Source organism: Macrotis lagotis, chromosome 1, assembly GCF_037893015.1.
Source record: "Macrotis lagotis isolate mMagLag1 chromosome 1, bilby.v1.9.chrom.fasta, whole genome shotgun sequence".
NCBI lineage: Eukaryota > Metazoa > Chordata > Mammalia > Peramelemorphia > Peramelidae > Macrotis > Macrotis lagotis.
Genome location: NC_133658.1, coordinates 929,950,598 through 930,080,788, shown reverse-complemented (window position 1 = coordinate 930,080,788; position 130,191 = coordinate 929,950,598). Strand labels below are relative to the sequence as shown.

Genomic DNA, 130,191 nt, shown 5'->3' with positions numbered 1-130,191 from the left:
TTATAAGGATATTAGAACTTTGAGAAATGCATTACTTGGGGTTGGAGAGCAAGTAGATGCTCTGACAGTGTTAGCTAAAGCTAAGTGTGATTACCAGTTTTCCTATATTTGTGTGACTCCTTGGAAGTATAATGAAAGTGGACGTGATTGGCAAAAGATGAAAAATCAATTGAATGGAGTGGGAAATCATTCTGAGAGCCTAAATAGTGATGACCTACAACACCTCACAGGTCAGATTGAAGAGGCTTCTCATAAGGATTTGGATCCTGATAAAACTGCCCAAGACATTGTGTCTTTCTTTACAAATCAACCTTGTTTACAATGGGGTCAAAAACTTCTGATGGGGTGAGTTTGGCTTTGTTCCTGTTGTTTTTAGTTATTTCTTGTCTTCCTGTAATCTTCCACATATTTACCCCCACTTTGAAAACCTCTCTAACCTGGGCAGTCTGAGGCCTGGTCATAGGCTTTTAAGAAGCAAATTCCTTTGAAGGCTCTTGTGTCATTAACATCTGTGTATGCCTGCTCAGGGCTTTGCACAAAACTAAAAAGGGGACTTGTTGGGGTCTCTTGGGTCAAGTAAAGGTTATGTTCTCATGGTGACTGAGGGACTGAAGAGGAACTTGGAATCCTGAGAATTAAGGAAGTGCTGAGGGCCCTAGGCTGTTTGTTGCCAAACAAGTATCCCAGATGATCCTGAAACTTGTGCCAATGCAAACAAAATATCCTGGCTGGGACCTTCCTTGACCTGGTTGGCCAAGTGCCAGTGTTCCTGAGGGCTGCATGAGCATGGCATGCACAGAAAGAGGGATAAATAAGGGGATGGCTGGGGGAAAAAGAAAGCTGCTGCTGCCATGTAACTTGAACTTGCCATAATAAATACTGCTTTTCAAGCTTCCTCTCTCCCCTCCTTGACTTATTTTTCATCAAGACTACAGCTTGGCTGTAGCCAGAGGATGCTCCAAAGACCAAGATTGGTAAGACCCTGGCTGCCCATGGATAAGATCTGGTCAATTTGGAAAGGCCCAATTTATCAAGTTTGAAGAAGACCAAAATGGTGTCCTCTTCAATTACCATTTTTTGGGTCTTCCTCAAAAATGCAATTATGACAATTCCTTCAGTAAGTCATCTATCAGTTCTTTTTTGGAGAATTCTTTGAGAGATGAATTTCTAATAGAGATGATCCAGATAATATGACCTAGGAAATATACTTTAGGCTACACAACTAGGTAATTATTTAGTGTTTGAGGTCAGATTTAAACTCAGGGCTGATGCTCCATTCACTGCACCACCTAGCTATCCCCCTTATGATCCTTTCTTAAAATTATATGAATATTTCCAGTTAGTTCTGTTTTGGTATTCTCAAGGTTACCTTCCACTCATGGGGTCTAGTAAGATTCTAGAGAATTAAAGTTCATTTATAAAAGTAACTTTGTTATTTGAATTTTCTTTAGCTTAAGAAAATGATGGTAAACATTGTAAACTATCGTTTTGTAGAAAATGTCCACCAGATACTTACAGAAGCCTAGAAAATCAATCTAAAAAGCTACTTGAAATGATTAACAAATTGAGCAAAATAGCAAGATATAAAGTAAACCCACAGAAATCATCAAAGTGTCTGTATATAAACAACAAAGCCTAAGTGCAAGAATTAGAAAGAGACAATGCATTTAAAGTAACTTGGGAAACTACCCCCAAGATAACTATATGAAAACAATCACAAAGTACTTTTTTTTAAGAAAGATTTTATTTATTTTGAGTTTTATAATTCCCCCCCCCCCCATTCTTGCTTCCCTTCCTCCACCCTCTACAGAAGGTATTCTGTTAGTCTTTACATTATTTCCTTGGTATACACTGATTTCAGTTGGATGTGATGACAGAGAAATCATATCCTTAAGGAAGAAAAATAAGGTATAAAAGATAGCAAAATTACATAATAAGATAAGGGTTTTTTTATACCAAATTGAAGGTTCAAACTCCACAATTATTTGTCTGGATACAGATTGTATTCTCCATTGCAGATAGCTCAAAATTGTCCCTGGTTGTTGCTTTAATTTGCATTTTTCTAATAAGTAATTTAATTCTAATAAGTGATTTAAAGCAATTTTTTCATGACTATGGATTGTTTACTTGTTTAGTGCCCTACCAATCAAAATTCCAAAAATATTACTTTAATGAGTTAGAAAAATTACAAGTTAATATAGAGAAATAAAAGGTCAAGAATTTCCAGAGATTCAATGAAAAAAAGTGCAGAAGGCAGCTTAGCCTTACTAGATCTAAAATTATAAAGCATCAGTCATCAAAACTGTCTGATATTGGCTAAGAAATAGAATAATGGATTAGTGGATTAGGATAAATTCAAAAAGAAAAGTTAGGAAATGACTAGAATAATATACTGTTTTTACCTGGGATAAGAACTCATTATTTGATAAAAATTGTTTTGAAAATTGGAAAATTATATGACAAAAACTAGATATGGACCCATATCTCTCACCCTGTATTAAAATAAGGTCAAAATGGGTACAGGATTTAGACATAAAGGGAATGAATTGATCAAGAAAAATGTCTGATTTATGAAAAGTGGAGAAATTTATGACCAAACAAGAAATAGAGCACATTATATACTGCAAAAATGAATGATTTTGACTATATTAAATTAAAAAGATTTTGCACTAATAAAACCAATGGTGAGAAGAACAGAAGGAAAACAAAAAGCTGGTAATCAGGGGTTCTGATAAAGGGAATCTCGTTTCTAATATATATTGAGAATTTAATCCTGTTAATAAGGTATAGGTCATTCTCCAGTTTATAAATGGTTAAAGGCTATGACCAGGCAATTTTCAAGGGAAGAAATTAAGGACGAATATTATATGTAAAAATGCTTGAAATCATTTCTGATTAGGAAAGTGTAAACTGAAACGCTTGAGTTTCTACATCACACCTCTCAAATTGACTGAGATCACAAAAAGGTAAAAGGATAAATGTTGGGAGATATTGTGGGAGGACTGGGACATTAATAGAGAGTTGGAGGAGTTGTGAACTGATCCAACCATTCTGGAAAGCAATATGGAACTATGCCTAAAGAGCAATAAAACTGATCATACCTATTGATCCAGCAATACCAATCCTAAAAATACATCCTGAAGAAACAAAAAAAAGGGGGGGGGGAAATTTTCACATCTTCCAAAATATTCATCCCATCTCTTTTTGTAGTGGCAATGAATTGGAAATTGAGGGATATCCAAGCCTACACATTAATAACATGGTGTGTTGAACAAGCTTGATGGATGCAGCTCTGCTCAATAATTCAAAGAGCTAGGATAACCCTAGGTGAGCTGTTGTGGACAATTTAGGAAAGAGAATATCCAAAGGAATCCAACCAGGATGGCGAATAGTCTCAAGTTTATGCCACATAACAAGTATATGGCAAGCTTTCATGTGGAAGCTGGATTAAACTGTAGTTACAAAGGGGGAGATCTAGGAGCCACGGTCAGGAATTTCAAAGGAGGTACATTCCCCTCTGAGGTGTCAGGCTCTGGGAGGTCACCAAGGAAAGTAGAGGCAATGTAAGAGACCGTAAAGATGTCCAGGTTAGGAAGTGAAGGAGGGGAAATCCCAAGCCTGGCCAAATTGGTATACCCAGAAAGAAGTGTTAAGTCAAGAGCCCCTCCTGGGTCTCTAAACTCCATCCCAAAGGCAACATGTGACAGGTTGGTCATCTCTGAGAGCCCCTGATCCCGTGGCTTTTCCCTTCCCACTCCTAACAAAAAATACTTCAAGGTGTCCATCAATTGGGGAATGGCTGAACAAGTTGTTTGTATGTGATGGAACACTATTGTTCTATTGGGATGGGAATTCAGGGAAGCCTCAAAGGATGTGCATGAACTGATGCTGCGTGAGAGGAGCAGAAGCAGAAGAACACTGTCCACCCTAACAGCAACCTGGGGGTGAGGATCCGCCTTGATGGACTCGCTCATTCCATCAGGGCCACAAGCAGGGACGACTCGGGGCTCCCTGCCATGGAGAATCCCATCTGCCTCCAGAGGAAGAGCCGTGGCATCTGAACACAGCCCAGGGACCAGCAGCTAGTCTGGTCAAGCTCGCCCATTTGTTTTTTTAGGTTTTTGCAAGGAAATGGAGTTAAGCGGCTTGCCCAAGGCCACACAGCTGGGTCATCATGAAGTGTCTGAGACCGGGTTTGAACCCAGGTGCTCCTGACTGCAGGGCCCGTGCCGGATGCTCCGCGCCACCTTGCCGCCCCGCGGTCGCGCTCTCACCGCAGCTTCTCCCTCTCGGCGCTCCATTCTGGTCCCTGTGCAGCCGGAAACGGGGCTGTCAGGCTGCCTGGGGGTTGCGAAACAGAATACAAGCATTTCATTCTGATGATTATAAGGCTCCCGGTCCGAGGGTGACGGTCTGCGGGTGACCGGGCGCTGGGCTCCGCGAGGAGGGCGCTGCGGCCCTGTCCTCCAGGCCGCCTCCGCCCGGCAGGAGCCTCCTGGCCGCTCGGCGCCCGGCGCAGCCGCTGTCCGAGGTGCTGGCGCTCAGAGAGGCCGCCCCGCCCCCCGGAAGCGGAGCTGGGGAAGCGGCGCCTGCGCAGTCGGGGGCAGCGCGCTCTCGGGTCCCGGGCGGGGGCCCTCGCGCTCTGCGCCCCTCCCCTCCTCAAACGGAAGTGGTAGGCTCCACAGGAAGGCGCTGGTCTGATCCCGGCCGGTCTGCAGCCGGCTCTCCGGGCTCCGTCCCGGCATCCTCCGGGCTCCGAGGGGGTGGGGGAAGTAAGACGCGAAAACCGGGGAGTGGAGGAAGGGAAGGACCGGAAGGAGCCGGGCGAGACCTGCCATTGGTAGTTTCCCGGCTCCAGCGCGGGCCCGCCCTCCGTCCCACCAATCAGAGAACGGGATAGAAGAGAAGCCCCGCCCCTTCCTGCTCTGGCTGCTCTCGGTTTCCTACCCGGAAGCGCGGGGCTTCCTCCAACTCTGCCTTCAGCCATGTGGAGCTCCGGGGCCTCTTATGGGAGCCAGGTAGGGGCCCCCGGGCCGGGCCCCGGGGGGCGGGAGGGAGCCCCAGAGGGGGAGCGGCGCCCCTTGTTTCGGATGCAAGAGTGGAGGAGGAAAAGGCGGGAAACCTCAGTGGCCCTTCGGCGCCGTTCCGCTGCTCCTCTGCCTTTTTGTGCCCCTGACTTCCGGGGGGGGTGGGGCGCCCCTCCCCCGTTCCCCCCCCCCCCCCCCCCCCCCCCCCCCCCCCGGCGCTGGCCCGGAAGCTCCGGGAGAATCCGCCCCGGCGTGTCCGCGTCACGGGGAGGCGGGGCCGGGCGGCCTCGGGGGACCCGGATGGGCCGGCGCGCCCCGGGGGCGGGGCCTCCTGCTGCTGGGGGCCGCCCCGCCCCGCCCCCTCCCGCCGGACCCAGGGACGAGCCTGAGGGGCGCTTAGGAGGGAGAAGGCCGGACGCGGACTGGTGGGCCGGGGCCTCCCCAGGGCCGAGCACGGCCGAGAGCTCCGCAGCCCATCAGAGAAGCGCCACCTCCCGGGCCGGACGGGACGGGGAAGTCTGCGGCGCGGATGCGTTCACTGGGCCTTTCCCGCGGGAAAACGCTGCGGGCCCAGCCGGGGCGTCCACAGCCTCACGTTGGTAATCGGATAGCGCTGCCCAGCTCTGCTTCTTGTGGTCTCCCGGCCGGGAGGCCCGGCTGACCCTTCCTTGATCCGCATGGAGCGCTGGGGCCCTCCCCACGTGATCTGCCTAAGCGAGCCCGCGATTGCCTGCCCTTCCATCCCCCTCTATCTTTTTCTCTGTCTCTTTCTTTCTCTCGCTCCCCCTCTCCAGACTTCTCCTGAGCCTGCCAGCTGGCCTCCCAAGATGAATTATCAGTTCATCTCTCCTTCACTTTCTTTTGTGTTGTAACTTCTTTAACAGCTGGTAATAATATGACTTTTAATCGCTATAATTTCTTCATCCGAAAACTGCCTCTTCCTGTCCTTTGACCATTTATCAACAGGAGAATGACTTGTAACCTTATAAATTTCATTCAGTTCAATATCCATTTTAGGAATGAGATCTTTGTCAGAAACTAGGTATGAAAAGTGTTTCCCAGCTTTCTGCCTTCCTTCTGTTTGCTGCATTAGTTTTATTTGTGCAAAACCTACTTAGTTTCATATTGAAATATCTCTTTTGCAGTTTATGTTTTCTCCTTTGTTCATAAACTTCTCCCTCCTCCTCTATAATTCAGATAAGTAGAGTGTTTCTTCTTGTACTAGGTTTGTTTAAATCATTTATGTCTAAATCCTGTTCTCATTTCAATGTTATTTTGGTTATAATTGAATAACAGGCTTCCTTGTTTCAGCCCTGTTCTTCTTGGGGATGGTGTTGGTTTGTCCCCATTCCATATATCAGTTTCTAATGGCTTTAGAGAGGTCCTTCTTATCAACTTAAGGAAAACTCTATTACTATGTATTCTGTGTAAGATGTTGGGCTTTGTTGGTTATATATAGAAATGCTGATTTATGTGTGTTTCTTTTATATCCTACCTCTGATGAAGTTCACTGCTTCAAGAAGATTTTTAGTTGATTTTATAGTCTTTTCTAAGTACAACAACAGATTGTCTACAAAGTGAAAGTTGCCTTTCCTTATTGCTTATTCTGATTCTTTCCATTTCTTTTCCTTATTGCTAAAGTTATTGTTTCTTTTTTTTTTTAGGGTTTTTCAAGGCAATGGGGCTAAATGACTTCCTCAAGGTTACACAGCTAGTAAGTATCAAGTTTCTGAGACAGGATTTGAACTGAGGTTCCGTTGACTTCATGGCTCGTGCTTTATCCACTGGACCACTAGTTACCCCAAAAACTAACATTTCTCCTAGCGTTCTTATTGGGAATGGTAAGTCTATTCCCATTACAGATAATACTTATGATTTCAAATAATACTCTTTGTCATTTGAAAGAAAACTGTTTATTCTTCTATTCTCTAGTGTTTAAATAAGAAGGGTTGCTATATTTTTCCAAAGGCTTTTTCAGTATTTATTGAGATAATCATATAATTTCTGTTAATTTTATTATTGACATTGTCAATTGGATTGATTGTTTTCCTCATATTGAATCATCCCTGCCTAGTGGTATGAATATTACCTGATCCTGGTGTGGTATCCTACTAATAACTTGTTGCCATCTCTTTGCTGAAATTTTCTTCAAAATTTTGCATCCAAATTCATTGGGAAAAATGGATCTATAATTTCTTTATGTTTTGGCTCTTTTTCGTTTAGGTATCAGCACCATATTGGTGTCATAAAAGGAATTTGGAAGAACTCCCCCCCCTTTTAATAAAATTATTCAACCACTTTATTTTCTAAAAATTTATATTCAATCTCAAATCAGTAGCTTGACCCCATAAACTGGATCCCAGGGACCACAAAGTCCCCCTTATTTCTTAGAAAGTACCAACCATGAGACTTTCCAGAAGAGCTAAACCTAGATGTTTGCTCATTTTAGGGTAAACTGTTGTAACAAATGCTCACAGACCTCAGCCCCATTTATTCAGGGATGGGTTATGTATTTCAGGGCTCTGCTCTATACCTGTCCAGTTACAACTTAGGGTAAAGGGTTTTCCTTGACCTTTAGTTGTTACGAGACAGAGTTTGGGCACAAGAAAGGAAGTGGGGTGTGGGAAGAAGTTGTGTGTACATGTTTGTGGGTGGGGGAAGTGAACTAGACACGTTTCAAGAGAGCAATGACATCATAAGTACAGGACAGGAAAAAAACAGTGAAATGGGATTTTTGTTTGTCTTGTATAATAAGGTACATCCCAGAACATCAACAGGGGAGGGCTGCAGTTTGGATGCAGGTGAAGAGTTAAGCTGAAGATGGCAAAGTGTCAGTCAGACCAAAGCACAGTAGAAGAAAGCAGGGCTCTATTGTTACTGCTGTATTCAATATCAGGCTTATTTTTATAAACAAACGAATCATAGGTAAGAGGAGTTGCCAGCTTTGTTGACCACCCTCCATGTCTATGGAAAAGTCCACATTGCCTGATGCTGGTCTGTAATTTGTTAGAACATTTGTTATGATTTCTAGTATGATTTAGTAACAGTTGTTTTGTATTTTATAATATACTTCAGGGGCGGCTTGGTGGCGTAATGGGTAAAACACCAGCCTTGGAGTCAGGAGTACCTGGGTTCAAATCCGGTCTCAGACACTTAACAATTACCTAGCCATGTAGCCATGGGCAAGCCACTTAACCCCATTTGCCTTGCAAAAATCTAAAAAAAAAAAAATAATAATATACTTCAAAACACCTTTCAAAAATTTGTTTAATTTTCTTCATTTCTGCATTTATATATAATTATTACCTTTGTGTATGTTTTTTGTTACATTTGAAGTTTAGAACATCTCTTGAAATATATGCAAATTGATAAGAATCAGGTAAAGATGTTATTTTAAAAAAGATTCTGGAGGAATGGGTTATTGCTTATGTTTCTTTGAAGACAGATAACAAGTGAACACATTAATATAAATCATTGCTTTTATAAATTATGTTCAGTGCCACCACCAGTGCCTCTGCTCCCTAGTTGACCCAAGCCACTGTGGTTGACCAGGCTCTAGCCCCACTGCTGATCAAGCCGGTTGCGTTCTCAGGCCATCAGGCTCCCAAGCTCTCACATATCCTGTGCTCCCAGCAGAGTCTGCCCTCTGCACGTGGACTCACCCACAATCTCAGAAGACAGATCCTGAGGTGTATGTTCTCCTAGCTTTTCTTTCTGGGTTTTGTCGATGGATTTCTGTTAAGAGGTTTGTTTCATATTATTTGTAAGGGAAGACCAGGAGACTTTAGAACTGTGCTTGTCTTCTCCCCGCCATATTAGCCAGAAGTCCAAGTCTTCAATCTTTTTTTTTAAAGACTTTATTTATTTTTGGTTCTACAATTTCCCCCCTAATTTTACTTCCCTTCCCCCACCCCCCACCGAAGGCAATTTGCCAGGCTTTACATTGTTTCCATGGTATACATTGATCCAAATTGAATGTGATGAGAGAGAAATCATATCCTTAAGGAAGAAGCATAAAGTATAAGAGATAGCAAGATCAGACAATATTATATCAGGCTTTTTTCCCCCTAAATTAAAGTTAATAGTCCTTGGTCTTTGTTCAAACTCCACAGTTCTTTCTCTGGATACAGATGGTATTCTCCATTGCAGGCAGCCTCAAATTGTCCCTGATTGTTGCACTGATGGAATGAGCAAGTCCATCACGGTTGATCATTGCTCCCATGTTGCTGTTAAGGGTGTACAGTGTTTTTCTGATTCTGCTCATCTCGATCAGCATCAGTTTCTGCAAATCCCTCCAGGCTTCCCTGAATTCCCATCCCTCCTGGTTTCTAATAGAACAGTAGTGTTCCATGACATACATATACCTCAGTTTGCAAAGCCATTCCCCAATTGAAGGACATTTACTTGATTTCCCATTCTTTGCCACCATAAACAGGGCTGCTATGAATTTGTTTCTTCATCATCTCTTTTTCATCATCTCTTCAAGGTATAGACCCAGTAGTGGTGTTGCTGGATCAAAGAGTATGCACATTTTTGTTGCCCTTTGGGCATAGTTCCAAATTAGTCTCCACCAGAAATAAATTAGTGCCCCAGATTTCCCACATCCCTTCCAATACTGATCATTGTCCTTTCTGGTCATATTGGCCAGTCTGAGGGGTGTGAGGTGGTACCTCAGAGAAGCTTTAATTTGCATCTCTTTAATAAGTAATGATCTAGAGCGAGTTTTCATATGACTATGGATTGCTTTCATCTCCTCCTCTGTAAATTGCCTCTGCATATCCTTTGACCGTTTGTTAATTGGAAGAATGGCTTATTTTTTTTTAAATTGACTCAGTTCTCTTTATATTTTAGAAATGAGTCCTTTGTCAGAAACGTTAGTTGTAAAGATTGTTTCCCACTTTACTACATTTTTTTTGATCTTGGTTACAGTGGTTTTTGTCTGTGCAAAAGCTTTTTAATTTAAAGTAATTGAAATCATCTAGTTTGTTTTTAGTGATGTTCTCCATCTCTTCCTTATTCATAAACTGCTTCCCTTTCCATAGATGTGACAGATAAACTAGTCCTTGATCTTATAATTTCCTTATGGTATTTTTTTTTATGTCTAAATCCGGTACCATTTGGATCTTATCTTGGTAAAGGGTGTGAAGTGTTGGTCTAATCCAAGTTTCTTCCATATTAACTTCCAATTTTCCCAGCAGTTTTTACCAAAGAGAGAGATTTTATCCCAATAGCTAGACTCTTTGGGTTTATCTAATAGCAGATTACTATAATGATATTATTACTTACTACTTATTAATTATTTATTATTATAATTGCACCTATTCTTTTCCACTGGTCCACTGCTCTATTTCTTAGCCAGTAACAGATAGCTTTGATGACTGATGCATTATATTATAATTTTAGGTCACTTAGTGCTAAGCCTCCTTCTTTTGTACTTTTTTTTCATTGAATCCCTGGAAATTCTTGATTTTTTATTTCTCCATATGAATTTACTTAGAACTTTTTTCTAACTCATTAAAGTAATGTTTTAGAATTTTGATTGGTAGGGCACTAAACCGGTAGTTTAGTTTTGATGGAATTGTCATTTTTATTATATTAGTCTACCTATCCATGAGCAGTTGATGTTTGCCCAGTTATTTAAATCTGATTTAATTTGTGTGAGGAGTGTTTTGTAATTGTTTTCAAAAAGTTTCTGAGTGTGCCTTGGCAAATAGGCTCCCAGGTATTTTATATTGTCTGAGGTTACTTTGAATGGGATTTCTCTTTCTAGCTCTTTTTGCTGTTTCTTGCTAGTCATATATAGAAAAGTTGAGGATTTATGAAGGTTTATTTTATATCCTGTGACTTTGCTAAAATTGGTAATTTTTTCCAGTAGTTTTGTGGATGATTTCTTGGTACAAGCTTTCATTCTTGGATTAAAAATAAAGCAGAAAGGGGGTGGCTAGGTGGCGCAGTAGATAAAGCACTGGCCCTGGAGTCAGGAGTACCTGGGTTTAAATCCGGTCTCAGACGCTTAATAATTACTTAACTGTGTGGCCTTGGGCAAGCCACTTAACCCCATTGCCTTGCAAAAAAAAAAATAAATAAAATTAAAGCAAAAGGAAATGACAAATTGGTGCAGCTAGGTTGATAGAGCATTGGCCCAGAAGTCAGGAGGCCTTGAATTTGAATCTGGTCTCAGACACTTATTAATTACCTAGCTGTGTAACCTTGGAGAAGCCTTGCAAAACCTCCACCCCCTCAAAAACGAAAATGATAGTTTTTAGGGGAATATGTCTTGTTTAATGTGAATGGGCAACGTTCCTACCTTCACAGGATGGTCTTTGTCTAATTCGTGATTCAGCTGGGAAAATCAGACCTGCAGATGCATCTAGAGGTTACCCTTCAGAATTCATAGAGACCCAGTCAGGCTTCAGATTTATATCTGGGAGACACAGACCTACTTTAACAGTTTTAGGGCCAGAAAAACCAAATTTGGATCAGAATTTAAAGATTTTTAGAAATTTCATTTTTATCATCATTTGAGGAAATAGGATGTAAGGAAGGCAGATGACCATTGGAAAGGAAAGTTCTGATTGGGAGGCACTGAAGCTCTATCATGGGAGGCCTTGACCTGTAATGCTTCCTGGCTCTCATTAGGATCTTGGTGACAGCGAGAGGGATGGAAGGGAAGGAATAAGAAGGGGAACAGTTACTTACTTTAGTCTTTCTCCTTCTCTTGGAGTCTCTCCCCTGAGGAGAGAGCCAGAGTCTGAGATCCCTTACCTCTGCTTTTCCCTAGAGGTCAACCTCTTGCTCAGGAAGAAAAAGAGAGACATCATCCCTTCTAGAATCCTTCTCTTTCCTCAACTCAGTTTGCAGAGCATCCAGGCCTGGCACAAGTAGGGAGAACAGAGCAGGAGGGAATGGACCTTGGGAGACATAGCCCTCCACCACAGGTAAGTGCAGTCCATCCACAGATCAACATCAGGGGGAGGGTGGGGGGGGGGTCTGATTGGAGAGAACCCAGTCTCAGATGCAGTTCTCAAATGGAATTTTTATACTTATTACTATCAGTAGACAGGATCTAAGAAGCCACCTCTGGCTTGTCCAGTAAGAAAAGGGCAAGGCCCCCACTTCAGGATAGGGCTAGGAGCTAAAAGGAGCTCTCTGTCAATTATGCCAGGACCTCCACGAATGTGAAGTACCCCGTTCAGGATATTGCACACCCAGGGACTTTGAGGTAATGAGATGAGTTATTAGAGATCAATACTCTAGAGTCCTCTGTGTGGCCTGGTGGATAGAGTACTGGCCCTGGGGTCAAGGGGACCTGAGTTAAAACCCAGCCTCTGACAGCCTCTGTGTGACCTTGGGTAAGTTACTCTTAACCCCATTGCCTTAAATAAAGAAAATTAAAAAAAAAAGATCAATATAATCTTTCGCTTAGAAAGAAAGATTTTTGCTGCTACTTTGAAGCATCTTATGGGAGGAGAATAACATTCCCACCTGGAGAAACAACCATTGGAAAGTCACTGAGTCTGGCAGATCTTCATGAAGGCTTGGTCAAATGCAGGGTCTCTTTTTCAGAGAGGAAGAAGAGAAGGTATAAGGAGAGTGGAAAGATGGTTTGGGCTTTTAACATGTCACCCACTCTCTGCCAGAGATCTTCCAAAGAACAATTGACTTTGTCTTCTTGCCAGAATTACCAGGATCCACCATGTAGATCTCAAACTGTCTTTCCAAAGTAACAATCATCAAAGCCATTTGCTAAGCAGTAGAGTGATGGATCATTGGACTAGACCCCATAATCATCTCATACTAGTAAATGATCATAGTTATCTAATGTCAGATAAACCCCCAAATCCACATTTTTCTTTGACTAAAACTACTGGTAAATCTGGAGTAGCACAATATGGCAGAAACTAGCTGTAGAGCAGCATCTTCTACTGTGGACTAAGAAAAGGGCAAAATGCCTATAGGATTTCAACATAGAGGATTATTCCATAAACAAATTAGCAGAACAAATAATAGTTTACCTATCAGGCAATTAGAGATTCCCCAATTAGGGAAGAATTTATAACCATAAAAGGAATAGTGTATATTCCAAAACATGAAATGATTTATTTTGAATGTCTTAAATTAAATGGTTATTAAACACATAAATCCAATGTAACCTATATTAGAAGGAAAAATGAAATTTTGGGGTAAAGTATTTTACATGTGTCTGTGACAAAGATATCATTTCTCAAATATCTAAAGTATATTTTCTTAATTATTTTTTATATAATAAATAAAAGAACTATTTCTAGGGGTGGCTAGGTTGTGCAGTGGATAGAGCACCGGTCCTGAAGTCAGGAGTACCTGAGTTCAAATCCGGCCTCACACACTTAATAATTATGTAACTGTGTGGCCTTGGGCAAGTCACTTAACCCCATTGCCTTGCAAAAACCTAAACAAATAAAGAACTATTTCTATGATATGGTATAATAAAAAAGTTGATTACACATAAAATAAACTATGTAAAGCTTTGCCATTTATATTTCTTTTTTTCCCTCACCCCCTCTCCACTTCACAGATATCTGTCACTAAGCAGAAATAGAAATATATATGTAATATTATTTCATGAATTCTACTATTTATCTGTTGTTTCTATGGATGCAGAAATTGTCTTTATCCATAATGTGAATGGTAATAATAGTCTCTCCTCAAAGTCATTCTTCAAAGAATATTGATTTTACTGAATACAATGTTCTCCTGGTTCTATTCATTTCACTCTTCATCATTTCATTTAAATTTCTGTCTTGTTCTTAAGTCATTGTATTCGTCATTTTTTATTGGACAGTGGCATTCCATTGTAATCAGATCCCTCAGTTCATTCAACCATTCTCTAAATAATGAGCATTCTCAAAATATTCAGTTCCTTATAGCACAAAGAAAGAAACGTTATGAATATTTGAGATCATATAGGTTCTTTACCTACACTAATCATCTTTGGAAGTAGAATTTGTAGTGGTATTGCTGTCTCCTATTGCTAGTTTCAAAATCCTTTGGGCATAATTCCAGATTGTTTTTCAAAATGGTTGGATAAGTTCCCAGTTCCACCAATAATGACTTACTAATTTGATTTTTCCATTTTCCCTCCAAAATCTGTTTTGCCCTTCAATCAGTTTATACAATCTGAAAGGTATGCATGATAACTCAAGGTTGTTTTAATTTGCATTTCCCTAATTATTAATGATTTAGAGCTTTTTTCTTAGTGACTCATTGAAAATCTCATAATTTACCTGTTGCCTCCACTCTGTATGCTTCACCTGAGTCCTGTATTTGAAAATCAAGCTTTTTATTCAGCTCATATTTGAGCTGAAACTCCCATGTTTCATTGAAAGTCCATCTTTTCCCTTGGAAGAGGATGTTCAGTTTTGCTGGGAAGTCAATTCTAGGTTGCATTCCAAGCTCATTTGCCTTCCGGAATATTATATTCCAAGCCCTATGAGCCCTTAATGTAATTGCTGCCAAGTCCTGTGTGATCCTTTCTTTCTTTTTTTTTTTTGTTGTTATTGTTGTAAGGCAATAGAGTTAAGTGGCTTGCCCAAGGCCACACAGCTAGGTAATTATTAAGTATCTGAGGCCAGATTTGAACTCAAGTATTCCTGACTCCAGGGCCGGTGCTCTATCCACTGCTCTAGCTAGCTGACCCCCAATTCTGCTATTTAGAGTATTCTTCTCAGTAACTTTTTGAACTGTTTTATCCATTTGACCTCAGTATCTTTTTAACATGTTATTTTCTTCAGCATTTTTTTGTATCTCCTTGACTAAGCTGATGGCTTGGTTTTCCTGTTTTTCCTGCATCTCTTTCATTTCTTTCCCAATTTTTCATCTATCTCCCTTACTTGATTTTCAAAATCTTTTTTGAGCTCTGTCATAGCCTGAGCTCAAATCTATATTTCTTGGAGTCTTTAGATGCAGAACCTTATACTTCCTTACCTTCAGTTGAGTATTTTTATCCTCCTTGGAATCATAGACAAAGCATTTGTCAATGGTCTGGTTCCTCTTTTTTTCTCTGATTCCTCATTTCCCAGGAACTTCCCCCAAACCAGGCACATTTATGCTGGTTTTGATGAAGTAGCAGATCTTCTCTCTTTCTTTTCAGTATCCTCACATCTCTCTGATAAGCACTTTGTTTGATTGAATTGTTAGTAAAAATTCACATTAAGACATTGCTGAACTTTGTTCCACTGGAAAATATCAAATTTTTTTCCCAGATTTCAATGAACTTTTCAAGAGTCCAAATATTGGTACTGATTCTATTACTGTGTGGATTTAGGTAAAGTGATTCTCTCTTTTTTCAGTTTTCTCCTTTAAATTGATGAGCATTGGCCTGGATCAATTTTTGTTTGTTTTATTAAAGATTTTATTTATTTTGGGTTTTACAATTTTTCCTCCAATCTTACTTCCCTTCCCCCCACAGAAAGCAATTTGTCAGTCTTTACTTTGTTTCCATGTTGTACATTGATCCCAATTGAGTGTGATGAGAGAGAAATCATATCCTTAAGGAAGAGACAAGAAGTCTAAGAGGTAACGATGTCAGACAATAAGATATCTGGGTTTTTTTTCCTAAGTTAAAGGGAATAGTCCTTGAACTTTGTTGAAACTCCACAGTTCTTTCTCTGGATAGTGATGGTATTTCTCCATTGCAGACAGCCCAAATTGTCACTGATTGTTACACTGATGGAATGAGCAAGTCCATCAAAGTTGATAGTCATTTCCGTGTTGCTGTTAGGGTGTACAGTGTTTTTCTGGTTCTGCTCATCTCACTCAGCATCAGTTCATGAAAATCCCTCCATGGCCTGGATCAATTCTAAAATGTGTTTCATCTTGTAAATTTTTTGAGTTTTGATGTTTTAGGTGGAGGTGACATTCAAGGATGTGACTGTGGACTTCACTCCAGAAGAGTGGAGCCTGTTGGATGATGCTCAGAAGCAGCTGCACAAGGAAGTCATGCTGGAGAATGCTCAGAACTTCCTTTTCCCAGGTAAAGACCATTTTCCTGGGAACTCTAAATGTCATTAGTAGTATTGTCTTCACTCCCTCGCCAAGGGATAGGATGGGTGTAATCTGTCATTTCTTAGAAAGGATAAGGTGCTCACCTCCTTTTTGAAGAGACAAGAATCTTCTGCCTGTTTCCTGGGAGAGGTGTTTTTGTTATGGCTCAAGGAACTGGGAGTTTACTTTGGAGCTCCTGATGTTCTCTCATTTTGCATCTAAGTAGTTTTAAGGCAAGGACCAAAGCAATGATCTTGATCCTTGGACATCAGATGATTTCAGGCAGTGCCAGTTTATCCTTTTCCTGGATTTGAATTTTGTCTACAGTCTCTAATCATTGATCCTATAGCTTCTCCTTGAAGATTGGCAGTGCAAGGACCCTCCTTCTTCTTTGGGAAGATTTTTGCCAGTAGAACATTCTTTTTGTTAGCAAGATAAAATTGCTAGCTCTCTGCTGCTGGGATTACTCTTAGACAAAATCTAGGATTCTAGGGATGGCTTTAGATATTAATTACTTCACACCAAAACAATTAAAAATATTTATCAAGTGTGTCCTTGCACTTCCTTCAAACATTTCCTGAATTCAGATGGAGATGCAGGGATAGAAAGAGAAGAGAATAAGTATTTGTACACATCTACTATTAGCATGGCCCAGTGACTTATGGATTTCTTTTTTTTTTTAATTTTTTTTTTGTAAGGCAATGGGGTTAAGTGGCTTGCCCAAGGCCACACAGCTAGGTAATTATTAAGTGTCTTGGCCGGATTTGAACTCAGGTTCTCCTTAATCCAGGGCTGGTGCTCTATCCACTGCGCCACCTAGCCACCACCTCTCCGCCACAGCTTATGGTTTTCTTAATGGAGGTCATCTGACATGATCCTCAAACCTTTTTTTTTTGCTGATGCTTCTGTTACCTCCACTGCATAGTTTAGAACTTGGAGGGAAACAGAGGTGAAGTGATTTGTCCATGGCCTCACAACTAGTAAATTTATGAAGTCGAATTTGAACTCAGGTCTTCTGGGCTGCAGGACTAGTGCTCCTTCCTCTGCACTATCAGCTGCCTCTAATTCCTAGCAAATGAAAACAATGAAAGGTGGCAGTTACTCTATGACGGGGTAGACAGATTTGGAATTATCTCATTCCAAGTTGATGCCACATTTTCTGTTGTGCCATATCCCACTTCTCATAACCCTGAAAGTTCCTATCAGGAATCTCCCTGGACAGTTTTTTTGAGTCTTTGTGATCCTTGATTTTTAAATTTCACCTTGTCCAGTGAAGAAGAAATTACAAGTTTTTTTCCATCCTCATTCCCAATTTATTTCCCATGGTCAGGACTTCCAATTTCCAGAGAAAATTTGTTCATCCACTTGGAACAAGAAGGTCTGAGGATCTCCTTTCCAGGTGAGTGAGACACAACTGGAGAGTGTGGGCTGCGCCCCAGGTGGCTTCTGGATGTGACAGGAAGGAAGTTGTAGACTTGGGTGTTGGAATACCTGACTTGTTATTCCTTTTCAGATACCATTTAACAGTGGGCAAGTCATTGAACCTCTCGGTCTCAGTTTTGTCATTTGTTAAATGTGGGACTTGGACTCCCTGGAGTCTCTTTTCCCTTCTAGTAATAGTGCAGTGATCCCATTAAAAGTCTTTGTTGGGGGCAGCTAGGTGGATAGAGCACCAGCCCTGGAGTCAGGAGTACCTGAGTTCAAATCTGGCCTCAGACACTTCATAATTACCTAGCTGTGTGGCCTTGGGCATGCTACTTAACCTCAAGCCTTGCAAAAAACTGAAAAAAAAAAAAGTCTTTGTTTCCTACTTTGGAGCAAGGAACTTTACTGAAGTTATCTAGCGAGGACCGAGAGGGTCAGCTAGGTGGTGCAGTGGATAGAACACTGGCCCTGACCTCAGGAGTACATGAATTCAAATCCGGTCTCAGACACTTAATAATTACCTAGCTTTGTGGCTTTGGGCAAGCCACTTAACCCCATTGCCTTGCAAAAAAACCCAAAACAAAACAAAAACCTAGAGAGCACTGAGGTTTTCTGAAATGAAGTCTTTCTTAGACCTTGCATAAATAAATAAGTATTTATTAAGTGGCAATACTATACCAGACCTGAACACCAGATAAAAAGGAGATTCCCAACTCTCCAGAAGTTTACAGCCTTCTGCAAAAGATAACAGGGACACAATTTTGTAAAACCTGTTTTGTTGAGGATAAAATAGACCTAAATAAGTGGAAGAAAATTAAGGGACCTGCCCAAATCTTATGGAAGAAGGTAGATTTTGATGTTGTAGTTCAGAGATGCCAGATTGAGCATTCTAGGCGTGAATTGTCATTAATATAGGGGAAATGGAATAACTTTTTACATAGAAAGGAGGATGAGACACAGAGCTTTAGAAAGAAGGACCCAAGTAATTCTCAATATGAAACAGCTTTTGGGGGGGTTAGGTTGTACTGTGACTAAAGCACCAACCCTCAAGTCAGGGAGATCTAGGTTCAAATTTGGCCATAGACACTTCATAATTGCCTGACCATGTGACCTTGGGCAAGTCATATGAGGCCAGTGCCTTAAATGAAAAAAAAAAATTTCCAAAGAAACAGCTTTGATATAAGGGTTCACACAGTATTGAGAGGTAAGGAATGTGCCCTATTCTGTAATACATGATGCAGTTATGCCTCCAAATCATTCCTTTCTTTGTTCTTTGATTCAGTGATAACTACAAGGAGACATCCAAAATAAAGAGAACAAAGAACAAGCAAAAAGCCTCCCCGCACAAGAAATGGCTATGATGGTGTTTATTATTATTAAAAGGAAACTGGAAACCAAGGTCATGACCCTATATTGTGAAATTGCTGAGGAAGTGATGACCTTACTAAAGATAGCAGGACCTTGTAGTCTGAGCTGATATGATGAAAGGCTCGATTTCTGAGATCCTGACCTTTGCAGGAAACAGCTGTGACCCCAGGGTAGAGCAGGAGCTTCCAAAATCTCTTGTTTTTAGAATCCAGTTTCTAAACCACCTTGAAAAGTGTATTGGGATTCAGAGTGGTGCAGAATGAGATTCATCCATTTTCAGAGCTGTGTAAATCTGTGCTGTCCATCTGTTGTACCACAAGCTATCTTGGGGCTTTTAACCAGAAAAAAACTGACATGGTCTCTTACCTAGGATTGAAGGGGAAAGGGAATGAGAATTTCACAAGCTCTCTTGAAGAGAAATGGAAATTCATTTCATCTCAAAAGTTCACTCACCTGTCTGCAACAAGAATCATTAAGTAGAATGATGAAAAGGTTTCTACAGGCTTTATTTTTGGAATCGAGTAATTAGTAACTCAGTACTTCGATTGGCTATAGTTTAGTAATTGATAAATGAACTTTCAGGTTCATTGCATATATTACTTTGACTTTCTTGTTTTTGTCATAAATGTAGGTTGATAATGAAAATAAACTTTTCGTATGCAACACTCTTTAATTTATTTATTGACTTCTTTTACCCTGGAGTATAGGCAACTTTCTCCCAGAAACTACTAATGGACTGAATTAGGTAACCAACCAGCTCTCCTAAAAGTCATCCAGATGTTAGTACAGGCATATAAGTAGAAGATAAGTAAAGAGCAATAAAAATGAGAATAATGTGATTTCTGTTGTCTCTGTTCGTATGTGATAATTCATGATTTCTTCAGATACTGGCTAGTGATATCCTGATCAGGAAACCTGTCAGCTGTCTTGCAGGAAAAAAATCTATTTGTAGGATTTTGATCTAGTGATTATATTGCTGATGAGATTTGATTACAATAGTATTGGTGATGGAGGAAGTGCTCTGGTGTAGTGAGAGAAATCAAGTAAGGTTCTGCGTATGTCTGAGATCTTGAGCTTGAGTAGGGCTAGGAAAGAATCTAACTTGACCTCAGATTAAGAAAAAAGAAATCTAGTATTGACATTCATGGGGTCTCTTCTTCAGCAACAAAATATCATATTTAATGGACTCAGGAGTGAAAGTACATTATCCATTTAAACATGATAGATAAAAAGATATTGTAGATAGTGATATGAGACAAATTTGAGTTTACCTACTATAACTGACCCAATACCATACATATCTGAATAAATTTTTGATAGATAATACTGAAAATTATTGCAAGACAATGGAGAAGAATCAAATTTGAAGCCTCTTTTTTTTTTGATTTGGTAAATTGAATGTCAGTTAAGTTTAATTTCTTTCAATAGAAATAAGAGGATATGTTTATATTTGTGTGTGTTTGTGTATTGTTTCCAACAGATGGAACCACGTTTGATGAGGAGATGAGTACAAATATGAAAATGACATACTGGAATGAAGATTCTTGTTATAGTGAAGAGAGGGCTCATCTATGTAAACATCAGAGAAAACACATTGTTGAGAAAGAATATAAATACACTCAACATCCAAAATCTTTCAGAAAATGTAGTATTACTGGACCTAAGAAATTCCACACTGGAGAGAAACCTTATGAATGTAATCAATGTCGAAAGACTTTCAGTCATAGCTCCACTCTTGCCGTACATCAGAGAATGCATACTGGAGAGAAACCTTATAAATGTAATCTATGTGGAAAGGGTTTCACAGTGAGCAGCCATCGTGCTGTACATCAGACAGTCCACACTGGAGAGAAACCTTATAAATGTAATCAATGTGGAAAGACTTTCACACGGAGGTACAGTCTTAGTAAACATCAGAGAATCCACACTGGAGAGAAACCTTATGAATGTAAGCAATGTGGAAAGACTTTCAGTGGTAGCTCTAATCTTTCCCTACATCAGAGAATCCACACGGGAGAGAAACCTTATGAATGTAAGCAATGTGGAAAGACTTTTAGTAGTAGCTCCACTGTTGCCCTACATCTGAGAATGCATACCGGAGAGAAACCATATAAATGTAATCAATGTGGAAAGGGTTTCATACAGAACAGCCATCTTGCTGTACATCAGAGAATCCACACTGGAGAGAAGCCTTATGAATGTAAGCAATGTGGAAAGACTTTTAATAGTAGCTCCGCTGTTGCCCTACATCAGAGAATGCATACTGGAGAGAAACCATATAAATGTAATCAATGTGGAAAGCGTTTCATGCAGAACAGCCATCTTGCTGTACATCAGAGAATCCACACTGGAGAAAAACCTTATGAATGTAAGCAATGTGGAAAGACTTTCAGGCAGAGCTCTAGTATTGCTAAACATCAGAGAATCCACACTGGAGAGAAGCCTTATGAATGTAATCAGTGTGGAAAGACTTTCAGTAGTAGCTCCAATCTTGCTCTACATCAGAGAATTCACACTGGAGAGAAACCTTATGAATGTAAGCAATGTGGAAAGACTTTTACTAGTAGCTCCACTGTTGCCCTACATCAGAGAATGCATACTGGAGAGAAACCATATAAATGTAATCAATGTGGAAAGGCTTTCACACGGAGCTCCCATCTTGCTGTACATCAGAGAGTCCACACTGGAGAGAAACCTTATGAATGTAATCAATGTGCAAAGACTTTCAAAGAGAGCTCCAGTCTTGCTAAACATCAGAGAATCCACACCGGAGAGAAACCTTATAAATGTAATCAATGTGGAAAAGGTTTCACATGGGGCAGCCATCTTGTAGAACATCAGAGAATCCACAGAGGGGAAAAACCTTATGAATGTAATCAGTGTGGAAAGGGTTTCACACGACGCAGCCATCTTACTGTACATCTGAGAATCCACACGAGAGAAACCTCATGAATGTTAGCAATGTGGAAAGGCATTCACACACAGAGAGAGTCTATCTGGTCATCAGAGCATCCACAATGGAGAGAAACCTTATGAATGTAATCAATTTGGAAAGACATTCAGAGAGCATTCCAGTCATGCCATACACCAGAAAATCCACACTGGAGAGAAACCTTACGAATGTAAGCAATGTGGAAAGGGTTTCACAAAGTGCAGCTGTCTCGCTGTTCATCAGAGAATCCACATTTTCACACACATAGAGAAAAATCTAGGTAGACATCAGAGAATCGACACAGGAGAGAAACCTTAAAAATATATTCAATGGGGGGGGGTGGCTAGGTGGTGCAGTGGATAGAGTGCCACACTGGAGTCAGGAGTACCTGAGGTCAAATTCAGCCTCAGACACTTAATAATTACCTGTGTGATCTTCGCCAAGCCACTTAACCCCATTTGCCTTGCAAATTCACTCTAGTCTTGTTCACCATCAGAGAATTCACAGTGGAGAGAAATCCTATGTATGTGGTCAATGTGGCAAGGCTTTCAGATCGAGCTACAGTCTTGATAAACACCAGAGAAGCCACAATAGAGATGTTGTATATGAATGTCATCAATGTGGTAGAGATTTTAGGGCATACTTTTCTCTGATTAATCATCAGAGAATTCATAGTGGAAAGAAAATTTATGTATCCTTGTGAAAATCTTGCAGGTACAAAGCAAGCCTTGGCATCATGGGTGTTGTAAAATGTATAGTCTACATTCTTTCCCCATTAAACATCAGAAAGTCCATAGTAGAGGGAAAAGCTCCTTAATATCCTCAGTGTGAGGGGCGGTTAGGTGGCGCAGTGGATAAAGCACTGGCCTGGAGTCAGGAGTACCTGGGTTCAAATCCGGTCTCAGACACTTAATAATTACCTAGTTGTGTGGCATTGGGCAAGTCACTTAACCCCATTTGCCTTGCAAAAACCTAAAAAAAACCCCATCCTCAGTGTGAAAATTCAATTCAGATGTAAAATATCTCTTACTTAACATTGGAGAATTCAAATGAAATAGAAATCACATCCCAGTAATGAATGTGCACAGTCATTGGCATGAGAAAACTCATCTTGGAAAGAAAATCTAGTACCCCCTACAATTTTCCCTGACTTCTATCACCTCCTTCACCCTTTCCCATTTCCCTGCCTGCTTTGTTTCTTCTATGATAAGAAATATCTCTATATACTTGTTGTTTGATATGCCCTCTTTAAGGTAATTTTGATGACAGCATGGCTCATTTACACCCCCTCATTCACTTTCCCACAGTCCACTGTAAAAGCTTCTTGCCTCCTTTATGGGAATTAACTTACCCCATTCTACCCCCCCCAATTTCCCTTTCTTCTAATACGTCCCTCTCCATTTCTTAACTCCGTTTTTTTATTGCATTACCACTTCATATTCATTTCCCACTTGTGCCTTGATTATATATGCAATTTCTAACTACCCTAACAAATAGAAAGTTCATGACTTATCAGTGTCACCTTCCCATGCAGGAATATAAGCAGTTCAAATCATTAAGTTCCTTATGATTTTCCTTTCTTAAATTTCAGTTGAGTCTTCTATTTGAAGATCAAATTTGCTATTCAGTTCTGACTTTTTCATCAGGAAGTTTTTCATCAGGAAATTTTCATCAGGAAAATTTGAAAGTTCCCTATTTGAATGTTCATCTTTTCCCATGAAAGAATATGTTCCATAACCTTCGTTCCAGGGATACCTGCATTCTAACTCCACAGAAACTGGCCCTGTACAATTCCATCTTCTTATATCAAACTTTAAGAGGTGCATTTGGGTATCCAAGTGTTGTCCCAGAGAAAAAAGACGTTTTAGACAAATGAGAGAAACATGATACTAATAATAATGCATAAATACCAGGAAGCATGCTTACTAATAAGTTGGTAAAATGAAAAAGATCAAACCTGTTAAACAAATCATCAATATCTGAGTCCATTTCCTTTCCAAGAGCCAATGCAATATCACTAACTTAAGGAATAAGTGAAGTATTACAATTTTTGGAAGTAACAAATAGCAGAAAATCTATAATCATCTTATAATTTAATCTATTGCATCCATGTGATCCACATCTTGATTACAAAGGTTTATAATGCATTGATGATAAAAGATTTTCATTAATTCTCTCCTGAGCCTTTGATGCTCTAGTAAACTTTCCTGACAATTCTTGGATATATTTTGCTTCTATCTTTTCCTTATTCATCACTTTTGTGGACCTAGTTGTGGACCTAGCAGCTACAGTAGCTGCTATCACAGTATTCCAAACATAATGCAACTTGCACATCTCTTCTGCCTAATTCTTTTTAATACCTTTTCTATAAACTCATTAGCAGGAGACATATAACAGCCTTCTACCTTACTGGGTATTATAGCAAATTTTGTTTGCCATAAAAAGACATTCATCACTTCTTTACACATGCTCAAATAGTGCTATTATAGTTTGTTAATATTATATTACTTTTTTTCTCTAATCATGAAAGGGATATTTGTTCCTGTGCATAGTCATTGATGATTTTTGCTTTGTAAGATTTTTTTGCCCTGCTTTAATTTTCCACTGTTTAAATCTCATGTCACCTTCCACATCTCTGAATTAGCTCTCCCTATTTCTAGGTATATATAATTGCTTTAATATCGCCTGGAATGCCCCATGGAATAGTTAATCAGGAAAATAACACACATAACAAAAATAGAATGATCATAAATTCCTCTGTAAGAGGTATGACAGGCAAACCAGGGCAAAAATATTCATATTTAAAATCCCAAGCATGTTCATTTAAACAAGGAGGTTCTGTAAGAAATCTTTTTCTACCTTCAGTACTCTGCAAATGATACTCTAACATTTCTAAGGTCCTAAATGCTTGCATGCTGTAAGCATTTGGATGAGTTGGGTGATTAATGTAATGCATGCCTCAACCTTACATTTTACAGAAACATAAGTGTCATACTGTTTTAGCCAGAAAAATTATCCATAACTTCTCAGCATCTCTCTTTTGCTATTTTCTATAGTAAATTTGTTATATCCCAAATATTTTACAGCTTCCCCTCTCATTGCAAACTCAGCCATTCTTTTTCCGGACTGTAAAGTAGTCACCCATGGAGAGTTTTGAACATAAGTTCATCATTCATTTCCTTTTCCAGTCCCCACCCCCAAATTGTTCATGATTAATGTAAGCATAACAAATTATCCTGCAAGTTGATGTCATGCTCTCCTTTTTTTGTGTTCTGTTCTCCTTTTTTCTTTTTTGATTTCTCATGTCCTTTTCAGTTATCTGTGGACAACAGAAACATATCCTTGTTCCCATGTTAATGATTGATCAAATCCTTTACATGGCCATTTTAGGGTCCTTCCACATGGTCATGCCCTTCCTTTCATGTTGCATGTCCTTATTAAAAATCTCTGCAGCTGTTATCTCAGACTGGCAAATATGATCAGAAAGGATAATGATCATTGTTGGAAGGGTTGTGGGAAATCTGGGTCAGTATTACCTTGTTGGTGGAGCTGTGAACTCATTCAGACTTTCTGGAGAGAAACTTGGAACTACACCCAAAGGGCAACAAAAATGTGCATGCCCTTTGATCCAGCAATAGCACTACTGGGTCTATACCCTGAAGAGATGATGAAAAAGGGTAAAAATATCACTTGTATAAGAATATTCATAGCAGCCCTGTTTATGGTGGCACAGAAATGGAAATCAAGTAAATGTCCATTTGGGGAATGGCTTAGCAAACTGGTATGTGTATGTCATGGAACACTATTGTTCTATTAGAAACCAGGAGGGAAGGGAATTCAGGGAAGCCTGGAGGGATTTGCATGAATTGATGCTGAGTGAAACAAGCAGAACCAGAAAAAGACTGTATACCCTAACAGCAACATGGGGGCAATGATCAACCTTGATGGACTTGCTCATTCCAGTCCAACAATCAGGCACAATTTTGGGCTGCCTGCAATGGAGAATACCATCTGTATCCAGAGAAAGAACTGTGGAGTTTGAAAAAAGACCAAGGACTATTACCTTAAATTTAGTAAAAATAACCACATCTTATTGTCTGATATTGCTATCTCTTGTACTTTGTTTCTTCCTTAAGGATATGATTTCTCATCACACTAAATTCGGATCAGTGTATACCATGGAAATAATGTAAATTGCCTTCTGTCGGGGGTGGGGGGGGAGGGAACGAAGAGGATTGGGGGAAATTTGTAAAACATAAAATCTTAAAAGAAATTTGCAGGTGTTAATTTTTTTATCATTTAATGTTTAAAAATTCATGGTAGATAATGGTATGATTTATTCCTCTTGTTTCCCTTTTGTTCCTATATATTCCCCTTTCTTAGTACTCCCAGAAATTTCTTAAGATCTTTATTTTTCTACTAAAGCTTGATCACTTGATTTATAGGGAATGCCTTTAATATGTTTTATATTTTATTATAGGCAGAATTGTTTAAATGTTATATAAGTATATACAGGCCCATTATCTGTTTTGTGCATTTTAATATCCCTGCAATAACAAAATGGTGGAATAAATGATCAGTCACACGATCTTTTTACAGTAACACGAATAAATTTCATTTTTTGAAAATGTGCATAATGAGCCACATCCATCAGCCACAACTCATTGGGAGCCTGGCCTCTAGGATTCTTAGAACAATTGGGAGGGTTAGGTAAATGTGGAATGCATTTTTGACGCAACTTTAGTATATTCCTACCTTGCTCTCTCATGATTTTAAATTTTTTCCTTAGTAAAGAAGCATCCTGATGAAAAATTTTGTGAGATGGCCAAGCTTGCTCTTCTCCTAAGTTTGTTCGGTGTGGAAGGGTTAATTGATAGGCCCTATGATTACTTTTATTTATAAGCCCTGGCAATCCAGTGTGGGAATTTATGTTTAATACAAAAGGGGTAGTATCTAGTTTTTATGACTTATTATTAATTCTTTAAAGTGCTGATATAACTCTTCATCAGTCCTATGTTTAATAAAAACTTTCTATATGTCTGGCCACATGATAACTATGCTTACTATCTGTAAAAATATTAAGGGATATGGCTACTTCTTCATTACCATTAATGTAGCATATAATTCATTGTTTTGTGTTGATGGAAAACAAGTTTGTAATTTCTGTTATATTGGGAATAACAAAGACTGCAACACCTATCTTTAGCATGAGTATAAGCTGTGTCTGCCTCTTTTATGGGAATGGCAGAAGTCATTGTCAGGAAAATCCAAGATAGTTTACTCATAAATTGTAAAAGTGGTAAGGTTACCTTGTTATCAATGGAGCCTTGATAAGTAGTAATAATATCTGCCATTCATTATATTTTTGTATTAATTTTTCTACCTGTTTTTTTTTATTATATATTTGATGTAAGCATATAGGAACATCCTCAATTCATCCTTTTGTTTTTTTTATCAACTTATACAACAATTTAGCCAACATCTGAGGGTATGTAGATACACTAAGACTTCATTGATATGGTAGATGTATCCATTCCAATGTCCCAGTCCCTTGAGGCAACACCTCAAAAGGCATTTCTGTGGGGTTGAGTATAGAAATTTCTATCCCCTTCTTATCTTCTATTCCTTCAACAGGACAATTGTTTATAGTTTCTTCCACCTTAATTACTTGACTCTTGGTCTCAGATGTTAATTGTTGTGGTGAAAGCAAATTAAAATCCTAAGACTTCAAATAAGTTTCCTAATTCATATGTACCTGTATTTAAGTAGGGTCTAATCCAATTATTATCTCCTAATAATTTTTGGGAATCACTTAGTGTATGCCAGCATTCTGTTTATAACTTTATTTTTCTTGATCTAATCCTTTCTCATTCTACTACAGTTCTAGGATAATGATATGGAGGATTGATGTACCTTTTCAGGTGCAATGATCAAACTCCTACTTTCCAAGTGAAATGTGTTTTCTTTTAATATTTGTTTCAGAACTCTTTCATCAGGAAATGTTCATAAAATGTCATCCATATAATTATTTTTGACACATTGTAGGACTATTCTTCATGCCTTGTGGTAAAACTTCCCAATATCTTTGATATGGTTCTCTAAGATTTAGACTAGGTATAGAGAATGGAAAAAATTTACCATCCTATCTTTTGAGTCTTTCACCCATAATGGTCAGTTCTTTGGAATCATAGGGGTCAGTAATCCTGGTTATAAAGCCCCCATCATTTCCATTTTATTATTTACTTCCCTTAAATCTGTCACCATTCTCCATTTTTCTGATTTCTTTTTTAACCAAAATAGAATTCCAAGGGCTATTGGACTCCTCTATGTGCCCTTTTTCTAACTGTTCCTTCACTAGATCTTTTAGAGCCATTGATTGGGCTTTTGAGAGGGGCCACTGTTCAATCCAAATAGGTTCTTTTGTTTTCCAACATATATTCTCAGCTCTATATCCTCTTTTTACTACATCCTCAACAGTGGCCCCTATGAAAAACCTCTTCCTCATTACCAGTCTTCATCTGCGTGTCTCTCAAGATATCTCTTCCCCATAAATTAATAGGCAGTGTATTTAATAGATATGGTTTAACTGTATCTTGTTTCCCATCCTTTTTCCAATGTAGATAACTCGAGTTCACAGCTGTTACTTGCACATTATCTACCCCCCCCCCCCCCGTTATTGGAAGACCCTGATCAATCCCCCAATTTTTTGGCCAATTTTTTTTGATATAACTGATTTATCAGCAACTGTATCTATAAGGCCCCCAAATATTTTCCCTTCTATTTTTATTTCCCACATGCATCTTGTTTTCTTTATTTCTTGAGTCCAATAAATCCTAGTGCTCCTGAATCCTTAAACTCCCCTAATTTTCTCTCCTGTTTTCCCTTTGTTATAAGGCTGCAGGAGCAATGGGGCTAATCTTTGTCCTTTTCTGTATTTCATATATAGTAGTTTTCAGGGTCAAATGTATCATAACTTGAATCTTCCTTCAAAAGTCCTCATCAGTATCTCCTGGGATGACTAACAACCCAGCAGTGGAAATGCTTCTAGGTTCAATGATTAAACCTGTGGTTCCTTGCAGCAAACGGCCATAAACTGCAGGTATACACTCAATACCCATCATCTCCATTGAAGTAAAATAACATGCTGCAGGTAAATCTAGTCCAGAGTTCCCTCTCGTGGCATGTGTTAAATCAGACACTTTTTTTAGTTTTGGTGCTTGCAAAGTGAATTCTCTTTGGGAATGCTCTATGTGGGAATTGTAGATCGGGCTGCCCCCATTATTTGACAGGCCTGGGCTGGGCCCTTCCAGCTTCCCTTAATCTGGTTTCCCTCTTTGTTTATGACTTACAGTAAGATGTCCAATGTTTTCCTCTATTGCATTTAGGGCAAGTTGAAGGGGGTCCAGTCTCAGAATCATTTCTTTTCATTCAATCCTTTGTGAAATGTCCTTTTTCCTCTGACTTGAACCCTGACTTTTCTGTATGTCGGTACTCCCTAAAACTGCTGCCAGTGCAGCACCTGGTGTGATAAAGTGACTTTGTTGTGACACCAGGCAATCACACCTGTAACTTTCATATCCTTGGGTCGTACTCTCCAAACCTACTGCCAGTGCAGGTGCTTGGTGTGACAAGGTGGCTACACTGTGACACCCGGCAATCATGTCTGTAACTGTTACATCCTTGGGTCCCCTGGTGATGCTTGCCCCAGTCTGCATTGCAGTTTTCCAAAGCTAGCTTCTACAGCAGATGTCGAAGCTGTTTGCTCTCTCACTGTCCTTTGATTGCCTGTCATAACCCAGCAAGAAACTGCCAACTCTTCATTAGCTCCTGTGTTATGTTTAGAAACAAAGTGTTGCCTCCTTCCTTTTCAGGCAATTTCTGCTATGTCTGCTTCAAGGCAATGCCTCTTTGTTGTTATACATGTAAGCTATACCCAGTTTATTTACTCCTGTCCTTGGACCAGTGCCAGTGAACATTTCAGATGTCCTTCTGAAGCCTGCTGCTTCATTGCTTTTAGCTTGACTAGTACAATTCTCAAAAAATTCAGATTTCCATATTAAGTCATCTCCTGGTGTAAGAGACATTTTTGCTATTATGGCTTAGTATTCCTGTGCTAATATTTGTCTGAGTAACATATGGGCTAGTAGTGCCATAAGGACTTGTTACAGATTTTAATTCCTTAAATATTTTAAATCCTGGATTATCATATTCTTTCACAATGTTCCCTGGAGACTTTGGATCAGGTCTCTCGTACCAGAAAGGAGAACAATAACTTTCATGTCCCATGGAATCTCCTCTCCTTTATCCACTGCTCTTTGAGCAGCCTTCTGAACAACATTCATAGGCCCCTTATCTTTGTGTTTTCTTCTTTAGACCATAAAGGAGCAGAAGGTGGGTTGTTAAACTTAGGAGGAAGTGGCTCTGGTGGTAAAGGTCCCCATTCCTCTTCTTTTTCCTTTTTCCTCCTAATCTTCCTGCTGAAGAATTTAAACATCTACATCAAAGTTTAATATCCTCGGAGCCAAAGGAACATCTCCAGGGGCAATTATACAGATTTTTACAATATTTCATAATGAAAATACTCCAATAGGAAATGTCTCCTGACCCTCCTGTCTAAAATGTTTGCTTATCTTTATTCCTACAGTGTCCCATTTTTCAGCATTTCACATGGACGTTTTTGTACACATTCAATAAAATATTCTAATTGTTTTGTTGTTATTAACAAGCTTCTTTCAGGGCTGCTAGGTGGCGCAGTGGATAGAGCACTGGCCCTGGAGTCAGGAGTACCTGAGTTCAAATTTGCCCTCAGACACTTAATAATTGCCTAGGTGTGTGGCCTTGGGTAAGCCACTTAATGCCATTGCCTTGCAAAAACTAAATATATAGATATACAAGCTTTTTTTTAAAGAAAGATTTTATTTAGAGTTTTACAAATTTCCCCCCACAGAAGGTTAGTCTTTACATTGTTTCCATGGTATACATTGATCTTATGTTGAATGCAATGAGAAAGAAATCATACCCTTAAGGAAGAAAAACAAAGCATGAGATAGCAAATTACATAATAAGCAATCTTTTTTTTTTCTAAATTAAATGTAATAGGCTTTGGTCTTTGTTCAAACTCCAAAATTCTTTCTCTGGATACAGATGGTATTCTCCATTGTAGATAGCCCAAAATTCTGCCTGGTTGTTGCCCTGATGGAATAAGCAAGTTCCCCCCCATGATGCTGTTAGGCTGTACAGTGTTTTTCTGGTTCTGCTCATCTCACTCAGCATCAGTTCATGCAAATCCCTCCAGGCTTCCCTGACTTCCTGCCCCTCCTGGTTTCTGTTATCACAATAGTGTTCCACGACATACACAGACCACAGTTTGCTAAGGCATTCCCGAACTGAAGGACACTCACTCAATTTCCCATGCATTGCCACAAACAGGGCTGCTATGAGTATTTCTGTACCAGTGATGTTTTCCCCCTTTTTGATCATCTCTTCAGGATGCAGACCCAGTAGTGGTATTGCTGGAGCAAAGGGTCTGCACATCTTTGTGGCCCTTTGGGTGTAGCTACAAATTGCTTGGAGTCCCAAGTGTGGCCAACCATGCCCTGTCGGAGCCCTCCTGGGTCCCGGGGGGGGGGGGGGGGGGCTGCTACTCCGACTCCAAAGGAAGCCTGGTCCACGGCCTTTCATCCAGGAAGGAATGGCCGCTTCCAGCCTGGGCAGGAGGCCCCGCTCCTCCTCGGGCCAGGCCGCCGTCCGTGGTGCCCAGGCCGCTGTCCGCGGTGCCCAGGCCGCTGTCCTCGGAGGCCAGGCCGCTGTCCGCGGTGGCCAAGGCGCTGTCCGTGGTGGCCAGGCCTCTGTCCGTGGTGCACAGGGCGCTGTCAGTGGTGGCCAGGCCGCTGTCCGAGGTGCCCAGGCCTCTCTTGGAGGTGCCCAGGCCGCTGTCCGCGGTGCCCAGGGCGCTGTCCTCGGAGGCCAGGCCGCTGTCCGAGGTGCCCAGGCCGCTGTCCGCGGTGCCCAGGCCGCTGTCCTCGGAGGCCAAGCCGCTGTCCGCGGTGCCCAGGCCGCTCTCCGTGGTGGCCAGGCCGCTGTCCGCGGTGCCCAGGCCGCTGTCCGATGTGGCCAGGCCGCTGTCCGCGGTGCCCAGTCTCAGACAGGCCGCCCCGCCCCCGGAGGCGGAGCTGAGGCGGCGGCGCCTGCGCAGTCGGAGGCTCGGGGGGCGGGCCCGCCCGGGGGCCTGGGCTCCGCGCCCCTCCCCCTCCCCTCCTCCCTCGGGGGCGGGGGTCCCAGGCCTGGAGCAGACCCGGAGCCGAGAGGAAAGCTCCCAGAGGAGGGCCCCGCCGGTGGGGGGACGGGCCCTGCCTCGGGGTGCTGCCCGGGGGCTCCGAGCGGGGCGCGGCTGCGCCCCGACTTCCCCAGGAGCCCCGGACAGCGCCCCGGGGCCTGTGGGGGAGGAGGGGAGCGCGCGGGGGAGGGCTTGTCACGTGCCGGAAGGCAGGTCAAGGAAGGGAGAATTAAGAAGGACCGGAAGCAGCCGTCCTAGGCCTGCCATTGGTGCACCGCTCCCAGCCCCGCCCCCTGGGTCGCCTATCGGAGCGCAAGAAGAAAGGGAAGCCCCTCCCCCTCCTGCTCTGGCTGCTTCCGGTCTCGCACCCGGAAGCGCGGGGCTTCCCCCACTCTGCTCATCCACGTGGAGCGCCGGGGCCTCCGAGGGGAGCCAGGTAGGAGCCCCCCACCGCCCCGGCCATGCCTTGGGCCCCCGAAGCGTCCCAGAGGGGGCGCAGCGCCCCGGCTTTCCGATCCGAGCTTTACGGAAAAGGCGCCGTCCTGCTGCTCGTGTTCCTTTCTCCGCCGCTGACTTCCGCGGGGCCGCGGCGCCCCCCACCCTCGTCTCCGGGGGTCGCGGCCGCGGGGCGCTCTGGGCGCCGGGGGTTCCCCCTGGGGAAGAGCCTTCCCGGGCCCAGGCCCCCCGCGTGCACGTCCCTGGGAGGCGGAGCCGGGCGGCCCCGGGGGGAGGGGAGGGGAGGCTCCCGCCGAGAACTCGGGGTCCCCGGCTGCTGGGGGGCTGCTTGAGTGTTTGCGGGCGCGCGTGTGCGTGGCTGCCCCGGTGCGGACAGACCCCGACCAGCTCCACCCGCGACCCCCGGCGGCCCCAGCACGGACCGGCCCGTCTGACTTGTCCTGCCGTGTGCACGCTGCGGCGAGCCTCTGGCACTGGGCCTTTGCCGGACTGGCCTGCGAGCCCTTGTGTGCCCATCGCGTTCCCTGCCCAGCGGCCTCCTGCCTCCTCCCTCCTCAGGGTGGTCTTCGTCTCCTTGTGGATTGCCCTGGGGGAGTCACACCCGCAGGTGCCCCTCGAGGGGCTCAGGCTAATGTAAGGGCCAAGTCGGGCTTCAGACTCGCGTCTGAGACACGGACCTACTTCCCAGTCTCAATTTCCCTTTTGCAGAGGGTCAGTGAAAAGGAGAGTTCTGATCAGGAGCCGCAGAGGCTCTGATCTGATCCCGTCTGGGGGCCACTACCTTTAATCGTTCCCTCCTGGATCTTGGTGAAGGGGACGGGGATGGAAGGAGAGACTTAGCAGGGTGGGACCAGCTGCTTTCCAAACCGCACTCTACCTTTTGTCTTTCTCCTTTCCTTAGAGTCTCTCCCCTGAGGAGAGAGCCAGTGTCTGTGGGCCCTAATCTCTGTATATCTCCATAGGTCAACCTCTTGCCCAGGAACTAAAAGAGAGACCTCATCCCTTCTGGGATCCTTCTCCCTCCTCAGGCCAGTCTGCAGGGACCCAGGCCTGGCCCCAGCAGAGAGACCGGAGCAGAGGGAATGGCCCCTGGGAGACATAGCCCTCCACCACAAGTAAGTGCAGTGTGTCCGCAGATCTGCATCAGGGCGAGGGGGAGGGTCTGATTAGCGAGAACCAAGCCCCAGATGCATTTTTATACCTATTATACCTATTGGCTATCAAAATGTAGCAGCTGCTTGAGTTCAATTATTGCCTGTGAAGAATCGGGTGTAAAAGAAAATAGAGATTTATTAAAGAAGTTACAATAACTAAGAAGAGTTTAAGAAAAGGCTGGTAGATTTTTCATTTATCTTGGCAGGTCAGCTGGCAGGCTCAGCTGAATTCTGGAAAGAGGGAGAGAGCGAGATAAAGGGCACCAGGAATAAGGGGAAGCCCATGAAGCTCCCCATGGTTTAAGGAAGAGCCAGAGGAAGCCCCATCCTTCTGGATGGGGAGCCAGAAGGAGCCAGAAAAATAGAAGGGTCACTGTTTCCTGTTAAAAATCCTCCATTGTAGGCTGGACATAGGGTGGTGCTTGGGAGGGCTCTTTTACACCTTGGAGCAGGTAACTTCCAATGGCAACTTTGATGTTGGTCCTTCCTGTCTCAAGGTACTTGGTGTCCAATTGTAACACATCATTTCCTGCCTGCCAGGGTCCAGGCCAAGGTTAGGTCAGTGAGGAAATGGGAGATAATATGCAAGCTACAGGGTCAAGAAAAGACAGGATACAATCAATAGTATCCAAGAGAGGCAAAATCTCAAGAAGGGGAACCTCCACCCATTTAACACATTTTGTTTCTGTGAATTCACAATTGTCTTCATCTTTTCTTTGTGTCAAGAAAACAGGATCTAACCTCTAACTTGTCCAATAAGAGAAGGGAGAGGCCCCCCACTTCAGGATAGGGCCAGGAGCTAAAAGAGGTCCCTGTAGGTTATGCCAGGACCTCCACAAAGCTGAAGCTCCCTGTCTGGATTTTGGCACATCCTGTGATCTTTGTGGTAATGGGCTGAGTTATTAAAGATCAACATTCTATCCAGTATGGAGGGTTAGGGTTAGGCTTAGAATCTCTCAGAGGGAAGACTCTTAAAGTTCAAGGGAACTGAGAGATCTTTTGCTTAGAAAGATTTTTGGTAATGCTTTGAAGGAAGCCTAGGGAGGAGAACGTTCCCACGTGGAGAAGCAGCCATTGGAAAGTCACTGAGTCTGGCAGGTCTACATGAAATATAGTCAAATGGCCAGGGTCCCTGGTTCAGAGAGGAAGAGAAGATGGAAGGAGACTAGAAAGATGGTCTGGCCTTTTTACATGGTGCCCACTATCTGCCAAAGACCTTCCAAAGAACAGGTGACTTGGTCATATTTTGCCAAAATTGTCAGGATCCACTAGGTAGATCTCAAACTGTATTCCAAAGTAGCAATCATCAAAGCTAGCTACTAAGCAATAGAGTGATGGATCAGTGGACCAGACCAGATATTCATCTCATACTGGTTAATGACCAAAGTTATCTTTTGTTGGACAAACCCCCAAATCTACCTTTTTATTTGTCTCAAACTGCTGGGAAACTTGCCGCAACAGAGTATGGCAGAAACTAGCCGTAGATCTACATCTTCTATTGTAGATGAAGAGAAGGGCAAAATGAGCAAAGGATTTCAACATAGAGCATGATCCCATAAACAAATTAATACAGAAGTTATAGTATACCTCTCAGATTTCCAATTAGGGAAAAATTCACAATCAATAAAAGAATAGGAAATGTTCTAAAATATGAAATAACTTAATTTGATTATCTTAAATGGTTGTTGGACACTTAAAAACCAATATAACCAGTATTAGAAGGAAAAGTGAATTCTGGGGAAAATATTCTTTACAGGTATCTATGATAAAGATATCATTTCTCTAATATCTTATGAATAGTTTTTCATTTATTTTTTTATATGTGAAATAAAACAACTGTTTCCATGACAATAAAAAAACTTTACATAAAATATCAAAAAATGATGTAAAACTTTATCATTTAAATTTCTTTTCCCTTCTCTTTTTTTCTTTAGAGCATTTTTTTCTTAATGATTTCATCGTAGTCTACCTGTTCATATACTTGGACCATTTTTCAATTGGAGAATGACTTCTATTCTTGTAAATGAGAAGTGTTTTTTAAAATAGTTTAGTTATTATACCTTTCTCTGAGAAAAAGTCTTAAAATATTTCCCTTCAAATTTTTGCTTTCCTTTTGATCTTGGTTACATTTTTATACAATTGAAATTATCCCTTTTGTACCTTTATTCTCATTTCCTTTTTATTCATAAATTCATAAATCTCCTGTCCACAGTCAGATAAGTAATGATTCATGTTCTTTAAATATTCTTGTAAACTTTTTCTTAGTATGTTGTTTCTCTATTTTGATCTGATTTCATCAAATGGTATTCTTGACTTTTTTTTTTTTAAGTTTTTGCAAGGCAGTGAGGTTAAGTGGCTTGCTCAAGGCCACACAGCTAGGTAATTATTAAGTGTCTGACGCCAGATTTGAACTCAGGTACTCCTGACTCCAGGGCCGGTACTCTATTCATTGCGCCACCTAGCTGCCCTCACTTTATCTTCTTTTAAATGAATTTTGTTATTATTTTTTCAATTCCCTTTTTTATATTGACCCTATCTATTCATGTTTCAATTATGTATTTTGCAATTTTGTTTACATAGTTCCTGCATTTTTTTGTAAAGTATAAACTGAAGTCTATTAACTGTCTTGCATTTATTTTTTTAACATTTATAGGTACATATGGAATTCATGATTTAATTTGTTATTATATTTTGAAATTAAAGTATTATTTAGTATGATTTAGGTTTATTAATATTAAAAGCATTTTAAAATCTTTTACTGTAATGACTTATTTTGCAAAATTTGGTTTTGAGTCTATATTTTGACACTTGGTTCATCATTACATAAAAATTATTTTCAGATTGGATATTAAGCTTACTTTTGGATAATAGTACATTTTTTCCCCAAGGATATCCTTGGGCTATAATCATAACTCATAGGGTAAAGTTTATTTTTTCCAGTTCTCTTTTTTAGTTTATTTTTATTTTTCCCATTACATGTAAAATGAAGTTTTAACATGAACCTTTAAAACCTTGAGTTATAAATTCTCTCCCTTATTCCCACCCCACTCCCCTGCATTGACAAAACCAATTATTTGGTAACCATTAAAAATGTGTAGTCATGCAAAACATTATCATCATAGTTCTATTGTGAAAGTAACCTTATCCTTCAACCCCCATCCTGCCCATTGCATTGTTCAAAAAAGTTAAGTCATTCAGGAGTGATCATTTTAGAACATTCCTATTACTCTGTACGAAGTACATTTCCCATTGCATCTATTCATGTAAGTCATTCTTGGTTTTATGGAGTGCATCCTCCACATCATTCCTTATTATGCCAGCATAATCACATACCATAATTTAATCATTCCCCAGTTGATGGGAATTCCCTCAATATCCAACTCCCCAATATCTTTATGTTTGTAGGTGGTTTTCATCTCTTCTGATGCTGGCAGTCCCGGGTCAAAGGGAAGACATGGTTTTGCCCTTTGGGCTTTGTTCCAAATTACTCTCTGGAATTGTTGAATTATTTCAGAACTCCAACAGAGCACTATTATCTAAATTTTACCAGAGTTCCTTCCAACATTTGTCATTTTTTCTTTATGACCTATTAACTAAGCTAATAAATTATTCTAATGTTCATTTCTAGTGCATCCGGCCCTGGAGTCAGGAGAACCTGAGTTCAAATCTGGACTCAGACACTTAATAAATACCTAACAGTGTGACCTTGGTGAAATCACTTCAGCCCATTACCTTTCAAAAACCAAAAAGAAAAAAGAAAAGAAGGAAATATCTTTGGATAACTTTGATAACCTCATTTGAAAACTTCATATCTTTTGATCATTTATCATTTGGGAAATGGCTCTTGATTTTTCTAAATTTGATTTGGTTCTCTGTGTTTGAGAAATGAAGTCTTTGTCCAACAAACTTGGTTCGGGTTCTTGTATTTCCCTTGTTCCCCCAACCTCATTTATTCTATTATCTCTCTCCTTTCATCCTTTCCCTCCTTGAAAGAGTTTTGCAACTGACTGCTACGCCACCCCACAGTCTTCCCTCCCTTGTATCACCTCTTCCACCCCTTTGTCCCATCTTCTTTCCCTTCTCGTTTCTTTGGTGATAAGATAGATTTCTATACCCAAGTGTGTATGTGTGTATGTAGGTATATTATGCCTCTCTCTAAGCTAATTTTGATGAGAGTAAAGCTCACTCACACCTCCTCAACTCCCCCACTCCTCTGTAAATACTCTTCTTGCCTCTTTTATGTGAGATAACTTAGCCCATTCTATCCCCCTATTGCCCTTTCTCCCACTACATTCCTCAAAAATTCTTAACACCATCTTTTTTATATATTAACCATTCATATTCATTTCCCATCTGTACATTGATATTATATATATTTCTTCTAACTGCCGTAACCAATGAGAAACTTCATATGAGTTATCAGTGACATCTTTCCATGCAGGAATATAAACAGTTCAACAACATTAAGTCCCTTATGATTTACCTTTCCCAAGTTTCTCTTGAGACTTATATTTGAAGGTCAGATTTTCTCTTCAGCTCTGACCTTTTCATCAGGAAACTTTGAACATCCCCTATTTCTTTAAATGTTCATCTTTTCCCCTAAAAGGGTATGTTCAGTTTTGCTGGTTAGTTGACTCTTGATTGTACACCAGGCTCTTTTGCCTTCTGGCACATCACATTCCAAGCCCTAAATTGCCTTATTGTAGAAGCTGCTAAATCTTCTATAATTCTGATTGTTGTTCCACAAGAATTGAATTGTTTCTTTTTAGCTGCTTTTGATATATTTTCTCCTTGCTTGGGGATCTCTTTCTGGAGGGTGATCTGTGGATTCTTTGAGTTTCTATTTAACTCTGTACTTTGAGAATATCAGGACAGTTTTCCTCGCTTACTTTTTGGGAAATAAAATCTTTTTTTTGCTCATTGCTTCCAGATTGTCCAATAATTTAAAATTATATTTCCTGAATCAATTTGTCAGGTTTGTTGTTTATTCACTGAGACATTGCATATTTCTTCTAGTTTTTCTTTATCTTTTTTTTTTTTTTTTTGGTTTTGTTATTGCCCACAAAGTTATCAGCTTCCCTTTGCTCCATTTTATTTTTTAAGGAATAGTATTCTTCAGTAAGCTTTTATCTCCTTTGGATTTGGTCAATTCTTTTCTCTTTAAGGCATTCTTCTCTCTATTGGGTTTTTGTACTTCTTTTTCCCTTTGACCCAGTCTGACATCTCTCTTACTTGATTTTCAAAATCCTTTTTGTACTCCTTCATTAACTGAGACCAATTGATATTCTTCTTTGAGGCTTTGGATGTAGAAGCTTTTACTTTATCTTCCTCTAAGTATTTATTTTGTTTTTCCTGATGACTGTAGTAACTGTTTATGGTCACTTTTTTTCCCCCTTCTGTTGTTTGCTCATTTCCTCTGACTATGACTTGATAATAAACTGTTTGTTAAAGTAGGGCCAAGATTCCAGAGAGAAGGCAGGCCAGGTTTAAACCTGACCTGGCTTTCCCTCTGAACCTACATGAATTTAACTCTTAACAGATTTTGGAGGTGAAGGGAGGGGAAAATACATATGGAGATGAGATAGCATGAAGGGCAATAAAGTAATTATCATTATTATAATTATAGCTCTGAATGTGAATAGCATGAAATCCCCCATAAAATGGAAGTGGATCACAGTGTATTAAAAACCAAAATTCTATAATTTGCATACAAGAAACACATTTGAAGCAAATGAGATACACAGAGAGCAAAGGTAAAAGATTGGAACAATGTATTATACTTCACATGAAGTTGAAAAGGCAAGGGTAGCAATCCTTATCTCTGAGAATGCAGTTGCAAAAATAGATCTCATTAAAAGGGTTAAGGAAGGAAACTATATCCTCCTAATGTTACTAGAGACAGTGAAGTAATTTCAGTTCTAAAGATGTTCACATGAAGCAATACAGCAACCAGATTCTGAGATGAGAAGATATTTGACTCATCCAACCTTTCTGCAGAGTAGTCAGGAACTATGTCCAAAGGGCAACAAAAATGTGCATACCCTTTGATCCAGCCATACTACTACTGGGCCTATACCCTGAAGAGATGATGAAAGAGGGTAAAAACATCACTTGTACAAAAATATTCATAGCAGCCCTGTTTGTGGTGGCAAAGAATTGGAAATCAAGTAAATGTCCTTCAGTTGGGGAATGGCTTAGCAAACTGGTATATGTATGTCATGGAACATTATTGTTCTGTTAGAAACCAGGAGGGATGGGAATTCAGGGAAGTCTACAGGGATTTGCATGAACTGATGCTGAGTGAGATGAGCAGAACCAGAAAACATTGTACACTAACAACATGGGGGTGATGACCAACCGTGATGGACTTGCTCATTCCATCAGTGTAACAATCATGGACAATTAGGGGCTGCTTTGATGGAGAATACCATCTGTATTCAGAAAAACAACTGTGGAGTTTGAACAAAGACCAAGGACTATTACCTTTAATTTAGTGGAAAAACACCTGATATCTCATTGTCTGATCTTGGTATCTCTTTTACTTTGTTTCTTCCTTAAGGATATGATTTCTCTCTTGTCACATTCAATTTGGATCAGTGTATACCATGGAAACAATGTAAAGACTGGCAAATTGCCTTCTGTTGGGAGGGGGGAGATGAATAAGATTTGGAGGAAAAAATTGTAAAACTCAAAATAAATAAAATCTTTAAAAAGAAAAGAAAAAGAAAACTTATTTTTGATTACCCTCTAGAGAAAATTGAATTAGGTTAGAAAGGAATATACCATTTTTCTTCAGTACATAGCACCTACACAACCACTGACCGTGTATTAGGGCATAAATATCTCTTAATCAAATGCAGGAAGGCAGAAATATTGAATCCACCCTTTCTTGACCATGATGCAATAAAAATCACTTGCAATCTCAAGGGCCTTGGAGAGATAGACCTAAAGCTAATTGGAAACTAAATAAGCTAGATTTGGAGAATAGGTGGATCAAACAAGAAATCGTAGAAGGAATTAATAATTTCATCTAAGAGAATGACAATAATCAGACATCATACAAAATTTATGTCAGATAGCCAAAGCAGGTATGAGAGGAATTATTATATCTCCAAATGGTCACATTAATAAGAAAGATAAGGGGGAAATAAATGAACTGGGAATGCAACTAAAAATTAGATAAAGAACAATTTAAAAATTCTCAAAATTAAAAGTGAAGTTAATAACATCGAAAGGAAGGAAAAAACTATTGAATTAATAAACTTGCCTGAAGGGGCTGCTAGGTGGTGCAGTGGATAAAGCACTGGCCCTGGAGTCAGGAGTACCTGGGTTCAAATGTGGCCTTTGGACAAGCCATGTAATTCTGCTGCCTTGGGAAAAAAAATAATAATAATAAAAAATAAATAAGCCTGAGTTGGTTTTACGAAAAAAGCAATAAAATAGATGTTAAGTTTTAGTTTATTTTATTAAAAATAAAAACATGAAAACCAAATTCAAAACCTGTAAAAGAAAACGAGTATTTAAAATGTAAACCGTGAAGTGAGCACCAATGAGGAAATTAATGTATTAATTCAGAACTGTTTTGTTCAACTGTAGGCCAACAAGTTTGATAATCTTAGGCAAAATGCATATTTACAAAAATACAAACTGCACATGTTAAATGAAGCTAAAATGGAATCCTTAAATATCTTCATTTTAGAAAAGGTTTTTGATTAGAGAAACGCAAATTTAAACATCTCTGAGGTTCCAACTCACACCTATTATATTGGCCAATATGACTAGAAAGGAAAATGATCGATGTTGCAGGGGCTTGGGGGTTTGGGGATTTGTTGGTTGCGTTGTAAACTGTTCCAACCTTTCTGGACAGTAGTTTGGAATAATGCCCAAAGGACAATAAAATTTTACATACCTTTTGATCCAGCAATACTACTACTGGATCTGCTACTTGAAGAGATCTTGAAAAAAAGGAAAAAATATTGCATATGTACAAAAATATTCCTAATATTTCAGAAATTCCTGGAAAGACTTAAATGAACTGATGCTAAGTGAGATGAACACAACCAGAAGAACATTGTACACCCGAACAAAAACATGGGATAATGATCAACCGTGATGGACTTTTTCATTTCAGCATTACAATAATCAAAGAGAATTTTAAGACTTATGTTGGAAAATACCTCCAATATGTAGACATTGAACTGTGGAGTTCAGTGAAGATCAGAGCTGCTTATCTTCTATTTTTAAAAGTTGTCTTATGTGTCATATCATTTTCTCAATCTCATGCTTTCTTTATTCTGTTTAAATTTGAATGTTCTCTCACTGTATGAATGTATGTTTAGCATGGTCATAAATAAGAGCCTATATTAGATTGCTTTCTCTGAAGAGAGGGAAGGGAAGAAAACTATCAAACACAAAATATTGCAAAAAAAAAAATGGTTCCTTAAAATCCTCCATTGGAAGTAACTGAAAAAACAGAGAAATAAATGTTTGACGGGAAAAAAGAAATAACAGCAGTTATAGAGCCAAGATATAAAATGTTTTAACTATGGCCCATAATACTTGGGGCTCACTCAAGCTCTCAATATAGTAAAAATTATCTCCTCCACTTGGGTGGATACAGTTTCATATCACTCAGTTTAGTTCTTTAGTGGCATTAATATTCCATATTTCTCAAGGTAAAAGTTGATTTTTGGATCATAGAAGATGTACTATATTTTCTATATGCTCTATTCAGTCAAGATAAGATACATTTGATCCACAGAGTAGACATTTCTTGATTGCTTTTCATTAATTTATTGTGGGGTTTTTGGGGTTTTTTTTTTTAAGTTTTTGCAAGGCAAATGGGGTTAAGTGGCTTGCCCAAGGCCACACAGCTAGGTAATTATTAAGTGTCTGAGACCGGATTTGAACCCAGGTACTCCTAACTCCAAGGCTGGTGCTTCATCCACTGTGCCACCTAGCCGCCCCAATTTATCATTTTTTAACCATATCATTTATGCTCATTTTGATAAAGTACTAAGTCTGTTTTCCTTCTCCTCCATATCCTCATATCTCTCTGATATGCACTTTGTGTGATTCAATAGTTAGTAGAAATTCTCATTAAGACATTTCTCAACTTTGTTCCAAAGGAAAATATCAGATGTATTTTTCAGTATTCCATTGAACTTGTCAAGATTACAAGTGTGGGTTCTGATTGTATTAAAGGTTTGACCTTTCTGTAAATCCCTTCTCTGGCCTTTAGTTTTCTCCTTTAAATTGATGAGCATTGGCCTGAAACAATTCTGAAATGTATTTCATATTGTAAGTTTTCTGAGTTTTGATGTTTTAGGTGGTTATGGCATTCACGGATGTGGCTGTGGACTTCACCCCAGAGGAGTGGAGCCTGTTGGATGATGCTCAGAAGCAGCTGCACAAGGAAGTCATGCTGGAGAATGCTCAGAACTTGCTCTTCCTAGGTAAAGACCACTTTCCCCTGGGAAGTCTGTCATTAGTAGGAGTGTCTTCACTCCCTCCCTAATGTATAGGATTGGTGGCATCTATCATTTCTTTTTTGTTTTTTGAGTTTTTTTCTAAGATAATGGGGTTAAGGTCACACAGCTAGTTAGCTATTCAGTGTCTGAGGCTGGATTTGAACTCAGGTACTCCTGACTCCATGGGTGGTGCTGTATCCACTGCTCTACTCACCTCATGTATCACTTCTTAAAAAGGCCATAGTGGTTACCTCCTTTGTTAAACAGAAAAGAATTCCCTGGTTTTCCTAGAACAAGTATATTTGTTATGGGCTAGAGAATTGGGAATATGGATTCTGAATCTTAGAATTGGAATGGTCTCAGACAGTGCAACTTTATCCTTTGTCTGGACATGAATTTGTCTGCAAAGTCTCTCAGCATAGAACCTACAGGTTGGCGGACCCCCCCCCGCCTTCTTCTTCTGGAAGTCTTTTGCCAGTAGAACATTATTTTTGTTGAGTTTAAATTGGTAGCTCACTGCTGCTGGGGATATTCTTAGATTAAAATTTCAGGATGGCTTTAGATATTAATTATTTGGCAACAAAACTATTAAAAATGGAAATGAAGTCTGTCATTGGTCTTCTTTCAAACATCTCCAAAATTTAGATAAGAGATGCAGGGATAGAAAGGTTAGAGAATAAGTATTTCTACACATCTTTTCTGCACATCTACTATTATATTGGGCCAGTGGCTGGCTAATGCTTTTCTTAATGGAGGTCATCTGACATGATCCTCACACCTTTGTGTTTCGGTTGCTACTATTATCTCCATTGGATTGTTTGGGACTTGGAGGGAAACAAAGATGAAATGATATGTCCACAGAATCATAAGTAGTAAATTTCTGAGACAAGATTTGAACTCAAGTCTTCTTGGCTCCAGGTCCAGGACTACCTCCTCTAATTAGCTGCTTCTGATTTGTAGCAAAAGGAAAGAGTGGAAGGTGGCTATTCCTCTATTGGGGGTGGTAAGGCAAAGTTGGAATTTGCTGATTCCAGGTTGATGACACATTTTCTGTTGTCCCTCACCCTTCTCATAACCCTCAAAGCTCCTATCAATAACCCTGGACACTTTCTTTGATCACTTTGGTCACTTTGTGATTCTTGCTTACATTCCACCTTTCCCCAATGAGGAGGAAATAACAAATTTCTCCCCATCCTCATTCCCAATTCATTTTCCATCTCCAGGACTTCCAATTCCCAGAGAAAATTTGTTCATCCACTTAGAGCAAGAAGGTCTGAGGATCTCCTGTCCAGGTGAGTGAGGACACAACTGTGGCTTCTGGATGTGACAGGAAAGAGGTTGTAGACTTGTGGGAGTTTGTAAGACCTAACTTGGTATTCCTTTTCAGATACTTTTTAACAGTGAAAACCTGGGCAAGTCATTGAGTCTATCAAGTCTCAGTTTCATCATTTGTTAAACGACAGACTTGGACTCCATGAACTCTCATTTTGCTTCTAGTGATACTTCAGTGATCCCCTTCAAAGTCTTTATTGGCACTTTTGGAGCATGGAACTCCAGTGCAATTATTTAGAGGGGGCTGAGGTTGTCTCATATGAAGTCTTTCTTAGACCTTTCATAAATCAGCAAGCATTTATTAAGTAGTTATGATATGCCAGAACTTTGTTAAGCACCAGAGATATGAGGAGATTCCCTGCTTTCAAGAAGTTCACAGGATTGTGGGAAAGATAACAGGGACACAATTCTATAAGATCTCTTTTATCAAGAATCAAGTAGAACTAGATAAGTGAAGTAAGATTAAGGGACCTGGAAGAATCTAATGGAAGAAGGTGGGGTTTGAGCTTGTTCTTCAGAGATGCCAGATTGACCATTCTGGGCATAAATTGTCATTAAAATGGGGGAATGGGACCAGTTTCCCAATAGAAAGTAGGAGATACAACATTATAAGGCAGATTCCAGTTACTTGTGTATAGGAAACAGCTTTGGTATAAGGGTTTACATAATATTGAAAGGGAAGGTCTGTGCCTTGTTCTGTAATACATGTCTCAATTATGCCTCCAAGTCATTCCTATGTCCTTGATTCAGTGATAATTGCAAGGAGACCTCTAAACTAAAGAGATCAAAGGTAGAGTGAAAAATCCACACTGCACAAAAAATGGTTATGAGTGCTGTTTATTGTTGTTATAATAAGGAAACTGGAAACCAAGGTGTTGCCCATGTATATTCAGAAATGATTGTGGAAGTGATGACCCAATAAGATAATAGGACCTTGTAGTCTGAGCTAATATAACGAAAGGCTTAATTTCAAAGAATCTGATCCATGCAGGGGACAACTACAACCTCAGGGTAGAGCAGGATCATCCAACATCACTTGCTTTTGGAATCCCATTTCTTAAACACCTCAAAAATGTATTGGGATTCTCCCTGTTGATGTAACTCCATGACAGAATGCCATTCATGTAAATCTGAGCTGTACATCTGTTGTATCTCCAGCTATATTGGGGCTTTTAAAAAATAAAATCACATGATCCTTTACCTAAGTTTGAAGGGTAAAAGGAATGGGAATTTTACAAGCCTTCTCAAAGAGGGATGGAAATCCATTTTACCTCAATAATTCACTTAACTGTCCATAAAAAGAATCACAAAGTAGAATGATAACACATTTGTAGTGGCTTAATATATTTTTGGTATTGACTAATTAGCTTATGCAGTTGGCTAAGTAGTTTAGTAATTGTTAAATGAACTTTCGTATCAATTGTATATATTACTTTGAGTTTTTTCATAAAAGTAGGTTGATAGAGAAAATAACCTTTTCAAAGGCAAACCTCTTCAATCAATTTATTTATTGGCTTCTTTTACTCTAGAACATAGACTACTTTCTGCCAGGAACTAGTGAAGGACTGACTTAGGTAGCCAACCAGTTCTTCTAAAAATCATCCTGCTGGTAGTATAGGTATATAAGTAGAAGATAAGTAATGAGTGATAAAAAAGAAAAATGTCATTTTTATTGTTTATATTCACATGTCATAAATTCATGCTTTGTTCAGATGCTGGCTAGTGATCATGGTCAGGGAACCTGTCAACTGTCCTTCAGGAAAAAAAATCTATTTGTATCATTTTTATCTGGTGATTATATTGCTGATAAGATTTGATTACAATGTTATTGGTGAAGGAGGAAGTTCTCTCCTGTAGTGAGAGAAATCAAATAAAGTTCCATGTATTTCTGATAACTTGAACTTGAGATGGGCTTGGAAAGAATCTAACTTGACCTCCGATGAAGAAAAAAGAAATGTAGCATTGGCATTCATGATGAGGTCTTCTTGGGTGGCTAGGTGTCGCAGTGGATAAAGCACCGGCCCTGGAGTCAGGAATACTTGGGTTCAAATCTGGTCTCAGACACTTAATAATTACCTAGCTGTGTGGCCTTGGGCAAGCCACTTAATCCCATGTGCCTTGCAAAAACCTAAAAAAAATGATGAGGTCTTCTCTTCAGCAACCAAATTATCATGGTGAATGAACTCAGCAGTGAAATTACATTGTGCTTTTAAATATGATAGATAAAACAATACTACAGATAGTGCAATTGGGACAAATAGTACGTATATCTACTATAACTGACACAATACCATCTGAATAAATTTTCTGATAGATAATATTGGAAATTATTACAAGACAGTAGAGAATAATAATCTTTGTCTCAGGCTGAAATACTGAATGACTACACAATAGGGCATCAAAATTAGTCTATAATGAATAGGATAATCCCCTATTAAGAAAATAACAAAATTAGCATGATGCAAATTCATTTGTTGAAATGATTTAAAGTTCAAAGGAGAACATCTGTCTAGTGCAATGGATGTCACCAGGTTTTAGTTCTATTCTTTGGTATTAGGATTGGAATCAGTTCACTTGGCCATTCAGACCTCATGACACAAATTGTAAAGTATAATGATAAGGCTATCTCTGCAGTCGTCTCTAGTTATTTCTTAGGATCCAAAGCAATTGGCTGTGGAATTCCTTGTCACTTCAGCTATTGTTTTAAGATAATAACTTTTTTAAATGATTAATTCTGACAGTTTAAGTTTCATGTCCTTTTTTTTTTTGACTGGGATATTTAAATGTCAGTTACTTTACTTTCTGCCAATAGAAATAAGAGGATGTACTTATATTTATGTGTGTTTGTCTTTGTATTGTTTCCAGTAGATGGAACCAGGTTTGATGAGGAGATGGGTACAAATATGAAAATGACATCTTGGAATGGCAATACTTGTTACAGTGAAGAGAGGGCTTATCTAGGTAAACATCAGAGAAACCACAATGATGAGAAAGAATATAAATACACACAGCATCAAAAAACTCTCAGAAATTCTTCTAATAATACTAGAATTAATAGAATCTTCACTGAGGAGAAATCTTATGAACGAGGAAAGACTTTCATGTTCAACTCCAGTCTTGGTCAGCATCAGAAAATCCACCATAGGAAAACACCTTACTTCTGGAATCAGTGTGGAAATGGTTTCAGAAGGTGCAGCTATCTTGCTGTATATCAGAGAATCCACACTGGAGAGAAACCTTATGAATGTAAACAATGTGGAAAGACTTTCACACACAGAGAGAGTCTATCTAGACATCAGGGAATCCACACTGGAGAAAAACCATATGAATGTAATTATTGTGAGAAGACTTTCACTCGTAACTACAATCTTGCTGTACATCAGAGAATTCACACTGGAGAGAAACCTTATGAATGTACTCAATGTGGAAAGACTTTCAGGCACGGCTCCAGTCTTATTAACCATCAGAGAATCCACAGTGGACAGAAAGATTATGAATGTAATCATTGTGGAAAGGCTTTCACACGGAGTACCCATCTTGCTGTACATCTGAGAATCCACACTGGAGAGAAACCTTATGAATGTAATCAATGTGGAAAGGCTTTCAGAGAGAGCTCCAGGCTTACTAAACATCAGAGGACCCATACTGGAGAGAAACCTTATGAGTGTAATCAATGTGGAAAGGCTTTCAGAGAGAACTCCAGGCTTGCTGTACATCAGAGAATCCACACTGCACAGAAATCTTATGAATGTAATCAATGTGGAAAGGCTTTCAGAGAGAACTCCAGGCTTGCTGTACATCAGAGAATCCACACTGCACAGAAATCTTATGAATGTAATCAATGTGGAAAGACTTTCAGTTATAGATCTACTCTTGCCCTACATCAGAGAATCCACACTGGAGAGAAACCTTATGAATGTAATCAATGTGGAAAGACTTTTAATCGTAGCTCTAGTTTTTCTAGACATCAGAGAATCCACACTGGAGAGAAACCTTATGCATGTAGTTATTGTGGAAAGACTTTCACTTGTAACTCCAATCTTTCTGAACATCAGAGAATCCACACTGGAGAGAAGCTTTATGAATGTAATCAGTGTGGAAAGGCTTTCACACGGAGCACCTATCTTGCTGAGCATCAGAGAATCCACACTGGAGAGAAACCTTATGAATGCAATCAATGTGGAAAGGCTTTCAGAGCAAGTTCCAGGCTTGCTAAACATCAGAGAATCCACACTGGAGTGAAACCTTATGAATGTAATCAATGTGGAAAGGCTTTCAGGGAGAGCTCCAGTCTTGCTATACATCAGATAATTCACACTGGAGAGAAATCTTATGAATGTAGTCAGTGTGGAAAGACTTTCAGTCAGAAATCCACGCTTTCCCTACATCAGAGAATCCACACTGGAGAAAAACCTTATGAATGTAATCAATGTGGAAAGACTTTCAATCGTAGCTCCAGTTTTGCTAGACATCAGAGAATCCACACTGGCGAGAAACCTTATGCATGTAGTTATTGTGGAAAGACTTTTGCTTGTAACTCCGATCTTGCCAAACATCAGAGAATCCACACTGGAGAGAAGCTTTATGAATGTAATCAATGTGGAAAGACTTTCACACATAGAAATTGTCTAGCTCGACATCAAAGAATCCACACTGGAGAAAAGCCTTATGAATGTAATTGTTGTGGAAAGACTTTCACTTGTAAGTCCAATCTTGCTGTACATCAGAGAATACACACTGGAGAGAAACCTTATGAATGTGTTCTATGTGGAAAGACTTTCAGGCAAGGCTCCACTCTTATTAACCATCAGAGAATACACACTGGAGAGAAACCTTATGAATGTAGTCAGTGTAGAAAGACTTTCAGGCAGGGCTCCAGTCTTGCTATACATCAGAGAATTCACATGGGGCAGAAACCTATGAATGTAATCAATGTGGAAAGGCTTTCACACACAGAGTCTAGGTATACATCAGAAAATCCACACTGAAGAAAAATTTCATGAATGTAATTATTGTGGAAAGGCTTTCTCTTGTAACTCCAATCTTGCCATACATCAGAGAATTCATAGTGAGGAGAAATCTTATGAATGTAATCAGTGTGGTAAACCTTTCACATGGAGCACCCATCTTGCTGTACATCAGAGACGCCACACTGGAGAGAACCCTTATGAGTGTAATCAGTGTTGAGAGGCTTTTTCATTCCACTCCAGTCTTGCTCACCATCAGAAAAATGCATTGTGGAGAGAAAACCTATGTGTGTGATCAATGAGACTTTCACAGAAAGCTCTATTGTTGATAAACATCAGAGAAGCCACAATAGAGACAAACTGTATGAATGTCATCAATGTTGAAGGGCTTTTAGGGCTAACTCTTCTCTCATTAATCATCGGAAAATTGACAGTGGAAAGAAAAGTTATGAATGTGATCACTGTGGAAAATCTCACACATACAAAGCAAGTCTGGCTCAACATCAGAGTATCCACAATTGATTAAAAAAAAACTTTAGTATCATGAGTTTGTTAAAACTTTTAGTGTCCATTCTTCCCTCACTAAACATCAGAAAATCCATAGTAGTGAAGATAGCTCCTTAATATCCTCGGTGTGGAAACTCATTCACATATAAAATATCACTTGTTTTTCATTGGAGATTTCAAATGAAATAGAAATCACATTTCAGTAATGAATGTGCATAGTTTTTCCAATGGAAACTTGTCAAGCAGGAGAATGTTTATCTTGGAAAGAAAATCTCTGGACTCAATGTGGGAAGTTCTTCACCCAAAATCAATCTTCCCTTACATGCGAGATTTGTGAATGTCCACGAGGAGCCTGTCTTTACCTGGGAGATGCTGGTCCCTGAACCAAAGCACATTCACATCAGGAAGAAGTTTTACAAAAGCAGTAATTATGAGAAGGCCTTTATTTGCATCTCAAACATTGTAACATCTTGCTGTAGATGAACCTTGTGGATCTAGTTATTGCTAAGAGACCTGTCCCTGCAGCCTGATTGCAATAGACATTGCAAATTTCATCCTCTGCCTATAGTCCTGAAACTGGACAGGATTTTTCTCCAAATCCTAAGGGTAGGGTTCACGTGACTCCCCTAAAATATTTCATGACATTCTTAGGACAAAACTTCTTCAGTCATTCCCCATTGGTTGTGTACTCTTTTTCTCATCATGTTAGCTCCAAATAATGTCATGGTGAGAATATTTTTTTTCTTACTTTTTGCAAGGCAATGGGGTTAAGTGGCTAACCCAAAGCCACACAGCTAGTTAATTATTAAGTGTCTGAGGTCAGATTTGAACTCAGGTACTCCTGACTCCAGGACCAGTGCTGTATCCACTGCGCCACCTAGCCGCCCCCATGGTGAAAATGTTTGTTATGTTTTGGACATTTCTTTTGCTAACAATATATTTAGAGCTGCCTGGTGACCCAGTGAATAGAAGACTGTCCCTGAATCGACAAAAACTAAGTTCACATTTACTCTCTGGTACTATACAGTTGCATGACCTTGAGAAAATCACTTGACCTATTTCTTCCTCCATTTCCTTATCTGTAGGATGCAGTTAGTAATAGCATGCATCTACCTCCTAGGGTCCATGTGAGGTTCAAATGTGATGATATTTGTCAAATGTTTTGCAAACCTTAAAACACTATGTCAATGTTACTTGTTTTCATTGTTCCTACAATCATAACTCATGGCAAGTTGACTGACTTTAATCTTTTTATGACATTAACATGTATGGATAGTGTGATCATTTTCCTTGTATTGAAATTTATATTAGGGGTGGCTAGGTGGCATAGTGGACAAAGCACCGGCTCTAGAGTCAGGAGTACCTGGGTTCAAATCCTGTCTGCAGACACTTACTAATTACCTAGCTGTGTGGCCTTGGGCAAGCCACTTAACCCCATTTGCCTTGCAAAAACCTAAAAAAAATTGATATCCTGAAAATGTTAGATAAAAGCATTATATTGTAATAGATTGGCAAAAAAGATTTATCATTGTAAAACTGGGTTCCAATCCATCTTCAGATGCTCTTTCGCTGTGTAAGTCTAGGTGGCTCTCTGTCTCCATTTACTCATCCCTAAATAAGGGGGTTGGACCCAGTCTCCTCTATGGTTCCTTCCCATCCTATGTCAGTTATTCATCATAAATCTGGTCATATTTTTATACATGTTGATCTTATCAGTATATATTTACAAAAATGGATTTCTACCAGAGAAACCTTTTATAATAATTTTCCCCCCACTTTCCTGTTTTTGCTCTAATTGGGGCTGCATCAGTTTTGTTTGTGCAGAAACTTAAATGTCATGTTCTTCTGGGCTAAGTCAACATTGAACAGATGCTCTGAGATGACTTTAATTTAGGTGCTGTCTCAATCAGTTTTCTTCAGAGATACCAATGATCCAGATGTTTGGGGGATTTTTCTGCTATGAGAAAAATTTAAATCATTTACCTTTTGATAGAAGTGCCATATTGAGATCAAAATGAAACACCAACTGAATTGTCTTAATCCAAATTTTGCAGAAGATATTCTTCAGCTTTTTGATCATCATTGGATCATTGATAAGCTCCCCCTTATCCCAGACATAAAAGAGTTTCCCCAAGGGTGTCTGCTTTGGCATCCTATTCTTGCTTGCTTTGGGTCCTGTGATAAAAAAAAGAAAATGAGGTTCTTAGGGTCCCCAAAGGATAAAACCTACCGCGTTAATTCTGTCCCTGGCTGTGCCATCCTTGTAGACAATTGGCTGCTTAGGATTTGTACCTGAAGTCCAACTATACTAAAGGTGCAATGTTCCTGTCTTCTTACAGAACAAATTCCAATAATAAGGTTAAGTGTAAAAGATGATGAATCTTATTGGTGATCTTTGATTAAATATAGTGAGGGAATTGTCATAAAAATAAAGTGGCCTTGCCCTACCAAATTTTAAATGTTATTCCAAAGCCGCAATTATCCAAACTCATACTGGTTGAGAAATAGAATAATGGATTAGTAGATTCAGATAGATCCAAAGAATTGGTAGGAAATGACCTCAATAATATTCTTTTTGATAAATCCAGTGATATGTGTTTCTAGGATAAGCACTCACTATTTGACAAAAATTGTTTGGCAAACTGGCAACTTGTAATAAAAGGGAATGAATAGATCAAGAAATACTCTGTATGGTCTGTGGAGAGGGGAGAAATTTATGACCAAACAAGAAATAGAGTACATTATAAATTGCAAAAGGAATGATTTTGACTATATTAAGTTTAAAGAATTTTCCACTAATGAAACCAATGCTGCTAAGATTAGAAGGAAAACAGAAAGCTGGGAAACAATTTTCAGTTAGGGGCTCTGATCAAGGTCTCATTTCTAAGATATATTGAGAATTTAATCCTATTTATAAGGTTGCGAGTCATCCCCAAGATAGTCAAAGGCTGTGAACAGGCAGTTTTCAAATGAAGAAATTAAAGTTGACTATTATGTGGAAAAAATGTTCCAAATCATTACTGATTAGTGGAACATAAATTAACTATGGGGTTCTACCTCGCCTATCAGATTGACTAAGATGACAAAAAGGGAAAAGGTTCAATGTTGGAGATAGTGTGTGAGGATTGGGACATCAGTGAGAGGTTATTGGAGTTGTGAACTGATCCAACCATTCTGGAGAGTAATATGGAACTAAAGATCAATAAAATTGATCATACCATTGATCCATCAATATCAATCTAGAAGAAATCAAAAAATGGTGAAAATTCCACATGTTCCTAAATAGTCATACTATTTTTTTGAAGTGACAATAAATTGGAAATTGAGGTATTTCCATCCATTAGTTAATGACTGTTATCAAGTAGTCGTATTCTATAAGACTCTAGAGAAGCATGGAATGAATTGCAAGAATTGATACTGAGTGAAAGGGGTAGAGCCAAGAAAACACTACACATTAACTACATGGTGAGTCGATCACCCTCAATGTGTGCAGCTAAATCTCAACATTTCAAAGAACTAGTACAACCGTGGGAGATCTTTTATGGACCATTTGAGGAAGAGAATGTCCAAAGGAACTCAACCAGGATGGCAGAGGGTCTTAAGTTCATGCCATATCACTTGAAGGATCAGCTGAAGAAACTAAAGGTGTTCAGCCTAGGAAAAAAGGAAAGAGTAGGGAGTGAACACAGGAAAGCTGACTTGGTGGCTATCTACAAGTATCTGGTAAGCTATCAAGTTTCATGGATTAAACTTCAGTTCCATGGGGGAGAACTAAGTGCCATGGTCAGGAATTTCAAAGGATATATTCTAATCTGAGGTGTCAAGCTGTAGGAGGTCACCATGAAAGGCAGAGGCAAGGTGAGAGATAAGGAGGATGCCCAGGCTGGGAAGTGGAAGATGGGCATCCCAGTCCTGCCCAAACAACATGCCTAGAAAGAAGCCCTCTTTGGTGCAAGACCCTACCAGGCTTCCAAACTCCATCCCAAAGCTAACACCTGCCAAATTGGCATCTTTGAGAGCCCCTGATCATCCATGGCTTCACCCTTCCTATTCCTAACGAGAAAGACAGGATAAAACTTGGGCAGCACCCAAAACAAAGAAGGGGGTCCTTCAAGGGGCATTCAGTCAAAGGTCTTTGGGGAAAATTGGAATTCTCTACAGCATCTGTAACTATAAAACTGATGTCAGGGAAGCACCAGGTTGAGAACAAAGATAAATTTTGTGCCTTTCTATGCTGAATTTGTATAACCTCAGGAATCCAATTATAGTAAAAAGAGTCTCTTTAAATTCCTGTGAAAACCACCTAACCCTCTCTGTCTTGGGTACTGCTGGGTGGATCCTACAAGGACAGGAGGGAAAAGCTGGACCCTAATGAGATAATAAACTGTTTCAAAAATGATGTGATTTTTCTGTATTCTCTTTTGTCAGCTTGCAAAAACCTCCAACTTTGTTCTTATTGATGCAGAGAATTGTCAAGGTAGCAGAACCAAAATCTGTTAAATGGGACTAGGTTCCCATTCTTGAGTTTCTGTACATTGTCGCTTGTATCTTGTCCCTATTTTCCCTTTCACTTAACTTTGGCCTGGATGCTGGCAGTTTGGAAGTGACTTGGGGACAGAACAGGAACGACTGCTGAAAGGTGGAGGAGCACTTCCAAGCACCACCCTCTGTCCTGTCTGCCATAGAGGGGGACAAAACTGGAAGTGCTGCTGCTTCCAGCTCTTGCTTCTTCTGGTCCCTGCTGTTTCCAGAAGCACAGGGCTTACTCTGGCTTTTCCTCAATCCACATAGAGCTCTGTGGTGGGCATTCCCGTGTGGTCTGGGTAAGCCAAGCCCTCCCCCCACCTTCCCTTTCTAGACTTCTCCTGAGCCTTGCAGCTGACCAGCCAAGATCAGTTAGAAGCCACTTGGCTTTTCCTTCATCTCTTCTTTATTTTCTGTTGTTACTTCTTTTAATAAGTCTTAATTTGTTTTACACCTGTACTCCCAGAGCAAAAGAATGATTCTTCCTAGGTAGATAATCAAACAATCAACAATATAACTTTAGATAGCTTTGATTTCTTCATCCAAAAACCAACCTGTTTCTATCCTTCGACCATTTATCAGTTGGAGAGTGACCTGTAATCTTATAAATTTGATTCAGAAATGAGGTCTTTGACAAAATTGCTAGCTGGGGACAGCTAGGTGGCACAGTAGATAGAGCACTGGCCTTGGAGTCAGGAATACCTGACTTCAAATCTGGCCTCAGACACTTAATAATAATTATCTGTGTGGCCTTAGGCAAGCCACTTAACCCCATTGCCTTGCAAAAAAAAAAAAACCCAAACTACTAGCTGTAGGAGTGGCTAGGTGGCACAGTGTAAAGAGTTCTGGCCCTGGAATTAGAAGTGCCTGAGTTCAAATCCAACCTTAGACAATAATTACCTAACTTTGTGTCATTGGACAAGCTACTTAGCCCCATTGACTTGCAAAAAAAAATGCTAGCTGTGAAAATTGTTTTCCAGCTTTCTTCTAATTTTTGCTGCATTGGTTTTATTTATGCAAAAACTTTAATTTCATATGGTCGAAATCATCTTTTTTTGCAATTCATAATTTTTTCTCTTCTTTGGTCATAAAGGTCTCCCCCTTGCATAGTAATGTTAGGTAGAGTATTTCTTTTTCTACCTGGCTTATCTAAATCCTTTATGTCTAAATCCTGTATTCATTTCAACCTTATTTTGCTTGTAATTGGATAACAGACATCCTTATGGGAATGCTGTTAGTTTATTCCCATTCTATATAGTGCTTCCTGGTGGTTTCAGAGAGATACTTATCAATTTAAAGAAAACTCTTGCTATGTTCTCTGTGTGAGATATTAGTCTATACAGAGTTTCTGCCATGCTGAAGTTGGAGTCTTTGGGTTTATCAAATAATTGAATGCTATAGTCACCTTTTTTTTATTTCTACTCTTATCACACTGATCCACCACTGTATTTTGTAACCAGTCTTGATGATGCTGCTTAAAAAGAGAGTTTTAGATCTGCTACATGTAGACCCTCTTTGTATTTTGTTTTCAATAATTTGCTTGAGTTTCTTGACCTTTTGGTGCTCCTCATGTATTTTGGTACTCATTTTTTATGTAAAATAATTTTTTCATAGTTTGATTGGTATGGCACTGAACAAGTGATTTAATTTGGGGAGAATTGTCATTTTTATTGTACAAGCTTGGCCTAATCATGAACAATTTTTCCATTTCTTTTGTTCTGACTTTATTTGCATGAAATTATGTTCATATAGTTTCTGGGTTTGTCTTGAGAGGTAGATTCCCAAGTATTTTCTGTTGCCTACATTTACGTTAAATAAATGCCAAGTGCCAGAACCATGTTGAGGGCCTGGGCTTTGCACTCTCTGTGGCACAGGTCTCCCTGCTGATCTGTTGTGCTTGGTGCTCCCTGGGGTGCAAGCCAGGAACCTGATGCCATGGGGCTGTTTCTGGGAGGTTGAAGTTTCTTCACTCTGGCAGGGCTGCCCCTCTAATGTTGTGGAACAGAGTTTTTCCTCTTTTTTACTAGTCACCTTGGGCTGGAGAATTGCCTCACTGGATCTTTCTGTGGGTTCTTCGTCTCAAAAATTTAGTCATAATTTTAAGATTTTTGAAGTATTTTGGAGAGAGCACCTAGCAGCCATCTTGGCTCTTCCCCCCTCATTCCCCTTTTTATAAAAATAGTTTAAGCAATTTATTTTTAATTTTTTTTTCTTTTTTTCCCCTTTTATTAAAGATTTTATTTAAGTTTTACAATTTTCTCCCCAATCTTACTTCCCTCCCCCCCACCCCATGGAAAACAATGTGTCAGTCTTTAATTTGTTTCCATGTTGTACGTTGATCCAAATTGAGTGTGAAGAGAGAGAAATCACATCCTTAAGGAAGAAACAAAAAGTATAAGAGGTAACAAGATCAGAAAATAATATATCTTTTTTTTTTTCTAAATTAAAGGTAATAGGCTTTGGTCTTTGTTCAAACTCCACAGTTGTTTGTCTGGATACAGATGGTATTCTCCATTGCAGACAGCCCGAAATTTTCCCTGATTGTTGCAATGATGGAACAAGCAAGTCCATCAAGGTTGATCATTACCCCCATGCTGCTGTTAGGGTGTACAGTGTTCTTCTGGTTCTGCTCATCTCACTCAGCATCAGTTCATGCAAATCCCTCCAGGCTTCCCTGAATTCCCATCCCTCCTGGTTTCTAATAGAACAATAGTGTTCCATGACATACAGATACCACAATTTGCTAAGCCATTCCCCAATTGAAGGACATTTACTTGATTTCCAATTCTTTGCCACCACAAACAGGGCTGCTATGAATATTTTTGTACAAGTGATGTTTTTACCCTTTTTCCTCATCTCTTCAGGGTATAGACCCAGTAGTGGCATTGCTGGATTAAAGGGTATGCTCATTTTTTAAACAGTTTATTTTTTAAAAGCTTTCCTGGCTACTTTCCTTCCATAAATTTCTATCCAATGTGGAATCAATAGCCTGGCCCCATAAATGTGACCCAAGGAACCACAAAGACCCTCTTCTTTCTTAGAAAGTGCCAACCACGAGAGTTTTCAGAAGAGCAGAGCCTAGATGTTTGCTTACTTTAGAGTAAACTTATGTAATAAGTACTCAATAACCTTGACCCCATTTTCTGAGGGATGGGTTATGTTCTTCAGTGTTCTGCTCCAAACCTGTCCAGTTAGGACAAAGGGTTTTCCTTGACCTTAAGTTGCTGCCAGGCAGAGCTTGGCAAGTAGAGGAGATGAAGTTGTATATGTGCTTTTTTGTGGTGGGTGGTTGGGTAGGCTTAAAGAGAGCAATCATGTGGCATGTACAGAATAGAAATAAAAGTGTATAATGGGATTTTTTTTAATTCTCCTATGATCAGAGATAACTCAGAATGTCAACAAGGGAGGGCAGCAATTGGGATTAGAGTGAAGAGTTAGGCTGGAGATGCCAAAATGCCAGGCAGACGAAGAAGAGAGCAGGGCAGGGTTGTTACTATTTTATTTATTCTTAGGCCTATTTTTATAAAGATTCAATATATAGGTAAGAGATGCTGCCAACTCTGTAGACTACTCTCCATGTATATGGAAATGGCCACACTGGCTGATTTGGTAGAATATTGGGTATGTTTTCTGGTATGACTTTTTAACGTTATTTTGTATTTTATAATACACTTAAAAATACTTTTTAAAATTTATTTATTTTCTTTCTCCATTTATGCAAGAATATCTAAATCTTACCTCTGTATATTATCTGATACATTTGAAATTCAGAACCTCTATAAAAATATAGGCAGATGGGTTAAGAATGAGGTAAAGATGCTCTTTTTATTTTAGAAAGATTTTATTTATTTTGGATTTTACAATTTTTCCCCTAAATGGCAGTCTGTTAGTCTTTACATTGTTTCCACGGTATACATTGATCTAAGTTGAATGTGATGAGAGAAAAATAATGTCCTTAAGAAAAATAAAGTATAAGAGAGAGCTAAATTAAATAATAAGATAATATTTGTTCTTTTTTTAAATTAAAGGTAATAGTCTTTGGTCTTTGTTCAAACTCCACAGTTCTTTTTCTGGATACAGATGACATTAAGATATTGTTTATAAAAGGATTCTGGGAACAATGGTTTATTGCTTCTTTGGATATGGTTAATAAGTAAGCATATTAATAAAGATAATTGCTTTTCTAAAATAGACAGTTTGAGATTACTGTTTTTATACATGTAATATAACTATAGATAACATAAAATGGCTGGAAATTTACCTACTAGATAAACCCCAAAATTTATGAATAGAATTACAAAACACAGTTCCCACACATAAAGTCAGATCTAAACAATTGGATAAAGGTCAGTTGCTCATGGATAGGGCAGGTTAATATATTAACAATGACAATGCTATCCAAATTTATCTTATTCAGTGCCATATCAAATTACCAAACGATTATTTTTTTAGATCAAGGAAAAAAAGGGAAAAAATTCATCTGGAGCAACAGAGTCAAGAAATATTGAGGGAATTAATTTTAAAAATTGCAATGTAAGGAGGTCTAGTTGTTCCAGATCTAACCCTCTGTGTTAAAGTGATCAGCATCTGAACTGCTTGGCATGGGCTAAGAAATAGAGAGGAAGATCTTGACCAGATTAGGTATCAAAGAAGCTGTAGTAAATGACAAGCAATAGACTGGTCAATCCAGAGATTCCAGTTTCTGGACTAGTGAAGTGCTGAACTTTGTATAACTCCTGTGCAAATGTGGCAGAAGGGGGTCCTTGAAACTGTTAGGTCCAGAGAAACTTCTCAGCTATGAAAATATAACTTCCTGGTGCCCCTAAGTCTGGGGAACATCCTGACAGGGGCACAGGTCTTACTGAAATAACTGACCCTGAGGGCACAGGATGTACCATAGATCTTTTGGGTCATCAAATGCTCACCAGATGTTAAAGTAACCTAACCTTTGCTGTATTTCCTGCATTTGTAACTCCTTGACTGAAGTCCCTTCCCCTCTGGTTTTTCTCCTTATAAACCCAATTCCCCTTTTGTTTTCACTGGACAAGTTGGGTATGTCACCCTGTACAGTCACCGATAAACTTCACCCTAAAACTTTTCTGGTCTCCGTCTCCTGTTTGATTCAGCACATCTTAGAGGCTCCAGTGAGATTGTAGCAATCTGTGGTGCCATTGAGACCAAACAGGCTTTGGGAGCCAGGTCTGGAACAACTGGCCCTCCCTGATTCTTAGGGGAACCAGCCCCTAAGACGTTCCAGGGCCCCAGTAGCCAGGAAAATTCAGTCTTAGTACTAACCCACTCCCAACTGACCCCTATTCAGTTCCTTGGTGAAGACTGAGACTGATGCATCCAGAGGTAAGTATTCTGTTTCTGTGCTTATCCTGAGGAGGGTAAGAATGCTGGATGCTGCTAAGATTCTTCCCTCCAGTCATTCCTGGGATGCCAGTGAGTTGCCCTCTCTTAATTCCTTTGTCTGGTCCATCCATTCTAGTAAGAATAGGTCAGTTGAATCTAATGCTAGCCCCTTAGACTACCTCACAAGCCACTACTGTGAGGTGTTAGTGAACTGTCAGGACTATGTTGTAAAAGTTAAATCTAAATTGCTTTAATTTTGTTCTAAAGAGTGGCCCACCTTTGGTGTAGATTGATCCCCAAAAGCAACTTTTGATTGGTAAATTGTGAACACAGTCTGGAGGATAGTCACTGGAGACCCAGGACACCCTGATCAATTTCCCTATATTAATATTTGGTTAGACCTCCTTGCCTGAAGAATTGCACCCTACAAAAAAAGCAGCTGTATCCTGGTAGTGCAACTGAGGTCCTTTGGAGGTACAAAAAGCAAGATCCCCATTGAGAAAACTCCTGTTTTACAATCTCTTTTGGGGGACCCTAATGGCCAGCCCTCCTATCTTGGGCGTTGGGAGACCTAACTTGTTCCTTTTCAAATACTTTTTAGCATGAAATCCTGGGCAAGTCATTGAACCTTTCAGTCTCATGATTTGTTAATGTCCAGACTCCCTGGACTCTCCATTCCTTTCTAGTGATACTTAAGTGATCCAATCATTAAACATCTTTGTTGATCATCTTTGTGCATTTAACTCGCCTGCAACTATCTAGAGAAGGCTAAGGTTGTCTCATATGAAGTCTTTCTTAAAACATTCATAAATCGGACTTCTGCCCAAGATGGTGGATGGAAGACAGGCATATTTCTAAAATCTCCTGATCTTCCCCCATATGTGATATGAAACAAGTCTCTTAACAGAAATGCAATCAACAAAACCCAAAAAGAAAAGCCAAGAGAAAGAACATCTACCTTAGGATTTGTCTTCAGCAATTGTGGGTGACTCTGGGTGCAGAGGGCGGACTCTGGCAGGAACCCTGGACCAGTGAGAGCCTGGGAGACTGGATTGGCTTGGATTAGCCTGATTGACAGCAGGACTGGAGCCCTGGAGCCTGGGGACCTGAGAACCAGACCAGAACAAAACACAATCACAGACCACCTCTGCCCCAGGCTAGGGCTGAGAAGCAGAACCAGTTGACAATAGGGAGAGTGATCACCTCATCCTAGCCTTTAATCCACTATTGATCAAGGACAAAAGTACTTACCAGCTTCAATTACTTCCTCCAGGCCAAGGGACAGGGCCTCAATCAAAGTCACAGACCCTCCAGACAATGCAACAGCACTCCCAACTGACCAGCTGGAGACATTACACTCAGTGACCAAAACCTCTAGCACCCCCTAACAGCCAGCTGGAGATATTACAATCAGTGAGTAAAGGGATCCCAGCACCAGCCCCTCCCCAACTCAATGTCTTAGTAAAATGAAGAAAGGCCAGTGGAAAGGAGGGTCCATAGAAAAATTCTTGGAAGTAAAAGACCCTAACTCAGACCTAGAACCTCTGAGGAGAATATGATTTGGTCTCCAGCACAGAGAGACTTCCTTGAAGAAATAAGGAAGGAGTTTAAAAGTAAATAGGAAATTTTGGGAAAAGAAACCCAAGAGAAGATTAACACTTTGCAATAAAAAAAATCATTGGAAAATACAATTGAACAAATACAAAATGAAAATAATTCTCTCAGATCCTCTATTGGGAAAAATGCAAAAAGAAAATGATTCTCTCAAAACCGCAACTAGTCCAATGGAAATTCTTTCAAAAATGGAACTGACCAATTGGAAAGGGAGTTGCAAAAGATAAATGAATAAAATTCTTCTCGAAATAAAAGAATGGAGCCTGTGGAAACTAATGACTTCGTGAGACAGCAAGAACCTGGTAAACAAAACCAAACAATAGAAAAAATAGAAGAAAGTGTAAAATACCTCATCATCAAAACTACTGACCTTGGGGGTGGAGCCAAGATGGTGACAAGAGCAGATCATGTCTTAGGCGCTCTCTCATAAAACTTCTAAACTAAGGACTCTTAACTAAATTTTCGAGAGACAGAACCCACAGAGGGACCCAGGGAGGCAGTTCTCCTACTCAAAGTAACCTGGAAAAGAGCACAAAGGCTCTGCTCCCCAAGGTTGGAGGGGTGGCCCACCAGAGCAAAAGAACTTCAGCGTCCTGGAGGCAGCCCCAGGGCGCTGGGAGTTTCCTGAGCTACGACCCAGGGAGCACCAGGCACAAATTGGGGGAACAGCGGGAGGGGGGAACCTCTGCCGGAGCAAGCATGTGAAGCCCAGCCCTCAGTGCACACAGCCAGCAGCTTGGCCAAGGCAGTGCAGATCCAGGAAACAGAAGCAGGTGGAGCCAGTAAGCAGGAGCCCCTAGGGTATGAGCCCATTGAACCTAGGGAGGGGAGTGAAGAGAGAGAGAGACTGCCAATCCCTGCCTCTGGAACAGGACTCTGGGGCTCTGACCACATTCAGATCCTGATAGCAGTCTAGGCCCCCCCCCAATAGAACAGCAGGGCCCCCCCACCTCAGCCCTGTGGCAGAGGGGGGAGCTTATGGTCATTCAGAGACCAGGAGGGAGGAGAGAGCCTCACACACTGAGACCCTTGTGGGAGTGTTCCAAAAGCTCAGGAAGCACCCCCAAAACTGGCTTAGGCTGGGAAAATGAGCAAGAAGAGAAACAAGAGGAACACCATTGAGAAATATTTTGCCTGTGAGCCCAAGAAGGATCAAAACACTCAGTCTGAAGATGAGGAAGCACAAGCTCCTGCATCTAAAGACTCCAAGAAAAACAGAAATTGAGCTAAGGCTATGACAGAGCTCAAAAAGGACTTTGAAAATTAAATGAGGGAGTTAGAAGAAAAACTGGGAAAAGAGATGAGAGAGATGCAGGAAAAACATGAAAATGAAGTCAGCAGCTTAGTCAAGGAGACATATAGACTCACTCCCCTTTACTTTATCGCTCAAGTGAGTCTATATTTTTTTTTGGGGGGGGAGGTATTTTGTTTACTCTTAAACAAGAATATTTTATTAATGTATAAAAATTGTACAAAATGAGAATAAATAAATATTAAATAAAAATAAAAAAACTACTGACCTCAAAAATAGATCAAGAAGGGACAACCTGAGAATTATAGGTCTTTATAAAAACATTGAAGAGAAAAAAGGCCTAGACTTAATATTACAGAATTTAATGATGGAATATTGCCCCTAATATCATGGGACCAGAGGGCAAAATAGTTATTGAAAGAATACATCAGTCCTCTCTGGAAAGAGATCCTAAAATGAAAACAGCAATGAAAACTGTGGCAAAATTGCAGAACTATCAGGTAAAAGAGAAAATCCTGCAAGCAGCCAGGAAGAAACAATTTAGATACCAAGGAGTCACAGTATGGATTATGCAGTACCTGGCTGCATTAACATTAAGGGATCAAAGTGCCTGCAATGAGATATTCCAAATAGCAAGGGAACTTGGAATGTAGCCAAGAATGCACTATTCAGCAAAGCTGAGCCTTTTCTTTCTGGGAAAAAGATGGACATTTAATGAAATGGAAGAATTCCAACAATTCCTGATGAAAAAAACAGTGCTAAAACATTTCATAAACCAACAAGCATTTATTATGTGGCTATGATATGCCAGACCCTTTGCAAAGCACCAGAGACAAAAGGAAATTCCCTTCTCTGAAGGAGTTGACAGGCTCATGGGAAAGATAACAGGGACACAATTCTGTAAAACCTGCTTTATCCAAGATAAACTAGAGCCAGGTAAAAGAAGGAAGATTAAGGGACCTTCAAGAATCTTATGGAAGAAGGTGGGGTTTGAGCTTGTACTTCAGAGACACCAGATTGACCATTCTGGGCATAAATTGTCATTAAAATGGGGGAATGGGACCAATTTCCCCATAGAAAGTAGGATGAGACATAGAACATAGAAAGATGAACCCAACTACTTGTCTATAAGAAACAGCTTTGGTATAAGGGTTCACATAGTATTGAAAGGGAAGGAATGCGCCCTGTTCTTTCATATAGGTTGCAATTATGCCTCCAAGTCATTCTACTCTATGTCCCTCTAAACTAAAGAGATCAAAGAAAGAGCAAAAAGTCATTCTGTACAAGAAATGGTTATGAATGATATTTATTGAGAAATGACTGAGGAAGTGAGGACCCAAGATTGTCTGAGCTGACGTGATGAAAGGCTCAATTTCAGAGAATCTGATCAATGCATTGAACAACTATGACCCTAGGGAAGAGCAGGATTTTCGAAAATCTCTGCTTTATAGAATCCTTTTTCACAACTGCCTTCAAAAGTGTACTGAGATTCACACCGCTGAATGAGGGAATAACATTCATCCATTTTTAGGACTGTAAATCGGAGCTGTCCATCTGTTGTACCATTAGCTATATTGGGCTCTCAACTGGAAAAAAAATGACCTGGTCCCTTACCTAGGTATAAAGGAGAAAGGAAATGAGAATTTTAGAAGCTCTTTAGAAGAAGGATGGAAATTCATTTCAACTTAATAGTTAACTTGCCTGTTCACAATAAAAATCAACAAATAGAATGATAAAAGATTTGTAGTGGCTTAATACATTTTTGGAATTGACTAATTAGTAGCTTAATGGTAGTTCAATTGGCTAAGTAGTTTAGTAATTGATAAATGGATTTTTCAGGTCGATTACATATATTACTTTGAGTTTTTTTCATAAACATATGTTATTTTTTCAAAGGCAAAACTTTTTAATTAATTACTTTGTTGACTTCTTTTACCCTGGAACATAGGCTACTTTCTCCCAGAAACTAGTAAGGGACTGATGTAGGTAGCCAACCAGTTCTTCTAAAAATCATCCTGCTTGTAGGATAGATAGATAATTAGAAAATAAGTAAGTATAGAGAAATAAAAATGACAAAAATATGATTTCTCTTGTCTATATTTGTATAAAATAGTTCATGTTTTTTTCAGATACTGGCTAGTGATCCTGATCAGGGAATCTGTCGACTGTCCTGCAGGGAAAAAAAAAATCTATTTGGAAGGTTTTGTTCTGGTGATTATATCGCTGATAAGATTTGATTACAATGTTGAAGGAGAAAGCACTCTGGTGTAGGGAGAGAAATTAAGCAAGGTTCTGTGTATGTCTGAGACTGTGTGCTTGAGATGGGTTAGTAAAGAATCAAATTTGACCTCAAATTTAGAAAACTGAAATCTAGCATTGGTATTCATGATTGGGTCTCCTTTTCAGAAACCATAATGCCATGTTGAATGGACTCAGTAGAGAAATTACATTATGCATTTAAACATGATAGATAAAAAATATTGTAGATAGTGGAATGAGACAAATTGTGACTATTATCGGCTATAATTGACACAATAGTATGGAGATCTAAATAGGTTTTATGATAGATAACACTGAAAATTATTAGAATACAATGTAGAAAAATAATCTTCCCACCCCCAGCCTTTCTTCTCAATCCAACAGTCATTCTGTTGTCTGGATTGTGTGTGTGTGTGTGTGTGTGTGTGTGTGTATGTGTGTCTGTGTGTGTGTGTGTCTGTGTGTGTGATACCTGCTGTTTTATTCATATCCATAAAACTGACAGGTTGTCCAAGACAACTGGGCCAGTCTCCTGCCTTATCTGGATGCTTTGTCTCATGGTTGATTGAACTGGGAAAGTCAGACTTCAGGTGCACCCAGAGGGGCCCAGGCTAATTCACAGAGATGAAGGCAGGCTTCAGATTTGTATCTGGGGAGACACAGATCTACTTATCAGTCTTAATTAAAGGTTGAGAAACCAAGTTTTGATAAGAATATAAGATTTTAGAAATTTCATGTTTACAGTTGGTTAGGAAGAGAGGATGCAAAGGGACCAGAGGAGGAGTGAAAAGGAGAGTCCGTATCAGGAGCCACTGAGGCTCTGACCTGATCCCATCTGGGAGGCTACAACCACTAATGCTTCCTGGACACCTCTAGGATCTTGGTGAAGGAAGAAGGATGGAAGGAGAGGAATATGAGTTTGGGCCAAACCTCACCCTACCTTTAGTCTTTCTTCTTCCCTTGGAGTCTCTCCCCTGAGCAGAGAGCCAGGGTCTGTGGGCCCTAATCTCTGTTTTTCCCTATGTCAGCCTCTTGCCCAGGAAGAAAAAGAGAGAGATCATCCCTTCTGAAACCATTTCACTCCTCATCTCAGTCTGCAGAAGGCTCAGGCCTGGCCCAAGCAGGGAGACCAGAACCTGAGGGAATGGCCCTTGAGAGACATAACCCTCCTCCATCGCTAAGTGCAATCCATCCACAGATCAGTATCTAAGAAGCCACCTCTTAAATTAAATGATAGTTGGACATGTAAGTAGTATTAGAAAAAAATGAAATCTGGAGAAAAATTGTTTTACAAGTATCTGCAATAAAGATAGCATTTCTCAAATATCTAAAAAATAGTTTATCATTGTTTTACATATGAAATAAAACAACTATTTCCATGACATGATGTAATAAAAAGTTGATTGCACATAAAACCTCAAATACACTATGTAAAGCTTTATCTTTTAAATTTCTCTTTTCTTTTTTTCTTCTCCTTCCATCCACCCTCCCCTTCAGAGATGTCTGTCACTAAACAGAACTAGTAATATATATGTAATATTATTTCATGAATTCTTTGATTTATCAGTTGTTTCTGTGGATTTAGAAAAGTTTTGTTCATATTTAATTATGAGTCCTTTCTCTGAGAAACAGTCTTAAAATATTTCCCCTCAAATTTTTCCTTTTGATCTTGGTTACATTTTTTTTTTTTGGCAAGGCAGTGTAGTTTAGTATTTTGCCCAAGGTAACACAGCTATGTAATTATTAAGTGTCTTGACTCCACATATGAACTCAGATCCTCCTGACTCCAGGGCCCATGCTCTATCCACAGTGCTACCTAACTTCCCCCATTTTTCTATATTCTAAATGAAATTATCCATTTTATACCTAACTTTGTTCTCATCTTTTGTTTATTCATAAATTGTTTTCTTATCCAACAGTATGAGAAGCAATAATTTATATTCTTTTTTTTTTAATTTTTACTTTTTGCAAGGCAATGGGATTAAGTGGCTTGCCCAAGGCCACAGAGCTAGGTAATTATTAAGTGTCTGAGGCTGGATTTGAACTCAGGTCCTCCTGACTCCAGGGCCGGTGCTCTATCCACTTTGCCACCTACCTGCCCTTGATTTATATTCTTTACATCTTCTTGTAATACTTTTCTTAATATCTAGGTTGTGTCTCTGTTTTGATCTTGTCTTCGCAAATGATATTCTTGACTTCTTTCACATGAATTTTATTACATTTTTAAATTCATTGTTTTAATATTAACTGTCTATCCATATAACATTATTATTGCTCCAGTTATTTAAATCCGATTTTATTTGTATAAAAAGTATTTTGTAATTTTGTTCACATAGTTCCTGAATTTTTCTGTCAAGTATAATCTAGAGAGTTAATTTTTTAAAGTTTATTAACTCATCAAATTCATGAGTTTTTACATCTTTAAAAATTTTTTTATAAGCTTCATTTTTCTGTAATCGTTTCCTTTTTTTATTTTTGCAAAATGTGACTTTGAATCTACAAGATTTTGGCACATTTAGTTCATCAGGATATCAACTATTTTTAGATTGGATATTTAGCTTACCTTTGAATAATGGTCATTTTTTTCAAGGCTAGTCTTATCCTGTAATGACAACTTACATTGTGATGTTTTTCCACTTCTCTTTTTCACTTTTTATTTTCCCCCAGTTACATGTGAAAGCAAGTTTTAACATTGACCTTTAAAACCTTGAGTTTTAAATTCTTTCCCTTCTTCCCCTCCTATCCCTGCCAAAAGAAACATAAAGAGAAAAAAGTATTCTTTGATCTGTAATGAGACACCAACAACTCTGTTGTTGAGGATGTATAGGATTATCCAAAGTCCTTCAGAATTGTCTTGGATCCTAGCATTGTTCAGAAAAGCTAAATCATTCAGAAGTGATCATTTTACAACATTCCTGTACATTTTGTAAAGTACATTTCCCATTGCATCTACTCATGGAAGTCTTTGCTGGTTTTACAGAGAGCATCCTGCGCATCATTTCTTTTTTCCCCCATTCTATATAAAGATTTTTATTTATTTTGAGTTTTACTATTTTTTTCCCTAATCTTACTTGCCTCCCCCCACCCCCCACAGAAGGCAATTTGCCAGTCTTTACATTGCTTCCATGCACATCATTTATTATTGAAGAATGGTATGCTATCTTAATCACATACCATAATTTGTTCAGCTCCTCCCCAACTGATGAGAATGCCCTCAATATTCAGTTCCTTGCCACAAGAAAAGAGCTGTTATAAATATCCTTTGCTTGGGACACCTAGGTGGTACCGTGAGTAGAGTACTGATGCCGGAGTCAGGAGTGCCCAAGTTCAAATTTGGCTTCAGACAATTAAAAATTACCTAGCTGTGTGACCTTGGGCAAGTCTCTTAACCCCTTTGCCTTGCAAAATGAAAAAGAAAAAATATCCTTATGCTTGTAGGTCTTTTTCCTTTGGGTTTTTCCATCTCTTCTGGAATTATGTACCTCAGTGTGGCATACCTAGGTCAAAAGGTAGACAGAGTTCCAAATTACTCTACAGAATTGTTAAATTACTTCACAAGGCATTGAAAAGTACAGTATTATTTCATTTTCCCAACATTCCCTCCAACATTTGTCTTTTTCTCTTTCTGCCCTATTAACCAATCTGACGAATTGTTATAATGCTCATTTCAACAATCAATAGTGAATTAGGACCTTTTTAAAAAAAATTCACAATGGATGGGGTGGCTAGGTGGTGCAGTGAATAGAGCACTGGCCTTGGAGTCAGGAGTACCTGGGTTTAAATCCGACCTCAGACACTTGATAATTACCTAGCTGTGTGGCCTTGGGCAAGCCACTTAACCCCATTGCCTTGAAAAATCTAAAAAAACAATGACAATGAATAATTTTAACCTCATTTGAAAACTTCATTATCTTTTGATCATTTATCATTTGTGGAATGGCTCTTGATTTTTATAAAGTTGACTCTCTTTGAGAAATGAGATCTTTTTCCAACAAACATGTTACAATGTTTTGTATTTTCCTCCTTGTTCCCCCTACCCCCATTCTATTTTCTCTATTCTTTCATCCTGTCCCTCCTTGAAAGGGTTTTGCAACTGATTGCTACCCCCCCCCCAATCTTCCCTCTATTCTATCACCTCCTCCATCCCTTTCTCCCAGCTCCTTGTCCTCCTGGTTTCTTCTAGGAAAAGACAGATTTCTGTACCCAATGGTGTATATGCATGTGGGTATGTTATGCCCTCTCTGAGCTAATTTAATAAGGGTAATGATCACTCACACCCCCTCACCTCCCCTCACTCCACTGCAAATGCTTCTTCTTGCTTCTTTTATGTGAAATAACTTACCCCATTATACCCCCATTTCCCTTTCTCTCAATACACTCTTTTCCATTTCTTAACTCCCTCTTTTTAATATATTACCCCTTCATACTCATCTCCTACCTGTGCCTTGATTGTATATGCAACTTCTAACTGCCCTAATAAATATGTTATCAGTATAATCTTCCCATGTAGGAATATAAGCAGTTCAACATCATTAAGTCCCTTCTGATTTTCTATTCTGCTCTGCCCTTTTCATCAGGAAATGTTGAAAGTACCCTATTTCTTTGATTGTTTATCTTTTCCCCTGAAACAGTATGTTTACTTTTACTGGATAATTGATTTTTTTTTTAGGTTTTGCAAGGCAGTGGGGTTAAGTGGCTTGCCCAAGGCCACACAGCCAGGTAATCGTCAAGTGTCTTAGGCTGGATTTGAACTCAGGTACTCCTGACAACAGGGCTGCTGCTCCATCCACTGCTCCACCTAGCCACCCCCTGGGTAGTTGATTCTTGATTGTACACAAGCTCTTTTGCCTTCTGGAACATTATTTTCCAAGCCTTAGGATCCCTTATTGTACAAGCTGCTAAATCTCCTATTATCCTAATCATGGTTCCTTGATAATTGAATTGTTTCTTTCTGGCTGCTTGCTATAATATTCCAGGCAGTTTTCAATTTGGGATGTCTTTGAGGAGGTGATCTGTGGATTTTTTTCAATTTCTATTTAACTCTCTACTTTGAGAATATCAGGGGAGTTTCCTTGCTTATTTCTTGGGACATGAGGTCTAGGCTCTTTTTTTTGATTGTGGCTTTCAGATCATCCAATAATTTGAAATTATTTCTCCTATATCTATTTGCCAGGTTGGTTGTTTATCCAATGAGAAATTGCACATTCTAGTTTTTTCTTTTGCTTATGTTTTATTATTTCTTGATTGCTCACAAAGTCACCAGCTTCCCTTTGCTCAATTTTATATTTTACGTAATAGTTTTCTTCAGCAAGCTTTTGTTTCTCCTTTTCCAACTGATCATGTCTGTTTTTAAGACATTCTTTTCTCCGTTGGCTTTTTGTACTTCTTTTTCCATTTGACCCAGTCTGACATCTCCCTTACTTGATTTTCAAAATCCTTTTTGTGCTTTTTCATTAACTGAGACCAATTGATATTTTTCTATGAGGTTTTGGATATAGAAGATTTGACTTTGTTATCTTCCTCTATGTGTACATTTTATTTTTCTAAATTTATGGCCATAGTAACTGTTTATGCTCATTTTTCTTCTTCTTGTCTTTGCTCATTTCCTTAGCCTAAGACTTGATTTTAACTTTTTGTTAAGGTAGATCTAAGATTCCAGAAACAAGTCGAGCGCTGTTTTAAAGTCTCCTGGTTGTCCCTCAGAACCAACATGAATCAAGCCTCTTAACACATTTTGCAGATGAGGGGAGGGGAAAATACATATGGAGATGAGATAGCATTTAATATAATACAGGAATTATTATAATTATAGTAATTATAACCATGAATGTGAATAGGATGAACTCGCCCATAAAATGGAAATGGATCACAGATTGTGTTTCAAATTAAAATCCTAGAATATGCTGCATGCAAGAAATTCATTTGAAGCTGAGAGATACATGCAGAAGAAGGGTAAAAAACTGGCAGAGAACATATTATATATGTACCCTTAAAAAGCAGGGTAGCAATCCTTATGTCAGACAAAGCATTTGCAAAAAGAGATCTCATTAAATGGAATAAGGAAGTAAAATATATTCCCCTAAAATATACCAGAGACAGTGAAATAATTTCAATATTAAACATGGTCACAACAAGCTGTATAGCATCCAGATTCTTGAAGGAGAAGCTAATTGATTTAAAGAAAGACATAGCAAAACTCTGTTGATGGTGGTACTCAACCTCCCTCTCTAAGAATTAGATAAATATAATCATAAAATAAACAAGAAGGAGGTTACGGAGGTAAATAGAATGTCAGGTAACATATACATGATCAACCTCTAGAGAAAACTGAATGAGGAAAGAAAGGAATATACCTTTTTTTGGCAGTAAAAGGCACCTACACAACCATTTACCTTGCATTAGGGCATAAAAATCTTATAAAAATAAAAAAAAAATTTATACCTTTTGATCCAGCAATACTACTACTGGTTCTGTATCTTGAAAAGATCTGGGGAAAAGGTCAACATCCCACTTCTACAGAAACTCTCATAACAGCTCTTTTTGTAGTGGTAAAGAATAGAAAATGAGGGAATGTCCATTATTTTGGGAATAGCTGAACAAATTGTGGTATATGTTTGAGATGAAACACTATTATTCTATAACCAATCATGAGGGATTGGATTTCAGAAAAGCCTTGGAAGACTTACATGACCTGATACTGAGTGAGATCAGCAGAGCCAGTAGAACCTTGTACACTCTCACAATGACATGGGGGTGATGATCAACCATGAGGGACTTGGTCATTTCAGCACTACGATAATCAAAGACAATTTTAAGACTTGTGTTGCAAAATACCATCAATATCCAGAGAAGTACCTGTGGAGTTTATATGAAGACCAAAGCTGATTATCTTCAATTTTTAAAAATTGTGTTATATATCATGTCTTTCTCTTTCTAATGTTTTCTTTATTCTTTTTAAATTTGATTCTTCTTTCACAACATGATCAATATGAATCTATGTATAGTGTGTTCATGAATGAAGAGCCTGTATTAGATTACTTTCTCTCAATAGATGGGAAAGAAGAAAAAAAGTAAAACAAAACCTTGCAAAAAAATGGTTTGTAAAAAATCTTCCATTGCAAGTAGTTCAAAAAACACATGTTTGGCAAGGAAAAATAAATTTTAAAAAAAAGAAATAAAATCAAGCATAGAGTCAAGACATAAAATGATTTAACTATGACCCATAATATTCAAACTCCCTCAAGCTCTCAGTATTAAAAATTTTCTCCTTCAGTTGGGTGGCAACAGTTTCATAACACAAAGTTTAGTTCTTTACTGCCATTAATATGCCATATTTCTCTCAAGATAAAAATTAATTTTGGAGATTTAGAAGAGAAACTATTTTCCTGTATCTTCTATTCAGTTAGTATAGGATGCATTTGATCTCCAGAGTATACATTCTTGGTTGCTTTTCATAAATTTATCAGTGTTATTACCATATCATTTATGCCAGTTGTGATGAAGTGGCAGATCTTCTCTCTTTCTACTATACCCTCATAGCTCTGTTATAGGCACGTTGTCTCATTCAATAGTCAATAGAACTTCACATTAAGACATATCTCAACCTTGTTCCAACATTTCCAATGGAAAATATCAAATATATATTGTTCCATATTCCATTGAACTTTTCAAAATTACAAGTGTTGGTTTTGATTCTATTAAAGGCTTTTTACATTTGTGTAAATCCCTTCTCTCTCCTTCAGTTTTCTCCTTTAAATTGATGAGCATTACCCTGGATCAATTCTAAAGGGTGTTTCATCTTGTAAGTTTTCTGAGCTTTGATGTTTTAGGTGATGGTGACATTCAAGGATGTGGCTGTGGACTAAAGAGTGGAACCCGTTGGACGATGCTCAGAAGCAGCTGCACAAGGATGTCATGTCAGAGAATGCACAGAACTTGCTCTTCCTGAGTAAAGACCACTTCGCCTGGGAGTTCTAAGTCTGCCATTAGTAGGAATGTCTTCACTCCCTCCCTATGATGTATGGTTGGTGGCATCTATCATTCCTTAGAAAGACTAAAGTGCTGACCTCCTTTGTCAAAAACACAGGGTTCCCTTGGTGCATGGTTTTCCTAAGAGAGGTGTTTTTGTTGTGGGCTAGTGATCTGGGAGTTTACTTTGTGGCTTCTGAAGCTTTCTCCTTTTGGATCTAAGCACCTTTAAATAAGGGACCAAATATGTATGTCATGGAACACTATTGTTCTATTAGAAACCAGGAGGGATGGGAATTCAGGGAAGCCTGGAAGGATTTTTGTGAACTGATGCTGAGTGAGATAAACAGAACCAGAAAAACATTGTACACCTTAACAGCAACATGGGGGTGATAATCAAACTTGATGGACTTGCTCATTCCACTAATGCAACAACCAAAGATAATGTTGGGATATCTGAAATGGAGAATATCATCTTTATCCAGAGAAAGAATTATGGACTTTGAACGAAGACCAAAGACTATTACCTTCAAACCAGAAAAACAAAAAACCATCATCTTATTATGTAATTTTGCTATCTCACACTTTATTTTTCTTCCTTAAAAATTTGATTTCTCAGGGGCGGCTAGATGGCGCAGTGGATAACATGCTGGCCCTGGAGTCAGGAGTACCAGAGTTCAAATCTGGCCTCAGACAGGTAATTACCTAGCTGTGTGGCCTTGGGCAAGCCACTTAACCCCATTTGCCTTGCAAAATCCTAAAAAAAAAAAAGAATATCATTTCTCTGTCATCACATTCAACTGAGATCAATGTATAACATGAAAACAGTGTAAACACTAACAGAATGCCTTTTGGGGGGAGACAGGAGCAAGAATGGGGGGAAAATTGTAAAACTCAAAATTTTTCTAAAAAAAGAAAAAGTAGAAAAAAATATAAAAGTATTATATATTTAAAAGGAATTGCAAGTTGTATATAATTGGTTTGTAGTTTCAAGTACATTTTATTTTTCTATTCCATTATGTTATGGAAATTCTTATTATATTTCTTAAGCTCAGAAGAAAATAAATAAAATTTTAAAGAGAGGAAAAAAAAAAGAAATGAAGGACCAAACCACTGATCCTGAATCTCAGATTTGGGATGATCTCAGGTAGTGCAAGTTTAGCCTCTACCTGGACATGAATTTTGTCTGCAAAGTCTCTAAGCATTGATCCTGTAGATTCTCCTTGAAGATGGGCAGTGAAGGGACCCTCTTCCTTTTTGGGGAAGTCTTTTGGCAACATAGCATTCTTTTTTGTTAATGACTAAATTGATACCTCACAGCTGCTGGTTTAACTCTTAGACAAAATCTATCAATCTAGACACATTATTAGATATTAATTATTCCACAACAAAACAATTACCAATGGATAACAAATGTGTCCTTGTTCTTCCTTCAAACATCTTCCAAATTCAGATAGAGATGCAGTTAAAGAAAGGGAAGAGACTTCAAGTATTTCTACACATCTACTATTAGCCTGGCTTGGGGGCTAATGATTTTCTTAAAGGGGGGGGGGGTCATCTGACATGATCCACAACTTTTTTATTTTGGTGCTACTATTACCTCCATTAGGTAGTTTAGAACTTGGAGAGAAACAGAGATGAAGTGATTTGAACTCAGGTCTTCTTGACTCCAGGTCTAGTGCTCCCTCCTATAATTAGCTGCCTCTAGTATCTAGCAAATGAAAAGAATGGAATGTGACTGTTCCTCATTAAGGGAGGGGAAGTGGAATTTTCTCATTCTAAATTGATAGTACATTTTCTGTTGCCCCTCACTCCATTTCTCATTATCACACATAATAGCTCTGGTGTGAGTCTGGCATTTAATTTAAGAGTCAAGTCAAATAAAGATGCCCAACAAATAAAGCACCAGTGCTTAAGGTTGTGAAACATTCTCTATCAACTTTATTCTTTTTTTTATAAGTTGTTTTTCAAGGCAGTGAGGTTAAGTGGCTTGCCCAAGGCCACACAGGTAATTATTAAGTGTCTGAGGCCAGATTTGAATTCAGGTACTCCTGACTCCAGGGCCGGTGCTCTATCCCCTGCGCCACCTAGCCGCCCCTATTAACTTTATTCTTGAACACTCAGACTTTAATAATCAAACATATCTGAAACATGTCAGGATAGACAAAACCCCACTGCATAGCTTCCTTGGTTAAATTTATGATATTTATTCTTTCACGTCTGTAAACTAAAGCTTCCCAAACACTTCTGGCACCACAGATGTCTTAGGTCAGAGTTCACTGGAGAACCAACAAATCCATTTAATAAGCAAGAATATATACATATCTCTGGTGGCAAAGATCACCAAAAATATGTGTAAATCACTCTTAGGAGCTGGCCCTTGACAGTTTCCCCCTTCTCAGGCATGCTGAAACTTTAGACAGTGTGTTAGGACATTTAAATTTTGTCCCAGAGAAAAGACATTTGAGAGAAATGGGAATAATACACAATATCAGTAATAATGAAACGATACCAGGAAGCATGCTCACTAATAGGTTCATAAAATGAAATGGATGAAAACTATTAACAATATTAAAGAAATTATGAATATCTGAGTCCATTTCCACTTGAGCTGCCAATGTAATATCATTAACAATTTTATGCAATTGATTCATATTCATAATGATAGAATCATACCATATTCCATTCAAATAATTTTTTATATTATCCCATGGAATAATTGAAGTATTATATTTTAAAGGAGTAACACAAATAGCAGAAAATCTATAATCACATTGCAATTGTAATCTTAACTCTTGCATACACATGATCCCCTATGTTCATTAAAGAGGTTTGTAAATGCATTAATCAAATGATGAAGATCTTTATTAATTCTCTCCTGAGACTTTAATGCTCTAGTAACATTTCCTGATAATTCTTGAATATATTTTGCTTCTATTTTTTCCTTATTCATCACTTGCATAGATACAGTTGTAGAAGTGGCAGCTGCAATTGCTGCAATAATACATAATATTCCAAACACAATGCAACTAACACATCTCTTTTGCCTCTCTTTAATATCTCTTCTAATAACTCATCAGCAGGAGATATACCAGTCCTCTACTTTAGTGGATATTATAGCAAATTTTGGTTGACTTATCATGAAAATAACATCATCATCCATCATGCTTGAATAGTGCAATTGTACTAGTTAACATTATACCCCTCTTTTTCTCGAATAACATTGGCATTTTTGAAAGCTCCTATCATGAAAGCAGCATCTGGTCCTGTGTATGCAGTCACAGTCATATTTCTTTTCTGCAGAAGATATTTTGCCCAATTTCATATTCCATCGTTTATACTTTATCTCATCTATAGCTGCCATAATCTTCCATATCTCTATAGCTAACCCTATTTCTGGGTATATAATTGGTTTAATATACTGAAATATACATGAAATAACTACCAGGAAAATTCTGCACTTTTAGCAAGATAGAATGATCATAAATTCTTCTCTTTGGGGTGTGACAGGCAACCCAGGGTAAAAAACCATTCATGGTTAATATCCCAAGCATGTAAATTAAAACAAGTAGGCTCTGTAGGAAATATCTTTCTACATTGAGTACTTTCTACAAATGGAATTCCTGATATGTCTAAGGTACTACATGCTCCCGTGCTTTAAATGATTAGTTTTACTTAATATGTGGTTCAATAGTACATGTTTTACAAAAACATATAAGTGTCATACTATTTAAACCAGAAAAACTATGCCTAACTTCTCTTCTCAGTATCTCTTCTTTAATATCTCCAAGAGGAACTTTATTATATCCCAAATAATCTGAAGCTTCCCCTATCAATATGATTTCAGCCATACTCTCTCCCCATTGCATAGTAGTTACCCATGCAGGGTGTGGAACATAAGTCCAATATTCAATTCCTTTTACAGTCCCCAAATTGTTCATGAGTAATGTAAGCAACATAAATTGTCCTATAAGTCCATGTTGTGCTCTCCTTTTGCGTGGTCTGTCCTTTCTTCTCTTTTGATTTCTTAAGTAAGTTATTCATTTTCTGTATTACTTGATCATCTGGTCTGTATGGTCCTGATGTTCCTTTCTGGTATCTAGACAGTTTCCCATCTGTGGACAAAACAGAATCAAACCCTTGACCCCAGGTTAATAATTGATCAAATCCTTTTCATCATCAATGCCTTAGGGTTCTTGCATGTGACCATGCCCTTCTCTTCATGTTGCATATCCTTATTAAAAAAAATCTGCAGGTGTTACTTATCATTTAATAATTTAAAATTCATGGTATAAAAGGCAAGATTTATTCCTCTTTTGTTTCCCATTTGTCCCTATATATCCCCCTTTCTTTTGTACTTCCAGAAATCTCTTAAGATCTTTATGTTTCCTTTCTACTAAATCTTGATCAGTGGGTTTATAGGGAATGCCTTTAATGTGTTTTATATTGTAATATTGTAATATATGTCATAGAAGTATATACAGGGCCATTATCTGTTTTTTTCTGAATTTTAATAGCCCTGCAATAATAGTAAAACAATGGAATAAATGATCAATCACACCTTGAGTAGCCTCTGAACTTTGTGCTGTTGCCATTGTATATGAACTAAATGTATCTACAGTAATATTAAGAAATTTCATTATTCCAGAAGGTGCATAATGAGTCACATCCATCAGTCACAATTCATTAGGAGCCTGGCCTCTAGGATTCTTAGAATAATTTGGAGGGGTAGGTAAATATGGAATGCATTTTGGCAGGATTTTACTATATTCCTCGCTTGCTCTCTGGTGATGTTAAAATCTTTCCTTTGTAAACAGGCATTCTGGTAAAATTTTTTGTGACTGCCTTGCTTGCTCTTCTGCTGGGCTTATAAGAAGTGCAAGGGTTAATTGATAAGCCCTATGGTTACCTTCATATAGAGGCCCAGACAATCCAGTGTGGGAATTTATATATAATCAACAAAAAAGGCATTTCTTACAATTTCTTCTCGTTCTTTAAAGAGTTGATATAATTCTTCATCAGTGTTATGTTTAATAAGAGCTGTTTCTGTTTCTCTGACCACAAGACAATTATACTTAATATCTGTAAAAATGTTAAGGGGGTTGTGACTGTTCTTTTAATAACTTCACTTAGGCATGTAATTCATTCCTTTGTATTGATATAAAAGGAGTTTGTAGTTTCTTTTCTATTAAGAATTTCAGGAAACCTAGAGGGTCATAACTTCAGATATTTTCCCTCATTACCTCTATAAAGCAATCAATCTTTAATTCCAGACTTTGATATCATTACAGTAAAATAGCTTATATTGACAAAACTAGATCACCTAACTTTTCAACATGTTTTTCATCAATCAGTTACTTAATTATGGGTTACAGACTTTAATTTCCCAATCATTTTTGAAAGTCTCTCACATTTATTAAATATTATTGGAAATAATTGCAGTTAAGATACACTATTTTTTATTTTGAATTTTTTACAGTTTTCTCCCTAATCCTGCCTCCCTCCCCCCAGCCCCCCCTCACAGAAGGCAGTCTGTTAGTCTTTACATTGTTTCCATGGTATACATTGATCTAAGTTAAATGTGATAAGAGAGAAATCATATCCTTAAGGAAGAAAAATAAAGTATAAGAGCAAATTTACATGATAAGATAACCAGCTTTTTACATAAGATAACTGGTATTTTTTTCAGAATTAAATTAGTCTTTGTTTAAACTCCTCAATTCTTTCTCTGCATACAGATGATATTCTCCTTCGCAGATACCCCCCAAATTATCCCTGATTGTTGCACTGATGGAATGAGCAGGTCCATCAAGGTTGATCATCACCCCCATGTTGCTGTTAGAGTGTACAGTGTTCTGGTTCTGCTCATCTCACACACCATCAGTTCATGCAAATCCTTCAAGGCTTCCATGAAATCCTGTCCCTCCTGGTTTCTAATAGAATAGTAGTGTTCCATGACATACACATACCACAGTTTGTTTAGCCATTTCCCAATTGAAGGACATTCACTTGATTTCTAATTCTTTGCCACCACAAACAGGGCTGCTATGAACATTTTTGTAGAACGGATGTTTCATCATCTCTTCAGGGTATAGACCCAGTAGAGGTATTGCTGGATCAAAGGGTGTGCACATTTTTGTTGCCCTTTGAGCATAATCCCTAATTGCTCTCCAGAAAGGTTGGATGAATTCACAGCTCCACCAACAATGTATTAGTTTCCCAGGTTTCCTGAATCCCTTCCAACATTGATCATTTTCATTTCTGGTCATATTGGCCAAGAATTGCTTGGAATCCTGGAAAATAATATGGCATTTTATAATTCTTGTTTGGTCACAAATTTATCCCTTTTCCATAGATCAGATACATAGAATTTTTTTGACTATTAATTTGTCTATGGTTTCACTCTTTATGCCTACATTCTGTAGCCATTTTGACCTTCTTTTGGTGTAGGATGTGAGATGTGGATCTATGCCTAGTTTTTGCCATACTTGTTTCCAGTTTTCCCAACAATTTCTGTCAAATAGTCAGTTTTTATCCCAGAGGCTGAGGTGTTTGGGTTTGTCAAATAGTAGATTGCTGTAGTCATTTACAGAAAGATTTTATTTATTTTGAGGTTCGCAATGTCTTCCCCATTCTTGGTTCCTTCCGCCCCACCCCCAACAGAAGGCATTCTGTTAGTCTTTACATTGTTTCCATGATATATATTGATCTCAGTTGAATGCATTACTCTATTTCTTAACCAGTACCAGGCAGTTTGGAAGGCTGCTGCTTTATAGTATAGTTTTAGACCTGGTAGAGCTTCCTTTACATTTTTTTTCATCAGTTCTCTTCCTATTCTTGCCCTTTTATTACTTCAGATGAATTTTGTTACTATTTTTTCGAGCTCAATAAAGTATTTATTTGGTAGTTTGATTGGTATGCCACTGAATGAGTAATTTAATTTCATAGAATTGCCATTTTTTTATTACATTAGCTCAACCTAATCATGAGCATTTAACATTTTCCTGATTATTTAGATCTGAGTTTATTTGGGTGTGAAGAGAGCTTTATAATTGTGTTCATACAATTTCTGGGTTTGTCTTGGAGGTAGATTCCCAAGTATTTAATGTTATCTTCTGTTATTTTAAATATAATTTCTCTTTCTATCTCTTGTTCTTGGGCTTTTTGTTCATTTATAGAAAATCTGATATTTATATGAGTTTACTTATATCCTGCTACTTTGCTGAATGTCATAATTTTTGAAGGAGTTTTTTAGATGATTTTCGCAGGTTCTCAAGGTATACCATCATACAATCTGCAAAGATTAAGTTTTGTGTGCTCATTACGTATTCTGATTCCTTCAATTTCTTTTTCTTCTCTGCATGATTTTAACTATGTTAAACTAAAATGTTTCTGCACTAATAAAAGCAAGACTGCCAAAATTAGGAGAAAAGCAGAAAGCTGGGAATCAATCTTCTAAACCAGGAGTTCTGATAAAGGTTCAAAAGAAAAGGTAACAAATGACTATAATAATATACTCTTTGTTCCTAAGATAAGAACACACTATTTGAGAAAAATTGTTTTGAAAACTGAAAAATTATGACAAAAAACTAGGTATGGACCCACATCTCACACTCTATATTAAAACAAGGTCAAAATGGATACATTATTTAGAAATAAAAGTTATGCAGGGTGGCTAGGTAGCACAGTGGATAGAGCAATGGACCTAAGTTTAAATCTGGCCTCAGACACTTAATAATTACCCAGCCGTGTGGCCTTGGGCAAGTCACTTAACCCCATTACCTTGAAAAATCTAAAAAAAAAAAGGAAGAAAGGGAATGAATAGATCAAGAAACACTCTGTCTGGTCTATGGAAAGGGGAAAAATTTATGACCAAAGAAGAGAGTACATTATAAATTGCAAAATGAATGATTTTGACTGTATTAAATTGAAAAGATTTTGCACTAGTAAAAACCAATGCTGACAAGATTAGAAGGAAAACAGGTGGGAATCAGTGGTTGTGATTAAGGGGTATTCATTTCTAAAATATATTGAGAATTTATTCCTATTCATAAGGTAGCAGGTCATTCTTCAGTTGATAAAGGGTTAAAGGCTATGAACAGGCATTTTTTAAGTGAAGAAATTTAAGATGAGTCTTATCATATGAAAAAATGCTCCAAATCATTACTGATTAGGGAAATGTAAATTGAAACGTTTGAGTTACTACCTCACAACTATCAGATTTACTGAAATGACAAAACGGCAAAAGGATCTGTGTTGGAGGTATTGTGGGAGGACTGGGACATTAATACACAGTTGGAGGTGTTGTGAACCAATCCGATCATCTGTAAAACAATATGGAATTATGCCTAAGGAGCTATAAAACTGATGATACCTATTGATAAAGCAATACCAATACTAAGCCTATATCCAGAAGAAATCATAAAAAAAATGGGAAAACTTCCACCTGTTCCAAAATATTCATATTATCTTTTTTTGTAGTGGCAACAAATTGGAAATTGAGGGATATCCATCAAATGGGAAATGGCTGAAGAAGTTATGGTTTATGAATGTTAAGGAGTATTGTTGTTTCATAAGACTCTAGAGAAGCATGGAATGAATTACAGGAATTAATGCTGAGTGAAAGGAGCAGAACCAAGAGAACACTGTACCCATTAACAACATGATGTGTTGATCAACCTGGATGGATGCAGCTCCTCTCAACATTTCAAAGAACTAGTAGAACCCTGGGAGACCTGTTATGGAAATTTTGGGAAACAGACTGTCCAAAGGAACCCAACCAGGATGGCGAAGGGTCTCAAGTTCATGCCGTATCACTTGAAGAATCAGCTGAAGAAACTAAGGATACTCAGCCTAGATAAAGAAAAGAATGGAGGTAATAATGACCTAGCTGTGTGGCATTGGGCAAGCCTTGGGCAACCCCATTGGCCTTGCAAAAACCTGGAAAAAGAAAGAATGGGGGTGAGGTGGGGTAGGAGGTGAGAAAGGACTGAAGCCTTGAAGACTTGGTGGCTAGCTTCAACTATCCGATAGGCTTTTTTTCCGAAGGTGGATTAAACTGCACTTCCAAAGGGGAAGATATAGGATTCGTGGTCAGTAATCTCAAGGAAGGCACGTCCCCTCCGAGGTGTCCGGCTCTGCGAGGCCACCAGGACGAGTGGCGGCAGCGGGAGACACATGTCCAGGACGGACAGTGGAGGACGGACACCCAGGCCTGGCCCAGCAGTGCTCCCACAAACAAGGTTTCAGTCAGAGCCCCTCCTGGGCCTCCAAACGCCGTGCCATCCCTGAGAGCCCCTGGCCCCCGCGACTTCGCCCTTCCTACCACTAAGGGGAGACTTCGGACGGTGCCAGGGCAGCACCCCCGAAACAATGAAGGGGTTCCCAGACTTCAAGGTGTCCATCAGGAGCCGGGCGGGGCCCGGGGGGCGGGGCCGGGGCGGGGAGGGCAGGGGGTGCACGTGGAAACCCGCCGGTGGAGGGAGGGAAGGACCGGAAGGAGCCGGGCGAGGCCCGCCCCGCGGAGGCCCGCCCTCGGCGCCACCAACCAGAGGGCGAGAGAGAGAAGCTCCACCCCTTCCGGTCCCGGCTGCTTCCGGTCTCCCACCCGGAAGTTTGGGCTTCCTCCTCCTCGCCTTCATCGCGGCGGCGCGCCGGCGCCTCCGAGGGGAGCCAGGTAGGAGCCCCGGGCCCCGGGGGGCGGGAGGGAGCAGCGCCCCTGGTTGCCGATCCGAGATTTACGGAAAAGGCGGGACACTCGAATTGGCTGCTCCTGTCGCGCGTTATGCCCCCGGCTGGGGGGGCGGGGGAGGCCGGGACCCTCTCTCCCGGGGGCGACGCTCCCCCGGCCCCTTGTCCGGAGAAGTCAAAGTGGGGAACCCTGGGTGGGGCTGCAGTACCGCCCCCCCCGGGTTGGACCCGGATGTGCTGGCGCGTCCCGGGGGGGGGGGCTCCCGTCTAGCGCTCGGGCTCCTCCGCGGAGAGGGGACCCCCCGGGGGCGGGGCCTCCTGCTTCTGGGGGGCTGCCCCGGGACCCCCGCTTCTCCAGCCCCCGCCCCCATGGGAGCCCGGGGAGGGGGCGGCGGCTTCGCGTCTCACAGTGCGCGTGTGCGGGCCCGTGACCCCGGTGACCTGCCCCCCCAGTCTGGGGCCCCGAGCCGGAGCCCCGGCCCGGCCTCCCCGCATCTCGGGCCTCTCGTCGGTGATGGAGGGCGCGGCCGTGGCCGTGACCGTGGCCGTGTGACCAGAAGCCACTTCCGCTTCCCATGGTCAGGGGCAAAGAAGGAAACGGGCCCACGGCCTCGCGTTCGTAGTGTGAGGAATTCCCCGCGGGCCTGAGAAAGTGCAGAGTGGGAGACGTGGCCAAGAAATGTGGTCTGTGTGCGTTTAATCCTTCTCAGGGGAACCGCGGCCGTGGGGGCTCCGGCACATGGCTGAGCAATCGCAGTTGTGGGGTTGCCCTGGAAGGTTCCTTCCTGAGGAGGAAGATGTATTCGGCAGTCATGGGATGTTTTGTAATTGCAAAGGAATTGTAATTACAAAACCCGATTATCTCTTGTGAAGTTTTTTGTATGCTGTGATGTTGATGCCTGGAGTGAGCGTGTGATTGCTTGGAAGGTTCAATAACGGCAATAGCACCAATGATGATGACCCCTTCTGAGGTAGATCTGTGGGTTTGTGCAGTATATAAGGACGGAGAGATTATTTTGGAAAATTTAATAACTCATGACTCAAAGGCCTGGCTGTTCTTACGGCTGTTTTGTGGCATTGGAATCCATAACACCTGGAAGAAATTTCAGGTCACCCACGATGTTCTAATGGTTCAAAAGAATTCTGAAAGTAATCATTTCTATATTGAAGATGGCTAGTTGTTAAAGAAGCTTAGGGACAGAAGTTGCTACCTATACCTATATGTGAAGTGGGACTTAACTGTGTTTGCTTTGAGGGAAAAGCATGTCTATACATAATGGTGATAATTTGAGATTTCTCTGTGGTACTCTCTAGCTCATTGTTATAGGAGGTCTGGGGATGATGGACAAAGTCCCTGCCAAAAGAGATGTTTAGTTATTTTAAACATAGTAAATAAATAAATGGGTTCATTGCAAAAAAGATGATTTTATTTAAAAGAAGTTCTAAATGCAAATTAGGGTTATGGCAATTTTGCATCTCAAAATCCTATCACAATTCATTCACAGCCCTGTCCTCAGGTCTATGAGCAAGAATTAAATTATAATTTTACCTGCCTCTCTTATATCAAATTACAGCCAGGCACACTTGTCATTCTCCTTAGTGCCCAAGCACCTGAAGCACTAAATGGGCAGACCTTGAAGCTGGCCCATTGGGCAAGGCCTGTCTGGAGCCTCTGCCTGTAGAGGACGCCTAATTCATAAGGGGACGGGTCCTCGGGTTGCTCCACTCAGAGCAAATGGCTAGAATCACGCCAGGTGCCTCATAATTACAGATAAGACAGAACCATTGGAACTCTGTCATCTGATCAGCAAAGGTTTTGTCTTGGCACTTTAACGTGACTTTTTTACCACAACCAGTTCCCTGAAAGAAGAGAAATATCAGGATGGTTGCTTATATCAGAATGGCTACTGGTCTATTGTTTTTACCTGCTTTAAAGGAGAGATCCATTCTTCAACTAGAATTTTTAGTCATTCTAAACATGGCCAAAGTTAGAATAGAAAATTTTGTAGCAAATTACCTTTTGGACATGTGCAGTTTTGAAATGCGTATTCAGTCCATTTCTTTATCCTGTTATTAAGCTTTTGGTTACATCTTAATGTGGCATCCATTAACAAATCTGTGTTTTATTGGAACCCATGTTCTTGTAAAAGGTAGTTTGATACTGGCTTCAAGATTACAAAGTAGAATTCTTGCTCTTTATAGACCTAGTTTTTTCCCCTAATTATTGGCCCTCCATTAAATAGTTTTCTCTGATAAAATCTCTCTGGCTTTGCTTGCTCAGTCTTTTTTTCCCATGAGTTTTGTTTCTCTAGCTCAATATCTCCCACACCAGCCTCTGCAGGATGCCAGCCAGCTGTTCCCCACCAACCATTCCCTGGACCGTGCCTCAATGAAGTCCTCGCTGCAATGCATTCATCTCTGAAAGGTCCCCAATAATTTTGAGGGTGAAATAAAGTAGAGAACTGTGAATGTAGCAGAAACAAAATCTGTTAAATGGGTGGAAGTTCTTGCTCTTGAGATTCTGCCTCCCTTGGACATTGTCATTTGTATCTTGTCCCTATTTTGCCATTCACTTGACTTTGGCCTGGATGCTGGGGGTGCAGGAAGTGACCTGTGGAAAGGACAGAAAGGACCAGTACAAAGTTTGCCATTGGGGGTGACCTGGTTCCAAGGCACTCCCAAGCACCACCCTCTGTCTAGCCTACCATAGGGTGGGGATAAAACAGGACTGTGGAGGTAATTTAAATATTTATGTAAACATTATTTGGGCGTTTCCACATGTCTCCATTGGCCTGGCAAAATAGGAAAATGTTTCTGTATTTTGAGGTGTTAATGCGAGCCAAGCCAGGGTGTCCAAAAATATCACTTTGATAAATTTGATAGCGCTATCCAGTTCTTGCTTCTTCTGGCCCTTCCTTAATCCATGTGGAGCTCTGGGGGCCTCCCCATTTGATCTGGTTGAGCTAAGCCCCTGGGCTGTCTGCCCTTCTCTCTCTTTTTCTCTCTCCCTTTCCAGACTTCTCCTGAGCCTGCCAGCTGGCCTCCCAAGATGAATTATCAGTTCATAAGGCTTTTCCTTAATCTCTCCACTTTTCCTATCACTTTCTTTTGTTATAGCTTCTTTTAATAAAAGTGATTGTTCACAGTCAGATAATCTAACAATTGGTAACAATATGACTTTTTTTTAGGTTTTTTTTTTTGAAAGACAAATGGAGTTTTTTGAAAGAAAAATGGAGTTAAGTGGTTTACCCAAGGCCACACAGCTAGGTAATTATTAAGTGTCTGAAGCTGGATTTGAACTCAGGTTGTTCTGACTCCAGGGCTAGTGCTCTATCCACTGCACCACTTAGCCACCCAACAATATGACTTTTAATAGCTTTAATTTTTTCATCTGAAAATTGCCTCTTCCTATCCTTTGTCCATTTATTAACTGGCGAGTGACTTGTAATCTTATAAATTTGATTCAGTTCAATAGCCATTTTAGGATTGAGGTTCTTTGTCAGAAACACTAGATGTGAAAAGTGTTTCCCAGCTTGCTGGCTTCCTTCTAATTTTTTCTGCATTAGTTTTATTTGTGCAAAAACTATTTAGTTTCATATCCTCGAAATCATCTACTTTGCAATTTATGTTTTCTCCTTTGTTCATAAATCCCCCCCCTCATAATTCTGATAGATAAATGATTTCTTCTTCCACTTGGTTTATCTAAATCATATATGTCTTAACTCGTTTCAACCTTATTTTGGTTATAATTAGAAAACAGGCATCCTTGTTTCAACTCTATTATTATTAGGAATGCTGTTTATCCCCATTCCATATAGTGATTCCTGATGGTTTTAGAGAGATCCTTCTTATCAATTTAAGGAAAAGTCAATTCCTATGTATGCTGTCTAAGATGTTAGTCTATACAGTTTCTCCCATTCCATTTCCCAGTTTTTCCCCTGGTTTTTGTTAAAGAGTGAGTTCTTACCACAAACAATTGATCACTATAGTCATGTACTTTTGTTCCTGATCCACTGATCCACCTCTCTATTTCTTAACCAGTCTTGATGATGGCTACTTAACAGTAGACTTTTAGCTCTGAAACAACTGAGTCCTCTTCCTTTGCATTTTTTTCATTAATTCCCTTGTGATTCTTGAACCCGTAGTGTTCTTCATGAATATTGATACTATACTTTTAGTTTTGTGAAATATTTATTGGTGGTTTGATTGTTATGGCACTGAACAAGTAATTTAATTTGAATGAAATTCTCATTTTTATTATGTAAACTTGACCTAATCATGAACAATTTTACCACTTGTGTAGTTCTGACTTTATTTTCATGAAAAGTATTTTGTAATTATGTTCATATAGTTTCTGGGTTTGTCTTGAGAAGCATATTCCCAAGTATTTTATGTTGTCTACATTTATGTTAAATGGAATTTCTCCTTATCTCTTGCTGTTGGGGTTTGTTGGTTATATACAGAAAGGATGATTTTTGTGTGCTTCTTTTATATCCTACATCTTTGGTAAAGTTAATTGCTTCAAGAAGCTTTTTAGTTGATTTTATAGTATTTTCTAAGTACACCAACAGATTATCTACAAAGAGTGAAAGTTGAGTTTCCTTATTGCATATTCTAATTCCTTCAATTTCTTTTACTTATTATTAAAGTTATTGTTTTTTTTCTTTTTTTTTAGGTTTTTTTTCCAAGGAACTCGGCCTAATGACTTGCCTGAGGTCACACGGCTAGTAATTATCAAGTGTCTGAGACAGGATTTGAAGTGAGATTCTATTGCTTTATCCACTCAACCACCAGGAACCCTTAAAAACTAACATTTCAATACAATATTAAATACTAGTGTGCTTTTTGGGAAGGCTAAATTTATCCCCATGACAGATAATGCTTCCTCGTGGTTTCAAATGATACTCTTTGTCATTTGAAGGAAAACTGTATTTATTCTTCTGTTAGCTAGTGTTTAAATAGGAATGGTTGCTGTGTTTTTCTGAAGGCTTTTTCACTATTTATTGAGATAATCATATAATTTCTGTTAATTTTGTTACTGACATGGTCAGTTAGATTGATTGTTTTCCTCATGTTGAATTATCCATGCCTACTGGTATAAATCTTACATAATCCTGGTGTATTATCCCAGTAATAACTTGTTGCCATCTCTTTGCTAAAATCCCTATTCATTACGAAAATTGGTCTATAATTTCTTTATCTGTTTTGGCTCGTTCTTGTTTAGGTGTCAGTGCCATATTGGTGTCTAAAAAGGAATTTGGAAGAACTCCCCCCCCTTTTTTTTTATAAAATAATTTAGGGGCAGCTAGGTGGCACAGTGGATAGAGCAACCAGCCCTGGAGTCAGGAGTACCTGGGTTCAAATCCGGTATCAGACACTTAATAATTACCTAGCTGTGTGGCCTTGGGCAAGCCACTTAACCCCATTTGCCTTGCAAAAATCCTAAAAATAAAATAAAATAAAATAATTTAAACTTTTTTCCTAAAAATACTTTCCTGGCTACTTTTCTTCCACAATTTCATATTCAATCTCAAATCAATGGCTTGACCCCATGAACTGGATTTCAGGTACCAAAAAGTTCCTCTTATTTCTTAGAAAGTGCCAACCATGAGACTTTTCAGAAGCCTAGATGTTTGCTCACTTTTGGGTAAAATGATGTAACAAATGCTCACAGACCTCAACCCCATTTACTCAGGGATTGGTTATATCCTTCAGGGCTCTGCTCCAGACCTGTCCAGTTAAAACTCAAGGTGAAGAGTTTTCCTTGACCTTCAGTTGTTACTAGACAGCTTGGGCACAAGAAAGCTGGGGGGGAGGGAGAGAAGGTGAGTGTATGTGTTTTTGTGGGGGGGGGGGGGACTAGCCAGGTTTAAAGAGAGCAATGATGTGGTATGTGCAGAAAAAAAAAAAGAGTGAAATGGGATTTTTGTTTGTCTTCTCTAGTAAGGGACATCCCAGAACATCAATGAGGAGACGGCAGCAATTTGAATGTGTGTGTGTGGGGTGAAGAGTTAAGCTGGAAGTGCCAAAAATGCCAGTGAGTCCAAAACATGGCAGAAGAAAGCAGGGCACTGTTACTATTGTATTCAGTATCAGGCCTATTTTTATAAAGAAATGGTCTGTAGGTAAGAGATGCTGCCAGCTACGTAGACCACCCTCTTATGTCTATGGAAATGGCTGCATTGACCAATGCTGATGTAGCATTTGGTATAGCATTTAGTATGGTTTCTGGTATGATTTTGTAACAGTTGCTTTGTATTTTATAATATATTTTAAAATACTTTTAAAAGTTTCTTTATTTTCTTTCTTCCTTCCGGTAATTATATCTAATTATTACCTTTGTGTATGTTGTTTATTACATTTGAAATTTAGAATATCTCTAGAAATATATACAAATTGGATGAGAATCAGGTAAAAATGTTATTTTAAAAAAGGATTCTGGGAGCAATGGTTTATTGCTTGTGTTTCTTTGAAGATGGATAATAAGTGAGCCTATTAATAAAGATAATTGCTTTTATAAAATATTGCCGTTTGAAATTACTGTATTTATACATTTTATTTAACTGTAGGTAATGGAAAATACTTGGAAATTTATCTGCCAGACAAACCCAGAAACTATATGAAAATAATTATAAAATACAATTTGTGTATGAAAACACTTAAAGTCAGATCCAAACAATTGGAAAAATGTCAATTGCTCATGGACAAGGACCGTTAACATAATAAAAATGACAATGCATCCAAATTTATCTACTTATTCTGTGCTTTGTCAAATTACCAAAAGATTATTTTATAGAGCGAGAAAAAAGAGTAAAAAATATTGAAAGCAAGGAGGTCTAGTTGTACCAGATCTAAACTTCTATTATGAAGTGGTCATCATCAGAATTGTTTGGTTTGGGCTACGAAAGAGAGTGGAAGAGCAGTAGATCAGATTAGGTACAGAAGAAGCTGTAGTTAATGACAGAAATAAGTACTGTTAGGTAAATCCAAAGATTCCACTTTCTGGGCTAAGAACTCAACAGGCATAGACCAACATGTCACATCCTCTTCCAAAATCTGGTCAAAATAGGACCATGATTTCCACAGAAAAGGTGATGTCACAAGCCATTTAGGAGAACCTGGAATAGCTTCTCTATTTCCTCTAAAGAGGAGAGGAGTTCGTGACCAAACAAGAGGCAGAGAATATTATAAAATGCAAAATATCATGCTGTTTGTATTAAATTTAAAAAGCTTTTTTGCATAAATAAAAATAATGCTATCAAAAACAGAAGAAATGGGGGCAGCTAGGTGGCACAGTGAATGGGGCAGTTAGGTGGCACAATGAATAGAGCACCGGCCTTGGAGTCAGGAGTACCTGGGTTCAAATCTGACCTCAGACACTTAATAATTACCTAGCTGTGTGGCCTTGGGCAAGCCAATTAACCTCATTGCCTTGAAAAATCTAAAAACAAACAAAAGAACCCAGAAGAAATGTAAAAAGCTGGGGAACTATTTTTACAGTTGGTGTCTCTGATAAAGGAAATATTTCTAAAAGATAAAGAGAACCGAGTCAAATTTATAAGAATATAAGTCATTCTCCAGTTGATAAATGGTCAGATATGAATGATTAGCTTTCAGATGGAGAAGTTAAAGCTATCTATAGCCTCATGAAAAAACACTTCAAATCATTATTCTTTAGAGAAACGCAAATTAAAACAACTCTAAGGCAACTAGGTGACACATTGTAAAGAGCACTGTCCCTGGGATCAGTTGAACATTATTCTGAATTATCTTCCACAAAAAAAATCATGTCCGCCTTCTGTCCATTTGACTTTGGAGCTGATCTCATCAGAGTTTGACTCTGGAGCTTATATCATCAGACAGTAGTGGAGGGTGTGAACCCTAACACTGAAAAAAAACCTTAAAAAAAATAGTGTTCCAGTATAATGACAGAAAATATTAGTTGGACATTTAAAATTTTTTTCTTTTACATCTTATCTCTAAGCTTTATGTGAAAGTAATGACCACACCTGAACTGGGAAAGAGTAGAACTTTTTTGTTTAAACAGAGAATAGGTTAAATTCTTTCCTTCCCTTGTGGCCTATCCTTCTAAGTAGCCCCAGTGCTCAGAGACTGTCATGCTTGTACAAAACTCTGGTCTCTTCCTGGCTGGACCTATCTCCCAGCATCTGGTTCATCCTCCAGAGTTTGTAATAACAACAGGGGGAGATATCCATTCTCTTAATTTCTTATCTATTATGTGCAAACTCACTACACTAATAAATTCAGTCTTTTACCAGGAGTAAAATTTTGAGAATTTTATTTTATTTTGACAAGGGTCGCTCTGATCCAGTTATATTTAATCCTGATTTTTACAAAGTTCCTTGTCAAAGGATAATTTAGTTTAAGTTTTTACAGCTGTACCTGGTCAGAGGTTGATGTGTCTTAGCTATTGGAAGGAATGGAACCTCTGCTCCTTAGACTTTGAAAGGAAGACTTGTCAAGTCTTCTTTATTTCAGAAAAGAATTGCAACCTTTATCATTTGAAAGAAAGATCTGGTTCTCCTTTAGATTTGGAAAACAAGGACTCACCCTGCCCCAAGTACTTAAACTTAAAAAAGCTATTACCTCTCTCCTGGAAAATAGGATCTCAGTAGATGGTTCTCTGGTATCAAACAATAGAATGATCTACTGGGAATTTAAGGTTTTATCTATGCTCTTATCCCCTATATTCTGTTCCCCTTCCCTTTCTTCCTGATCCTGTGGTTAGCCTTCATTATTCAATTAAAAATAAAGCAAAAGGAAATGATAGATTGGGGCAGCTAGGTAGATAGAGTTCTGTCCCAGGGGTCAGGAGGTCTGGAGTTAAAATATGGTCTCAGTCACTTAAGAATTACCTAGCTTTGTGACTTGGGGAAGCCTTACAAAAACACCCCCTCAACAAAAGAAAATGATAGTTTATAGAGGAATTTATCTTGTTTAATGTGAAGAGGTCAGGTTCCTATCTTTACAGAATGGTCTTTGTCTAATTGGTGATTCAACTGAGAAAGTCAGACTTGCAGATGCACCTAGAGGGGACCCTGGATAAGTCATAGAGACCGAATCAGGCTTCATATTTATATCTGGGAGACACAAATCTACTTACCAGGTTTAGTGGTGGAGAAACCAAGTTTGGATGAGAATTTAAAAGTTTTAGAAATTTCATTTTTACACTTAATGTAGGAGGTAGGATGTAAGGAAGTCAGAGGACATTTGGAAAGAATAATTCTGATCAGGAGCCACTGAAACTCTGACCTGATCCCATCTGGGTGGCCACAACCTCCAATGTTTCTTGGCTTTCTCTAGGATCTTGGTGAAAGGGAGAGGGATGAAAGGGAAGGAAGAAGAAGGGGAACAGTTGCTTTCCAAACCTCACCCTACCTTTAGTCTTTCTCCTTCCCTTGGAGTCTCTCCCCTGAGGAGAAGTCAAGGGTCTGTGAACCCTAATCTCTGCTTTTCCATATAGGTCAGCCTCTTGCCCAGGAAGCAAAAGAGAGAGACCTCATCCCTTCTGGGAACCTTCTCCTTCCTCAGAGGACCCAGACATACCCCAAGCAGGGAGACCAAAGCCAGAGGGAATGGCCCCTGGGAGATATAGTCCTCCACCGCAGGTAAGTGCAGTCTATCCACAGATCAACCTGGGGGGGGGAGAGGGTCTGATAAGAGAGAACCCAGTCTCAGATGAAAATTGGGATTTTTATACTTATTGACTATCAAAAGACAGGATCTAAGAAGCCACCTCTGGCATATCCAGTAAGAAAAGGGAGAGGCCCCTACTTCAGGACTGGGCTAGGAGCTAAAAGGAGGTCCCTCTCAGTTATGCCAGGACCTCCACAAATGTGAAGTGCCCCCTTCAGGATATTGGCACACTCAGGGACCTTTGATGTAATTGGATGAGTTTTTTTTTTAAAGAAATATTTTATTTATTTTGAGTTTTACAATTTTTTTCCCCCTAGTCTTGCTTCCCTCCCCCCACCCCCACAGAAGGCATTCTGTTAGTCTGTACATTGTTTCCATGGTATGCATTGATCTCAGTTGAAAGTGATGAGAGAGAAATCATATCCTTAAGGAAGGAAAATAAAGTATAAGAGATAGCAAAATTACATAATAAGATAATGGGTTTTTTTATCGAAGGTAATAGTCTTTGGTCTTTGTTCAAACTCCACAGTTCTTTTTCTAGATACAGATGGTATTCTCCATCACAGATATCCCAAAATTGTGTGCGATGAGATATTAAAGATCAACATTCTAGGGGCAGCTAGGTGGCCCAGTGGATAGAGCACCATCCCTGGAGTCAAGGGGACCTGAGTTCAAATTCGGCCTCTGACACTTAATAAATGCCTAACTGTATGACCTTAGGCAAGTTACTCTTAATTTCATTGTCTTAAATAAATAAAATTTAAAAAAAAGATCAACAGTCTTTTGCCTAGAAAGAAAGATTTTTGTTGCTGCTTTGAAGGAATCTTAGGGGAGGAGAATAACATTCCCACCTGGAGAAACAACCATTGGACAGTCACTGAGTCTGGCATGCCTTCATGAAGGATTAGTCAAATGCAGGGGTCCTGGTTCAGGGAGGAAGAAAAGGTGTAAGGAGACCAGAAAGATAGTTTGGGCTTTCACATGTCACTTTACTCTGCCAGAATTTTTCCAAAGAACAGATGACTTGCTCTTCTTGCCTGAATTATCAGGCTATCCACCATGGAGTTCTCAAACTGTCTTTTTTTTTTTTTTTTTTGAGATTTTTGCAAGGCAAATGGGGTTAAGTGGCTTGCCCAAGACCACACAGCTAGGTAATTATTAATTGTCTGAGACCGGATTTGAACCCAGGAACTCCTGACTCCAGGGCCATTGCTTTATCCATTGTGCCACCTAGCCACCCCCTCAAACTGTCTTTCCAAAGTAGCAATCATCAAAACCATCTTCCACGTAGTAGAGTGATGGATCAATGGACTAGACTCCATAAGCATCTCATAATGACAATAGTTATCTAGTGTCAGATAAACCCTCCAATCCAGGTTTTTCTTTGACTAAAACTACTGGTAAACCTCGAGCAGCACAGTATAGCAGAAACTAGCCATACTGTGGACTAAGAAAAGGGCAAAATGCCTAGAGGAATTCACCATGAAGGATGATTCCATAAACAAATTAGCAAAGCGAATAATAGTTTACCTATCAGATTCCAGTTAGGGAAGAATTTATAAACCATAAAAGAAATAAGGAATATTCCAAAATGTGAAATGACTAACTTTGATTATCTTAAATTAAATGGTTATTAAGCACATAAATCCAATGGAACCTATATTAGAAGGAAGAATTAAATTTTTGGTGAAAATATTTTGTTTTGTTTTGTTTTGTTTTATTTTTTTAATTTTACAAAGGCTTATTTTTACTTTCACAATTTTTGCCCCAATCTTGCTTCCCTCCCCCCACCCCCACCAAAGGTAGTTTGTTAGTCTTTATATCATTTGCATAGTATGCACTGATCTAATTTGAATGTGATGAGAGAGAAATCACATCCAGAAAAAGCAGAAACCTTTAGTATGAGATATAGCAGAATTACATAACAGGATGCAGATGGCATTCTCCATCAAAGATATCCCAAAATTGTGCCTGATTGATGGCCTATTGGTATGAGCAAATTCATTAAGCTTGATCATCACCCCCATGTTGCTGTTAGGGTATACAGTGTTCTTCTGGTCCTGCTCATCTCACTCATCAGTTCACGCAGATCCTTCCAGGCTTCCCTGAATTTCCATCCCTGCTGGTTTCTAATGTAACAATAGTGTTCCATGACATACATATACCACAGTTTGTTAAACCACTCCCCAATTGATGGGCATTCCCTCATTTCCATTTCTTTACCACCACAAAGAGAGCTACTATGAACATTTTTGTACAGGTGATTTCCTTACCCTTTTTCTTAATCTCTTCAGGGTAATACCTAGTAATGGTATTCCTGGATCAAAGAGTATGCACATTTTTGTTGCCCTTTGGGCATAATTCCAAAGTGTTCTCCAGAAAGGATGGATGAGTTTAGAGCTCCAGCAACAATGTATTATTGTCCTGGATTTCCCACAACCCTTCCAACAATGATCATTGTCCTTTCTGGTTATATTGGCCAGTCTGAGAGGTGTGAGGTGGTACCTGAGAGGTGTTTTAATTTGCATTTCTCTAATAATTAGTGATTTAGAGCAGTTTTTCATATGGGTATGGATTGCTTTGGTTTCCTCATCTGTAAATTGCCTTCCATATCCTCTGACCATTTTTCAGTTGGGGAATGGCTTGTCTTTTTTTTTTAAATTTGACTCAGTTTTCTGTATATTTTAGAGATGAGTCTTTTGTCAGAAACAGTTTCCCAATTTACTACATTTCTTTTGATCTTGGTTACAGTGGTTTTGTCTGTGCAGAACCTTTTTAATTTAATCAAAATTATCTAGTTTGTTTTTAATGATGTTCTCCATCTCTTCCTTGGTCCTAAATTGCACTAGTTTTCATAGATCTGACAGGTAAACTATTCCTTGATCTTCTACTTTGCTTCTAGTATAGTTTTTTATGTCTCTTACCTTGGTCTAATTTTAGTAACTTCCATACTAACTTCCAATTTTCCCGAGAGTTTTTATCCCAATATCTGGACTCTTTGGGTTTATCAAACAGCAGATTACTATAATTATTTCTTGCTATTGCACCTAGTCTATTCCACTGGCCCACCACTCTATTTCTTGGTCAATACCAGACAATTTTGATGACTGATGCTTTTTAATATAATTTTAGATCCAGTAAGACTAAACCACCTTATTTTGCAATTTTTTTCATTAAATCTCTGGACTTTTTATTTCTTCACATGAATTTATTCCTTTTTAAGGAGGTATTGTTTTTAAATCATTCTGTCTGAATCACAGAAAGGTAATGAGTGACCATCACTTCTGACTGTTCTCTCTACTAAAATTACAATTATTGAGAGTTATTAGAGTGTTTCTCCAAGGTAAGGATATATCCAATTTCATCTTATTGAATAACATATTCTCAAATAAGCCATGCGTATCCATCTCTTCTGGCTAATTAAGTTGTATCTAAAAGTTACAATTCTTGAGAATTGTTAAAGTCTTTTTTTCAGGTAGGGATATTGCCAATTTCATCTTATTTGCTAATAGGGTTTTTTTTTCCCCATTCCCCCCTCCTTTTTTTTTTGTTTTGTTTTGTTCTTTAGGTTTTTGCAAGGCAAATGGGATTAAGTGGCTTGCCCAAGGCCACATAGCTAGGTAATTATTAAGTGTCTGAGACCAGATTTGAACCCAGGTACTCCTGACTCCAGGGCTGGTACTTTATCCACTGCACCACCTAGCTGCCCCACCCCCTCCTTTTTAAAAAAATTTTACCTTTTCATGTGTCTCTTGATTCTCCTGTTTAAAGTCCAGATTTTCTATTAAGCTCGGGTCTTTTCATCAGGAAAAGTTGGAGGTCTCCTATTTCATTAAATGTCCATCTTTTGCTCTGAAAGAGAAGATTCAGTTTTCTGGCTGCATTTCAAGCTCCCTTGCTTTTTGGAAAATTGCATTCCAGGCCCTTCGATCCCTTAATGTTGATGCTGCCAGGTCCTATGACTCCTTGGTATTGAAATTGTTTCTTTCTGGCTACTTGTAGGATTTTCTCTTTTATAGGATGGTTCTGGAATTTGCATACAACATTCCTTGGTGTTTTCATTTGGGGATCCCTTTCTGGAGGGGATTGATGTATTTTTTTGAATAATTATTTTGCCCTCTGGTTCCATGATATCATGGCAGTTTTCCATCACTAAATCCTGTAATATTGAGTCCATGTTTTTTTTCTCTTCAGTGTTTTCAGGAAGACCAATAATTTTTAGATTATCTCTACTTGATCTATTCCTGAGGTCAGTGGTTTTGCCAATAACATATTAATATTTTCTTCTCCTTTTTCAATTTTTTGGTTTTGTTTGACCAGTTCTTGTTGTCTCATGAAGTCATTGGTTTCTATAGAATCCATTCTTTTTTTTAAGGGAAGAATTTTCTTCATTTACCTTTTGCAACTCCTTTCCCAACTGATCAATTCTATTTTTGTAAGAGTTTTCCCTTTGTTCATTTGAGGTTTTGAGAGAATTATTTTGTTTTTGCATTTGTCCAATTGTATTTTCCAATGATTTGTTTTCTTGTTGCAAGGTGTTAATTTCCTCTTCAATTTCTTTTGCCAAATTTTCCAATTGATTTTGAAACTCCTTCCTGATTTCTTCAAGGAAATTTTTCTGTGCTGGAGACCAAATCATATTCTCCTCAGGTGTTCTATGTCTTTCTGAATTAGGGTCTTTTCCTTCTAGGAATTTTTCTATGGTTCTCCCCTTTACCCTGGCCTTTCTTCATTTTCCTAAGATCTTGTGTTGGGGGAGGGGGCTGGTTCACAAAGGTTTGGTATTGAGAGCCCTAGAGGCTTTACACCCTAAGTATAATATCTCCAGGTGGCCAGTAGGGGGTACTGGAAGCTATGCTCACTGAGTGGCTATTAGGGGGTGTTGGAGGGTTTTTTTTTTCCTTAGGTTTATTGCAAGGCAATGGGTTAAGTGGCTTGCCCAACACCACACAGCTAGGTAATTATTAAGTGTCTGAGACCAGATTTGAACCCAGGTACTCCTGACTCTGAGGCCACTGCTTTATCCACTACTCCACCTAGCCGCACCAGTTGGAGGCTTTTCTTACTGAATATAATATCTCCTCCCAGCCAGTAGGGGCTGCTAGAGTCTGGAACTTTCTCTTCAGCCCTTCCTGTAAGTCCCAGAGCAGTCCCAAGGCCCTGCCTCCATTCTCTGGTTGTTTCTCAGAGCTAAGTGGTTCCCATAGTCAAGTGGTTCCCTCAGCAAAAGGCCCCAGGGCTGATCTTAGATTAGTTTGGCTCTAGCCCCTCCTCCACAGGCTGTAGGCACTTTGCACTCACAACAACCCTGTTATCCCCATAGACAGACCCTGAGGTAAGTGTTGTTCTCCTAGCTTCTCTTTCTGGCTTTCCTCACTAGGTCTTCCTCTTAACTTAACTTAGCTTCCATTATGAGGTTTATTTCATGTTGTTTATGAGGGAAGATCAGGAGACTTCAGCACAGGGCCTGGCTTCTCTCCACCATCTTGGGAAAAGTATTTTACATGTGTCTGTGAGAAAGATATCATTTCTCAACTATCTAAAGAATATTTCCCTATTTATTTGTAATATATGAAATAAAACAACTATTTCTATGACTTAATATAATAAAAAAGTTGATTGCACATAAAACCTCAAATACAATATATATTTTTTCCTTCTTCCATCCCCCTCTCCACTTCAGAAATATCTGTCAGTAAACAGAAATAAAAATGTGTATATGTAATATTATTCCACTAATTCTTTTATTTGTCAGTTGTTACTGTTTATGTAGAAATTGGCTTTATCCATGGGGTAACTAGGGGGTGCAGTGCATAGAGCACCGGCTCTGGAGTCCAGACTACCTGAGTTCAAATCCAGCCTCAGACAATTACCTAGCTGGGTGGCCTTGGGTAAGCCACTTAATTTGTCTTTATCCATGATTTGAATGTTAATGTAGTCTCTCCCCTAACAATAGTCTCTTTTAACAATATTGATTTTACTGGATACAATGTTCTCTTGGTTCTATGCATTTCACTCTTCATTACTTCATTTTAGTCTCTGTCTTATTCTAAAGTCATTCTGCTCATCATTTCTTATTGAACAGGGGCATTCCTTTGCAGTCATGTCCCACAGCTTGTTCCCCTATTCCTTAAATAATGAGCATTCCCAAAATGTCCAGTTCTTTATACCACAAAGGGAGATGTTACAGATATTTGAGAACATATAAATTCTTTGCCTTCTCTAATTATCTTTGGAGATAGAAGTTGTAGAGATATTGCTGTCTCATGTTGCTGGTTTCATTATCCTTTGGGCATAATTCCAGATTGTTTTTCAAAATGGTTAGATCATTTCCGAGTTCCTCCAGTAATGACTTACTAATCTGACTTTTCCAAAATCTGTTTTTGTGCCCTTCGATGTTTATACAATCTGTAAGGTATACAGTGATATCTCGAGATTGTTTTAATTTCCATTTTTCTATTATTAGATTTAGAGCTTTTTTAAAAAAATGATTTTATTATTTTGAATTTTACAATTATTCCCCTAATCTTGCTTCCCTCCCCACACCACCCCACAGAAAACAGTCATTGTATACATTGTGGCAACTTGTTAAAATTATTATTATTTTTTGCAAGGCAATGGGGTTAAGTGGCTTGCCCAAAACCACAAAGCTAGGTAATTATTAAGTGACTGAGGTTGGATTTGAACTCAAGTCCTCCTGACTCCAGGGCCAGTGCTCTATCCACTGAGCCACCTAGCTGCCATCATGGTATACAATGTGGATGATTTTTTTTGTAAAGATTTTTCCGTTTTTGTGACCTTTGGATAACAATTTTTTTTCCATAATAAGGTAACATACATATATATATATTTTTTACATTAAACATAATCCTCTTTGGTCTTTGTTCAAACTCCACAATTCTTTCTCTGGATACAGATGGTATTCTCCATTGCAGATATCCCCAAATTGTGCCTGATTGTTATACTGATGGAATGAGCAAGTCCATTAAGGTTGATCACCACCCCCATGTTTCTGCTCCTCTCACTCAGCATCAGTTCATGTAAATCCTTCCAGGCTTCCCTGAATTCCCATCCCTCCTGTTTTCTAATAGAACATTAGTTTTCCATGACATACCTATACCACAGTTTGTTAAGCCATTCCCCACTTGAAGGACATTCACTTAATTTCCAATTCTTTGCCACCACAATCAGGCCTGCTATGAATATTTTTGTACAAGTGATGTTTTTCCGTTTTTTTATATATCATCTCTTCAGGGTATAGGCCCAGTAGTGGTATTGCTGGATCAAAGGGTATACACATTTTTGTTGCCCTTTGGGCGTAATTCCAGATTGCTCTCCAGAAAGGTTGGATGAGTTCACAATAGAGGATTTTTTCTTAATGTCTCTTTGTAAATCTAGCTGTTCATATCTTTAGAACATTTTTCAGTTGGAGAATGACTTGTATTCCTTTAGATCTGACATATTTTGCATATATTTTAATTGTGAGTCCTTAACTGAGAAAGTTTTAAAATATTTCTCCTCACCTTTTGGTCTTGGTTACATTTTTTATATAATATAAATGAAATTATCCATTTCATACCTAACTTTGATCTCATTTATTGTTATTTGTTAATTGTTTTCTTATCTGATAGTCTGATAAATGATAGTTCATGTTCTTTAGATCTTGCTATATTTTTCTTAACATCTACTTGTTATGTTTTTCTATTCTTATTTTTGTACAAATGATTTTTTATACATTACTAAACTATTCTTTTTTAAGAGTAAACATAATACTCCCCCAAAATATAGACCCACGTGAACAATAAAGATAAAAAATTAAAATTAAAAATAATAATTATTATTATAATTATAATAGGGCAGCCAGGTGGTACAGTGCACAGAGCACTGGCCCTGGAATCCCAGACACCCAACAATCACCCAGCTGTCTGATCCTGGGCAAGTCACCCCAACCCCATTGCCCTGCAAAAACCAAAATAAAATAAAATAATAATAATAATGGTAATGGGGCAGCCAGTTGATGCTGCAGACAGAGCACCGGCCTTGGAGCCAGGTGCACCGGGGTCCAAAGCCAACCTCAGATACTCAACCATCACCCAGCTGGGCGGCCCCATGCAAGCCACCCAGCCCCATTTTTCCTGCAACCCCCCAGATAATAATAATAATAATAAATAGTAATATTAATAATGATAATAAATGTGCTTTGGTCTGTTTTCCAACACCTCTAGCTCTGTCATGGGTGAATCACATTCTTTATGATAAGCTTTATGATAAACTACATTGATATTTTTCTACAGTTGCCAGTGCTGATCGCAACTCCCTCCATTCATACTTCCCCACTACCATATAATATATTTTCTCTCTCCTTTCACTCTGTCCCTCTTAAATGTGCTGTAGGGTAGCTGAGTGGTGCAGCAGACAGATCCCCGGCCCTGGCTCCAAGAGACCCTGAGCCCATATACCACCCCTTAGGCCCAGCATCCACCTGGCCTGGCCCTATGGTCCCAGACAGACCATCTAATTCCAGTCCTTTGCAAGAAGTTAAAAAGAAAATGCGTTATATCTGACCACTCTGCCGCACAGTCTACCCTCTCCTCCATCACTCACATTCCCCCTCTTCCCCCTGTCCCCCTTCTCTCCTTCTTACTCTAGATGTCTAAACCCCATTGAGTATATAAACTGTTTCCTCTCCTAACCATCTCTGATGAGAGCAGAGGTTCCCTCATTGTCCCTTGGGTTCCCCCCCTTCCATATCATTGCAGTAGCTCATTGTAATAAAAAAAAATCATATGAAATATTTTAGCCTATTCTACCTCTCCTTTTTTCTTTAACCCATTACATTTCTCTTTCAGCCATTGAGTCCATTTTTACACTATATCTTCTAATTCAGCTCTCTCCTGTGCTTCATCTATAAAAGCTCCTTCTACCTGTTCTATTAAATGAGAAGGTTCATATGAGTATTATCAGTATCATTTTTCTATGCAGGAATACATATAGTTCATCATCATTAATTCGCTCATAATTTACCTTTCTCCTCTACTCTCTGTGGTCTACCTGAGTTCTCTATTTGAAGACCAAACCTTCTGTTCAGCTCTGGCCATTTCAACAGGAACATTTGAAATTCCCCTGGTTCATTGAAAGTCCATCTTTTTTCCCTGGAAGAAGACATTCAGTTTTGCTGGGTATTTGATTCTTGGTTGCATTCCAAGCTTTTTGCCTTTCGAAATATTATATTCCAAGCCCTATGAGCTTTTTTTTTTTTAGGTTTTTGCAAGGCAAATGGGGTTAAGTGGCTCTGAGAAACAACCAGAGACTGGATTTGAACCCAGTACACCTGACTCCAGGGCCGGTGCTTTATCCACTACACCACCTTGCCGCCCCATCCTATGAGCTTTTGATGTACTTGCTGCTAAGTCCTATGTGATCCTGACTGCAGCTCCTGAATTGTGTCCTTCTGGCTTCTTATAATATTTTCTCTTTGATTTGGGAGTTCTGGAACTTGGCCATTATATTCCTGGGGGTTGTTTTTTTTGGATCTCTTTCTCAGGGAGATCAGTGGATTCTCTCAGTTTCTATTTTGCCCTCTGCTTCTAGGATAGCTGGGCAATTTTCCTGTAGGAATTCTTTGAAAGTGATGTCAAGGCTTTTTTCCTGATCATGACTTTCAGGAATTCCAATAGTTTTAAAATTATCTTTCCTTTATCTTTTTTTCCATATCAGTTGTTTTTTTAATGATGTTTCACATTTTCTTCTAATTTTTCATTCTTGGTTTTGAAGTATTGTGTCTTGAGTTCTCGTAAAATCAGCAGCTTCCTCAGTTCCACTCTACACCTGAAGGATTTGTTTTCCTCAGAGAGCTTTCTTATCTCTTTGTCCATCTGGCCAATTCTGCTTTTTAAAGCATTCTTCTCCTCAGTAACTTTTTGAACTGTTTTATCCATTTGACCTATGCCGATTTTTAACATGTTATTTTCTTTAGCATTTTTTTGTATCTCCTTGACTAAGGCTGCTGACTTCTTTTTCACGATTTTCCTGCATCTCTCTCATTTCTTTTCCCAAGTTTTCTTCTTTGTCCTTCACTTGATTTTCAAAATCTTTTTTGAGTTCTGTCATAGCCTGAGCCCAACATCTATATTTCTTAGAGTTTTTAGATGCAGAAGCTTGTACTTCCTCATCTTCAGATTGAGTATTTTGATCCTTCTTGGGAATTATAGACAAAGTATTTCTCAATAATTATCCTCTTTTTTTCCTCCTTACTCATTTCCCCAGCCTGTACCTGGTCTTGGGGTGCTTCCTGAGCTTTTTAGTATTATTGTGTCACCCCCCCCCCAACAGGATCTCTCTGTGTGAGGCTCTGTCTTCCCATTTGGTCTGTGAATGACCACAAGCGCACCCCTCTGACATGAGACTGAGGTGGGTGGGGGACCTGCTGTTCTATGGGGGGGCCTAGTCTGTGATCAGGATCTGACTGTGGTCAATACTCCAGTCCAGGGGTGGCTAGGTGGTGTAGTGGATAAAGCACCGGCACTGTAGTCAGGAGTACCTGAGTTCAAATTTGGTCTCAGACACTTAATAATTACCTTGCTGTGTGGCCTTGGGCAAGCCACTTAACCCTGTTTGCCTTGCAAAAACCTAAAAAAAAAAAAATAGTCCGGTCCTGTTCTAGGTACAGAGGACAGACCTCAGAAGTCTCCACTCCCCTACCTAGGCTGAGCAGTCAAGACTGGGGGCTCCTGTTTACTGGTTCCGCCTGCTTCTGGTTCTTGGATGTGGGCTGCTGCACCCACACTGCTAGTTGAGTACCCTGAAGACTGAGCTTCATATGCTTGCTCTGTCAGAGGTGTACCCCCGCAGATCTTCCAAGTTGTGCCCGGTGCTCCCCGAGGTCTAGGTCAGGAAACTGCCCCCCCCCCCACTACCATGAGCTGCGGCTCCCAGCTCCCTAGGGCTGCCTCCAGGTGGCTGAAGTTCCTTCACTCTGGCAGCCGCCCCTCTAACCCCGTGGAGCAGAGCCTTTCTGCTCTTTTACAGGTTACCTTGGTCTGGAGAACTGCCTCACTGGATCCTTCTGTGGGATCTGTCTCTCGAAAATTAGTTTAGAGTCCTTATTTTATAAGTTTGGAAATAACAGAGAGAGGATCTTCTTCTGTTGTCATCTTGGCTCTGCCCTCTATATTTTTCTTAATATCTACTGCCCTAGGGATCTAGGAATGGCTTTAGATATTAATTATTCCCCAATAAAACATCTATTTTGATCTTTTCTTTCATATGAATTTTGTTGTGACACTTTAAAATTATTTTTTAAATATTAGCCCTATTTATCCATGAAGCATTAATATTACACCAGTTATTATTTTTTTTTAAAGTATTGTAATTTTGTTCACAGTTTTCCTGGAGATTTTTTGATCAGGAATAATCTTAGGTATATTTCACTGTCTGGTAATTTTCTAAAATTTATTAACATAAATTTATGAGTTTTTACTCTTTAAAAAAGTGTATTAAAATGCTTCCTTTTGCAGTAATCACTTTTTATTGCAAAATTTGGCTTTGAGTCTACAAGATTTTGGCACATTTAGTTCATCTCATGACCACAAAAATATTTTTAAATTGGATCTTAAGCTTCACTTTGATTAATAGTCCTTTTTTTTCACAGCTAGCCTTGGGCTATAATTATAACTCAAAGGATGATATTTTATTTCCAGGTCTCCTTTTTACCTTATTTTTTTCTTTTCCCCTGTTATATAGAAAAGCAACTTTTAACATTCACGTTTAAAACCTTGAATTAATAAATTCTCTCCCTTCTTTCCACCCCACTACCCTGTCATTGGAAATGCAATTTGTTTAAAAAATTTTTAAATTGTAGAGTCATGCAAAACATTATTATAATAGTCCTGTGAAAGTAAATACATCTTCCATCCTTGCCAGAAAAGTGTAAAACAGAAAACTTGATAAAAAAAAGATTCCTTAACATCTTCCATTGCGCAAGTATTTGGAAGTAGAAATGAATGTTTGGTAGGGAAAAGGAAGAAATAAAAGCAATCAGAGCCAAGATATAAAATGTTTTAACTGTGACCCATGATACTCAGCTCCCTCAATCTCTCGATATGGTAAAAGTGACATTAATATTTCAGGGATTTAGAACATGAATTATATTTTCTACATCCTCTATTTTGTCGATACATTTGATCTCCAGAGTACACATTTCTCGACTGTTTTTCACAAATTCATCATTTTTCTTACTATATCATTTATGTTGGTTTTGTTGAAGGGGATCTTTTCTCTTTCTCCATATTCTTATGTCTCTCTGATATGTGCTTTGTCTAATTCAATAGTCAGTAGAAATTCACATTAAGACATTGCTGGACTTTCTTCCACTGGAACATATCAGACGTATTTTTCAGGATTTGATTGAACTTTTCAAGATTCCAAATGTTTCTGGTTCTTTTAATTTGTGGATTGGGTAAAACCCTTCTCTCTTTTTCAGTTTTCTCCCTTAAATTGATGAGCATTGGTCTGGATCAGTTCTGAAGTATGTTTCATCTTGTAAATTTTCTGAGTTTTGATGTTTTAGGTGGTGGTGACATTCAAGGATGTAGCTGTGGACTTCACCCCAGAGGAGTGGAACCTGTTGGACGATGCTCAGAAACAGCTGCACAAGGAAGTCATGCTGGAGAATGCTCAGAACTTCCTCTTCCTGGGTAAAGACCACTTCCCCTAGGAGTTCTAAGGCCACCATTAGTAGGAATGTCTTCATTCCTTCCCTAAGGTATAGGGTTGGTAGTATCTATCATTACTTAGAAAGACTAAAGTGCTCACCTGCTTTTGAAGATTGTTGTGGCCCAGGGAACTAGGAGTTCTGGGACTCCTGAAACTCTCCTTTCGCATCTGTGTAGCTTTAAGGCAAGGACAAAAGCAGTGATCATGAATCTCAGATTTGAGATGATCTCAGGCAATGGCAGTTTATGCTCTTCTTGGATATGAATTTTGTCTGCAAAGTTTCTACACATAGATCCTGTAGCTTCTCCTTGAAGATTGGCATTGCAGGGACCTTCCTTCTTCTTCTTCTTTAGGAAGATTTTTGCCAATAGAACATTATTTTTGCATTATCAGCTGCCTCTAATTCCTAGCAAATGAAATCAATCAGAGGTAGCTGTTGTGCTATGAGGGGGTAGACAGAGTTGGAATTCTCTGTTTCCAAGTTGATGCCATATTTTCTGTTGCACCATACCGTACTTCTCATAACCCTCAAAGTTCCTATAAGGAAACTCCCTGGATAGTTTCTTTGAGTCTTTGTGACCAATTGGTGATCTTTGCATCTTACATTCCACCTTCCCTGATGAAGAAGAAATTACAAATTTCTCTCCATCATCATTTCCAATTTATTTCCTATGACTAAGACTTCCAATTCCCAGAGAAAAATTTGTTCATCCACTTGGAGCAAGAAGGTCTGAGTATCTATCTGCTTTCCAGTTGAGGGAGACGCTATTGATGGGGAAAGGGAATGAGAATTTAAGAAGCTCTATCAAAGAGGAATGGAAATTCATTTTATCTTACCTGTCCACAACAAAAATCACCAATTAGAATAAAAGATTTTGGGGGCAGCTAGATGGCGCAGTGGATTAAGCACCAGCCCTGGAGCCAGGAGTACCTGGGTTCAAATCTGGTCTCAGACACTTAATAATTACCTAGCCGTGTGGCCTTGGGCAAGCCACTTAACCCCATTGCCTTGCAAAAAACCTAAAAAAAAAATAGAATAAAAGTTTTGGAATTGACAAATAGTTCATTAGTAGTTGAATTGGCTAAGTAGTTTGATTGGCTAAATAGTGTTGTAATTAATAAAAGAAAAAAAATTCCAAAAGAAACAGCTTTGGTATAAGGCTTCACATATAAGGGTGTGGGCTTTGCCCCAGGTGGCTTCTAGATGTGACAGGAAGGAACTTGGGTGTTGGAAGACCCGACTTGTTATTCCTTTTCAGATACCTTTTAATAGGGAGATCCAGGGCAAGTCATTGAACCTCTCAGTCTCAGTTTTGTCATTTGTTAAACAAGGCACTTGGACTCTTTTCCCTTCTAGTGATAGTTCAGTGATCCCATTAAAAGTTTTTTGGTCACTTTGGACCATGGAACTACCCTGAAATTATCTAGATAGGGCTGAGGTTGTCTCATGTTGTCTTTTTTTAGACTTTTTCATAAATCAAGAAGTATTTGCTAAGCGCCAGAGAAATAAGGATATTCCCTGCTCTCCAGAAGTTCACAGGCTCCTTAGAATGACAACAGGGACACAATTCTGTAAAACCCATTTTATTTTTTTTAATTTTTTTTACAAGGCAATGGGGTTAAGTGGCTTGCCCTAGGCCATACGGCTAGGTAATTAAGTGTCTGAGGTCAGATTTGAATTCAGGTACTCCTGACTCCAGGGCCGGTGATCTATTCACTGCACCACTAGCCACCCTGAAACCTGTTTTTTTGAGGATAAAATAGAACCAGATAAGTGAAAGAAGATTAAAGGAACTGCAAGAATCTTATGGAAGTAGGTGGGTTTGAGCTTGTACTTCAGAGAAGCCATATTGAACATTCTAGGCATGAATTGTCATTAATGTAGGCGAATGGGACAAATTTCCCCATATAAAGGAGGATGAGACACAGCCTTAGAAAGAAGTACCCAAGTAATTGTCTATAAGAAACAGCTTTTTGGGGGAACTAGGTGGCACAGTGAATAAAGCACCCACCCTAACATCAGCAAAACCTGGGTTCAAATCCTGCCAGAGACACTTAATAATTGCCTGTGTGACCTTGGGGCAAGCCCATTGCCTTAAACAAAAAGAAAATTATAAAAGAAAAAGCTTTGGTATAAGGGTTCACACAGTATTGAATGGGAAGGAATGTGCCGTAGTCTGTAGTACACGTTGAAACTATACCCCCATGTCATTCCCCTCTCTGTCCTTTGATTCAGTGATAACTGCAAGGAGACCTCTAAAGAGATCAAAGAAAGAGCAAAAAGCCACCCTGCACAAGAAATGTTTATGAATGTTGCGCATTGTTGTTATGAAAAGGAAACTAGAAACCAAAGTGATGGCCATGTATTGAGGAATGACTGAGGAAGTGATGACCCAAGAAGATAGTAGGACCTTGTAGTCTGAGCTAATATGATGAAAAGCTCAGTTTCAGAGATCCATGCAGAGAACAACTATGACTCAGGATAGAGCAGGATCTTCCAGAATCTCTTGCTTTTAAAATCCCTTTTCTCAACCACTTCGAAAAGTTTACACTGGTCAGGTAACTGAAAGAATGCCATTCATCCATTTTCAGGGCTGTGTAAATCTGAGCTGTCCACGTGTTGTACTATGAGCTATACTGGGTATTTTAACCTGAATAAATTGAGATGGTTTCTTACCTAGGATTGAAGGGGAAAGGGAATGAGAAGTTAACAAGCTGTCTAGAAGAGGGATGGAAATTCATTTCATCTCAATAGTTCACCTTACCTATCCACAACAAAAATCACTAAGTAGAATGATAAAAGATTTCTAGAGGCTTAATATATTTTTGCAATTGACTAATTAGTAGCTCATTAGTAGTTAGATTGACTAAGTACTTTAATAATTGATAAATGAACTTTCAGGTTCATTGCATTTATTACTTTGACTTACTTTTTTGTCATAAAAGTAAGTTGATTAGGAAAATAAGCTTTTCTTATGCAAAGCTCTTTAATTTATTTATTTACTTCTTTTACCCTGGAACATAACCTACTTTGTCCCAGAAACTACTGAAAGACTGACTTAGGTAGCCAACCAGTTCTCCTAAAAATCATCCACATGGTAATATAGGTATATAAGTAGAAGATAAGTAAAGTGGAATAAAAATGAGAAAAATGTGATTTCTGTTGTCTGTTCGTATTCGATAATTCATGATTTTTGGCTAGTGATCTTGATCAGTGAACCTGTTGACTGTCCTGAAGTCAAAAAAAACCATTTATAAGATTTTGATCTGGTGCTGATGAGATTTGATTACAGTGTTACTGGTGAAGGAGGAAGTGCTCTGGTGTAGTGAGAGAAATCAAGTAAGGTTCTGTTATGTCTGAGATCTTGAGCTTTAGATGGGCTAGGAAAGAATCTAACGACCTCAGATTAAGAAAAAAGAAATCTAGCATTGGCATTCATGGGGTCTCCTCTTCAGCAACAGAATATCATGTTGAATGAACTCGGCAGTGAAAGTACATTATCCATTTAAACATGATAGATAAAAAGGTATTGTAGATAGTGGAATGAGACAAATTTTGAGTCTACCCACTATAATGGACCAAATACTAAGCATATCTGAATAATTTTTACAAGACAATGGAGAAGAATAAGCTTTGTCTCAGATTGACGTGAAATTTATACTGAATGACTACACAATGGGGCATCTAAACTAGTCTATACTGAATAGTAGGAGAATCACCTGTTTAGAAAAGAATAAAATTGGCATCACACAAGTTTCATTTAAAGAAAAGATTGAAAGTCTAATGGAGAATATCCATCTAGTGCAGTGGATGTTATCAGGTTTGAGTTCTGATCTTTGGTTGCTCAGATTGGGGTCAGTTCACTTGACCATTCAGACCTCATTTCCCACTTGGAAAGTATAATGACAAGGCTAGTTCTGTACTTGTCTCAGCTTTGTTGTGAGGATCCAATACAATTTTGCGTGGAATTCTTTGTGCGTTCAATTGTCATAGGTTCAAGCCAATAGCATTTTTCAATGATTGATTCTGCCCATTTATGTTTGAAGCCTCCTTTTTTTTTGACTTGGTAAACTGAATGTCACTTTACTTTCTTCCTGTATAAATAGGAGGATGTATTTATGTGTGTGTGTGTGTGTGTGTGTGTGTGTGTGTGTGTGTGTGTGTTGTTTCCAACAGATGGAACCAGGTTTGATGAGGAGATGAGTAAAAATCTGAAAATGACATCTTGGAATGACTATTGTTATAGTGAAGACAGGGCTCATCTGGGTAAACATCAGAGAAAAGACATTGTTGAGAAAGAATATGAATACACTCAACATCAAAAAACTTTCAGAAAATGTTCTGATATTACTAGACCTAAGAGTAACCACACTGGAGAGAAACCTTATGAATGTAAGCAATGTGGAAAGGCTTTTAGTAGTAGCTCCACTATTGCCCTACATCAGAGAATGCATACTGGAGAGAAACCATATAAATGTAATCAATGTGGAAAGGGTTTCATACAGAACAGTCATCTGGCTGTACATCAGAGAATCCACACTGGAGAAAAACCTTATGAATGTAATCAATGTGGAAAGGCTTTCAGAGAGAGCTCCAGTCTTGCTAAACATCAGAGAATCCACACTGGAGAGAAACCTTATGAATGTAATCAATGTGGAAAGACTTTCAGTAGTAGCTCCAATCTTGCACTACATCAGAGAATTCATACTGGAGAGAAACCTTATGAATGTAAGCAGTGTGGAAAGAGTTTTAGTAGTAGCTCCACTCTTGCCCTACATCAGAGAATGCATACTGGAGAAAAACCATATGAATGTAAGCAATGTGGGAAGAGTTTCATACAGAACAGCAATCTTGCTGTACATCAGAGAATCCACACTGGAGAGAAACCTTATGAATGTAATCAATGTGGAAAGGCTTTCAGAGAGAGTTCCAGTCTTGCTAAACATCAGAGAATCCACACTGGGGAAAAACCTTATAAATGTAATGAATGTGGAAAGACTTTCAGTAGTAGCTCCACTCTTGGTCTACATCAGAGAATCCACACTGGAGAGAAACCTCATGAATGTAATGAATGTGGAAAGACTTTCAGAGTGAGCTCCAGTCTTGCAAAACATCAGAGAATCCACACTGGAGAAAAACCTTATGAATGTAATCAATGTGGAAAGACTTTCAGTCGTAGCTCCAATCTTACCATACATCAGAGAGTCCACACTGGAGAGAAACCTTATGAATGTAATCAATGTCGAAAGACTTTCAGTTGTAGTTCCACTCTTGCCATACATCAGAGAATCCACACTGGAGAGAAACCTTATGAATGTAAGCAATGTGGTAAGGGTTTCATAAAGAGCAGCCATCTTGCTGTGCATCAGAGAATACACACTGGAGAGAAACCTTATGAATGTAAGCAATGTGGAAAGACTTTCCATTGTAGCTCAAATCTTACCATACATCAGAGAATCCACACTGGAGAGAAACCTTATGAATGTAATCACTGCGGAAAGGATTTCATACAGAGCAGCCATCTTGCTGTACATCAGAGAATCCACACTGGGGGGAAACCTTATGAATGGAATCAATGTGGAAGGACTTTAAATCGTAGCTCCAGTCTTGCCCTATATCAGAGAATCCACACTGGAGAGGAACCTTATGAATGGAATCAATGTGGAAGGGGTTTCACAGAGTACAGCCTTCTTGCAGTACATCAGAGAAACCATACTGGAGAAAATCCTTATAAATGTAATCCATGTGAAAAGGGTTTCATACAGATCAACCATCTTGCCATACATCAGAGAATCCACACAGAAGAGAAACTTTATGAATGTAATCAATTTGGAAAGGATCCGATTTTTCAAGTCTGAAGAATGTCCTCTCCAATTGCCCTTGACATTTGTGTGACTTCCTCAAAAATGCAATTATGACAGTTCCTTCAATAAGTTATCTACTTATCCTTGGAGAGATCTTTGAGAGATGAATTTCTAACATAAATGATCCAGGAAATATGACCTGCTTTAGGTCTTGCCAAATCTCACCAAATGTGCAAGTTGAAACTTTTAGTAAAAATAAAATATACAACAAACTCATTTCCAAAATGACCTTTTCATTTTCACCCCGTGAACATTTGACTGTTAATAGTGTTCCAGAGGATGGAGGTCAATCCAGAAAAAAATATATTCCCTACCTACTGTCTAATCTGATATACTGTAGTTTATTATTAAATATTTCTGATCAAAGTTGTTCTCTCAGCCTCTAATTGAGCTTCTGCATGTCTGGAATGTTCACCTCTGCCTTTACACAAGATCTGTATCTCTAGATAAATCTAATGGCTGGCTTGACATGAAAAACCTTAGTCCTCTAATTTGTGTCTGCAAGATTGACTTCCAAGTTGTGTAAACAATCACAGTAAAGGTCATCCTTGCAAGGGAGGAAATATCCTGGTTATCTCAGTAAGAGATTGAATAAATTATCTTATGACATTTTGGCAGAAGAGGAGACGGTATTCTGGGGCTAATTGGACCTTTTTAGGTCTGATATAGTAGATCTTATGGATGGGTTAGAGATTCATAAATTAATCAATGACATCTTTATGTACAAATGTATAACCACCAGAATGGTTGGCTGCCAAAAGTTTTGTGATCCTTAAAATTCTGTGAACATTATTCAGTTAGTGCTGTTTTGATATTATCAAGGTTGTCTTCCACCCATGGGGGTCTAGTAAGATCCTAGAGAATTAAACTTCTTTTATAAAACTAACTTTGTTATTTGAATTTTCTTTAGAGTAAGGAAATGATGGTAAACACTGTAAAGTATCCCTTTGTAGAAAATGTCCACCAGACACTTACAAAAACCCAGAAAATCATCCAAAAGCTACTTGAAATGATTAACAAATTCAGCAAAATAGCAAGATACAAAGTAAACCCAGATAAATCATCAAAGGTCCTGTTTATGAACAACAAAGCCCAAGTGCAAATGTTAGGGGTTTTTTTTTTTTAGTTTGGGTTTTTTTTTAGTTTTTGCAAGACAGTGGGGTTAAGTGGCTTGCCCAGAGTCACACAGCTAGGTAAATATATTAAGTTTCTGAGACGTGATTTGAACTCAGGTCTTCCTGACTCCAGGGCTGGTGCTCTATCCCCTGTGCCGCCTAGCTGCCCCAAAGTGCAAGAGTTAGAAAGACATTCCATTTAAAGTGACTTTGGAGACAAAAGCACTTTTCAAACAAGTCAAATCATATCTACATAACTGAAAAAATGTCACGTGCTCATGGTTAAGATGAGCTAATATAAAAAAACATGGCAAGTCTACTTGCATGGAATTACTCAATACCATACAAATCCAACTACCAAATAGTTATTTTACAAGGTAGAAAAAAAAATAGTAAAAAATTCATGTGGAGCAACAAAAGATCCAGAATATCAAGAGAACTGACAAAGAAAAAAAGTAAAGTTGGCCTTACCCTACCAGTTCTAAAACGGTCTTATAATGTTGCATTTATTGCATTAATGGTATTGGCTAAGAAATAGAACAATGGATTAGTTGATTAAAGAAAAGGTAGGAAATGACTACAATAATATATGTACTGTTTGTTCCTGGGATAAGAACTCAGTATTGGAGAAAAATGGTTTTGAAAACTGGAACATATGACAAAAACTAGGTACGGACCCACATCTCATCCTATATTAAAATATGGTCAAAATGAGTACAGAATTTAGTCATAAAGGGAATGAATAGATCAAGAAATACTGAGGTGGCTAGGTGGCGTAGTGGATAAAGCACTGGCCTCGGAGTCAGGAGTACCTGGGTTCAAATCAGGTCTCAGACACTTAATATATTTACCTAGCTGTGTGGCCTTGGGCAAGCCACTTAACCCCATTTGCCTTGCAAAAAAAAAAAAAACCTAAAAAAAATATTCTATGGAAAGGGGAGAAATTTATGACCAAAGAAGAAATAAAGTACATTATAAATTGCAAAATGTATGATTTTAACTATTAAATTGAAAATATTTTTCACTAATAAAACCAATGCTTACAAGATTAGAAGGAGGGGGTGGCTAGGTGGGGCAGTGGATAAAGGACTGGCCTTGGAGTCAGGAGTACATGGGTTCAAATCTGTCCAACCTCAGACACTTAATAATTACGTAGCCATGTGGCCTTGGGCAATTCACTTAACCCCATTGCCTTGCAAAATCTTAAAAAAAAAGGAAAACAGAAAGCTGGGGATCAGGGGTTCTAATAAAGGAGTTCTCATTTCTAAAATATATTGAGAATTTGATCCTGTTTATAAGGCAGTAGGTCATTCTCTAGTTGACAAGGGGTTAAAGGCTATGACCAGGCAGTTTTCAGGTGAAGAAAATAAAGATGAATATATCTATGTGTAGATATTGTGGGAGGATTAGGATATTAATGCACAGTTGGAGGAGTTCTGAACTGATCCAACCATTCTGGAAAGCAATATGAAACTGCCTAGAGAGCAATGAAGGTGATCATACCTATTCATGCAACAATATAAATACTAAGCCTATATCCAGAAGAAATCATAAATGGGACAAGTTTCACAGGTTCCAAAATATTCATTCCATCTCTTTGTAGTGGCAATGAATTGGAAATTGATGGATATTGATCAAATTAGGAATGGCTTTAAAAGTTAAGGTTTATGAATGTTAAGGAGTACTATTATTCCATAAGACTCTAGAGAAGCATGGAATGAATTACAAGAATTGATGCTGAGTAAAAGGAACAGAACCAAAAGAACACTGTACCCATTAACAACACAGTGTGTTGATCAAGCTTGATTGATGCCACTCTGCTCACCACTTCAAAGAGCTAGGACAACCCTGGGAGACTTGTTAGGTACGATTTAGGGAAGAGACTGTCCAAAGGAACCCAACCAGGATGGCAAAGTGTCCCAAATTTATGCTACATCACTTGGAAGGCTCAGCTGAAGAAACTAAGGATATTCAGCCTTGAAAAAGTAGGTAGGGGAGTTGATACAGGGCAGAAGACTTGAAGACTTGGTGGGTATCTTCAAGTAGCTGGTAAACTTTCATGTGGCAGGTGGATTAATAATGTGCACTTCCAAATGAGATCTAGGAGTCATGGTCAGGAATCTTTTTAAGTTTTTTAGTTTTTGCAAGGCAATGGGGTTAAGTGGCTTGCCCAAGGCCGCACAGCTAGGTCATTAGTAAGTGTCTGAGGCCGGACTTGAACTCAGGCCCTCCTGACTCCAGGGCCGGTGCTCTGTTGATGGTGCCACCTAGCCGCCCCTTACAGTCAGAGAAGGCACGTCCCCTCCGAGGTGTCCGGCTCTGCGAGGCCACCATGACGAGTGGCGGCAGCGGGAGACACATGTCCGGGACGGGCAGTGGAGGACGGACACCCAGGCCTGGCCCAGCAGTGCTCCCACAAACAAGGTTTCAGTCAGAGCCCCTCCTGGGCCTCCAAACGCCGTGCCATCCCCGAGAGCCCCTGGCCCCCGCGACTTCGCCCTTCCTACCACTAAGGGGAGACTTCGGACGGTGCCAGGGCAGCACCCCCGAAACAAGCATTCAAGGTGTCTGCCCATCGGGAATGGCTGAACACGCTGCTCTCTTGGGATGCCACGGACCGCCGCCGCTCCCTCAGGACCAGGGGCCGCGGTCCGGGGAGCCCCCAAGGGGGGCGGAGCGAGGAGCAGCGCCGGGGCGCCCCTGCGCCCCAACAGCGGCTGGGGGCGATGCTGCTCCCCACGGACGCGATGGGCGGTGGGCGATGCCGCAGGAAGAGCCGGGGCGCTGCGGGGCACAACGCACCCACTCCGTCGTGACGCCCCGGGCCGCGGCCGACGGGGTGCGAGGGGGCCCGGGCTCTCCGGGGGCGCCCCAGGGGCCCCGAGCGCGCGGGCGTGCACGTGCACACCCGCGGGTGGAGGCAGGGAAGGACCGGAAGGAGCCTCGGAGGCCCGCCATTGGTGAGCGAGAGAGGCCCCGCCCCTTCCGGCTCCGGCCTCCTCGTGGCGCGCCGAGCCCCCCCTGGGCGGGGCCCCTTCTCTCAGCCAATTCAGGGAGAAGGCGGAGCCCTTTGGAGCCGCCCTGCTCGCGGCCCCTTACAGCTTGGGGGCGCGGCCACCACCCCCCCCCCGGCGCTGCTCCACAAGTCCGGAGAGTTGAGAGTTGGGGAGCCCTGGGCGGGGCGGGAGACCCGGATGTGCGCGCCCCGCGGGGGCCCGGGCCCGCCCCCGCCTTCCCCGAGGGGCGGCCCGCGGAGGCCCGTGCGGACCCGGACCCGGAGCGCCGGCCCGCGCCCTCTGCTGCCTCCCACTGATGCCCCCGAGAGGCCGGCCCTTCTGGGGCCCTTCATGGGCTTGGGTGCCTTGTTAGCTCCGTGCCACCTGCGCCGGCGGGTTGCTTGGCCTGGCACTCGGACCTCCCGGCGCGGCCTCGGCCCGGCCCCTGGTCCGCCCCAAGTGCGTTCCGAGGCGGCACTCACGCCCAGCGCCGCTTCTGCCTCTCGCTCCTGCGTCCTCGCTGCCCATTCGCATGCCTTCGTGTTCTGCTGCTTCTCTTAATGCCGAAGCTAATGTTCCTTTTTCCGTTTTAGGTTTTTTCAAAGCAGTGGGGCTAAATGACTGAAACAGGGTCGCAATGCGCGTCAGAGACGGGACTGGAGCCCAGTTGGCTTCGCTCACCACCCCTAAAGCTAGCATTTTCCTACAGTATTAAAGACTGTTGCCTTACTGGGAAGGCTAAGTTTATCCCCACTACACATAATGCTTCCTGACGCTTTCAAGAGATACTGTTTATCTGTTGCAGGAAAGCTTTTCCTCTGCTCTCCAGAGTTTAAATTGGAATGCTTGCTGTAGTTTTTCAAAGGCTTTTTCAGTATTTTTTGAGATAACCACATCATTTCTGTTAATTTTGTTATTGACTTGGCCCATCAGATTGATGGCTTGCCTCACATTGAATTACCCACGACTACTGGACCCCCGTAAATTATCCTAGTAATAACAAAGTGCCGTCTCTTGGCTAAAATTTTCCTCAAAACTTTGCACCCATTTTTATTAGGAAAATTGCTCCACAATTTCTTTATCTCTTTTGACTTTCTTGTGTAGGTATCAGTGCCATATTGGTATTCAAAAAGGAATTTGGAAAAATTCCCCTTTTTTTAAAAAAATAGTTTAAACAATTTATTTTCTACAAATACTTTCCTGGCTATGTTCCTTCCACAAATGCATATTCAGTCTTGAATCAATAACCTCACCCTATAAATGGGATCTTAGGGACCACAATATCCTTCTTTCTTAGAAAGGGCTGACCATGAGACTTTCCAGAAGAGCTGAGCTTAGAAGTTGGCTCACTTTAGGGTAAACTGATGCAACAAATGCTCAGTGGCTCCAACCCTATTCTTTCAGAAGACTGGTTATGTCCTTCAGGGCTCTGCTCCAGACCTGTCCAGTTAACAATCAGGGTGAAGAGTTTTCCTTGACCTTCAGTTGCTATAAGACATAGCATGGGCACAAGAAAGCAAGCGTGGGAGGGAGAAGTTGGATGTATGTTTTTGTGGGGCGGGGGGAGACTAGGCACGTTTAAAGAGAACAATGAGGTGCCGTGTACACAACTGAAAAAAAAACAATGAAATGGGATTTTTGTTAGTCTTGTGTAATAAGGGACATTGCAGAACATCACCAGGGGAAGGCATCAATTGGGATGGGGCTGAAGATTTAAGCTGGAGATGCCAAAGTGCCAGGTAGTCCAAAACACAGCAGGGCACTGTTGTTACTACTGTATTCTATATCAGGCCTGTTTTTATAAAGAAACAGTCCATAGGTAAGAGATGCTGCCAGCTTTGCAGACCACCCTCCATGTCTATGGAAAGGGCCACATTGGCTGATGCTAATCTGTGATTTGGTAGAACTTGTGGTATGATTTTGTAACAGTGGTTTTGTATTTTATAATATACTTTAAAATACTTTTTAAAATTAGCTTATTTTCTTTCACCATCTCTGAAAGATATAAATATTACCATTGTGTATTTTTTTTTACATTTGAAATTCAAAACATCTATAGAAATATATGCAAGTTGGTTAAGAATCAGTTAAAGATATGGTTTTAAGAAAGATTCTGGGAGCAACAGTTTATTGCTTATGTTTCTTAGAGTATGGATAAGATGTCAGCATATTAATAGAGATAATTGCTTTTATAAAATATCGCAGTTCAAAATTACTGTATTTATACATTTTATTTAACTGTAGATAACATAAAATATTTGGAAATTTACCTGCCAAGTAAACCCAGAGACCATAAGAAAATAATTACAAAACACTTTTCATACACATAAAGTCAGATCTAAACAATTGGGAAAAGGTCAATTGCTCATGGATAGGGCAGCTTACTATAACAATGAGAGTGCTAACCAAATTTATCAATTTATGCAGTGCCATATCAGTCAGATTGCCAAAAGGTTAGGTTATAGGCCTAGGAAAAAAAATGGTAAAAAAAAAATCTGGAGCAACAGAGTCAAAAATCTTAAGGAAATTAAAGGTACAAAGCAAATCAGTCTAGTTTGTACCAGATCTATACCTCTATTATAAAGCAGTATGGGCTAAGAAATAGAGTGGTAGATTAGCAGAACAGATTAGGTACAAAGAAACTGGATTAATTGAGTGAAGTAATAGACATTTTGGTAAATCCAAAGATTCCAGTTTCTGGGCTTAGAACTCACTATTTAACAAGAACTGCTTCAAATACTGGAAAATAGGCATAGACCAACATCACACACACCCTCCCAAAATCCAGTCAAAATGGGTCCATGATTTCCACAGAAAAGGTGATACCATTTAGGTGAACATGCAATAGCTTATCTGTCTGTTCTACAGAGAGGAAAGGAGTTTGTGACCAAAGGAGAGAGAACATTATAAAATGCAAACGAGATAATTTTGTTTATATTAAATTTAAAAAGCTTTTTTCTACTGGAAGAACTTGCTTGCCTGATAGAGACACATCTGGTCTTCCTGGGAAAATGTTGAGCCAACATTCTAGGCCCTGAGCACAGCCTGGGACTTTCTGATTTGTTTTTCTCCTAAGTGGTTTTCCTTTTTTAAAAGTCTCTCTGGTGCTCTAATTAAATGGATTTGCTAGGTTGCCCTGTGAGCAACCCCACCCTTGTGTACCCATCTCATTTCTCTCCTGAGCAGCATTAATCCCCTTGCTGGGGGGATGGGGGTGGGCACAGCTTTAATAAACGGGATAGTCTCCTGCCTTTTCAGGATGGTCTTTGTCTAATTGCTGATTGAACTTGAAAAGTCAGACTTGCAGATGCACCTAGAGGAGGGGACTCAGGCTAATTCACGGAGACCAAGTCAGGCCTCAGATTGATGTCTGGAGAGACACTGGCCTACTCTTCAGTCTTAATTTCACTTTTGGAATTAGTTGGGTGAGGAATGTAGGGCATTGGCCTTCACAGGTTGGGGGAGGGGTACCTTTGAAATCTGTGACAAAGGGGGGACTGGCCCCAGCCAATCACAAAACTGGGAGAGTGCTCCTAATCCCTTTCCAAACCCAAGATTAGAATAAACTAGTTTTTCATTGGTCAAGAGTGACCTAGAGATCTTGACCTAATGCACTGAGTTTGCACAATTAGGTAATTGAATATTATCGCGCACCCCCCCTGTGACTATTGGGGTTCATCAGCATATCATGCATTGTAGTGATTGGGGGGGGAGCATATTAGGGGCATGTCATAGGATGGGCAGACTTCTTACATTGTAACTCAACTCTGAGAGTCTATTGAAAATCCAAGAGGGAGGGGAAAGAGTTTCTGAAGACCAAACTGATCTCTCATTGTCTGATCTTGCTGTCTCTTATACTTTATGTTTCTTCCTTAAGGATATGATTTCTCTCTCATCACATTCAATTTGGATCACTGTATACCATAGAAACAGTGTAAAGACTGGCAAATTGCCTTCGGTGGGGGATGGGGGAAGTAAGATGAGGGGAAAAATTGTAAAACTCTAAATAAAATCTTAAAAAAAAAAGTTTCTGAAGACCATCAATTGCCTGATGTTCAAATGCTATCTTGTACCTCATGCTAGGTGAGGTACCTCTATCCTGTAGGATTTGTGAATAAAATTTACAATTTTCTCTCACTCTAGGAGGTTTTTCATTCATTTATAAAAGTTGGGCATATAGGATGCAAGGAGGGCAGAGGACCAATGGAAATGAGAGTTCTGATCAGGAGCCACTGAGGTTCTGACCTGATCCCATCTGGCAGGCCACAACCTCTAATGCTTCCTGACTCTCTAGGATCTTGGTGAAGGGCAGAGGGATGAAAGAGAAGGAATAAGAGGGTGAGACCAACTGATTTCTTTTTTTTGTTTGTTTGTTTTGCAAGGCAAACAGGTTTAAGTGGCTTGCCCAAGGCAACACAGCTAGGTAATTATTAAGTGTCTGAGACCGGATTTGAACTCCAGGGCTGGTGCTTTAGCCACTACCCGCGGCCAACTGATTTCTAAACCTCACCCTCCCTTTTGTCTTTCTCCCTCCTTTGGAGTCTCTCCCCTGAGCAGAGAGCCAGGGTCTGTGGACCCTAATCTCTGTATATCCCTATAGGTTAGCCTCTTGCCCAGGAAGAAAAAGAGAGACCTCATCCCTTCTGGGATCCTTCTCATTCCTCAGCTCAGTCTGCAGAGGACCCAGGCCTGGCCCAAGCAGGGACACCAAAGCCAGAGGGAATGGCCCCTGGGAGGCATGGTCCTCCACCACAGGTAATTGCAATTCATCTGTAGATCAACATCAAAGCAGGGTCTGATTAGAGAGAGCCAAGTCCCAGGTGCAGTCCTCAATAGGGGTTTTTATACCTATTGACTATCAGAAGACAGGATCTAAGAAGCTGCCTCTGACTTGGCCAATAAGAGAAAGAAGAGACTTCCACTTCAGAACAGGGCCAGGAGCTAAAAGGAGGTCCATGTCAGTTAATGCCAGGACCTCCACAAATGTGAAGTGCCCCATTCAGGATACTGGCATAAACAATGACTTTTGAAATAATCAACATTCTCCAGTACAGAGGGAAGACTCTCTCAGAAGGAAGGCTCTTATAGTTTGAGGGACCTGAGGAATCATTTATTTAGAAAGAAATATTTTTGCTGCTCCTTTGAAGGAAGCTTAGGGGAGAAGAAGAACATTCCCACCTGGAGAAACAGTCATTGAAAAGTCTCTGAGTCAGCCAGGATCCCTGGTTCAGAGAGGAAGAAAAAAAGGTGTGAGGAGACTAGGAAAGTGATCTGGCCTTTTTACATGTCACCCACTGTCTGCCAGAGACCTTCCAAAGAACAAGTGACTTGGTCTTCTTGCCAGAATTATCAAGATCCACCCATTAGATCTCAAACTGTATGCCAAAGTAGCAATCATCAAAGCCATCTGCTAAGCAATAGAATGATGGATCAATGGACCAGACCCCATAATCATTGCATACTAGTAAATGACTATAGTTATCTAGTGTCAGATAAACCTCCAAATCCATGTTTTTATTTGGCTAAAACTGCTGGGAAACTTGGAGCAGCACAATATGGTACAAACCAGCCATACATCAACATCTTCTACTGTGCACTAAGAGAAGGGCAAAATGGACTATAGGATTTCAACACTGGAGTGTGATCCCATAAACAAATTATCAGAGTGCTAATTTCCTGTCAGATTTCCAATTAAGGAAGAATTTTTAGCCATAAAAAGGAATAGAGAATATTCTGAAACATAAAATGACTTATTTGGATTTGAAGAAAAGATGAAATTTTGGGGGAAAATTTTTTGCAGTGTCTATGAGATATCATTGCTCAAATATCTAAAGAATAATTTCTCATTTATTTTTTTCTGAATGAAATAAAACAACTATTTCCATGATATAATAGAAAAGGCGATTGCACATAAAACATCAGATATACTATGTACAGCTTTATCTTTTAAATTATTCTCCCCTTTTCTTTTTTCTTCCCCTTCCACCCCCCTCTTCACTTCAGAGATGTCTGTCCCTATACACAAATAGAAATATATGTATGTGTGATATTATTCCACAAATTCTTATCAGTTGTTTCTGTAGATGCACAGTCTTTTTTCTTAATTTGAATGTTAATAAATAGTCTTTCCCCTCAAAATAATTCTTCAAACAATATGGTTTTTACTGTATACAATGTTCTCCTAGTTCTACACATTTTGTTTTTCATTATTTCAATTATTTCCATCTTTTCTGAAACCATTGTGCTCAACATTTCTTGTAGCACACTAGCATTCCCTCAACTTGTTCAGCCATTCTCTAATTGATGAGTATTCCCAAAGTGTCCAGTTCTTTATAGCACAAAGAGCTGTTATGAATATTTGAGATCATATGCATTCTTTGCCTTCCCTAATCATCTTTGGAAATAGAATTTGGAAAATAGAAGTATTGCTGCCTCGTATTGCCAATTTCATTAGCCTTTGGGCATACTTCAAGAATGTTTTTCAAAATGGTTGGATCTGGAGCACCTAAGTGATGGAGTGGATAGAGAACTGGCCCTGGAGTCAGGAGGACCTGAGTTCAAATCCAGACTCAGACATTGAATAGTTGCCTAGCTGTGTGACCTTGGCCCCCTTGCCCTGTATATAAAAAAAAGACAAAATGGATCAGTTCCCAATTCCTCCAGTAATGAATTACATAACTGATTTTGCCATATACCCTCCAAAATCTGTTGTTTTCTCTTTTGATCAGTATATACTATCTGAAATATATGCAATGGTATCTCAAGGTTGTTATAATTTATATTTCCTTAATTATAAGAGTATTTTTTTATTTGTTCAACAAATATTTATTGAGTTCCTACAAAGGATTCCAATTGAGATTGTCTCAATTTTTCAATTGGAGGATGACTTGTAGATTTGAAAAGGTTTATACATATTTTAGTTATTAGACCTTTCTCTGAGAAAGTCTTAAAATGTTTCCCCTCAAATGTTTGCTTTCATTTTGATCTTGCTACATTTTAATATAATTGAAATGATACATTTTGTACCTAATGTTATTCTTATCTCTTTTTTATTAATAAATTCATAAATCTCCTATCCAATAGTCTGGTAAGTAATGATTCATGTTCTTTAGATCTTCTTGTAAAATTTTTCTTAATATCCAGGTTGTGTGTCTGTTTTGACCTTATTGTGTCAAATGATAGTCTTGATTTTTTTCTTTCAGATCAATTTTACTATTTTTCCAATTCATTTTTCATATTGGCCCTGTCTATCCATGAACCACTGGCATTGCTCCAATTATTTAAATCTGATTTTATTTGTATAAAAAGTATTTTGTAATTTTGTTTACATCGTTCCAGGATTTTTTTTTTTGGTCAGGTATAATCTCAGGTATACTGAACTGTTAATTTTTAAAATATTTATTGACACATTACATTTATGATTTAATTTTTAATTATTATAATTGGAAACTGAATTATTTAGTATGATTTAATTTTATTAATATCAAAAGGAAGCATTGACTATTAAAAACATTTTAAAATGCTTCCTTTTACTATAATCATTTTCTTGCAAAATTTGGCTTTGAGTTATAATATTTTAACACTTTTACTTCATCATGATATCAAAACTACTTTCAGTTTGGATATTAAGCTTACTTTTGGATAATAATACAATTTTTTCAAGGATATCCTTGGACTTTAATCATAACTAATAGGATGATTTTTTTCCAGTTCTCTTTTTTACTTTATTTTTTCCTAGTTAAATGTAAAAGCATGTTTTTTTGTTTTTTTAAAAGAAAGATTTTAGTTATTTTGACTTTTACAATTATCCCCCTATTCTTGCTTCCCTCCCCCACACCCCCACAGAAGGCATTCTGTTAGTGTTTACATTGGTTCCATGTTATACATTGATTTCAGTTGAATGTGATGACAGAGAAATCATATCCTTAAGGAAGAAAAATAAAGTATGAGATAGTAAAATTACATAATAATAATAATAATGATAATATGATGCTTTTTTTTTCTAATTTGATGGTTCAAAGTCCATAATTCTTTCTCTGGATACAGATGGTATTCTCCATTGCAGATAGCTAAAAATTGTACATGGTTGTTGCACTGATGGAATGAGCAAGTCCATCAGGATTGATCATTACCCCCATGTTGCTGTTAGGGTATACAGTGTTTTTCTGGTTCTACTCATCTCTCTCAGCATCAGTTCATGTAAATCTTTCCAGGCTTCCCTGAATTTCCAACCCTCCTGGTTTCTAATAGAACAATAGTGTTCCATGACATATATACAACAGTTTGCTAAGTCCTTCCCCAATTGAAGGACATTCACTTAATTTTCAATTTTTTCCCACCACAAACAGGGCTGCTATGAATATTTTTGTACAAGTGATGTTTTTACCCTTTTTGGTAATCTCTTCATGGTATAGACCCAGTAGTGGTATTTCTGGGTCAAAGGGTATGCACATTTTTGTTGCCCTTTGGGCATAATCCCAAATTGCTCCCCGAAAAGGTTAAATGAGTTCCCAGATCCACTAACAATGTATTAGTGTCCCAGATTTCCCACATCCCTTCCAACATTGAACATTGTCCTTTCTGGTCATATTGGCCAGTCTGAGAGGTGTGAGGTGGTATCTCAGAGATGCTTTAATTTACATTTCTCTAATAAGTACTGATTTAGAGCAATTTTTCATATGACTATGGATCTCTTTGACTTCCTCATCTGTAAATTGCCTTTGCATATCCTTTGATCATTTGTCAATTGGGGAATGGCTTGTTGTTGTTGGTTTTTTTGGAAAATTTGACTCAGTTCTCTGTATACTTTAGAAATGATCCTTTGTCAGAAATATTAGTTGCAAAAATTGTTTCCCAATGTACTACATGTCTTTTGTTCTTGGTTACAGTGGTTTTGTTAGTGCAAAAGCTTTTTAATTTAATGTAGTCAAAATTATCTAGTTTGTTTTGAATGATGTTCTCTATCTCTTCCTTGATCATAAACTGCTTCCCTTTCCACAGATTTGAGAGGTAAGCTACTCCTTGATTTTCTAGTTTACTTATAATATTGTTGTTTATGTCTAAATCCTGTATCTATTTGGATCTTATCTTAGTATAGGGTAATTTCAATACTAAATATGTATGCACTCAATGGGGAAGCATCCAAATTCTTAGAGGAGAAGTTGAAAGAGCTACAGAAAGACATAGACAGCAAAACTCTACTAGTGAGAGACCTCAACCTCCCACTCTCAGATTTAGATAAATAGAATCATAAAACAAACAATAAGGAAGTTAAGGAGGTAAATAGATTGTTATAAAACCTAGATATTAATAGACCTATGGAGGAAATTGAATGGGGATAGAAAGGAATACACTTTTTTTCCTGCATGGCACTTATACAAAAACTGACCATGTACTAGGGCATAAAATCCTAATGATCAATTGCAGAAAAGCAGAAATAGTGAATACATCTTTCTCAGATCATAATGCAATAAAAATGATATGCAAATGGAGACCAAATAACCTCATTTTAAATAATGAGGATCAAGCAACAAATTATAGAAAGAATTAATTATTTCATCCTAGATAATGACAATAATGATACAACATACCCAAACCTATGGGATACACTTAAGGCCGCTGTCAGGGGATATATTATATTATATCTTGAAATGCTTGCATGAATAAATTAGAGAAAGAAAAAAGTCAATGAATTAAATATGCACCTAAAAAAATTAGAGAAAGAACAAATTAAAAACCCAAATTAAGTACCAAAATAGAAATTCTAAAAATTAAAGGAAAATTGATAAAATCAAAAGCAAGAAAACTATTGAGCTAATCATTAAAACCAAGAGCTGGTTTTATGAAGAAGTCAATAAAATTGATAGACCTCTGGTCAGTTTGATTAAAAAAGAGAAAGAAAAAAACCAAATTACTAGTATCATAAATGACCAGTATCATAGTATCATAAATCACCACCAGTGAGGAAGAAATTAAAGTAATAATTCGGAATTATTTTGCCCAATTCTATGCCAATAAATTTGACATTCTAAGTGAAATGGATGAATATTTACAAAAATATAAGTTGCCCAGATTAAATAAAGAGGAAATTAAAAACCTAAATAACCCTATCTCAGAAAAAGAAATTCAACAAGCCATTATTGAATTCCTTAAGAAAAAATCTCCAGGGGGGGTGGCTAGGTGGTACAATGGATAGAGCATCGGCCCTGGAGTCAGGAGAACCTGAGTTCAAATCCCACCTTAGACACTGAATAATTACCTAGCTGTGTGGCCTTGGGCAAGCCACTTAACCCCATTGCCTTGCAAAAAAAAAAGTTTGATAGAAATCACTTGTGAATTCATCTGGCCCTGGAGATTTTTTTTTAGTTTTTTTTTTGCAAGGCAGTGGGGTTAAATGGCTTGCCCAAGGCCACACAACTAGGTAATTATTAAGTGTCTGAGGGCAGATTTGAACTCAGTTGCTCCTGATTCCAGGGCCAGTGCTCTATCCACCTAGCCTCCCCTATATCAAACATTTAAGGAACAAATGGTTCCAATTCTATATAAACTCTTTGGAAAAATAGGTGAAGATGCAATTCTTCCTCTTTCTATGACCCCATTATGGTACTGATCCCTAAACCATGAAGAGTGAAAACAGAGAAAGAAAACTATAGACCTATCTCCCTGATGAATATAGATGCAAAAATCTTAAATAAAATCTTAACAAAACGATTACAACAAGTTATCACTAGGATAATACATTATGACCAAGTAGGATTTATCCCAGGAATGCAGAGTTGGCTCAATATTAGGAAAACTGTCAGTATAATTAATTGCATCAATAACAAACCTCTCAGAAATCATATGATCATATCAATGGATGCTGAAAAACTTTTGGCAAAATACAGCATCCATTCCTAGTAAAAACACTAGAGAGTGTAGGAATAAATGGACGGTTCCTTAGAATAATAAGCAGTATCTATCTGAAACCATCAACAAACATTATATTCAATGGAGAGAAGATAGAGGCATTCCCAATAAGATCAGGGGTATAACAAGGATGCCCATTATCACCACTACTAGTCAGTATCGTGTTAGAAATATTAGCCTCAGCAATAAGAGAAGAAAAAGAAATTGAAGGAATGATAATAGGGGAATAGGGAAGGAGGAGACAAAACTCTCACTCTTTGCAGATGACATGATGGTATACCTAAAAAATCCCCAAAAAAATCATCTAAAAAACTACTAGAAACATTTACCAACTTTAGCAAAGTAGCAGGATATAAAATAAACTCTCATAAATCCTCAGCATTTCTATATATGACTAGCAAGATACAGCAGAAAGAGCTAGAAAGAGAAATCCCATTCAAAGTATCCTCAGTAAAAATAAAATACCTGGGAGTCTACCTGCCAAGGCACACTCAGAAACTTTTTGAAAACTATTAGAAAACACTTCTCACAAAAATTAATCAGATTTAAATAACTGGGCAAATATCAACTTTTCATGGATAGGTTGAGCAAATATAATAAAAATGACAATTCTACCAAAATTAAGCTACTTGTTTAGTGCCCTACCAATCAAAATTCCAAAAAATTACTTCAATGAGTTAGAAAAAGTTGTAAGGAAATTCATAGGGAAAAATAAAAGGTCAAGAAATTCCAGGGATTCAATGAAAAAAAAGTACAAAAGAAAGTGGCTTAGCATTACTTGATCTAAAATTATATTATAAAGCATCGGTCCTCAAAACTGTCTGGTATTGGAGGCAGCCCTGGAGTCAGGAGTACCTGGGTTCAAATCTGGTCTCAGACACTTAATAATTACCTAGCTGTGTGGCCTTGGGCAAGCCATTTAAACCCCATTTGCCTTGCAAAAAAACAAAAAAGAAGCCTAAAAAAAAAGATTGGGGTCAGTTCACTTGGCCATTCAGACCTCATGTCCCACTTGTAAACTATAATGACAAGGCTAGCTCTGCAATTGTCTTAGGTTTGTTGTGAGGATCCAACACAAGTGGATGTGGAACTCTTTGTGCATTCAGTTATCCTATAGGTTTAAGCTAATAGCATTTTTAAATGATTGATTCTGCCTATTTAAGTTTGAAGCCTCTTTTTTTTGAATGTGGAAATTGTATGTCATTTATTTTATTTTCTGGTAACAGAAATAAGATGTATTTGTATTTCTGTGTGTGTGTGTGTGTGTGTGTGTGTGTGTGTGTGTGTGTGTGTATGTGTATTGTTTCCAACAGATTTGATGAGGAGATGAGTACAAATCTGAAAATGCTGTCTTGGAATCACTATTCTTGTTACAGTGAAGAGAGGGCTCATCTGGGTAAACAATAGAGAACCCACATTGTTGAGAAAGAATATCAATACAATCAGCATCCAAAAGCTTTCAGAAATCATGCTAATATTACCAGATCTAAGAGAATCCACACTGAAAAGAAATCTTATGAATGTGGAAAGTCTTTCATGTTCAACTCCAGTCTTGCTCAGCATCAGAGAATCACCTATAGTAAGACACCTTACTTCTGTAATCAGTGTGGAAAAGTTTTCACAGGGTGCAGCCATCTTACTGTACATCAGAGAATCCACGCTGGAGAGAACCCTTATGAATGTAATCGGTGTGGAAAGGCTTTTACATTCCACTCCAGTCTTACTCACCATCAGAGAATGCATTGTGGAGAGAAACCCTATGTATGTGATCAATGTGGCAAGACTTTCACAGAGAACTCCTGGCTTGATAAACATCAGAGAAACCACAGTAGAGACAAACCGTATTAATATCATCAAAATGATAGAGCTTTTAGGGTATAATCTTCTCATTTATTATCAGAAAATTCACAGTGGGAAGAAAAGTTATGAACATGATCATTTTGGAAAACTTTATAGATACAAAGCAAGTTTGACCATAGATGAAAAAAAACCTTTTTAGTATCATAGTAGGAAACTCCTGGTTATCTAGATATGAGACTGAATAAATTCTTTTCTTTATGACATTTTGGCAGAAGAGGAGACAGTAGTCCTGGGGCTAATTGGGTCTGATCAGTTCTGGTATATTGGATCTTATCAGTCACTGATTTACCATTGGACAACCTTTTCCTAACCTTCAGATCTGGCTCACAGGGACACAAGTGTCCTGTATTCCTGCTCCCACTTTCTGATTAGGGATTCCATTGTTCTGCCTTCACACACTGCCCCCACAAGGATCCACAACTTCTGCCTTCCTGTCCCCAGCACCCCACTTTAGATTCAGGCACTAAAGCTCCTGCCTGTCCTCCCCACCTTTCCTGAGCCTGCTGCTCCTAGGCTGCTTACCTAGGTCAACCTTAACTCTTAGAGTCATATCTTTCCAAGGATGACAAACTAGATTATAAAAAACTAGTCCTTAACTGGTCAAGAGTAACCTAGAGGGGCGGCTAGGTGGCGCAGTGGATAAAGCACTGGCCCTGGAGTCAGGAGTACCTGGGTTCAAATCCAGTCTGCAGACACTTCATAATTACCTAGCTGTGTGGCCTTGGGCAAGCCACTTAACCCCATTTGCTTTGCAAAAAGAGATCATCTGTTCTTGCTCATTAGTATAATAAGCAGGGTGGGCAAATGTATAGCAACCAATGTATCCATTAGATCTGTGACCCCATCCTATGGTTGGCGTGAAGGGGCAGGAACAAAGCCTTTCAAATTTCATAAAAGAGCCTGTATGTTGGGATTTCCCCGCCCCTCTCATACCATGAGAGACATGTGCCATTTTGTTAAGATATCCTAATAAAAACCATTTTAATCACTCTGGACTAAGTATTCTTAAGCCATTTATAACAATTGGCTTTCAAAAGACAAATTTCTGCTCAAAAGGTCTCCCTTCATGTCAGCACACTCAGAAATCCCCTCTCCCTCACCCCCATCCAGCCCCTGAGGCCTCCAGGATGGATCACCCAGGGACAGAATCTCAAGATCAGGTCTGCCTTTCATCCTCAAGCCCTGCTGTCCTTCAGCTGGCATACCTGTCTCTCCCCTTTAGCCTAGCCCCTTCCCAGTCCCAAACTCCTCCAGGATTCTTATTTCTCCAGGTCCCCCACCCACCAGATTGATCACCCTGGACAGCCCCTCCTCCTCCATCTCTCACCCTCTCCTTCATCTGGCTCTGGGACTCACCCATCTAAGCCCTGAGCAGAAAGACTATCAGGAGAAAATTTGGGCAGTACCCAAATTGAATGAACAGTGTCCAAGGGGCTTGCAACAAAGGGGAAATTAGAATTCTATCCACCACTGGTAACTACAAATCTACCCTTGAGTTTCTCCTAAGCTAAACTGTAATGTGAACTTGATGAAAGTGGGCTTGGTTTGCCATGAAGATTATTGGGAAGGGGGGGGGGTGAAGCCAAAATGGTGACAAGAGGAGATACTGTCTTGAGCACTCTGTCATAAAACTTCTAAACTAAGGACTCTAACTAAATTTTTGAGAGACAACACCCACAGAGGGACCCAGTGAGGCAGTTCTCCTACTCAAGGTAACCTGGAAAAGAGCAGAAAGACTTTGTTCCCCAGGGTTGGAGGGGTGGCCCTTCAGAGTGAAAGAATTTCAGCCTCCCAGAAGCAGCCCCAGGGTGCTGGGAGCTGCTGTGGGGGCAGTTTCCTGATCTACACCCTGGGGAGCACTGGGCACAAATTGGGGGAACAGCGGGGGACCTCTGCCAGAACAAGCATGTGAAGTCCAGCCCTCAGGGCACACAGAGAGCAGTGAGCAGCAGGGGTCAAGGCAGTCCTGAATCCAGGAAAAAGAAGCAGGCAGAGCCATAAGCAGGAGCCCCCAGGACATGAGCCCATTGAACCTAGGGAGGGGAGTGAAGACAGAAACTGCTGAGCCCTGCCCCTGGAAGAGTACTCTGGGGCTCTGACCGCATTCAGATCCTGATCTCAGTCTAGGCCCCCCTCCCATAGAACAGCAGCCCCCCCCACCTCAGCCCCATGGCAGAGGAGGGTGCTTATGGTTATTCACAGACCAGGAGGGAAGACAGAGCCTCTCACACTGAGACCCTTGTGGGAGTGTCCCAAAAGCTCAGGAAGCACCCCCAAAACAGGCCTAGGCTGGGAAAATAAGCAAGCAGAGAAAAAAAGAGGAAGACCATTGAGAAATATTTTGCCTGTGAGCCCAAGAAGGATCAAAACTCAGTCTGAAGATGAGGAGGCACAAGCTCCTGCATCTAAAGACTCCAAGAAAAACAGAAATTGGGCTCAGGCTATGATAGAGCTCAAAAAAGACTTTTAAAATCAAAT

The 130,191-nt window shown here is 39.3% G+C and overlaps 2 protein-coding genes across 8 annotated transcripts; both read left to right on the top strand.

Moving 5' to 3' along the window:
* The first annotated feature begins 6,878 nt into the window (after positions 1-6,878).
* LOC141510377 (uncharacterized) lies at positions 6,879-49,535 on the top strand. Its single transcript, XM_074220256.1, is given in 10 exon segments — positions 6,879-11,965; positions 15,912-16,038; positions 17,380-17,448; positions 20,323-21,778; positions 21,780-22,054; positions 31,480-33,113; positions 33,496-33,621; positions 42,989-43,115; positions 44,354-44,422; positions 47,328-49,535. Coding segments are annotated over 10 exon segments (6,039 nt in total). The 5' UTR covers positions 6,879-11,932; the 3' UTR covers positions 49,451-49,535.
* Positions 49,536-82,501: 32,966 nt separating this feature from the next.
* On the top strand, positions 82,502-129,274 carry LOC141512178 (uncharacterized). 7 transcript variants are annotated; one of them, XM_074221044.1, is made up of 5 exons: positions 82,527-82,584; positions 87,274-87,357; positions 92,083-92,227; positions 104,824-104,950; positions 109,147-114,580. In XM_074221044.1, exons 3-5 carry the CDS (start codon positions 92,195-92,197, stop codon positions 110,826-110,828), a joined length of 1,842 nt encoding a protein of 613 aa, XP_074077145.1. In that variant the 5' UTR covers positions 82,527-82,584; positions 87,274-87,357; positions 92,083-92,194; the 3' UTR covers positions 110,829-114,580. The 7 variants fall into 7 exon arrangements, with proteins under 7 accessions (XP_074077144.1, XP_074077145.1, XP_074077127.1 ...); XM_074221026.1 differs by having other exon boundaries at positions 87,274-88,348; positions 88,542-92,227; XM_074221049.1 differs by lacking the exon at positions 82,527-82,584 and adding an exon at positions 127,373-129,274 and having other exon boundaries at positions 83,102-88,348; positions 88,542-92,227; positions 109,147-110,796.
* The last annotated feature ends 917 nt before the right edge of the window (positions 129,275-130,191 follow it).

Coding starts and splice junctions, on each gene's coding strand:
- LOC141512178 (XM_074221049.1), top strand. CDS start 92,195: ATGGCCCCTGGGAGATATAGTCCTCCACCGCAG. Junction 92,228..104,823: donor GATATAGTCCTCCACCGCAG/GTAAGTGCAGTC, acceptor TTGATGTTTTAG/GTGGTGGTGACATTCAAGGA. Junction 110,797..127,372: donor GAAACTTTATGAATGTAATC/AATTTGGAAAGG, acceptor AGAAATCTTATG/AATGTGGAAAGTCTTTCATG.